The 144179-nt window shown below is 44.4% G+C and overlaps 1 protein-coding gene across 8 annotated transcripts; it reads right to left on the bottom strand.

Moving 5' to 3' along the window:
• Nucleotides 1-46904: 46904 nt before the first annotated feature.
• On the bottom strand, nucleotides 46905-137754 carry ZNF462 (zinc finger protein 462). Of its 8 annotated transcripts, none has more exons than XM_064405699.1 (13): nucleotides 137533-137754; nucleotides 97811-98061; nucleotides 91644-97171; nucleotides 90610-90774; nucleotides 88736-89010; nucleotides 85522-85640; nucleotides 81190-81381; nucleotides 66200-66464; nucleotides 63561-63697; nucleotides 57903-58126; nucleotides 55368-55500; nucleotides 50869-50983; nucleotides 46905-49952 (listed from the first exon to the last, which is right to left on the bottom strand). In XM_064405699.1, the coding sequence occupies exons 2-13, from the start codon at nucleotides 98028-98030 to the stop codon at nucleotides 49745-49747; spliced, it is 7581 nt and encodes a 2526-aa protein (XP_064261769.1). In that variant the 5' UTR covers nucleotides 98031-98061; nucleotides 137533-137754; the 3' UTR covers nucleotides 46905-49744. The 8 variants fall into 8 exon arrangements, with proteins under 8 accessions (XP_064261769.1, XP_064261766.1, XP_064261773.1 ...); XM_064405696.1 differs by lacking the exon at nucleotides 137533-137754 and adding an exon at nucleotides 136898-137420; XM_064405703.1 differs by lacking the exon at nucleotides 137533-137754 and adding an exon at nucleotides 136898-137420 and having other exon boundaries at nucleotides 91644-96745.
• Nucleotides 137755-144179: the final 6425 nt, after the last annotated feature.

Below are 144179 nucleotides of genomic sequence, written 5' to 3'. Positions count from 1 at the left end.
CTGATCTCAGCAGCATCCCACTCTGATTGAACAGAGAAGGACAAGCAAAGCCTGCAGGCTGCACAAAGGTGAGGAGTAGCATGGGACACACAACAGCCTTGCAGGTAAACTCTGGATGACTCTGGATAAATGGGGTGAACCATTGAGGGGACACTGCTTTCAGAGAGCACTGCACTATCAGTACAGTGAAGAACAGCCGAGAAAGGATTGCCCCGGAATTTCCACCTGGAATTCCTGACAGTGTCCTCTGTATGCGCAGGTTTCCTTTGTGGTTTCCTCTTCCCCAGCACAGGAAGGACACCAACCTGTTGGAGCCAGTCCAGTGGAGACCACCAGGATGAGCAGAGGGATGGAGCAGCTCCACTGTGAGGAAAGACTGAGAGAATTGTTCTTGTTCAGCCTTGGGAAGAGGAGGCTTCAGGGTGACCTAATTGTCCCTTCCAGTGCCTGAAGGAGCCAACAAGAAAGATGGAGAAATTATTTACTGGTCTGGGAATGACAGGACAAAGGGGAATGGCTTCAAACTGAAAGAGACTAGGTTGTTTTGATGGCAATTCTAACCCCAAACTTGCCAGCTTCTCTGACTGCTATGTAGTTTTTCTCTACAATAAAATATTTTTGATAAAACAGCACAAGGGAAAAGGTGTGTTCTGATATCTGATCCCATCCTGCCCCATTTTGATGGTGCTGGCTCTCATACTCTGCAGCAGCTGGAAATGCAGTGAAATTTGGTGTTCACCATACAGCAAGTGCAGGTCTAGCTGCACAGCACAGCTATTTCAGTGACTGACTGACCAAACTCTGGTTTCACTTCTGCAGCTGCAGATCTGGCAGTTGCATCTGCCTGACAAATTGTGGCTGCAGATTTAGCTGGATAGGTTGTGGGGTATTTCTTTCTAACCACACGTCAGTGGTAATGAAATCATGTTTCACAATACTTGTCAAAGAAACACATTCAGCAGAACTTTTCACAGGCATCAGAAACTGTCTGTTTAGAGCAAAAGGGTTCTTGAGCAGTAGACAGTGGTGAAGATTAGCTGTTTTTTTACAAGTACAAGTACAAAACAACTGTAAGGGAAGTCAGCTGGGTCTCCAGGGCATCAGTACACTGCTTAACTGGCAGTATCCAGGCAATCCAACCATTTCTTCTCTGGTTCTCTGCACTTTTATTGCCTGACACTTCTCTCTTATTCAGAATCTGTTTGTCTGGATCTGACTGGCTCCCCCCTTCATCCTTTCTGGGCAGGTGCTGTGGTGCTGCTCACTTTCCTTCTCCTGCTACCAAAGGTTTTCTTCTTCTGTGGAAAGGGGCAGCAGGAAGGGGCATGAGCTTTTGTCTCAGCCAGCACAGTTCACTGCCCAGCAGCTTTGCTGACAGAGAAAAATAAAACCCTGAGCAAGTAGAGAGCAGCAGAGGTGCAGAGACATGGTCTGATCTCCTCCTCCCATAGTGTGGGTGGTAGCCTCCTGCACAGGAATCAGATTTGGCCCATCCAGTCATGAAGAAATTCTCAGAGACACAAAAGGCCTAAAAAAGTTAATCAACACAACAATGCCTGCTCCATCTACCAGAACTCCCAAGATAGGGAATCAAGATAAATTTCCATTTACTTCCATGGTGTAGTAGCCTAAAGCTACCACTTCCCAAAGGGTCACAAGTTGTCATGATCTGTGTTGATGGCCTGTTTGGATTCTTTTACCTGGAGTAAATGCAAGGTAGGACAAAGTACCCTATGCCAGAAAAAAAAAAAAAAAAAAGTGAGAAATTTCACTTACTACAGAATGCCATGGAAAGAGCACATTTAAGGACAGCTGGAGCAGAGTACACCTGTGATATCCAGTGTATGGCAATCACTTTGTGCTGCTTTTGGCTGGAACACAGCTAATTTCCTTCACACAGGAGTGTGGCCGTGCTCTGGATCCGTGCTGGAAGCAGTGCTGATATCACAGGGATGTGTTGGGAGCTCAGAGTTTGCCCATCCAGGCCTCGCTGCTCCTCACAAGGAGCTGGGAGGGGACAGAGCCAGGACAGCTGAACCCCAGGGATGCTCCAGACCTGTGGGATTGGGCTCAGCACACAGAGCTGGGGCAGGAGGAGGATCCCTGGATCCTGGATCCTCTCTGGAGTGGTGGCCTTTGCCTTCCCAAGCCACGTATGGTGGAGCCTGGCTTTCCTGGGCATGGCTGAGCACTGCCTGCCCATGGGGAGCAGGGAATGAGTTCCTTGTCCTGCTTTGCTTCTGTGCCCAGCTTTTGATTTTCCTGTTGAACTGTCTTTGTCCCGGCCCAGGAGTTTTTTTTTAATTTTTCCTCTTCCACTTTTGCCCCCAATGCACTGTTGGGGGAGTGAGCAAGGGATTTGTGGTAATTACTCACTGTCAGTCCTTTTTGGTACCCAAAATGGGGCTTGAGATAATGACAGATTTGGCTGGAATGTGGCTTTTAGAACTGCCACTGGCTTTGTTTTGGTATGCAGTACAGTTGGCTCACCATAAAGAGAGATGTGTCCTGTTTTAGACAGCTACAGTTGAAGGTCTGGAAAAAGATGGAATTACAGAGAATTGCTCATTATCCAGGTTGGCCTCATGTTATCACGTGTGTGATTCCTGCATGCTTTCCTTCCTGGAAGACAAGCAGAAATCTGGCATGGTCTTTCTCTAGAAAGAGGATGATAAGGAATGAAAAAAAAAATTCTGCCACACACAATCCTCTTTCTCTGCTTTAGTAAGAGCTCCACTCTTTCCCCACCTCACACATGAGAATTACCTGTGCTTCACACCCTGGTAATTGTGATGTCTTGAATTCAGAACTGAAGCCTCCAGGCCTCAGATTTCTGGAGTCTTGACCCCTTAGTCATGAAAGTATGGGTGTTCATGAATCAGCTTGGGATCACTTAACTGTCCCCCTTACTAGTCCCACTTGTTTTCTTTTTCCACAAAATGCTATTCAGTTCTTAAGCTGAAGTAAGAATTGATTGTCTTCTGTGTCTGATAGAGTCACACTCAGTGTGGAAATGCCTGGATGTGTCCTACTCAACTGCTGTTGATTTTGTGGGAGTTTTATTCTCAGCTAACTCTGCTGCAGAGGAGGAGCAGAGCACTGGGCACTGCTGCTTGATGGGAGGTGGCAGCTTCCAGCTGAGGAGTGATACCTTCCATCTGTTCTTGCAGCCATTGCAGCTTGGCTGCTCAAAGCCTTCTGATGAAATCCACACCCTGGAAAGCACGTTAGAAAAAATACACTACATTTGTTTTGTCCCACCTCCCACTGAAATCAGGCTTCCATTTGCCTTTGCTGCTAACAATTGGTTGGACTTTCCCACTGGAGAGGTGAAGCAGAGGCCCACTCTAAGCCATTTGCATCTTTGTAGGCACTGGTGGCTGGAAAAAATGTCCTGGGATACATTTACACCCCTATGTCCAAGATGTACTGGGCGCATTTTTGGTAGGAGACTCATTCATAAGATGTCCTGGGCTCCAAGAGAATTAATTCTCACCCCTCACCCTGAACCTCCTCGTGAGGTCTAGCTGTTCTCTTGTGACTGTAAAAAGGAAAGAGCTAGGAGCAATTTTGGGCAAAGGACCCTTTGTGGAGGGTTTCCATGAAACTTTTTAAAGTGAGGCGATCGTGATGATGTCTTCACTGCCTCAGTGATAACTTCAGCTTTGTGTGCTTGTAGATCTGCTTTTTTTGGGGATTGCAGCCTGGGTGGATGGCAGTGAACTCCTCGATAATTCTCCTTGCAGTTCAGCTGGGGCGTTTAGAATTCCAAGGATTCTTTCCTTCCCAAGAACCCAACGTGACTAACTGGGAAGGAGCCTTTCTGTATGTGTCAGAGTGGCCACAGTGGCCACACCAGTATTGGCTAAGAGACATCTCTGGCACACAGACCTTTACAAGAAAAGCAGTTTGCCCAAAGCCATACAGATAAGGCCACCTCAGCCCTGCAGGCCATGCTGGCACTGTCAGGACACCTCCCTGAATTCCAGATGTGAATCCTCCAAACTATCCCCTCTTGTCATTTTTGCTGCAGAGCAGCTCCAGAGCCTGGCCCCCTGTCTGGAGGAAATTCCTGAAAGTCTTCTGAGAGGTTAGCAAAATGTTGTCTTGCAGAACTGCCAGCATACCAGGTAGGGAAAAATCTTGGGAGCTCAAGCAGCCTTCCTGCTGGCAGCTGCTTCTGAGAGCAGCCTGCAGAACCCAGTGCTGGTGACTCTGAACACGGCCCCTGGTCTTGCCTTGGTCTCAGTCCCATGCCAGAATCACCACCTGCTCCAACTAAAACCCAGAATGAGTTGTGCAGAGCACCCCTCACATCTTCAGGGTGCTAAACAGGCTGCACAGAAATTGTCAGCATTTTAGAAGGACACCTTCCCCTGCTTCTCCTTCCCCCTTGAAATTAGATTAGTAATTCCCCTCAGGATTTCAGAATGCGGAGACTTGGATCAGTTGTAACACTCACACATCATAATATATTTTATGCCCTTATTTAGGGCCAAGCACTGATCTGTGTGCTCAGTTTTCAGACATTCTGCCTGTTCCTTGGCACAGCCTCTCTGTTTCACAAGTGCTCAGGCAGAGCAGCCTGTCAGCCAGAGCCTGGCACTCCTGTAGGCAACAGGATGAAGAGGGGACACAAATGTGCTTTTGGGATCACCAGTTGCTCAGCAGAGCCAGCTTGCAGGGGAAGGAGCAAATGAGCAAGAGCCAGAATAGGGGCAAGAGCTGCTCAATTTTTATTTTTTTTTTTTAATCCTGGGGTGAAGGTGGGGAAAAGCAAAGTCACAACTCGAACAATCTGCTCTAGGCAGGGTAATTCACAGTTGCTTCCCACTACGGGCCATTATCAAAACCTTCCTACACATGCACATAATTAACACTGGTTGGTCCTGAAGAATCATTAATTTTGGTGTCCTCCTGTCCCATCCACAAGCAAGCCAAATCCTTACTTTTGGCAGAAACTGAGTTCCTCTTGACCCTCCCACTTGATCACTGGAATTGCTGATACAGATAAGGAAAAGTGGTTCTCATACCAGTTCTCCCACTGGGACATCCACTGAAAAGCTTCCCTCCACATTTGAGGCTGTTCCCATAACAGATTCCCTTTGCTGTATTTAGGCACTTCCACATTTTGGTTCTATTCCTGCGGTGTCGGGGAGACCATAATCACATTTTTAATATAAAAGGGAAGCTTTCAAGTGATGCTGTGCCCTCGTTAGTACAGCATCACTGGTTTCCAGGTTTTCTCTTTGCCTGTGAATCTTGCAGCCCTCAAAGAGTCATCCTGGCCTCCTGAGCAGCCAGTCTGATGCCTGGAGATGCAGCAGAGGAACGAGTCCTCTCTGCTGCTTTTTCCCTGCTGCTAAAGGGCACTCTCTGCTGCTGGCCTTCAGCACGAGGAAATCTTATTTCCTCCAGCCTGATGAGCAAATAGAAGAGCCAGAGCACTGGCCTCTTCCTCTCTGCTTCCTACAACAACATTGCCTTCCTTCTGAGGCCCACAGGTCCACCCTTGCTCCTGAGAATGAGCCTTTGTCACATCTTAAACCCTGCAAATGTCATTGTTCAAATGATGTCTCCGTGTCCCTCTGCCCTGCTTCCACCCACATTTTTGCCTCTGTCCTCCCCCACAGTTGCCTCATTTCCTTTTCCTCTTCCTGCACCAGGCACCTGTTAAACTGGAGCAGAAAAGGAAAATAAGTGTTGTGTAAAATAGGCAGGGAGGTGGGTCGTAACAATTGAAAAAGCAGTTAAGTAGCACAGCAGCACTCTTATGGGGCTTTTCTCTTCCAAGCACTGTGATTTTTCAGCTGGAGTGCAGTCAGCTTATAAATTTGCTATTTAATCTGCCGTGTTCGTGGCAGTGCAAGCAATCAACAAATTAGCACCATTTAATTTCTTTTCACTGTGTCTGTTGGGCACCATCCCATTCTCAGAAGAGAGAGCTGCTTTTCCCCTTTTTTCTTCCCCTTATTTTCTTTTTTTTTTTCCTTTTAATAACCTTGAACTGCTCTAAGGACTACATCAGTGCTGCATCTGGCAGTGTGTCACACAGACCACACAGAGAGAAGGGGTCAGCCTGGGGCAAGCACCAAAATTCTTGCACAGCATCAGCTGAGGCTGCTGGGGAAATGCAGTGGCAGAGCTCAATCCCCCCCTGTCTCACTCTGAGCCTCCGGCTCCTGTGCCTGTGGAGCTCAGGTGACTCTCCCCAGCCCCTCTGGCCAGGAAAGAGCTCCTTGCCCTGGCAAGCAGGGATGGCTAGGATGGGTGTCCCTCCTTGAGCCATCAGCTGGAAGCAGCTGTGGGGGTCTGAGCCAGCAGATTGCCTCTTGCATGGGCAGATGTGGCAGCTCAAAAGTTCATGGGGGGCCTGTCCAGCACCTCCAGAGAGGGGGACATCAGTCAGCAAGCCCCATGCAGCAAAATGATGAGCACCAGCTGCTGCAGTGTTGGAACCCAGGACATCCCTCTGGATGCCCTGGATGGCTCAAAACCCTGGCAGGGGCTCAGAGACCCTGGCAGGAAGCCAAAGACACCTGGGAATTTGATCTCAACTCATGGAGCAAATTACCAACCTTATAGGAAGAATTACAAGTCACAAAAGTTTAAGTAGCATAGTAGCAATCACAGGGTGAAGGGAAAAATTTTGGAGCATGGTACAGGTGGGGTTCGGAACTCTGTGCATGGGGGTCAGGGGTTCCAAGATGGAGGGATTTGGGCGTGCCCTGTCCTTCTTCTTTCTTCCCCCTGGCACCCATGTTCAGGATGATGTTGGCATTCACAGACTGGTTTAGAGTAGAAAGTCACTGTCTAACATAGGTGATAGGCATTGGAAAATAACTGTAAACACAGTATAGGTAGTTTTTAGTATAAAAGACAGCACCAGCCCAAGAGGTGGAGAGTGTGCCTCAGACTGACCTGCAGAACAGACAGAAAATGTTTGAGATAAAGAAATAATAAACAACCTTGAGAACGTGAACCGAAGACTTCTCGTCTCCTTCTTCGGCTGCTGGGTTGGGGAAAAGAGACTTTTAACAGAGACACACCTCGGGATCTTCCCAACCAGACCAGACCAGAGGAGATCCCGAGACTGCAGGAGGTGCCCCAGTGGGTCCTGACTAGAATTATGCCAGCCAACCCTTTGGTCCTCTGTCTTTGGTGCTTCACCGAGGAAATGGTCTGAATTTTATCAGTTTCCCTGTTATAGTGGATCAAAGTAATTTCTTTCTGTTTGCACCAGAATAATTCTCATCTTCAAGTCTATATCAAAGTTCCTCCAAGGGTTTTGGCTTATCTTCTACAGATGTTGGACATTTTGTTTATTTTAGGCATGCCCAAGGGTTCCTTCTTCAGTTGCTGATTGACTCTGGCCAAACCAAGACAAAACCCACAGGCTTTATCTTTGAACTGTACAGTGGAGTGATCAGGAGTGTGGCAAAAATTTACTCCACTGTAAAGTGAAGTAAATTTTTTTATTTGTAATTAAGATCATCTTTCCCTGGTGGGTGACATTTGGCAAATCACTTCACCTGCCTTGTCTCCTCTTAGACTGTATTAACTCATACTCTCTCTTTTTTTTTTGCTCTAAGGTCAGCAAAACAGATGATGTGCTTTGGTTGCCCAAACCTGATCTCTACCTTGCCTTCAAATAGTAAGAATATAGAAATGAAAATATTCAGGCAGGACCAGGACATTTCTACAAAGTAGAAATCTGTTACTTTGTCTGTGTAGTTTGTATTTCCACCATCCTGCTCTGTCCAGCAGATCTCCCAGGGACTTTCTTACTAAACAATAAGTGAAGTAGGTACTTTCTTGGGTCTAATGTTGAAGCATTTAGAAATAAATTATTAAAGGTGCAGCACTCCAGAGAAAGAGTCTGATTGCGTTGTTTACAGTGGGTTGTATTCTTGGCTTACTGCAAAGAGCAGTAGAAAATTATTTGTTTTGGGATCCTGGCGTAGATATTTTCCAGAGGGACTCAGCTGCCATAGCAATCCTACAACGTGCACCCAGGAGCAAAGGGCTCTGGTGTCAGGGTGACCTGGTGGGTACATGGCACACTGCAGGGAGCAAAGGGGTTCAGCTAACCAAACAGCTAAACTTTCATGAGGCAGAAGTTGTGAGATAAGTCATTCTGCTGTGGAGGGGGAAAAAAAATAATCTTCTTGAAAGCACAGCTGAAAGTATACAGCATCATTAAAATGTGTCCCATTTAATTGCTGTGTGGGTGGGATGGTCTACCAACAATCTGCTGGAACGACATCTTGCACTTATCTGAAGCTGATAAGCTCTTGCCTCTGCCTTTTTTATTTTTATTTTTTTTTCAGTGTAAAACAAGGCGAGTTACTCAGCTAGAGAGTCTTTTAATTACTCAGTGCTGGGGCTTGAGCAGTGTGCTGCTGTCTGACAACCTTTCTTTTGACTCTAAAAACCAGGGACTTTTATTTCACTTTTCACCTCACAAGTGCAGAGCCTTGAGCCGACTTGTGGTTTCAGGTGTGACTGTTACAGAAGTCCTGTCTCTGGGATTTGTTTGTTTTTATCTCTGTGCTGCAATCTTCTGGCCCAGCACAGGCAGGGGACACTTGCATCCTGTCCCCTTGCACCAGGGTAATTCAGCTGTATGAGGGAAAGGTGGGTCACTTCAGCACAAGTTGTCAAAGTGGGAGCTTTGTCAAAGTGGGTTTGAGTGAGGAGTCTCAGCCCAGCATGAAACAGGGCAGCAAGAGCTTAAAGGGTAATTTTTTTTTTTTTTTTTTTTGAAAGACTAAAATATTGGGTTTATGCTGTCTTTTTTTTTCCCCCACTGGCAGAAGGTCTTTGCTGCAAGCTATCACATTTTCCGTGGTGCCTGACTTCATGGGATAGGAACATACCTTTCCCTCCACTTTTTTTTCAAAAAAAAAAAAAGGCTGGCAAACTACAAGTGCAACAAAAACACAGGAGCAATTGTATGTAGATGAAGAAAACACTACACTGCAGTAAGCTGCAGAATCAAAATAGCCTCTTTTGTACCCCAGAAAGAGTAAAGAATCAGACTTCTTCTCCTCTCTCTCTTCTGTGCTGTTTTCTTTGTGATGCATATTCTTATGCCTGTGGTTAAGAAAAACCCAACAAAACCAAGTCACTGGACAGGCATGCACCAGCAACCCTCATTTCTGAATCTCACATTCTCTCTTTAGCAGCTGTTTCTGCCGCAGATATTAAAGTTCTGCTGAGTGAACCATGAAGGGGAAGCACTCTCTCTCATGGGCACTGTGTGTTTTGCAAGTTGGTGAGGAGCTTTCTGAGGCTCTTCTTCTCCTCATAATGTGAATTTCTGGTGGTGTGGTAGGAATGCTAAAGGCTTGTCCAGGCTGAGAAACAAGGTGTTTAATGTTAGAGCAGTGAAACACATATCTTCCAAATTGCATCTTTCAGTGCACATGACAGCTGGGAGAAATTCCTGTCTTGCTATCTTCTTTATATTTAATTGCAGTTCCTGGGGTATCAAGGACTCAGTGACTCACTAGGTTCAGGAGTTATGTGAGTTCATGAGTTCAGGGGAATCATAGAATCACGTGTGTTGGGAAAGGCCTTTCAGATCAGCGAGTCCAACCATTAACCCAGCACTGCCAAGCCCAGCGCTAAACCACATCCCCAGGAGCCACATCTACACATCTTTTAAATCCCTCCAAGGATGGTGACTCCTCCACCTCCCTGGACACCCTGTTCCAATGCTTAATAGCCCTTTCTGGGAAGAAATTTTTCCTTACATCCAATTTAAATCTCCCCTGGTGCAATTTGAGGCTGTTTGCTGTCACCCTGTCCCTGTTCCCGGGAGCACAGCCCGACCCCCCGGCTGTGCCCTCCTGGCAGGAGCTGTGCAGAGCCACAAGGGCCCCCTGAGCCTCCTTTGCTCCAGGCTCAGCCCCTTCCCAGCTCCCTCAGCCTCTCCTAGTGCAGTATTGCATTTTATTTAAATGGTGTGCTCTGCCTCATCCCTCCAAAATGTATGGTATATCCCAAGCCTGTAATCCATTGGCCCGAGTCTGATTCCGCGCCCATTTTCATTCTCCCTTTTAAACCGTGCGAGCGAGACCAGAGTCTTTCTTACCCTTTTTTCCTCTCTTACCCTTTCTCCTCTCTTGGCCTTTCCCTCCCCTAGGCCCTTTCCCTCTCCCCCTCCCTCCCCTTTCCCCTTTTCCCTCACTAACCATGCTGTTCCCGGGGATGGGACCCCAAACAAACCCTCATCTAATCAGCACCCTCAGAAGCTGAGGGTGTGGAGTCTCCTTGCCTGCCTGCTGCCGCCAGCCAACTCACAGCCTAGGGGACCCTCCGGGGACACCCCCCTCATCCTGGGGCTCCATTCCCTTCCCAGCTCCCTCAGCCTCTCCCGGGGCTCCATTCCCTTCCCAGCTCCCTCAGCCTCTCCCGGGGCTCCATTCCCTTCCCAGCTCCCTCAGCCTCTCCTGGGGCTCCATTCCCTTCCCAGCTCCCTCAGCCTCTCCTGGGGCTCCAGCCCCTTCCCAGCTCCCTCAGCCTCTCCTGGGGCTCCATTCCCTTCCCAGCTCCGTTCCCTTCCCTGGCCCCGCTCCAGCCCCTCCATTCCCCGTGTGAGGGCCCAGAGGTGACCCAGCACTGGAGCTGTGGCCTCAGCAGGGCCAGCACAGGGCCGGGCACTGCCCCGCTCCCGCTGCCACCCACGGCTGGCACAGCCCAGGGGCCATCGGCTCTTGGCCGCCTGGGCACCCCTGGGCTCTGTCCGGCCCCTCTTGGCAAACCACCCCTCAGGAAGCCCTGCAAAGAAGCCAAAATGGAGACAGAAAAGATTCAGGCACGCCAGGGTAATTTTATTTTCCTCTGAGCTCCTTGGAGACCCTGAGCTGCTCTCTGGTGACAGCTGCTGGATAAGTTGGTGTTGTTAGTGCTGAGTGGAAGTCACACTGGAGATCAAGAAGCTCCCACCACGCCAGCTCTGTTTGCCACTGATGGCAGGCCTGAACACAAGCTGGCTCCCAGTGTCCTCACTGGCTAGGCTGAGAAGAATTCCCTTTTAAACCTGGTTTTAAAAGTGAAATAAAAGAGTTTCAGACCTTTGCCTTCTTGGCATGACATGCTGAAGCAGAGATGGAGCTGCTCATTTGGTGGAGCTGTATTTAGCCCACCACCAGGCAGAGCAACCAGCTAGAACTCAGCCCTGCCCTGCAGCACTTCACAGCCTTCAGCTCCCTCAAGAGTGCTGAAACTCAGGCAGACCTGGTGGAAACTGTGGAGATGGCTTTCCACCACCCGAAAGGCCCAGGAAACAGGGAGCCACAGCTGATCAGGGTCCAGCAGAGCCGGCGGGGAGGTGGCAGTGGTTTGCTGCTGTGGGAAAAGCAAGGAAAAACAAGGTTGTCAGGTGTGCAAACAGGGTTTTTATGTACAACGCACCCAGAGCAATTCCCTTCTCTGCATGGCAGCTGTGTCCCAATTTGGAAATCATTTCCAGTCTGTGGTGGGAATGGTGAGAAATCGGGAAAGTGCTGGATTTGGAGAAAGATTGTGAAGTGATTCAAGAAGACCATGAGAGAGATTTTCAAATACTTAAGAAGGAGAGGTAGAAAAATAATGGAAATCTCCACAGCTGGAGGGGTGATGAGCTCAAGCTGTGGTGTAGAAGCTTGGGAAATCCTGCAGCAATGAGACACTGGGAGAGAAGGTGGATACATCCTTATTCTTATAACCTGCTCTTAAATACATCCCCTCTGTCAGGGGATGTATTTAGGAGCAGGTTATGAGAAAACATTCACTGGGAATAACCTAGACACAGCTTGGACACAGAAAATGGACTTGATGGTCTCCTGAGGTCTGTTCTGGTAGATTTGCCTGATTTTAGTAATGGTGATGGCAGGAAGTGTGAAAATTGGGATAGGACCAGTTGCTAGGCTGAGTTTGGAGGTCAGTGTCAAATATGCCCTTCCCACACCTGCCCCTTGTGTTGGAAAGCCAGCACACTGCTGGTTTTGCACTCACAGGGCCTGCTTTCTTCTGTTTCCAGGAGATGGATGCTCATCCCTGGATTAATCCATGAATTCACAGTTCACACCACCACAGCTTTGGGCTCTGCCAGAGGGGCCAAGGATGTGCCCACCCTCCTGCTCTGAGTGCATGACAAAATCAGAGTAGGACTTAAATGCATGGAGGTCTCCTTGACCTAGATAAACCCATTTTTTTTTTACACAAACATAGTGAATTTGCCCTTTCTTCTAAGTGCAGGTTAGCACTGGGCACGGAGAGCTAAAAAACCATTTTGTGCTCACACAGTCTGGGGTGCAGTGGCCTTTATGCCCTTGAGTGATCAGCTCTCATAAAATGTCCAGAGCACTGGAAGGACTCAGCAATCTGGACATGCTGGAGCTTCTCACCAGTGTGACATTCCAGTGGCATTCACCAGTGACTCACCAGCAGCATGACAGTGGTGGCAGCTGCACTAATGCCTGTGGCTTCCCTCACACTGCAGCACAAACATTTTTGCAGTTATTATCTTGAAAATAATGTTTGAAGAGCATGAGCTCTCTGTGGAGAAGCTGCTGCCTTGTTGCAGCAAAAAGCACATTGCTGCAATATCTGCTGCAAAAAAGCACACTGAGCTTGCCTCCTCTGATGCACAGTGCCCTGTCAGATGGGGATAAATACTGGTGACTTCCACAATAACTTCCTAATGCCTGAGAAGCCTCTTCAAGGTTCATTTCCACAAGCTCTGCAAGGCAGCAGAGAGGATAATCTAGGGGTAAAATGGAAAGGCAGACCTGACAGAAGAGCAGGGGTAACACTTCAGTGCCAAAAGTGCAGAAAGTCCTCGATGCTGCTGTTCTGCTTTCTGTCTCACAGCCCTGGCTCATTCCAGCTACCACACCTCATCTAGCCACTCTTGGAGCATGCAGACTTGTGTCTCTCTGCTTTTTTCCCTGAAAAGCCGTTTCAGAACTCTGGGCCTGTGAGCCAAAGCTTAGGATTAAACACAGGATTGGATCTGAGACCTTGGAAAAGGCTTCCAAACTTAGGTGCTAGCAGTGAGAATGTGGATTTATAGCCTAAGGCAGAGACAGATTAAATTAAGTGGAAGAAAGTTTAGAGTTTTACAGTTTAAGATATAAAAATTAAAGTAATTACAGAGGTAAAGAAGGAGTTTAGAATGCACCACTGTAGGTTTGTGTGTTGTAACATGATTGGCTAAGAAAGCTTACACTGTAACATGGGTCCATAAGATGAAATATTTCAGTATTGGGTCAAAACCAAAAATATCCTCATTGGCAGTGTTTTATTGGTCAGTAACTCCTTAAAAGGTCTTGTAACTCAGGGTCTTGTGACCTTCTGAACTATGGGGTAAAGATGTGAGCTGAACTCACCCTTCCTGTCTACGTAGAAGAAAGATAAGAACAATAAACCACATCATTAAAAACAACTGAGGTCCCATCTCTAACTCATTCAAAAGCCCTTCAAAAATACCCATACCTGGGTGCTTTGCTGTTATTAATTCATTGTAGATCACAATCCCACCAAAAAATAGCACTAATCTTCTTTAACTCTGCCAGTGAAGAACCTTTATGGAGAGAGAAACAAATACAGGTAAAAAGTTGGAAGGTTGGTCTATTTCTTTGTTGTTTGTTTTCTGGAAAACAACCTAGGCAGAAGAGCATCACTTAAAAAAAATACCCAGTCTTGCTGGCTCAAATCTGATTTTGATTCTCAACATGTCAATTTTCAAAGTAAAACATCTTATTTTCTGCGTGAAGTCACAGAGTGTGCTGCTCTCATTCATACCACTGCAAAGTGTGGAGGGCTTATTTTTTGTTTCCTTTGACTATTGCAAAGTAAATCTAAGTTTTCTTCAACTCTTCAAGGAGAATAAAAAAAAAATAAACCTGCTTCCATAACATCTATCCAGGCCTGCTAGAATTACAATATCAACTGGCTCTTTTAACTTTTGTGTTTACTGCATTAACATAATGAATTGCAGTCTGACTCCCCTATGGGAACAGTGAAGTATTATTGCAGTATAAAATAATTAATTTGTTGTTAATTAACAGTAAGCTGGAGTCAGGTCCACACAGTTCAAACCCTGAGGAAGAGCCACCAGGGAGCAGGTGGAGGTGCCACTGTCACCTGCAAGAGGTGGCAGCTGCCCCCAAGCCTTCCTTCCCCCATTTCCTCAGGGACTCTCACTCCCATTTTGAGGCTGGGAGTGGACATTATCCCTCCTTCCTGCCTGAGAGGTTGGAAAATCCCTCACCTGTAATAAAAAAGCTGGAGGAATTTCCAGCAGCATCAGTGCCAGCAAAAAAAAAAGAGGGCTGGGGCAGTGTGTGTGTGCGAAAATCAATGTTGTGCCACTTGGCTCTGCATTTTGCAAGGATAAAAACCCACACTTGCTTGCTGATGGGAGTTTCTCTTGGCCTTTTTGCAAAAGCAACACCACCACACACTGGTGGCCGGGGTTGTGCTGAGACAGCAGAGCAGCTGGGCACAGTGCTGACAAACACAGTGTGCCCGAGGGGCAGCATCTTCCCTGCAGAGAAGGTGGAGGGATTTTCATTCAGGGAATCTTCTTCAGGAAGCCAGCAAGTCATTTTCAAAGCCAGACTGAATTCTGACCTCTAAACCAGTTCCCCCCTCTTCATCTCATCCTGGTGCAGAGCAAATGAGGGTTGCATTAACCCTCAGTGCTCATGAGGGTTGCATTAACCTTGAAAGAGGAGCCCACGAAAAGATTTGATCCTGCCATGGTGGGCTGACCCTGGCTGGCTCTCAGGAGCCCACCAATATTCACTGTGACTCTGCCTCCTCGAGTGAAGGGGGAAAATGAAGTGACAAAAGGGTCATGGGTTGAGTTAAGGACAGGGAGGGATTAGTCACAAATTGCCATCATGGTCAAAACAGACTCAGCTTGCGGGAATTAATTCAATTTATTGCCAATCAAACAGATTAGTATCATGAGAAATGAGAAAAACCCAAAAACACTTTCCTTGTGCTCTTCCCTTCCTTCAGCTTCACTCCAGATTTTTTCCTACCTCCTCCCTCCCAGGTGGGATGGGAATAGGGCTTTGGCCACTTCATCACACATTTCCTCTGCCACTGCTTTCTCTCACCCTGCTCCACCTTCTCCTGAGTGCTTCAGTTCTTCATGGACTGCTCCAGCGTGAATCCTTTCCACGGGGAACAAACTGCTCCACCATCCCTTAATCCAAAAACACCTGTTCAAAATGCTTCCAGTTCCTGTGATATTTATCTTAAAGCTTGTCCCAAGGATGTCCAGTCTACCATTCCTCTGTCAGATGTCAACTGGTAGGTTCTAGGTCCTCCAAATTTACCCAGCTGTAGACAATGGTTCATTTAACCAAAAAATCCCTCTCCCCCCCCCAAAAAAAAAGAAACAAAACAAAAATCTAGTCCTATTACTTGCAGAGAGAAAAGATAGAACATGAAAGTTCACACAATAATGAAAAAGAAACAACTAGTGTCTAGGTATTAAGCTAGACATGGTAGCTAATGACCTGCCCCAAAATCTTTGAATTCCCACTCTGTCCTCATCCTCTTTGTATTATTCTTGTATTTCCTACACTGCCTGCAAATGATTAGGAAAAGCAGCAAGCTGTCAAGAGAAAATGGGCTGAGGATATCAAGAGGCCATGAAGGAAAGAAAAATGTCTGAGGGCTCAGATTTCTGCTTTAGATATCATCGTTCAGGACCTTTCACTAAATCAGGACAATTACACCTTTTCCCTCGAAAAAAGCAAAACCCCCAGCTCACAGCCTGGTGGAATAGCTGAGGAGCAGACAGATGGTGTTCTCTGCTGTTACAGTTAATAATAGGCTGTCAAGCCTAAAACCAGTAAACAGCTCCAGCATTGAGGCCAGCAGGATTTCTTCTAAACCTCTGGATGCAGAGCAAAGTGTGTCAGGAGGAGTGCCCTGCTTTCTTTCACTGGGCTGCTCCCCTTTGGGGCAAACCCCCCCTCTCCTGATGGCTCACATGGAGAGAAGATGTGACCCTTTCACCACCTCATTCCTACCAAGCATTTTTGGAGCACGGAGGCAAAGAAGATTATCATTCCAGATCAGGAAAATTGCCTGGTTTTACCTCCACCAGGCAGAAAGCCCTTAAGTCACAGATTAGTGGCGTGGCCCAAGGCAGAACAGTGGGTGGGGGTTTTTTTTTGTGTCCACACAGGCCCACAAAAGGGGTGCACACCTCTCATTTTGCATTGGTCATGGCCAGCAGCACGAGGTCTGCCCTGGTTTGGATTTGTGTCTTTTTGGTCAGGTGAAGAGCAAAGCCAAAGTGTTCCAAGGAGTGGCAAAAAAAGGGAAAAAAAAAAAAGTGTTGGCATGGGTTTCTCCTTGCCACTAAGGGGCACAACCAGGAGCCCCACTCTAAAGCCTCTGCCATGTTCAGGCCTTGATGCACTGTGCAAAATCCAAAATCATGCTTAAAGACAGTGAAGATTTGAGGGGAGTGGAAGGAATTTTGTATTCTTTTTGTTCATCCTCTGTAAATTGCAGCTACATCCCCTAATCTTCACCTGTATTACTGTCCAGGTTTACACTTCTCCATCTCTCTGCTGTGTCCCAGAGCTGAGTGGAAAACATCTTTCTGTCCACCCTTGGAGAGCTGAGCCATGATAAAACCTGTAAAACCTGTATGTCACTGTAATCTAACCCAGGCTGGGTTAACAGGACTCAGAAACACTGCTCTAGATTGAAAGCTCCTCAGAGCAGCACATTTCTCTTTGATCAGGGGTGTAAAATGGCTTAGCCTGTTGGTGCTGTGACATTGTTTTGGACCTTCAGGTAGGACTGATGTAAAAATAATGGGTGGTTTTCATTCTAGGTCTGTCCTGTTCAAACAGGTAGGATACTGGGGGGGAAAGAAAAACCAAGAAACCTTGAAACCAAACCAAAAAAACCCCATAAGCAAATAAACAGACAAACAAACAAACAAAAAATGCACATCAAAAAAAAGCAACCCAAAAAAAGTAAAAAAGTACCCAAACAAACCCGCAAAAAAAAACCCCCAAAAACCACAAAACAACAACAACAAAACCCCCAAACCCCAAAAAACCACAAAAACCCCACCAAGACCAAACAACCAAAAATCCCCCCAAAAACCCAGAAAAAACATTCCCCCCACCAAAAAAAAAAAAAAAAAACCCAAACCAAAAAAAAAAAAAAAAAAAAAACCACAAACAAACAAAAAAAAAAAAAAAAAACAAAACCCCACACACACACAAAAAAAAAATCTTCACAAAACTCCCACTGTAAATCTGGAGAACTGTGCTGATGTAAGGCAAGGATAAAACTGCTCATCTTTTCTGCAGAGCAGCTCTCTGTATCTTTGCTGTATTTAAGTGTGTTTCCTTTCTGCTACGCTCCTATTTCAAGTATTAATTGCTAATTTCTGTCCCAGCAGTAACAGAATAAAAAGTGGAGCTTGGAATTCACAATGGAAAAAAAAAAACAAAAAAAAACAAAAACAAAAAACAAAGCAAACAAGGTCCTTAAACTGGACAAACTCAATGTCAGTGTTAAAAATCTCTGTGTGTGGAGGCTTCTACCATTTTGATGCAGATTTAAATAGAAAATATTTCACATATATGAGTGTGTGTTTTCTTTTGCCATTCAAGTAACAGAACTTTGCCCCTTACGTGCAGCTCAGATTTTCTTCTGCTGGAATTTGAAGTTATCACTCATGCACAGCTAGAGAACAGGACTAGGAGCAGAATCACAGAGTTATTACAGCTGGAAAAGAGCTTTGAGGTTGAGTCCAGCCTGTGGCTGATCCCCACCTTGTCACCCAGGCCACAACACTGAGTGCCACATCCAGTCATTCCTTGGACACCTCCAGGGATGGGGACTCCAACACCTCCCTGGCAGCCCCTTCCAGTGCCTGACCATCCTTTCCATGGAAAAATTCCTCCTGATGTCCACCCTGAACATCCCCTGGAGCAGTGTGAGGCAGTTTCCTTCTCCATTCGTGCGGGGAAAGGAAGCAAATGCTTAGATGTAAAGGAATGATTGCACAAATCAGCATTTCAGGGCAGGATTTTCCTCTCGGTGCACTCACATGGGCCAAGGCAGGCCTGTGAAAAACAGAGAGGAGGAACAATTTTGTGAGTGCTGCAGAAGGAAAGGGAGCAGGGTCAAATATTAGAAATGTGTGTCCACCACAGTGCCGTGAAAAATCATCTGAGGGAAGGGGAAGGAGAAGAGAAGGAGAAAAGGAGAAGGAGAAGGAGAAGGAGAAGGAGAAGGAGAAGGAGAAGGAGAAGGAGAAGGAGAAGGAGAAGGAGAAGGAGAAGGAGAAGGAGAAGGAGAAGGAGAAGGAGAAGGAGAAGGAGAAGGAGAAGGAGAGGAAGATAGGGCTGTGTACAATCACACGGAAGAGGATATAAGACAGCAGCATCTTCCCAGGAACCTTGAGTTACATCTTAGGGATCACCCACTGCCAGGGATTGTTCATCTCACCATTTTCTGTGCCAGCCAAGTGCCTGAGCAAACGAGAGGTCTCTGTGCAGAGCACCAAGCCTCCCCTGTTTTGCACAGGTGAATTATGAAAACACTCATCCTGAGGTGACCTCCCTGCCAGGGCTCAGCTTTGTTACCAATCCCCACTGGCGGAGGAAGAGGAAACTTGGAAATTCAATTGTAAAATGCCCACAGGTGGACTGTTGACTGATTCATTCAAAATGATGTTTTGTTCGATCAGTCAAATAATTGGGAGCCTACATGAGCAGGTACTCGAAGAATTAAACTTCCTGATATCCATGGGCCTGGCAGGCAGCTTGAGTAAAAGTGAGTTGTCTCTCCAAAGAGTTTTTCCAAGCTTTTGTGGTCCACAGGACAAAAAAAAACCCAAGGAATGGGTCCAGGGAAGGAAAAGGCTGAGGCATGAGGACAGTGTGGGGTTGGAAGGCGTGCCAGACAGTGGCTCTGGTGACAAATAGAAGAGCCAGCCCTGTGCTCTTGATTCCTGAGAGGTGCAAGGAAAAGTGCTTCAGGACTCTCTATTCCATATGAGATTTCCTCCCTCCACTTCTCCCGAGGTGGGACATGATCCTGTCCTGTGCTGAGAGGGATCATCCACACGGGCTGAAGGGGCAAGGATGGACAGGCAGGACAGCTGTTAAACCCACCAGAGAAAACTGGTGGAGTTCAGTGAGTTCAGTTCAGTGACCTTCTAATTTTGGTCCTTCAGAAAAACAGACCCAGAGGATGCAAGTAGGAGGTTTTCAAAAGCCACGAGCTTCAGCCCAGCTTTGGTCTGACTGCAGGAATTTTACTCCTGATTTCCAGGGGAGCAGAATAAAGCCAGGAGTGAGCAAACCCCACCTTTGAGAGCAGCACTGTTCCTCCCCTCCAGGGCTGAGCAGAGGCACGTTTCTGATGATCAGCAAAACGCCTGCATTTAATGCCAGCCCAAGGAGGGAGAGTGCTGGAAACCTCACAGACACCCTGGGATGTCACAGCTGAGCAGGAGGCTGTGCTGAGCCGGGGATGAAAGGATAAATGGGGCAAAGGCAGCGCTCACAGGGACGCTGACAAAGACAGGAGGAGGGAAGGAGGGAGCAGGAGAGCTCAGGGAACAAAAGGATGGACTCTGCTCTTACCCAGGCTGAAGCAAACGCTGCTGCAGTTTGTGATAACTGAGCGTGGAGCTCAGGGGGAGAGGGGGGAACACTCGGCTTTTGTTTTTTGTTTATCACAGGTGGGTGTGCTTACACAGCAGGTGTGCTAACCTGGGCAGCACAGACCTGGGTGCAGCACCTGAGGAAACAGAAAATAAAACCCAAGAAGTCCCAAACCAAAAGGATGGCATCAGCAGGATCAAATTGTACAACAATTTGAGGCACTGCCTGACTTCTCCTCTGCTGCTATGAGGTGCCCACAGTCATCATCCTTTAGATCATTAGCCCAAGGCTAACACTGAACAGTGATTTAAATGAATAAATTCTGGGGAAGAAAATGCATTGCTTTCCTCTTTCTTCTATATTTGTAGTGGTGAATGGACCTCTAGTGGCAACAGCAAAAATCTCCGATCAAGGAGAAATAAGTTTTGGCTAAGGGGATATAGTGTAGATAGGAACCACCTGAACAAAGTTCAGAATGAAGAACAGGTACCTTGAGTAGTCAGGCACAAGGTTTTAACTTGTGAATAGCAAGGCCATAATTATCTCTGTATTGCCGTTAACTGTGCAGTGGTCTTTGCTGGTTTTGCCAGAGCAAATAATAGTAATTATTTGTGAATTAGCCATGAAAAACAATAACAAAATTCCCCCTCAGAGCTGCAATGTATTTCTAATTATTTATAAACTAAAGAATGCATTAGCTTGTTTCGGGTTTCTTGGTTGTGGTTTTTTTTTGGTTGGTTGGTTGGTTGGTTAGTGGGGTTTTTTGTTTTGTTTTTTTGGTTGTTTTTTTTTTTTTTTGTGTGTGCATTGTTTTAGTTTGGTTTGGTTTTGTTTAAGTGGTTTTTTGGGAGGATTGTTTGGTTTTGGGGTGTTTGTTTGTGGTGTTTTTTTTTACAGTTACATTGAGATTAGCTTTTCTTCTTGAAGCGTCAATTTTTACCTTTGAAATATGAAAGAGTCTGGAACAGTGCAGAAGATCAATAAACACTCAAATCATATTCATGACAGTGGAACAGCATTGCAGAGGTGCCCAGCTAAAAGATATTGTGTGCTTTACAAACTCAGGTGAGTGCAGGGGGGAAAGGCTGAGCTCAAAATCCAGATTAAACCACTTTTCCTCCAGCTAATTCTCTTGCCTATCATTGCAGTTACCCTTGAACTTCTCATTAGAAATGGGGCTGGCCCATGAATTCATGGCAAGTAGAAGATATGCAGTTTATGTGTCCTATCCAAAAGAGAATCAGAAATTCAATATACTAAGTCCTATTAATTTTCAATAAATCATTAGGTTTCCAAGAGGTTAAGTTAGATTTGAAAATGACAGCAAGGCAACTGAGATTGCTGGTTAAACCTCCAGCAATCAGAATTCACCATTTTGCCAAAGCAGAAGAAAAAAAAATGTTAGGAAAACACTGTTACAGCAAGGTTTTTTGGGGTCAAGGAAGGGAAGGAAGAATGAGAAGCAAAAACAAAGGAATGATGGAGAAAGATAAATAAAAACATAAATACAGCTATATATACACATACCCATACTCTAAATAAAAGTGCCCATTTGTGCCAATCTGGGCATAGGCCAAGGCGTGTTGTCCATCACTAATATCAACCACAGACTTCAGTTTTGCTTAAAAACTGCACTTTGGGCTCAGGTTACAAGCTGCCTCCCACCTATGACCAATGAAATCTTGTGCACAGGGCTCTCTGACCCTCAGTGGTGTCCCCACAAATGGCTTGAACCTGTCCCCCCACCTGCTTTTAATGCCACTGGAACAGGGACTGAGGTTCCCAGGGCTTTGTGGACAACAGAACAAAAAGGTTTGAACCACTATTCCTCCAGATTCCCTTCCTCAAGGCCCCTCTCTGGGTTTCTGGCATCTTCTTCTCTTTGGCTGCAAAGTCTTTGCTTGTCAGAGGTTTTATTTCTGGTGTTGACCTCAAAAACCAGATCCCCGCCTGAAATAAAGCTCCTTTGTGCTCCCAGAGAAGGACTGAGCACATGAGATGTTGTGAGGGGTCCTGCTGCAGCTCAGCTCTGCATAAAGCACTGCTGTGCCTCCACAGCAGGATCTGAGTACTTCACTCTTCCCTTCTCCTTTCATTTTCACCGGAATGGGGCAGGGGCAATACTCCTTTTCTTTTCAGGTGAGGAGCTGCTGGACCAGAGGGGAAAAAAAAAAACCAAACCAAATCTCATGGAAAACCCACCAAAGAACCAAAAAACCACCCAAACCTCATGGAAAACACCCACAGCAAAGAGCTGAGGGGCTGTGCTTGTCCTGCTTCCCCAGTGCCACCACCCTGTCCATCCCTCACCCCTGGAGGGCACTGACGTGTGTCACCCACCTGCAGTGACACCACCCAAAAGAGAATCAGAAATTCAACAACCTCTTAATGGCTCCTCCAGCCAGTGGGTGGCTTTTGGAATCATTGTTTGCATGCCTGAATTGCAGAGTGGAGCTTTGATGGTGCTGCCTCTGTCCATGTCCTTGGACATGGAGAAGTGCTGGGTCTCTCTGGGCATGGGAAGCAGCACTGGAAGTGGGCAAGTGTCCAGCATGGGCAAGTGTCCCCCTCCCCAAGGGCTATTGGTTCACTTTATCTGGCTGCAGACACGAGGAGTCATCTTTGCAGCTCACACATCGTGTCCGTGCCAAAGAGCAGGCACCCCAGCTCAGCTCCAGCAATATTCTGCTCCTCTCTTAGACCTGACATTTTTCTTTTTTTTTTTTTTTTGGCCCTTTTTCACTGCTGACACAGCATGAAGGGGTGGGAGGGAAGCATGGCTGCCCTGGTGTTACACACCCTGCTGTCCACATCTTCCCCATCTCTCCCAGCCCATCACTGAAAACACAAAACCTACACAATGAGAACATCTTAAAATGCAACTCACTAAGAAATAAAATTTTTAGGAGGAAGACAGAGAGCTGAAGCAACAGGAAGCCTACTTCTGGTCCACTACTGCCTAAACATCACATTTCTCATTTCAATGTGGCGTCTCTTGCCAAAACTCTTCCTTCTTATGTGTGTACTTTCAAGACTTAAGGCTCATCTGGAGGTAAATGTTTTTGTTCAAACCTAAAGATTAGCTTGACTCTAAAGGAGTTATTTTTTCCCCACTGTTTTTTCGTTTTATAAGGGAAAAATCAAAAAAAAAAGGGAAAAAAAATTGATGTCAAAATTGTCACATGGCCAGAAGAACTAAGTGCAAAGATCTGTTTCTCACAATGTTCCAGGCTTATTAATCTGAAATACAAGTAAGACACTGTGAGTTCCAGCAGCTCTTGTCCTCTCCCTTGTCTTTCACCACACACCTTATTGGAAGGTGCTAAAATACACACGGGGGAGAGGCAGATTCAACAGCAGCAAAGTGGTGTGGGAGGACCAGCCCCACTGAATGCCAATGGCAGCTCGGAAACCAGAGCCTTCTTCGGTGTCCTGGGATTTTTTTTAACTCAATTTAAATCTGCAGCTACCTGGCTAAATGTGATTTGCAGGGCTTCTGTGGCCCTCCACACTTCAGGAACGTAACAAAATGAGACAATCACTCCTCCTCTTCACCAGTTTGTGCTGCTCTGGGCATGTCAGGCATCCTTGTGGGAGTGGTGGTGTCAGATACATCACCAGATGCATTCCAGTACCCAAATCAAGCTTCTGAGCCTCTGAAATTATCGGAGGTCACCATAATCAGAAAAATATCCTGTTTTGTATCTGTTTGATGATACAAGTTGGCTGAACCCTCTGGTGTGTTAATAAGCTATTAAAGACCATATTTGCAGTGTAATAATAATTAAAATATCACCAGTGGGAATCTGACCCTGTGTGTACAAATCCTTGTATGACAATTAATGTAGTAGGGAGATGTGCTCCTAAAAACAATTAAGATATAATTGGATGAGTTGATCCAGAAAACATATGGTTGATTTATAAGAAGGCAGAGGTGGAAGAAGCAGCCACTTTCAACATGGCACAAATTAGAGCACGAGAAGAGAGTACACTGTGGCACCCTAATTAACTGAACTATTTAATGTTATATTTAATTTTGTTGTTATCACGGGGAGAAAACCACCTAATTACACGAGTTCACAGCCTCATTTTCACCTTCACAACTCCTCATGTGGTCAAATGATCTCACCCCCAAGTAGATGGCAAAGCAACCCCTCATTTTTTTTATGTGCAAGGATGCCACCACTCTGCCCTTTCTCTCTGTGTGGCTTTGTTTGTAATTTTTTTTTAATTATTTTTGTGGGATCGGGTTCTCGTGGAATAATTTAGCACAAGTGAGAGCTCATCAGGTGGTGGCAGGGGTATGGTTTAGCAGCACTCAAGAGCTGCTGGAGATCACACAAAAGATGCCTGGGGGACAGCCAGCTACTAGATTACACACTTAAGCCTTCCTCCCCTCTGCCTGGCCAAAGTTGTCTCCAAAAAAAGCTGACAGGAAGAATAGCCTGGGGATTAACCTGCTCTTTGCGGGGAGAACCCATTTCATCTCCCCTGCCCTGCTGTGGGCATCCCTCCTGTCCAGGGCTGGATCCCTCCTGCTGGCTGTGAAGTGAGGTGGCCATGAATCCCAGAGCTGGGCCAATGTCTGTCTCATCTCAGGTGCATCGTGGGGTTTTCTTGTTTGTGAAATAGCAGGAGAAGCATTTCCTGCTTCCAAGCAGTTCCTGAAGAGAAGAAAGAAAGAAAGAAAGAAAGAAAGAAAGAAAGAAAGAAAGAAAGAAAGAAAGAAAGAAAGAAAGAAAGAAAGAAAGAAAGAAAGAAAGAAAGAAAGAAAGAAAGAAAGAAAGAAAGAAAGAAAGAAAGAAAGAAAGAAAGAAAGAAAGAAAGAAAGAAAGAAAGAAAGAAAGAAAGAAAGAAAGAAAGAAAGAAAGAAAGAAAGAAAGAAAGAAAGAAAGAAAGAAAGAAAGAAAGAAAGAAAGAAAGAAAGAAAGAAAGAAAGAAAGGAAAGAAAGAAAGAAAGAAAGAAAGAAAGAAAGAAAGAAAGAAAGAAAGAAAGAAAGAAAGAAAGAAAGAAAGAAAGAAAGCTCATCACGTGCACAAACTCCACCATATAAATGCAGTAAGGATAAAAAGTAAATAAGGTCTCCAAGAGGCCTGAAATAATTTGTTTGAGGAGTGAGTATATTCTGGAGGAATGGGAAGGAGGTCCAGTGGAAACACCTGTGGGTCTCCTGTAGCTGGGAGATGCAGAGGCAGTGCTAAAACATGACAAGCACTGGTCTTAAAAACCAGGTCCCAGCTGTGTTTGGACCTCTTGGAGTTAAGAACAGGATTTTTTGGGGCTTGGGGGTTATCCAAAAAATGGCAACACCATCAGGGCTGTAAGAGCCCTTCCAAGAAAACCCCAAATCCCAGCGAGCAGTGGGCTGGGCAGTGAAGGCAGCACTCCCTGAGAAGCACAGGATGAGCTCAGCACACCTGGAGAAATCATCATGTCCGTGATGGGCAGAAAAACACCTGGGTCCCAAGAAATCCCTTCCTCTTTAACATCCTCTCCCTAGGAGGAAACAAACTGGGACCACGAGGCGCTGGATCCACGCTGGTGTGGTGCCTCCCCCCTGGGCAGTCTGTGTCTGGAAACCACTGGGGACAGAGGCAAAACTTCACTCAGAATCTGCTGATTTTGGCTGCCTGGTGTCTCCTGACACCTGTCTGGGCAGCAGGAGAGCAGCCAGAGGTGTGGACAGAGCTGCATTTTCCTGTTGGGCACAGCAGCTTCTCCTCATGAATCCTTCTCTCCTGAATCCCAGGCAGATTTCCCCCTCAGGAGCAGCATGTCCTGTCTCAGTCCTCCAGAAAACTTTGGGTTGCTGCAAACAAAACTTTAGATAGTGTCTATTTGTCCTCCCTGTGTCTCTAGCCACTTCTTCCAGCTGCACTGGGTGTGACATGAGGAAATTGTGCAGATTTAGCAGTGCTGGCATCAAACAGGTTCCCAAGAAACATCACAGTGCAGTTTTTCCAGCCTGGATTGCCATAAAGGACAGAAATCTTGCCTTTCCTAGGGGAGCGATTTACAAGCCCAGAGGAGACAAATTCCAGCATACACCAAAACTGGGACTCTTGGAACACACCTGAATGCATGCAAAGTGCACTTAATTGAGCCAGTGTCCCTTTGGAAGTCAATTAACTGCTTAAGGGGCTTGACTGCTGTTGCATGAGGAAGAAAATTCTAAAATTAATATATACTTTGGAGCTGAATCAGCTACACAATTTCGTATTGGCAGGGCAAGCTGTGTTTGCAACTTGGTGCATTATATTAAAAAAGTGAGCTAAAATATAGGTACCACAGCAAAAGAGCTTCTGAAGCTGAGCAAACTCATTTCAAGTCCTGAAAAAGTTGGAGTTTTCTTATATAACAAAGCAGCAGCTGAAAGAATCAGTAATAAATAGGTGTCTTAGCCCATATCTTTGGCTGGTAGAACATGCAGACACATCCATTATCACCTTTTCTCTTTTTATATGAGCCCTTCCACCTCTGGCTGTTGCACCAAGAATGGATTCAAGAATCAGAGGAATTCACAGGAGCTGCTGGGAGCATAGAGCCCTGCATTTTGCATATGAAATACCCTTGGTAACAGATAGTCCTGGGCAGTCTGTGTAATTGCTGGTGAGTGTTATAGGAAGTTTTGGACCACTGTCAAGTAGTAAAAGCAAGTGAAGGAATAATACTTTTAGGAGTTTTGTCCCTTTTCAGTGCCGAGGAGTGAGTCAGTGTAGTCTGGCAGCCTGTGAAAGTCACATTCCTGATTATATTGCTTGGTGAAGAAGAGATTCCTGATGTCATTCCCAAGTTTGGTGAGACCCAAAGCCAGCGTGAAACCTTGGCCACGAACCAGGTCTGCCTCCAAATCCTGTCTCCTTTCCCTACACACATCTCTGGTGTCTCAAATTGCATTTTCCTAAATGTGGCTTCCTCTGTGTGCTTCCTTTTAGGGAGACATTGCTCAGTGAAGCAGAGATTACCTGGGCATAATAAAAAGTCAATTTGCAGCAATATTCAGATAAAGACTGCGTTCAACATTTTTTATTCAATATTTTTATTGATTTGAGGGACTTGAAAGTCTGTTCATTAATCTGTAGGTTGTAAGTGAGTGGGCCTGTGAGCTTTGAAAAACAGGCTGAGGAATTCAATCTGCTCTTGACAGAGTAGGAAATTAACCTGGGAAAAGGATGAAGAAAGTAAATTAACTGTCTCAAAAAAAACCAAAAAAAAATCTGGAAGGAATAATCAATCGTGCAAATACAGTATAAAAATATCTGGGGCTTTTAGGTGGTCACAAATTACACGTAAGCCAAGAGTGACACAGACAAGTTATGTCTGGTTGCAGGAATACAGCACTTATGTCTAACACATCTGAAGTCATCCCTCTGCTTCTTCACACAGAGGTTTTGCCTGTAAAGTACCTATTTGGTCGTTTTGTGGGCGTCAGATTCCAAGGAAAATGAGGGTCCACAGCAGCAAATGCACAGGAGAGCAGCAGTGAGATTGAGAGTCTGGAAATGCTGACCTGCAAAGACAGAAAAGCCTTGGTGGCTGTCCAGCTCAGAGGACAGCAAAGGGAGGTGTGGGAGATGTCCTCAGCTGCTCTGGGGGGGAATGGAATAACCTGCCTCCCATTTCCATTGCAGATGGGACACGAAATTATGCTGCCTGCTGCAGGAAAAGGTTATTAGCTCAGGAAACAAAACATCCAGGCAGCGGGAGCAGCTGAGCCCCAGGGCAGGGTGTCACACCTCCACCTCTGCAGGGATTGAAGAAGAGATTAAACAAACATCCACAACTCCAGCCAGCCTTGGGGCATGGCCGTGGAGCAGACATCTCTTCCAGGCCTGTTCTCCGGTTTCCTGTTTGCCAATTGATTTTTTAAAATAAAGCACCTCCATCAGAGGATTACTTTGCTCCTCTGTTGTGTGAATGGGTTGCTGATGCTCAGGTTCACTGCCTGCGTTTTCCTCGGGATCCTTTGTGGATTTGGCATGGCAGAGAGCCCCTGAGCAGGGTTTCCTGGCTGTCTGACCACTGTGAGCACCTCCCTTGTTCGTCCCTGAGTTACCACAGCTCAGCTGGAGCCTTGGCTGGAGCCCCATCCATCCTCCCCAGCTCTGCTTACTGATAAAGAACCTCGGGGAAAATACACTTTTGGAAAGACCACACTCCTCTCAACCCCTTGGTGTTGAAAGTCTACATGGAAGCAGAACGCTTAATTACACTTACATTAACTTCTAATTAATGAGTCTTTATTTCCCTCACTAAATACTCTCACATTATTCAATTCCTACTGCCAGTTCTTGTGAAATTAGTAACTGGGAGTGCCCAAGTTGGAAATCAGGGGTTGGCTTGCCAATTGCAGGGAAATCAGTGCGAAATCAACAGTTTGGAGCCCTGTGGTTTGTGTTCCTGCAAATGGATTGTTTCCTCTGTGCTGGGCGTTCAGATGCAAGACCACAAAAGCCAATTTAGATAAGAGGGAGCTTTGCAGCAGTTGTGATAAAAGGATCCAGAAACCAGGGCTGGGGAGACAAGAACAGTCAGGAGAAGGAGGAGGGGGCAGGGGGAATTTCCTGTTTTACACACACAAAACAAAGCAGCATAAAAGCTGTATGTCTCACCCCAAAGCTGATAAACATTTTTCCTGCTCTTTGAGCAGCAGGAGGAGGCACAGACACATTGCAGGGAAGGATGGCAAACCATCACTCCGTCCAAAGACACTGCTGTTAACAGAATGACACCTGTCCACTCCGGTAGCAGTGGTGTTTTTAAGGACTTTATTGGAATTGTTGGGTAGGAAAACTCCTGTTCCATCCATCAGTCTGGGTGGATAAGGGCCCACATCCTCAGCTGCTGTCCAAAACCATGATTGTCTGTACAGATATGCTTCCCCAAAACAAAGCTTAGCTGCCTGCCAGCAAAGTTCCTTCACTCTAATTTTGGACTGGAGATAGGAGAAACATTCCCAACAATGTTGCTGTGGCACTTGGATCAAAATCAATGTAATCAGGGGGAGTGGAACAAGGAATTAAACAGTTGTGTTGTTTTTTTTTTTCCCTGGCATTTCTTCTTTTCCTTATCTCTCTGACTCACAGCCTGAAAAAAAGTTGTAGTTAGAATATCTTTGGGTTTGGTAAGGTTTGGGATTTTTTAATAAAAAGATATGCAGGTGGAGGAAAAACTCCAAACCACCAGCCTGGAAAGCACAGCAAACCTTCTGCTTTGGTATTTTCTTCAGGAATTAAAAAAAAAAAAAAAAAAAAAAAAAGAAAAGAAAAAAAAAAAAAAAAAGGTTTTCAGGAAGCCACCTTAGTTCAGAAAAGCAGGCAGCAGCTCCTGCTTCCCCTTCAACCACAGCATTTCTCATGGTCAAAGCAGCTACCAAGGACGACCCCAAAAGTGTTATATTTTTTTTCCCCCCTAAGGATTTCAAGTCTTTGAGGTTCTCCTTGCGCCACTTTTGATACAATCACTGTTACCTCACTTCTCTGGCAGCAGCACCTAGCAACCTCAATCATTCTGGCAGATGTTATGCAAACACACAGGTCCATTTGCACCCTCCTGCATGTCAGCCCCTGAGCTCTCCGATTATTGCCGGGACTTATTTGCGTGGCTGGTGAGTGTTACTGAGCTACCTGCCTTTCAAACACCCTCATCTCAGCCAGATCTCTCGGAGAGCTCCTCCAAGTGTGAGCAAGCCAAGACTTGGTGGAATCTCTCTTCTTCAAACTCTCGTATTTCCTGAGAGAGTGTTGGGTTGGGATTTTTTTGGGGATTTTTCCCCCTTGCCTTTTTTCAAAAGTGGAGGCACCAGGGCAGATAGATGAGGAGAGCTCAGCTCCCTCTGAGCACTTGCCCATCAGTGTGTCGTTTATATTCCCCTCACTTTTAGAAACCCTTCTCAGGGCTTTGCTTGCTTTTCAGCTGCTGCCAAACATTGTCCAGATGGTCTTAATGTCACATCACTGTAGGTCTTTTATTTTCTAGTCTGTGCCCTGTTTTGTCCTTCCTTCCAAGCCAATGTCTCTAAGACTATTTTGGGCCCCTTACTTCATTTCCCCTCCCTTCTGTCCATCAAGCTGGGTGAGTCACACTCATCTGTCCAGGAAACCTCATCTATTACCCCAATTGTTCTGGGCTGAAAGGAGGAGAGGAGCAGCCATCTCCAGATGACATTGTTTATGCCACCCCAAAGCAGCTCACCAAGGGTTTAGGTACTTAATACCAAGCAGTTGCTCCACACACACACACAAAAGGCTGCCCTAGCAGCACTGACTGAACCTCCAGGAATGTGCTTTGGAGGGGGAGCATCCTGCCAGGAGCCTGCAGTTATCACATGCCAGTGTGTTTTTCGGCAGTACCAGGAGGTCCAGTTCTCACCTACACACGCATGCAGGAGGAACCCACGTGTGCCAGCAGAGATGTCCAAGCACAAACACTGGGCTGAGATTCAGCTCCTCGTACAGGGTGGGTAAAGAGAGATGCACACAACCCTTGGGTCTTAAATTCAGGGAAATTTCCTCAGTTTTCCTCACCAAGATGATCATTAGAAACCTTCGTTTCCCTCCTGGGTTTTTCTCTTGCACTGTAAGTAATAGTCTGCCCCGGATTTAACTCCATCACAATGAACATTTGTCCATCCCTTCAGTCCCATTCTCAGGGAAGAAAGCTCTCCTGACTTCTGCCACTTCCTTCCAAATTCTGAGGACATTTTCCCAAGGCTATTGGTTTCATCATTGTCCTTAGTTCTGATGCTCTCCTGCCTGCTCAGTTTTGAAATCGAATCCTGGCCAAACATTGCATTCCTCCAGAACAGGCAGCTCTTTCTCTGTAATGTAACCATCAATATCAGCAAACAAGAAGGAAAATAAATTATCTAAGCCTCAAGGAACAGCCACTCCTGCCCTTCAGAGGCACAGTAGAGGAGACATTTGAGTTTTGGAAACAAGGCTGTGCAGGGTGACAGTGCAAAGCTGTACTGCCCATTGCAACCTTTAGATTAACACTGCTCATTTTTAAAAGAATGGGAAGTATTTCTGATTTTAAAAAGAAGGGGGGGAAAAGCCTAACCTCACCTGTGTCATAATGACCTAAAACAATCAAGGGAGCTGAAAACTTAATAAATAAAGGACTTGACTGACAGCATCTTGGGAGTGCCTAGGTTGTGTTCAACCCATCAGACTTTGTGAGACATGAAGCCAAATTCTCACATTGCTTACCTACCAGTGCAGGTAAAATCCCTCCTAGTGCCAGAGAAATAACTCTGGAACCACACACTGGCAGCTTCCAGGAGGTGAGCCTGGTGTTTTCTCTCCCATCCAGTTCCAGGGTTATGAAAGCACTGCAGAACTTCCCGTGGGGGGCCTTTGTGTGCTTACCAACCTGTGCAGCAAAAAGTGCTGCAACCAGCAAGTTAACAAGTCAGCAAGGTGCTGGGGGTCATAAGGTCTGCATAGAAATTAATTTTGGGAAGGAAGGAAGTTTTCTTTTTCCATAAAAAAAAAAAAAAGAAAAAAAAAAAAAAAAAGGAAGAAATCTAGTTCACAGACACTTCAGGTCGACCTCATTTTTTTTTTTTTCCTAATAGCACACAATTCCAAAAAATCAAAAGCACCTGCAATCATTCAACACCTCTGTGAAATCAGGGCAAATCTTGGGCTTTTCTTATTTTCCAGAGTAATATAATACAGCAAGTTCAGACCAAAAGATCCTTCCCAGCCTGCCTAGTAATCTCCTGAGAGCCATCCCATACATCCTAACACAATGCTGTCAGTTGGATGATGGGATTAAATAGCATCCAGGTTAAAGCCAATGCAATCCAGAGAACAATGATTTCAAACTCAGCAGTCCTGGAAGTGGAATGTATGGTGTTCCTCACTTTTTTTTTTTTTTTTTGTGCCTTCAGGAATATTCTTCCATGCTGAGAAAATGAGAGTGAAACTCTCAAAAGCCACCCTGCCTGCCCACCAACAGGAAGATCTGGGTGGGATGTAACAGCAATGGTGTCAGGAGCCATTTAGGACCATATTTTAAGCACAGATGTATTTTACAAAGTTTTAATTAAAGGAAACAGAATTTATTTTTTTTAATAAATCTCTCCAACCTTCATTTCTTGCCAGATTATAATGATGGGGGCTTGAGACTGCAGAAACCAAAATACTCAGGCACAAACAACTGGCTTTGGACTTTTCACTCCCTTCTAACTCTGTAACACAACTTTCATTTTCAGAAGACAGAGTCAAAAATCCTGAAAATTTTGGTGAAATCCTTACACTCTGTAAATGGTACTGTGTTCTGTTGGGCACCTGCCTCAGGGTCCTGGATCCAGCCAGGATCCAGGGCTTTGTGGCAGGGTTGCAGACAGCCTGTCCTGCAGTAAGGATCAATATCAGTGCAGCAGAGGAGAAGCATTTATAGACAGGAGAATGTACAGAAATAACAGAGACATTGGCCAGCACAGGTCAGCCAGTGATCTTGGGACAGCAGCAGCAACCTGCAAGGGTTTTATGTGCGTGGGTTGGAAGGAAAAGCTGATTTTTGAGGCGTTACACACACACTGAATAGGGAAAGCTGAAGCATGGCTTAAACAGACAAATCTGGTGAGAAACCCAAATCAGAAATTCCTGTGAGCAGTTTCCCTCCACCTCCACAAGCCCATCATTACGGTTGCTACTGTAATTATTGTGGTTGTTGTTATTATTTCACCAGTTCTGGTGTTTACAGTTAATCTCCATCTGCCAGGCAGCTGCTGCGGAGCTGGGATGCACAACTGCTTTGGTGACCCCAGTAATTACAGAAGCACTTCCATGGCTTCTCCCTTCCCCACACACCCTGGAGATGACATCCCCGAGACAGCAGGCGACGGGTTTGCTCTGTGGCTGTGGATCATCACTGAATTGTTTCCCCAGCTCCTGTCACCGCCCTGCAGAGATCGATGTGAGCGGAATGAGAAGCAGAGCTCTCCTCTCAGACCCTTCCACTCCTGCTGCTCACAAAGGAGGATGAGCACACCCCACGTGCTCCCGGCACTTGAGGCAGGGCTCGGGGAGCCTGGCAGGCGAGGAGGAAGGGGCAGGTGATGGCACAGGGGTGGGGAGGTCACCAGCAAACTGAGCCTGCACTTCTCCAGGCGCTTCTGAGAGCGGGGCTGAGCTCACTCAGGGGCAGCTCTTTGTCAAGAAACACAGGTTTTTTTTTCCCTGAAGGAGGACACCTTGCATTGTGCTGCCTTGTGCTGAATCCCTTGGGCCAAGCAGCACTCAACCCCAGGAGGCAGAGCTGGGGCACAGGTCCCCCATCCCTCAGAACTCTCAGCCCTGCCGGGTGAGGCCACTCAGCTGAGCAGCAGCTCCAGTGGTCAGCCACACTTCTGAAATCATGCACACACTGAGCTCCTAGAGGTTCTTTCTTCAGGTTTTTTTTTTTTTTTGCTCTCCAGGCAGTAGCAGCAATAACTCCCAGAGCTCCACAAATTTATGAGGCGCAGCTCACGTCACTGCAGCCACAGCTAGAAATGTTGAGGAGCTGGATCCAGCCAGCTATTTATAGAGGGACACAGGAGCACCTTCCAAATCGCTGGAAATGCTCCAGGCTGGCTCGTTTTGTCACTGGAAGAGAAGTGACAAATCCCAAAAGATGGGATTTCAAACAACCTGAGCATGTTAATCTGCACTTCTGAGTACCCAACAGGGCTGCAAAGAACGGTGGCCAGAGCCTCTGGTCAGATTTTTTGGGGGGTACAAAGGGAGGTACACCCATCACTCAGGGGAGGGGTAGTGATCCGTGCCAGTGGAAGAGCTGTTGCCTTGGGGGAAACTTCACAAACACTTCAGTCACACGTTCCAGTTCATCAGGAAATTGCTCTTGCAGACACTGCAAGATGCATGTGTATGCATGTGTGAAGCTAGCAAGACTTTTCTCCTTATTTTTTTTTTTTCCTGCAACTGGGTGGGAACAGCTTCATCCAAACTCTTTATGGACTGTGTGGCAGCTACCCAAATCCAGATCTTCACACACCTTCCAGCTCCATGCTCTGGTGTTCCCATCTTTCCACGTTCATGGTTCTCACTAAGCCTGTCCTTGCAGGGCCACCACCTTTCCCACTTCTTCATGCCCAGTGCATCCCAATAACTCTGTGTCCTGCACCACAACTCTGCCAGGCAGCATTTGTCCTGGCAACAGAACCAAAATTCAGTGCCACAGCTGCCCCCACAAGGGACCAGCACCTTTGCTGTCACTGCCATAGGCTGGGAAATACTCAGGAGGTGACCTTCCATTGTGTTATTTTTTTTCTCATTATGAAAAATATTTTTAATAGTCTTGTTGTATTCATTAAATCCTTCTGGGGGTAATTTGACAGAGTTCATAATCTTCTTTTTCTGCAGCAGCGTGAAGTGCTGGAGGAAACAAGGGTTGACCAGTGTGGGTGAGAAAGGAGAAGCTAACAAAAGTTCTGTGGTTTTCTTTTTTTTTTGCAGTCCCCTTGACAGAGAGGAACAAGCCACAGATGTGCAGTTGAGCAAAATAGGTGTTTTTGTAAGAGAGGGAGCATCACAGCTCTGGGCATCATGTGAGACTCAACCTTTTCTAAACTAAGGTTCAGGAAAACCTGTAACAAGGCTTTGTGCAACAAGAAAAAATATTGAACCAGTGCAAGTCCACTGACAGTTGAAAACTCTTTTTTTTTTTTTTTTTTTTTTTTTTGCTGTGGTTATATCTCTGGAAAGGCACGGAGAGGGGAAAATACTCCAGTTTTCAGGCAGCAGCTGGTGGTAGGATAAAATCAGGAAACAGCACAGCTACTGTTGGATGCTTGCAAGTCCAAAGGCACGATCCAGTTCTCTGGCACGGGGGAATTTTTCACCAGGAGCGTGCAAAGTGCATGCCCTTCTTTAGGATCCACAGTTAGTGAGGCTCCTGGGCTTCAGAAGGTGAGAAACCAAGCCTGGTGAGGTCATGGAAAAACACCAGGGAAACGCTGCCTGACATGCTCTGCCTTTCCTCAGCCTGTGCTGTTTCTGTAATCCTGACCTCATCCTTTTCTCCGGTGTCCAGCCTGGATCCAGGCACGGTAACTGAAGCTTCCCATCCCAGCTGGCTGCCTCTTTACCAAGCTCCAGAGGAGCTGTCAGTGAAGGCATCGACTCCCTGGCACTTCTGCTGCCTGGCTGAGATGCCACCAGTCTGTAAAGCCCCCTTCCCTCTGCATCCCTGCTCCACAGGGATGGGATAACTCAGCTTTAATCCCTCTTTGGCCACTGTGCCACTGTCTGACAGCCCAGCCTGCAGCTCTAGGTTTCAGAGAAGTTGGAAAGCATGGTTTCACCATTCCAAGGTGTCCTCTGAGCTGGCAGGGGTCGGTTCGAGGGGCTTGGTGGAGCAGGAATGCTGCAGGTTCCAACCAAAACTAAACCCTTCCCTCTCAAATCCAGCTCTTAGCAGCACTTTGTGCCTAAACAAAGGCCATCCCTGTCAGGACCTTGAGCAAGTGGCACCCACTGGCTTTGATTTTCCAGGAGATTCCAGCCACAGCAAAGCTCCTGCCTGGCAGGTTTTGCATCCATGGAATCAGCACCTCCCAGCAGAAAACCTCAGCCTCGCCTGTGGAAAGTTTCCAGCCACCATTGCTTTGGAAACAGTGCTTAGGGCAAATCACACTGCCACATCAACACTGAATCATACCTCAGATGCAGATAGAGGCCTACAGGGTTTCCAGAACAAGCTTTTTTTTTTTTTTCCCACCACACCCTTAATTTAAAAAAAAATCCTTTTTTCACTTCCAGTTCTTCCCAGGGCAATGAGCATTGTTAGAAGTGTTTACATTGCTGCTCTCTGCCAAATCAGCATTATCACTCTCACTTCCACAGGAGCTTCTAGGTGATGCTAGCTACTCACAGGCAGCAATTTCAGAAGCACTAAAAGCAAACAGGATGCATGGCTACATTGAACTATCACTCTGCTGCAAGAAGCAAGAATCCTAAATGCTAACTCAGCTTTGTGGAAAAGCCAGAATATCAGATGCCTCCAACCAACTTGCTTTGAACACATATTTTGTTGCTTTTTGCTCTTTCAGGTATCTTTCCCCAGCCACTGTTGTATCAGAGGGTAGGTAGTGAGAACTGAAAATGATCTAAAATACCAGTCCATGTTGTGAAACAGGTTCACAGGGAACATCTCACGCCCCCTTTGCCCACCCCGAGCCTCCTGTGGAATTCACTTTCCCCACATTCCTGCTCCCTGTGGGAGCAGGACGGCGCTGCCGCAGCTGACTGAAGCAGGAGTCATTCTGTGGAGGAGAAAACTGAGGAGGATTCATCCCAACCTTGCCCCCAAGCCTGACCTTTAAGATTGTTTTTCCCTCTCCCAGCTGCGTGTGCCAAGTCTCGATATATCATCATCAGTGGGAAACACGTAACTGCGCTGGAGGAGGGAGATAACTGGGAGACATGTGAGCAACTGAGACAATGCAGGGCTGCCAGATCTCTGGCAGCTGCTGGGGTCTGACATGATGCACATCCAGGTAAATTATCATTTTGATCAGTGCTTTGCTGCGGGCACGGGAAGCAGCACAAAACACAGGAGGGATTTTTCACTGCTACCACGCTGTGAGGGAAGTATTGAAAGCTCCATTTCGCCCAGTGGCTGTTTCCTGGAAGGGGGAGAAGACTGGTGGTGTCCCTCCCAAACACCCTGGAGCAGGTTAAATGAAGGCATTCCCTCAAAAATGCTACATCTACAACTCCAGAACGTATTTTAAATTACCTTTTCCAAACTTTTCCGAAAGCTCTCAACAAAAATAACAGCAGCCTAAACACTGTAAACAAAGTGTCTTCTCCATGCTGAACAGCCTAATAAAGACGAAAAGTGAGGAAAAAAGAGACCAAAATCAGAAAAGCAGTGGGATGTCAAGGCTGTCCCTGTCTGTGGGGACAACTCACGCCCGGCTTGGGTGTCTTGTGGCTTTGGCAAAACCTCTGGCTCAAGCTCTGTCAGGCAGATCTCAGCCCGTGGTGCTCTGCTGGGTCTCCATCACACTGTAGGATAAAGATTTTCCCTGTTTTTATTCTGTGCTGAGTGGGTCCCTGCAGCTCCCTGCAGCCTCTGGTGAAATGCACAGCGCTGCCCCAGGCACTGAGCTGCCCCAGGGTTGTGAAAACCAGGCTCCCAACACCCTGCAGCCTGCCTGGGGAGCTTTGGCCAAGCTTTGTCAGTGAGATAGGATGAAATATACCATCTTGCGGTGGAAATATTAATTAGTTACTGTTCCTGAAGTGGATTAGATGTTATGGTGTCTCTGTCTCTTCTTATCTGCAATATGGGCTTTCTGGCCCTTCTCTCTACCCCAACCAATATTTTATATAAACCTGGAGTGCAGAGTCTGTGCTGACATGTTACAGGATGAGCCAAGTGACTATCATTCAAATATTTATTTCATGAGAAGTAAGAACATTTTGCACTTTTCTCCAGAACTCTTTCAAAATCAGCTCATTTCTTCTTGTTGGAAGAGAGCCCATTGTTCATTTGACACTAAAGATAGAGCTTTGCTGTTTTCTTTTAAGTCAGCATTTGGAGGGTGGACAGCAGAGAGGGAGTTAAGCTTTATTATGCTGCCTTGTCAAAAGGATACAACATTATGCAAAAGGAATGAAGTGGAACAAAAAAAAAAAAAAAAAAAAAAAAAACAAAAAAAAAAAAACAACCAAACCATTCCTTCCTTTTCCACACGCTCTCTCTCACTGGCATACAGTCTCCAAATTATTTCATTCCTCCTTTGCCTTGTCTGGTAGATTGGATTTCGGATGACTGTGTCAATTAAACAGCAAGAGCACCTTGCTGCCTCATGAAGCAGTTCCCTCCTGCCCACAAAATGCCTAAAATTAGTGGGGCAGAAGGGTGGTGCTGTTTGTCTGGTTTTAAATCTGCCTTAAACAAGCGTTTTGAACAGCCTGCAGCCCGGAATGAACAACATTCCCCCGGAGTGAAGGCACCAGAGTGTCACACACCCACAGAGGGGCAGGAGGGGCACAGAGGCACGAAGAGGTGACACCGAGGTGACACCGAGTGCAGGGGCAGGGACCAGGGCTCAGAGCACCCCTGGCTTCATTCCGGAGGCTGACAGAGGGGGACTGCGTGATCCACAGAGAGAGAAAAGAGCACAGATGGCTGTTTTCCTCTGTGGCTTTGCAGGATAAACCGGGAAACGCTGAGCGATGCCCCTCCTGATTTGTTTTCCTAACAACGCGTCCCTGCATCCCAGCTGCTCCCGGGATGCTGCGCAGGGGAGTGCTGGAGCTCGGATCTCATCAGGAGGGGCTGAGGGAGCTGGGAAGGGGCTGAGCCTGGAGCAAAGGAGGCTCAGGGGGCCCTTGTGGCTCTGCACAGCTCCTGCCAGGAGGGGACAGCCGGGGGGTCGGGCTGTGCTCCCAGGAACAGGGACAGGAGCAGAGGGAACGGCCTCAGGCTGGGACAGGGCAGGTTTGGTTTGGATATCAGGAAGAATTTCTTCATTGGAAGGGCTGTTAAGCATTGGAACAGGGTGTCCAGGGAAGTGATGGAGTCACCACCCTTGGAGGGACTTAAAGGACATGTAGATGTGGCACCTCAGGCTTGGCAGAGCTTGGATTTGACGATATCAAAAATATTGGTTTGTTTTTTTTTTTTTTTTTTTCCTTCAGCCAAAAAAGCTTTGTGATAGCCAATAAAGCGTTTCTCCGTGCGTTCGTCATCCTTGAAAGTGGAATCCTTCACGGCTGGGTGCTCAGCAAGGGACTCCAGGCAGACTCCCAGTGAAATCCAGAGCTGGGTGTGATTAACTCCCCTGCACCTCTGAGGAACAGCACCGGGGAATTGCTAGCATTGTAAATTGTCTCAAACATGCACTTAGTGAAGCCCTTAAAGAGCAATTACTATACGTTAACTGAACACCCATCAACTGTAAAAACAGCAGTTATGTGGGTTTAATAGGTATATAAAGGAGGAAATCTCACCACCCTCCAATTAGTTCTAAATCACATAAAAAAGTGTAACTTGTACACTTATTGCTTATTAATGCATAAAACATGCACAGCATGTTAAAACATTTAATTAGCACGTACATAACAGGGTAAAAGTTAAGTACCGAATTATCACTAAAATGTTGCTGAGCTCTTCATTAGCCATGTGGAACCACCCCTCAGCACGCAGGGCTGGTATTGTCCCGGGAATTAGGTGGTTTCAGCTACTGCTCAGTGGTTTTAGATCAGGGACAATGATGCACTGCCCAGAGTCATCTCAGGATATTCCTGAGAGAGCCAGAGGGCAGGGGGAAGGGATGCTCCCGAGCAAGCCCTCACCTCCATCAGGCTGTGATTTAAAATCTCATTTAAAATGAGGTGTGAGCAGCAATCCACACTGCCCTGGCCCCCACCAGGACAGAGAAAAAGGTCCTGCAGGAAGGTCCTGGAGGTGCAAGAGGAGATCAGCGGTGGATGACATCAGCAGGAGGGTTTGTGGGAGTCCAGGGGAGAGGGAAGCCAAAACTGGAGGGCTGGAGACCCCCAGCACCACCGGGAGGGAAGTGAGGGACTGGGTATTACCACGGGAGTCTGAAAAAGTAGGAAAAGCAAGGTGAGGGCTGGCAGAGCAGGGGGTAAGGCTGCAGCTTTGACCTGCAGTCAGGATGGATTCTTGCTGGGGATCCCAGAGGGAGGAAAACAATATCTGATATGGGAACGCCACCCAACCCCTGAGCCTGTTGACAGAAGGAAACCGCAGCGCAGAATTACCCTTTGTTTAGTCTGGGTCAGCTGCCAGCCTGCACACACACGCACCACATGAAAGGCAAAACCTGAACGTGTTCCCAGAACATCCTCCTGAAAAAGCCATCTGCTGCTGCCCAAGCTAATGTTACCACCCTCCCCATCACAACCAGCTCTGGAAGAATAAACTCCATTTCCCAAGCCGGACAACATCCTCAGCTCCAAGCTCCAAGCCAAGAGCAGCCCAGAGACTTGCAGGGTTTCTCTGCTTGCACAAGGAGAAGTGCAAGGGGAGGATGGACACACAAACACCCTGATTCCACGGGGCAGGTCTGGAAGTGGCTGGTCAAACTGGAAGTCCAACAGGAGAGGGTTTTCTCCTGGCTGCAGACGCTCACATGGATGGTTGGTTCTCCCCAAAATGGGTAGAGAAGCCTTTCTTTTCTCAGAAGTTTTTTTTAACAGCCCCAAAGAGGTGTGGAAAATTGTTCCCCCTTAGAAAAAGTGTATCCTCTCACTAAATTTGCTTAAATTATTTGACAGTATTTTATTTGAAAATATTTGACAATATTCTAGCCATTACTCATCTAGACAGTAAATCCTCGTATATGGTGCCCTGCCAGATTCAAAGATTAAAAAGAAATAAAAATTAAAATGAACATTAAAAAAAGAAAAATAGTAATAAGAAAAATCTGTGCCTTTCGTGCAGAAAGGTATAACTTGGAGAAAATATTTAACTGAACTCCTTTCCACTTCTGAACATCTTCAGGCTCAGGCCAAAAACAAGGACCCAAGTCACCAGAATTAATTTTTGGGTTGTGATAAAATTCCTCAAAACAACATTCCCTCTTCTACCAGTTCCCCATCTGGCAAAAAAGCATGTTAAACACCTTTACTGCCCCAAAAGCAAGACACAACTGGTTTGTCCTTTATACAGTAGATTTTATTTAAGATTTTTTGTGAAAGGTTTCTGCTCTCTTCCTACTACAGGAAACACTACAGAAATATTCGAGTGACATGATCTCTTTATGCTATTGTCATGCAAAAATAGAGTATTGTCTTATTCCATTTTTCTCATTCCATCCTCTAATTACTCTCTTTGAAAGAGCATTAGTGGCAGGGGATGAAATACTAACAGACTTCTGCTCAATCTCCATCTACTGCAGGTGTAAAGAAATATTAGATTTAAAATAACTGAAATGCTTCATGAACAACAAAAGCCTCTCTAGCACAAGTGATCCTCCATGGAAGGGTGACAGGAGATATTTATACATATTCTAAGCCCTTGTCTCTTACTGGACTGTAAAGTTTGGGGATTTTGAATGCAAGTTTGTACAACTCCTCCTGCTTTGAGAGACTCAAAGTTAAATATTATAGGTTTGGTGAGTGTTATTCTTGACACAGTAAAGTCAATCAAGAGGGGACTATCACTACCTTTAAAAGAAAAACATCCCAGCCTGAAATTGGAGACAGCCTGGACTCACCAAAGCTGTGCTGGAGCCCTGCTGTTGAAGAGGAAAACAAGATTCCCACTGCTCAGAGTCAGCTGAAGCCAATCTGGAAAACTTGGTGCAGAGCAAAGCAGAGCAGCAATGAAACAGCTGTGCAGACAGGTTGTTCAGGAACCATCAGTTTGGATTTTGTCATTTTCTAGATTTGGAATTTTGTAATTTTTTGGATCTGAGCCACAAAGTTTTGGTCAGGATTCAGGTGACCTGCCATGGGACTGGGGCAGTGCTCACATCCTGATGTCTCCAAAGCTCTTGCTCAGTTTGGGCCTGGAAGGGTTCAACTCACACCCAGCTCAAGCTCCAAAAACCATCCTCTGCTTTGAGGTTTTTGTGGAAAACCGCTGTGTCAGCACGGGCAGGACCTACAGATAACCCCAAAGGGAGAAAGAAACCAGGGGGCAAGTTTATATCATCACTCTCTGCTTTTGTTTTCCCTTTTCCATCATTAACTTTCACATTAGACATCTAAAAAAAAAAAAAAAGGGGGGGGGAAGGAAAAAAAAAGTATACTGTCAAAGTTTGAGATACTTTAGCTTGATAAAAACCACATTTGTGTGCATAAGAACCAGCCATGAGATGGAGTTCCTGGTATTTGCAGAAAATATGAATGAACACAGAATTAGTAAACTCTGACAAAGCAGAAACTCACCTGAGTGCTGGGGAAGAACAGCCCAGCTGCATTACACCCCTGATATTTCATTTACAGCATTTGCTGGTGTTCATTTCCAGGATGGGAGCTGTCTGAAATTTAATCGGGACATTTTAACCGAGAAATCTTGGAAACTTGTCTTGCTCAAGGTTCCAATTTTGCATGGAAAATGAAGTGATCACCTCTTCCCTGAGCACTTTAACCACCTGTAGCACAGCATTTTTCCACTGCTGGCTGGTGAAGGTACATGATCATGCCTCTACTTGAATTCACAGTCTGTAATCACAAAGTTTGCTCTCAAGGATCACACTGAGAGGAAAGTCTATTTTTTTTTTTCCACAGGCACAAACCAGGTAAATTCTCTCCTTCTAAGGCTCTGCCTGAATGCAGAGTTCCCCCAGGAACAGCCCACTGACTCAGAACCCCTTTTGATATAAATTAATGGGAGGGGAAAAAAACCATCTCCTTGTCAGCTTTCCAATTAAATTACATGGAAAGAAATCTAGGTTACAGCATGAAACCCTGCAGAATGAGGCCCTAATTGCTAAGCATGAACTTTTAAATGGATTAAATAACAACATACATTTAATCTGATGGTAAGAATATAATTATACTCCTGTTTCTGCTGTTCATTGAGTCACTTACATGGGATATGATATCAACACCTGACCACCTGTCCTTCCTGCTTTTGGTTAACAGCACAGAAGCACAACCAGCTCCTCAAGGAGGGATCAGCCATATTCAAAGCTGTTGACCCCCAAAAATCTTTTTTCTGCCACTGAGCTGAAGAAACACAAATCCTGTTGGCAGCACCTCAACCAACAGCCATGAGTTTTGGTTTTATGCCTCCTTAAACCGACCAACTCCTACCACATCCACAGCATTTGCCACTTGGCTTCCAGAGCAATCCCATGAGGGAAGGAGGAAGAGGAGCTTAAAGGAGCAGCTGAAGAACAGGGGGAAAAAAATATAATTTTCTAACCTGTTTTCCAAGAGGGCATTCCTGCAGTATTAGCAAGAAATGCTCTGCAGCTGCAGCAAAACACCTCAAAGGCCTCATGCCTTTCTGCAGGCAGCATGTTTTGAGTGCTGGATATTTATTTACCTGTGAGAAACCAAACCCTTTCCCAAAATTTTTACCCAGCTCACGTGGTTTCTAAGGAGTCTTAGACTCTTGAGGAATCTAAGCAGAGGAAAATATGGGTTTTTTCCTGTAAAAAAACCACATCAAAGGCCTAGTGCTTTACAGAGCTAGGCTAATTATCTGCTGGTTCTTACAGACAAAAACTACCTGCAATGGTTTAAAATTCCTTTAACTGCAGCATCTCTGCTAGAAGCCTGCAGTGACTTCCATCTAAATGATTCCACGAGGACTTGAAGCAATATTTGGCACAGTAGCTAAATACGGTTTCCTTCAGTGGCAGAGAAAACTTTAAATTTCAGTCCAACGTTTTCAGCACGAGCTAAATTAATTTGAGGCATTGCTGGTGAATACCCGCCTCCCTTTAAATGCTGCTGAGAGCACAACAGAACAGCTGCAGGGAGACACATTTCACTCAGATTTGGAAGTCATGCATGCACTGTTGGCTAGACTGAGCTAAGCTCTTCATTAACAGAAGTGTAAACTCCACAGAGAATTCAAGAATAGAGCCGAGGCATATTTGCTGCTACACCAAGTATTCAAAGAGAGAAATTGTTTGAGAAGGAAAGCGTGTCTCTTCCCATTCCAGCACCTGACTCCATGATTTCCCTAAGCATCCTAGCTGAAATTAATCAGTCGCAATTCTTGACTGATTATTTTGTGAAAAATGCATTTTATGAACAATGCCAGAGTAACACAGCTCACACAACGAACTTTTAGGAAACAATTTTTTTGGGATATTAAAATAGCAAAAAATTTTAACACAAAATTATTTCACCTCTCAGTTCTCATCAGAAAAACTAAGTGTTCAGTCAAATCCAAAACTGAATTAGTAGCAAAAGTACTGTAAATTATATTATCAGGACAAAAAGAATGTGAAAGAGGTAGGACTTCTTCTACTTCCGTGGATAAAGCTTTTGTCAGAATGGATTAAAGTGAGACTTTCATTAGGGACAGATTATTTCCTTCCTGCTCACCATGGGATTTTCTTTTTTTCTCCTTCAGGAGTCAAGACATTGAGCCAGAGAGGGAGCACACCTGATCTGATCAATTTCCACATTCTGCTAGAACAGAACAGATCTGAAATGCAGCAAAAGGAGTCAGTGGTGCTACCTGAGTCTTAGCTTCACACTCTCTCTGTTGCTAGACAGTACAGTGCATTGCATGAGAATTTATTTTATTTTGCTTATTTTTTGAGCCTTTTTTTCCTCACTATTTGTGAGCTGACAGAACTTTGCTCCAGCTGTAAAAAGGGAGAACATCGGCTCAGCCACAAGAGCAAAACAAACCCCAAAATCTCCCCACACTGGCACAATTTTGGGTGTTTTGCTTGATTTGCAGCATATTTTGTGAGTGGTGGAGAGGAAGGATTGTAGGACCCAAGCTGGAATGAATTAAATCTGAAACAGAGATTGATATCTTCTCCTCTATGATGATAATTTTCTACATGTTAAGGGCTCTTGTGTGCTGTCCCTTGGCAGTGATGCCTACAAACCTAAAGAGAAAATCTGATAAAATCCATTTTCATTCTGCTAAGAAATTGGTCTCAGTTACATGTTGTGCCACTGAGCATACATTTAGATGCCTGGTTTTTTTTGCTCCTATCTTTAGATTTGCCTTTTGGTCAGAAATGATAAGACACAGGACAGGCAGAAATGCTGTTCAGAGAAGAGCTGAGAATCAGTGAACACACCCTCAAAGCAGCTCACACTTGACCAAAACCATGGGCTTGCAAAAAGAGACAAGCTGGAGAAGCCAAGGGTTTAGAGGAGTCAAGGGTTTAGAGAGCACCAAATAAATAGGAACTGGGAAACAGGCTCAGGAGGGAGATCTGGAGATCAAGAGTTTCATCCTCTTGCCAAAAGAAGGATTATTGATGGCACTAGACCAGGCCAGTGGTGTCTGATCTCTTTGGAGCCAGACAGCTGACTCTCACAGAGGAAAAGTCCTGTGTTCTCAGGAAAATGCTGGAGGAAGACTTCAGGGTGAGGAAGAGAGCAGAAACTTGGGCCAGCTTCCACTGAACTGAACACCAGCAGTTGTGCTGAGAAGTTTTCTTTGACAACTTTCTCTGACTTTTGCTGTGTAGGCTCACATGAAGATAGGAGTACCAAAATTTCACACCCACTTCCCAAAGAGTGGATTTTCCTCTGGAAGCCCCACAGATCCAGACTTGTAAGTGACTCTGCCAAGCTTCAGTGCTGTCCCTGAGTCACAGGACAGCCTCAAAGGCTCAACTCTTCATCCAGGGATGCTTGGAAAGGAGGGAGATATCAGCCTGATATTCCCATAGCAACTCCTGCAAAGCCTTTGCTCCGGGGTGGATACAAAGGCAAGAGCTGTGCATGGGGTGCATTCAGCCACTGAACCTCCAGGCTGGAGGGAAATGCCAGCAGTCAAGATAGCAATAATGAGGCAAACATTTACCCAGGCTTCATAAGCAAAGGAAGGACAATGAGCCTGGGAACAGAGTGTGTGCAAAATCCCACTTGTCCCACGGCACAAATGTCCCCTGGGAAGCCCAGGGCTCTCAGCTCAAGGAAAGGGACTTGCCCATTGAGGCAGAGGGGTAATAATGTGAGTAAAGGATCATTTTTAGCAGCCATTCCCTTTGCTTCTTCTTCCCTCCCTCTCCTCTGATTTCAGCTCAGCACAGGGTCATCAACACAGGTGATCCAGGACATGAAAGGAAATTAGGGACAGACAGGGTGAGACTGTCACTGTAGTGACAGGACAAGGGGGAGAGGGTTAAAATCAAAGAGAATGGGTTTAGAAGAGATTTTAGGAAAGTTCTTGGCTGTGAGGGTGGTCAGGCACAGGTTTCCCAGAGGAGCTGTGGCTGCCCCATCCCTCAAGGCCAGGTTGGACAGGGCTTGGAGCAGCCTGGGATAGTGGGAAGTGTCCCTGCCCATGGCAGGGTGTTGGAACAAGATGATCTTCAGGGTTCCTTCCAGCCAAAACCATTCTGTGGCTTTATGATCCAGCCACATCCAACCTGATGCCTAAAGATGGGGATATCAAATGCTTTATTTCTAACTCAACACAATCCTGGCATTAAGCTGGGTGGGAAAATGCAGCTGCAGGAATCCAGAACTCACCCCAAGGTCTTCCATTATTACACCAGTGATGTAATTCTTATTAGTGATATATCACTGAGCAGCCCTTTCCTCTTTTAATTTAGTGGAGGCACAGGTAGGCTCTGGGCTAGAACACATAATGTGCAAATTACTTGCAGGTCTTTCTGAATAAATTTTTCCAGAGATCCCTGAAAAAAATGTAGTATATGACAGCCCAAAATGCATCATTCCTACCCTTTCCCTGTAAACACAGGTTAAAGAAAAAAGCATCTTAACAGGGAGATATAGTATTCTCTGCTTTTTGACTCCTAGGGAAAAAGGCATGAGCATTTAAAGCTATCAGGTGATCAAAGGTTTCATGCTGATTCACAGCATACACATTCCTTTGAGATCCAACTCCAGAACAACCAAAAAGCTGCTTAAACTGGGGAGAGGATCTGATTAAAGCACAACCAGACAGTTAAGAACCAAAAACCAAACCCAAAACAGACAACAACCATCTGACATCTTACCAACGTGCATTTGAAAACCTGTATTCAGCAAAGGAAGATTCTGTGACAACACCACCAGCATGACTTTTGGAGAATGAGAATGGAGAATGAGAATGGAGAATGGTTTTTGGAGAATGAGAAAATACACCCAGCTCCAGATTTTTTGGGTGAATATTCAGCTCCAGACAAGAACAGCCTCAGTGCTGGATCCAGCAGCTCACCAGACACTGGGGAATGCAGTATTGCAACAGCTCATGACAGGGCTGAGTTGGTAATCCAAACACCAGCCTTTCTCCATCCATTTTGATCTTCCCATACAGCCTGCAAAATTTCCTAATTTCTATGTTTGGGTTCAGGAGGAGTCAGCAGAGCTTGGCAGCGTGCCCCTGACCTCTAATGGATGCTGGGCTGGGGCACACTCGAGGCATTTTTGGGGGATGCTGTAGACCCTAGACCTGTGTGAGCTAGGGCAAGTCACTCCCCATGACCTGGAAATCCAAAATTCCCTGTGGAGCACTGGGGAAAAGGCTGCAGGAGGGGAAAAAGGAGGAGTTTGCTCCCTCCCAGAGCTGCCAAGTGCAGAACCAGCAACTTGCAGGGACCCATCTCCAGAGCAATATAAATATAAAAACCACACAACACGAGCAAGCACTCTTAAAAAGTTTTTATTAATTTTCATTGTTTTTTTTTTTTTAAAAAAAACAAACCCGTCAGTGCAACAGTTCAGTATCCCCTTCCTATCCCCCATCAGTAAGCAGTAATTTTAAAATCAGGAAATACCGAGTGCTGAAGCCAATGGGTTAGCATTTTGCTATTATTTCCTTCTGTCAAACTCTGAAAAAGTCCTCTGTATAAATTAAACAATGAAAAAAATGTTATTTTCAATTCTATGTCATTACAGTCAACAGAATCATAATAATGCACCTAAAATGTGTGTCCACAATATATCAGGTATACATTTTTGGGAAAAGAAAAAAAGGAAAAAAATATGACATTCTAAGCTTGTTAAAAGGATAATGGTCCCATATTTTTTTATTACAGGTTAGCAAAACAAAATCCAATGGATTACAATATTTACATGTTATTTGAAAAATTAAGTAGTGATAAAAGCATGTCACAATCATTGTTTCTTTTTTTTTTTTTTTTTTTTTTTTTTTTTCTTTTTCCTTTTTGGTAACCATTACAAACACCCAATCCAGGTATGGAACTGTTTAAATATATTTGAAATGAGGCCAATTAAAAAACAAATACAGACACAAAATGTGTATTTTTAGTTGTCCCTCCAATGTGTCTTTTCTATGATGTTCCCTCCCTATGAAAAAAAAAAAAAGAAACCAAAACAAACAAACAAACAAAAAAAAAAACCAACAGAAAAATAGAAAGAATCCCCCTAACACACAATTGATGAATCCCCAAAAGCAAAACACCATGCTTCTCAAGTAGCACTTATTCCACAAATGCAACATTTTTGCCATCGCTTTTAAGTGAAGCTCTCCAGGACACAATTTCCTGGAGAGCTTCCTATTTTCCCCCCTCCCCCTCCCCCTGATCCCCCCCAAAAAACAAAAAAAACAAACGAAGACACATGCATTTCTAAAACTAGGTTTCAGTCAAGTACTTTCTACTTTTTGGAAAGAAACTTTTTTTTTTCAGTTTTTTTTTTCTTTTCTCGTTTTTCTCTTTTTTTTTTTTAAATTTTTAATTTTAATTTTTTTTTTCTCTTTTTTTTTTGTTCACAATCGGAACATACCATGGGCACCAGATCCTGTATTGGCCGCTCAGGCAAAATCCCCAAATTTGAGTTTATATAGGCTTTCTACCCAAGGAGTAGTTTCAGGATCAGCCACTTAAGGTATGCAGGTTTCCTATCCATTCTACACTGCTCCCCTCGTGCTAAAAAGCTAAGGAGGAGGGGAAAAAAACTCAGTAACTCCATCCACTGAATCAAGAGTTAAAAGTAGTTCTCCAGGCTCAATGTCGTGTGTAACCAACTCACCTCCGCTTGCAAAAAGATGTGTTAACAGACACCCCTCCCTCCCACCACACCAAAACTAAAAAACAAAACAGAAATACAAACCAAAAATGGAAAAAAAAAAAAACCAACAAAAAAACCCCCACGCACAAACCACAGACGGAATTAAAATTAACAAAAAAAAAAAAAAAAAAGGGGAAAAAAAAAAGGCAGCCAATCTCAACGAAAAGTTACAGTTGTGAGACTGATAGATGTTAATATGACAAGCAACAGAACGGTTATGAGGACCCATGTGTTTGGCCCATGAGCTGCATAGCTGTGCTGTAAGTTTGGTTCTTTAGGTTTTTTTTTTTTTTTAAAGTTAAAACTTCTTTGTTATCTCCATATGTTTAAAATTAACGAGGACAACGACGACGACAACAGCAACAACAAAAAAAAGGTTCTATTCACAAGATCTAGTCTCCTTTCCCTGTCCCCCACTCAAAAAGAAATACTCATTTTTACATGAGAAACTTAATTGTGCTGTATTTGTAACACCTCAGGCTGATAGAAAACAAAACGTGTGGCAAACAAAACCGCACAATCAGTCACATGAAATCTACCAAATACTAAAATTATAACTGAATACTAACAAACAGCTTACCTGGAATAAAGGATGACAATTCACAAACAGTTATCTAGGAATTAAAGTATCTCTCTCTTTTTTTTGTTTTTTTTTTTTACTAAAATAATTAAAAAAATCACAGTATTTTAAGAAATAAAACCCACACTGGGATTTTAAGCACAATTTGTTTTTTCCTTTCTTTAAAACTTATTTTTTTTCTTCCTCCATTCACCACCTTGCCCAGCAGTCTCTCTACATTTAACCACAACAACAACAGGTAGTACTGACAAATGCAGAGATCTCCCTTGGTTAATTCTGAGGTACTAGGAAACAGGTGACTGTTTTAAGCAAAGCAGTTTCTGTTTTGTTTCGTTTTTTTATGTTTTCCTTTTTTTTTTTCTCCCTGTGGTTTTTTTTTTCCTTTTTTTTTTCCTCTTTTTTTTTAATTTTTAATTTTTTTTCTTTTCTAAAGCAGTTGCTTTCAGTCTGGAAAAGCGTTTTACGTATTAAAACTAGAAAAACGCACACAAACTTGTGCGTCCAAAAGTTGTCCCCCTACCACTTCTTCCACTCTCACGACGCTTCCACTCATAAAACAATCGAAGTCTCCACTGCAAAGCACGATGTGAAATGTAGGAAAAACACGGGGAGTTGCTTCATTAGTCCAAGGATGAGCGTAACTTCCCATCGTCAGATCCAGGAGGAAAACAAAAAGATGCAGTGACGTAATGGAGCCACTTATCCCATCACTTAAATAACTTTTAATATACACACACTCACACAGGTACCAGTGCTTTGAAAATAGATCATTCAGTCCTAAAAGCAGCTTTATTTCTTCCTTCTGCCCGCCCCGCCCCACCCCAGTCATCACTGTTCAAGTACTGTCGATCAGAACCACACCAAACTCTTATTCTTATTCGTTTTTGGCCTCCGGGGTGTCTAGGAGAGGTTGGTCGGCGGCCACCACCATGCTGACAGCTGTTTCCCCACCGTGGGAGTAGTCCACCACCATGGTCTCGATGCCTTCCTTCTCCTCTGGCAGCGTGCTGGCCGCGTCCTCCACGTCCTCCTTGGGCTGGCTGTCCTCGCCGCCGCTCCTGTGCTTGCTCTCGTTCAGCGCCCTGCAGGGAAGGGGAAGGGCAGAAGAAGTCAGGAACAGCAAAGCCAGCCCTTGCCTGTCACATGAGGGACAGCAGCAGGTCACTCCCCAAAGAGGCAGCCACGCCACTGGCTCCAAAGGAGAGGCGGAGGGATGAAGGACATTCCAGCCCTGAAATTGAATCTTCCGTGCCGGGAGAGATTTGGGATCAGAAGAACTCAAAACTGTGACACTTGAAGCTTATTCCCGTCCCTCAGGTTCCTTGCAAACAAGACTTAGGAGGCACCAAAGGCAGGCACAGGAAATGAGTGCTTTTCCCAAAGAGTCAATAAAATCCAATAAAACTTTCCATAGGTTGCAGCATTTCAAGTACTTAAGCTCAGACTTACACTCTGTTAAGTGTAAGAGAAGTTATTGTTTCTCATCCCAACGCAGTTAACCCACAATATTGTATTCAGATGCTTCCCACATCTCAGCAGCCTTGAATGAAATCTACTCTTTGAACAAACTCTGGCTAGGAAAGAGGCCTCTGCTACCAACGAGACCTACATCAAAAGAAGGAAACAGATTGTTCCAGAGATTCCTATATGTGATGTGTATCGTCCCACAGTGTGTAAACTGCCATGGAAAGGAAAAAAATTTTTAAAAAAATCAACAGCACACTTAAGGGAAGTTAATCCTGGCCAAGAGGCATTCACCTAGGGACAGTGTTAAATTTTAGAATCACAGTTAAACCCTACAGTTTACAGCCACCTTGGGCAGCAAAGTCAAAAAGAACGCAGAGACATTCGATGACCATCCAAAGACAGATTTGTTCTTCACAGAACTGTGTTTGCAACTACTGCAGCTTTTTGAGAGGGCAGGGACGGGGTGGGGGGAACACAGAGAGATCTACTGACACCTCTGGCTGCTTGGCAAGGGAACACAAACCAACTCACATGCCATGCCTCAGCACGTGCCGCTCCCACTCGGAGCCCTCGGTGAAGGATCGGCCGCAGAACTCGCAGGGAAAGCGTTTCTCTGGAGCACTGCTGTCAGGAAACATCATGGGATCTGGAAAAAAGACAGCGCAGCCCATGAGCTCAGGAACGCCAGGGCAAGAAGGGAGTTGTCACCACAGTGGTCCTCTCTGCTGCACCTCTCACGCCAGGGAAGCAAAAGGACTTTCTGGTCAAATAAGTGGGGAAATGCAGCTGCTGAAAAGAAAAGTGACACTGCAAGTACAAATCCCACCCTAGGTCTTAAAGCACCTCTGCAAAGTAAGGGTAACAAGTTACTAGACCTTGCTCCTCTATTTCAATAAATGAAGAGACTGTGGAATTTAAACTCTAAACCAAAACTGCAAAGCTTAGGAAAGCAAAATCCAAAGTCCCCACTCAAGTCCATCTATAATTTTGGAACTGGTAGTACAAATTGTAGGAAACACATGGATTTGGTACATTTAACATGTGATTCTTGTAACAGCTCATGAAACCTCATGGATTAAGTCCTGCATCTTAACTGCATAGGTGTTTCATGCTCATCCTAATCTTCTATACAAAGAGCTTGGGGCCTCATTTGCAGAAGTGTCAAGCACCTTGTAATATGAGTGAAGTCACGGGCAGCTCAGGGAATGACATTCCAGAAAGCCAAGCTCCATGTGAACACAGCCTGCTCTGACAAAAGATGAAACATTTTCTCACAAATTAAGAAGATCACCGCACCAGCCATTGAAAATAATTGCATGAACTATCTCACTTGATTCTTCTGCTGGAAATGAGACAGCACCATCTGCTCAGAGCATTAATTCCTTAGCAGGGATTATCTTAAGCAAGAAATCAACGGAATGTCTTTCTGACTCCTCAAGAACCACATAATAAAAGAAAAGGGATTTTGCTTAATTTTGGTTCTGATCTCTGCTCACTTGATTTCTTCACTCTCAGACTTACTCTGTTCAGGATCAGTCTGTGAAGCCAAAATTGCTCACACATTCCCCATTACCCACACCTACGTCCTGCAAATGCATTTCTGTGACACACTTGTCACTAGTTAACCTTTACTTCAGTTTTATATGGAATAGTTCTTGACACAACTTTTTGGCCTCTTCCCATGAAAGGCAAAAAAAATCCACTTTGTATTTCTTATTGTTGGGAGTTTATTTATTATGCGGTTAAATATCATAAAGCTGCTGCGTTGGGGAACACCAGAATGCAAGCAGCAAATGCCATTAGGTCAGTTTACATCTGGATTTTTAACACCTTAATCATGGCACAAATGTATAAACACACAGACTAGTCATGACACAGAGATAAATATTTTTGGTGGATAGTACTTTTGGGGGCAAATGCTGCTGATGTTCTGTATAACAGTATAACTATGGATGGGGCTTGGAGCAACCTGGGGTAGTGGAAGGTGACCCTGAGCATGGCAGGGGTGGGACTGGATGCTCTGTAAAGGACTCCTCCAACCCAAACCAGTCCATAATTTATACCTGCAAATCCTGTTAAGTTTAGCAAGTGTTACTCTAGTAAATCCACCACCCCTTCAGACAACACTATTTTATTCATACTACTGCCCAGTAATTTTTGCCTCTGGGGATGTGAATTTGGGCTACTTCCCTGGAGGATTATCAGAAGCTACTCTTCTCTGGGTCCTGCAGAGGAGAAGCAACACATTGCACACAGCCCTGACCTCTCTGTGGTTTTGTTCTGTCACACATACAAACACTCATGGACATTTAATTTTTGCCCATTATGGAAAAACACCCCTTGATCTGCTGAGACCAAGACTTAAAGATCAGTAACAGCCTCTTTGAGACACAGTCCTACCTGGGCAAGCTGATCTTGGCATGGTCAGTGCCAAAACACTTCATTTTCCCCCATACATCTCCTTTTACTCTATATCCTTTACCACCCCTTCCTCTCCCATCCAAGAGTGCAGCTCAGCTCTGCCTGTCCACATGGACAATGGCCTTTGTTTGGTCCAGCAGCCCACGTGAAGAAGCCACAACTTTTTATCTGCAGCCTCAGTGCTGCACAGAGCAGCTCGAGTCAAAGTGGTGAATCCAGGGAAGAAATCCTGATTCTCCCAAAGTCACAGAGCTCAGACAGATACTTGGAGCCCACAGAGGCACTCCCAGCAAATCCCACTTCCTGCTAACACCACAAAGGCTAGAAATGCCAGATGCACCCCAGCAGCACCCAGGACTGCCAGTTTCATGTGGTTTGAAAGCTGTGACAGCATCAGCCACTGTGACAGGCTCTGTCTGAAACCACAGGTCTGGATCTCTGCTACCAGGGCAAACCATTTCTGTGTCAGAAGGATCTTCTGAAAATGCCTAGGGAGATGCCAGCATGCAGCTTAGCATCCTTCAGCTCCTGTCTCACTGGGATATTTTTTCAAAATCTTGCACCTTAAGTGTGATAATTCACACAACTTACCTAGAAAAATGCAATCAATACAACTGGATCTTTTCTAATATCCTTGTTGTAGTAAGTGTTTTCTGCATTTTCTACCTATTTTACTATAATCTATTACAAATTGTTAAGAGACTGAAAAGGATAAAAAAAGCTTGAAAAAAACAATGGTGAAACCCATCAACCCTACAGGCCAGAGAAGAAAGAAATAATGCAAAGCAAACCTGAAAATACGCCTGATTTCTTTAGGCTGGTCACCCAAACAAGCATGCAGAAATCATTTCAGCCAGTCACAGATTAAAGAAAACAGAGACAGAGGTGAAAAAAAAAAAAAAAGTACAGCATCATCAAAATGCTGCCTTGCTTAACTCTGAAACATGAGGATAGCACGTCTATTAACCCTTGAACATGTAACACTCCAGGCATGGATGGTGATGTTTTTATACTTCCAGGGTGTAACCTAAAGCCAGTTTAAACAATGAACTTCACCTTGGGCTGCCCCCCTGCCCGTGGCACATGCACAGGGATTTGTGAGGCTTGGCAGAGAGCACTTTCTTCTTGGTCTGGGCACCAGAGCCTCCAAGGTCACCCCAGCACCTGTGCCTGTGTGTAATGCTAAGGTAATCCTCACAAGGACAGCTTGACTCCTCACCCCCTGCTAGCTGTGGACATTAATCAGCCTGCTGCATCTGCAGCTGAGGTGAGCTGGGGCTTCAGTCAAATCATGACACAATTCCTGTTCCAGCCACAGAGGAAGCCAAGAGGGTCGGGGCTGTCCCTGAGGAATGCTGAACCCTGAGATGCACACGTGGAACTGACACCCCTCCTCTGGTTTTCCTGCTGCTCTGCCTCTAAGACCTTGTGCAGGGTATTTTTTGTTAAAACATGAATGGTTTCCTACCCAATTGGCTTGCATTCTCATTTAATTTAAAAGCCATCACTGACTGCTCCTGAAGTGCTGCTGATAAGCACAAACTGAATTCATGCTGCAGGGAGACAAAATAAAATCCAAGATGCTGGGGTCTTGCTGTTAAAAGGCAAGAAGTATGATCTGAATCCCCTTAGTTCTGTCAACTACCTGTGAATCTAGAAATGGGAATTTTTCAATGCCTGAAAACATGTACAGAGATACCTTTTTTATTTGTGAAAAGTGAGTTTGAAATGTAAAAAACCAGGAGGAAAATGTTCACCAAACATGGTGGTGTGCCTTTAGCTGAAGTACACAGAACTTGGCTAAGTGGAGCTGTCAGCATCAAGAATTGGGTGACCTGTCCTTCAGACCAGGAGGGGACTAAAGATATTAAAGAGTTGTTGCATTATATGATGCATTGTTGCACCAGAACAAAACACAGTTACACCAGATATTGAAATAACTTTCCTTTTGTGGGAGAAGGTTGTTGGAAGGGAAACCCTTCATTTAATTATCAGAGAACTTACTTTTTCTCTACTAATCTAAATACAACCAAACCAAAATTATACGGCCTTGCTTTGTTGAAGTCAGTGGGATTAATCTTTGATACAAACCTAGGCACATATTTAAATATAAAATGGTACAGACAGGTGGGCATGGATGTACCCTGGCTCTGGAGCTGCCAACTGCAAACTGTCTGACAAGGAATGCTGGGCAGAGAGATAAATAACAGCCCATAAAGCAGCCTTCATCCCCCACTGGGCAGTGCCAAGTGAGAGCTGGAAACTGGTTACTGAAACAGAAAACCTGACAGGCCACTAAAATACACTTAGATAGTTTTGCAAGCCCTTATAGATGGTACCTGAACAGGCAGATTAGTCACAGATGCTATCTGTGCCTTCTCATGGTGTGTATTCTCTCTGAACAGACAAAAAACTTGTAAGGAGGATTAGAAACACAAGATTCCCACAGGAGCTGTGTCCTCAGGAAAGCCACACTCTGTTACTATTTCTGCAGAGTATGTGCTGTCCCCTCAACAGCTGACCTAGCATGGCTGGAATGGTGAGGCAGGTTGCAGTGCCCAAAAAAATCCAACAAAACCCCCCACAACACATCAAAGAGCTGCACTGACCTCTCTCTTGAGCCTTGGGGCTTAACTCTTCTTCTTTTTCTTCTTCATCACTGCTAGAGCTCTCTGTTTTCCCTTTCATTTGCTCCAACTGGTCCAAGTTAACCCGTCCAACCAGCTCAAAATTACGACTCACCTTTGAAAGAAACACTTCTGTTAGCACTCAGCACAATCACCAACCAGCCAGGAGAATGGCCACAAATGTAGAAAAAAACCAAGTACACCCCAAAGCCAGCTCAGCTCACAGATGGCATGCAGTCCCCATAATTAAATTAACACTCATTTATTTCCAGGGGCAGTGATTCTTCCATTGCTGTTTATTCTGCATTTCTCATTTCTGGGTTTTTTTTTTTTTTTTTTTTGTTTTGTTTTTTTTTTTTTTGTTAATGAGATTGGGTAAACCCCCTCACTTCTTCATCCAAGAAACGGAAAACATCGAGTTGTATCCTCATTTTTAAGGCATTATTCAACTGCTGTGATCAAACACTGCTACCACACATCCACGCTGAAGGGAAACTCTCTGTGACGAGTTCATTCAGCTTCATTCATGAAAGGATGGCTCTTTTCCTCACTAAGCACATGGCTGCTGTGTGGCACATACACTCTCACTCATTAATAACAGATTAATTTTCATTACGCCCGGGCTGCAAAGTGCTTTGCAAACTGATACAGCAGCCTATAATGGGAACACTTCACCCAGCAGTCAAATTCAGCTAACCCTGGGGTGAAATGCACCAGCCACTTAACAGCAGCAGTATGAAAGGAGCAGCTCAGGGCACGGGAGTCAGGAACTGCTCCACATCCAAGAGGAACAGCAGAGGAGCAGCAGCCCAGATTTACAGCGGAGGCGGAGAGCGTGGAGCGTGACCAGGACACTAAGGCTAATACTTGCTGCATGACAAGCGCCCTCTGAGCTCATTGATCACTGCTGGGAAGGGTTTTGGGCTCATCTTTCATGCAGAGAGACAGACAGCCCTCCAGCAGCAGAGGCAGGCAGAGGGGATGGAGAGGGAGCAGGGCAACGCGCCCTGCGAGAGGCTGAATGAAAAACCAACACCCACTGACTGCTCTTTACCCCGCTGTGGGAAGGGAAATGTGAATGATACCTAGGGGGATGTAAAGCAGGCTGCAGGATACATCCAAACAGCAAAGTGTCCCGAATATAGAGGTGTGAAGGGTCCTAGCACTGGGTTACAGACAGTTGTGATCAGGTTCTCTAACTCAGCACATCACCCATAGAGGTTTAAACAAACAAGACCACATGCAAGGCACTTGATTCTACTCAGCTCACGTGAAGGGACACTTTTTAAGGTGCAATATACAACCTGAGTAGTGTCTGACCCCAGAACTTAAGACACAAATTGGAGAGGTGCAATTCACCCACCAAAAAAGGGGAAATGATACCTGAAACTACCAGCACCACCACTGCAGGTCCAGATCAGAAGGGAGAGATAAGTTAAGGGAATAATCATCCCAGACTGATGCACCAAAAAAACACCAAGCAATAGTTCCTCCTGCATACAGCAGGCACCAGGAGGTGTGGAACTCCTTCTGTACCATTTGAATTGCAGGAGACTCTCCAGAAGTAATAAAGATGGCAGAGTATCCTAGCATGCCAACACAAATTAACAAAGTTTGGTTTTCTAAGATAGCCAGGTATTTTTGAGCATGGAAACTGTTGTTGTTTTGTTTTTTTTTTTTTTTTCCTGGGACTTCTGCTGCTAATACCGTCCATATACATTTGGCTTTAAGGAAAAATCATTCAGTCAATGAATCTTTTAGTGAGGACCTTGGGCAGCTAAGCTCCAAGAGGGGAAAGCATATAGCTGCCTCCCCTGGAAACCTGCCAAGGAAGCACTCTAGGAAATATTCCAAAACACATCCCAGTTCTAGAACTTAAATATTTCTCAGCTACAAAAATTCAAAGCTAGCAGTCTGTGGAAAGCCTTTAATGACTTCTCAAAGATTGGACCTGATATGCTCTCAGGTAATCCACAAAAACTCCAAAGCAGTCTTAACTGAGGGCCTGGTTAGACTTGCTGTTTATCTTTCCCTTGTTAAAGGTAAAAGGGGATGTATAGACCTCTTTGTTATTAAAATATGCGAGGCATGTCATGCTGCTGAAGTTACCAGAGCAATCCTGTGTTTGGAATCTCCTGCCTTTTACAGGGGCTGAATCACACTGCCTTGGTATTGTTCCACCACTCTTTCCCCACCCCCCTTTAGATAAAACCAGCATGCACAAGAGCCTTTTCCAGACAATCACACTCTGCATGCAGCAGTTTGCCAATTCTGATCAATCTGAACAGCTTCAGAAACGATTATTTTACAGTTTCTGAAGAAACTAACAAACAAACAAAAAGATGAATAAAGAGAAAAGTGAGAAAGGGAAGCGCAACACGGGGTTAGTTTTCAGATTTGGGGAGGGAGAGGAAAAAATAACCTCAGTGTAAAGCTGGCTGGTCAGGCATGCAAATTAAACCAATTCAGCATTTGCAAAGACCAGACTGCCACAAACTGAAGCTCATTGGGTCCTACCTTGTGCTCATCTCGAAGGTGAGCATCCAGCTCCTCTGTGTGTTTGGTCTCATAGTAGCAGAGCTGGCATTTGTAAGGTTTCAGTTCATTGTGCTTCTCTATGTGCTGCTGCAAGCTCTCGTCACTGGAGCAGGTGAAGGTACACTTGTCACAGCGGAAAACGACTCCCTGCAGGTACTTGGACAGCTTGGAACGGCAGACTTCAATGGGAACGACCCTCTCCTCTGTGGGGACAGCACAACACCCGCTTAACAACACCAGGAAAGCAATCCTGCCTGCCAGGGCAGGGTTAATCCCCGAAAGCCACAAAGGCAGGTGCCTTCTGTGACTGGTGAAGAGGATGGGAACAAAGGTTTTGGGCCAAGTGAGACTCCATCTATCAGCCAGAGGAGCAGAGCCCAGGAGCACAAACCCAGCCGTAAATCAGCCAAGACCAAAAAGTTTGTTTTTGTTCAGTACTTGACAGCAGCCGGGAGCTGCTTCTCTAAAAGCAATAAAGAGGGGAGCTGCAGGGTGTGCTTCCCAAGGCATCACACACTGCTGGCTCCACACAAACCGAGGTGGTGTCCTCACCACCACACCCAAACCTGCCCTCTGGGGACTGAGGAGGTGAGCAAGGCAGCACTTCTTTCTCCCTGGGAAAAGGCTGAGCAAGTTCAGCCAGCAGCAGAAACCTCCTGAGGTGCCCAGGGCTTTCAGAAAAGCCCAAACCCTGCAGGCATGGTGCACTGAAAACGCTCTCGCTGAGTTTTTAAACTCTGTGCTCCCTCTAACAAAGCAGTGATGTTTAACAGAGCAGCAATTAATTTCGGTCATTTGACACAGCCAGAATCTGATGTGCCTCAACACTCATCCACTGCGGTTCCCTCCACGCTGTGCACACCAGAGAAACCCCAAATCTGACCCTTCAGCTGAGGGTCACCAGCAGATCCTCACTGAGGCTTTTGTTACCCAAACTGGCATTTTTGAGCTAGAACACTTGAAACTTAGCGCTGCTGCTCCTGCTTATGCACTGCATACTAAAAGGAGGGTTTTTCGATCCTCCTCATCCAGGCTCATCCCCAAGGACAGGAGGAAAAAAAAAAATAAAAAAGAGGTCTGAATCTCTCATGGTAGACATGAAGGCTGAAGGAATGTGAGACGTGGCAGTGCACACATGGATCTGAGCCAACGGGCCCTTTCTTCTAGAGAGGAGGGTAAAATTACATCCAAAGACAACTACAGAAACACACACTCCCTTTACAGCAAGACTTTTTTTTTTTTTTTTCTACAGCTCAACAAAATATTCCATCCTGCCTAGCTTCTCCCTGAGCACAAAACTTATCTATCTCGTAACTTCCTCTTTTTGAAGTTTTCCCCGAGGCTATGCCTTAACCAAAAACAAAACAAAACCAAACCAAACGCCCAAAGACTTATGATTCTTTTCTACACCAACAGCAGCTCCTCTAACTATAAAGAAACCAAATAGTGGCCATTCAGGGTGGAAACAGGGGAGGGGAGAATAGGGTTTAAGACACAGCAGAATTCAAAGCTGTGCTGCTGAGATCACTAGAGAAACTTTTTACAAGGTTGTTGCAGCTGTGTGCTTTTGGACTCTGAGAAATAAATGACACAGTCGGTTTCAGAAGTGAAAAAGCCAAGGGAAGTTTTCAAAACCAGAAATACTAATTAAAATATTTTAACATTCACTTTTCCTCGAACACCTGGCACAGATTAAAAACACTAAAACACGTTATGGTATAAAATTTTAAATCTACCAGACTGAAGTAAAGAAGCATTTTCTTATTCACATGAACAAAACCTATTACCTCACAAGCACACACACAGAGTCCCCAAATCAAAGGCAACACAGTAAGAGAAGAGCAAAATAGACACAAATATCAACTCTAGATTGAAAGATTTCAATTTCAGGAAATTATTTATAATTTTTACAAGATGTATTCATGTCAGTGAGCTTCCTCCAAGCTATGATTTTGGAACTTGCAGGACTACCACGACCTGGAATTTCTTAAGGTGATGCTCTCACCTGCAGCTTGCCCCTGCAAAGCCCTGTTTATTTAATTACTCATTTAGAATGCACTTATCATGCCTGGACAGCCAAAAGAATTGCAGCAAACCACAAAGCCCCACACAAAAACTGAAAAGGCAGCTTCTTTACCCCTGTGAGACTTCTTCAAAGTTCCATCTGTGTCTAATCACAGACTACTGCAGACACCTCACAAAAAGATGTCCCAACTCGTGGAACAATTTTGCAAGAGTGGTAATTAAAAAATTAACAACAAAATAAACACCTAACAAAAGCATCACCTTGGTTTAAGAAATCCAATCCTTCCACTAGGCTGAAATATTCAGGCTAACTGTATCAGGGAATTAGCTGAAAGGACATTAATGACTAACTATTCCCAGTACTGTAACTCAAAGCAGACATACAGTTTTTTGGCTCAAAGCATAGGAGAGCTCAGTCCTTAGCTGTAAGGAGAAACCTTTGTTCAGCAACACACCAAAGCATATATAACTCAATTCCTTCCCTCAAGGGTAAACAAAAAAAAAAAAAAAAAAACAAAACAAAACACCAAAAAAAAAAACACCAAACCCCACAAACAAACAAACAAACAAACAAAAAACCCAAAAAAACCCCTCCAAACAACCCCCCCCCCCCCCCAAAAAAAAAAACAACCTACCACCTAGACACAGACCAATTACTTGGTCATCCTGGGTTTTGAAAATATACATTTTTTGCCTGGAAATCCAAACTACACTCACAGAACAAGTAGCATTTGGATTCCAGCAGTCAAAGGTTCTGCATGCATCTGTGAAGTTGTATGTACAATGGAAAATGCCAGAAAAAGGCATGTACAAGGAACAAGTGCAAGGAACAAGGATCTTCACCAAGGGAGCCTTTGGGGCGGTGGGTAAATTTGAAAATTTATCTTAAAGGTTACTATTCAAAACATATGGGTGTTAGTCTCTTATGTGGAAGAAGAATATCATCAGGTTCTTTAAAGGAAGGATAAGGAAGAAAAATGCCCAAGGACTTAAAGGTATAGCCAACAGTGAACTTGGCAAGTTGGATTCAGCCCTGGAAAAACATCAATATACTTCAAAATGCATGAGGGGAATGTTACTGGAAAGGAAAACATCAGGAGAAAAGATGGCCAGGCACTGGAATGGGCTGCCCAGGGGGGTTTGGAGTGCCCATCCCTGGAGGTGTCCAAGGAGTACCTGGAGGTGGCACTCAGAGCTCTGGGCTGGGGACAAGGTGGGGACTGGCCACAGGTTGGACTCGATGGTCTCAGAGCTCTTTCCCAACCTAACTGATTCTGTGACACACAAATTGCATAAATTGAAGTCTAACATGCTCCTAGATCAGGAATCCTGTCTGCTCCTGCCTGTCATAAAGACCAGGAAGAACCAGAGAGCCAAACTTCTGCTGCAGCAGCCTCTGGCTGTGTCAGCCCCTGGGACAGGACACCTCTAAGTTGTCTGTGCTCCATCTGCACCCACAGGAGGGAGGGTGAGCTGCCCTGGCACAGGTCTGGGGCAGGTGGTACATCAGAGAGGCTCTGAGAACCTCTCCTTCTTCACAGAGGGCAAATTCCTTGCCTTACATTATTTTTTTTTCCCACTAGGCTTCTAGCTGATACTGCTTTCTCCCTGTGGAATTCAGCCTCTGTAGCCACTCATTAGGAGGCAAATGTATTCTCCATTTCAAGCACATGCTGCTTCACCAAGGATTAGGGGTGCAGCAACTTGGAAGTAATGTAGGAGTCATGCATCTGTAAACATGCCTTTTGCACAAAAGGAACATTAACTATGAATGGATCGAATCCTTCACTCCTGATTTTACATACTGCACCACTCCATCTACCTCAAAACTAATTTTCTTGGGCTGCAGCTCAGGGTTATGCCCTTGCTTTGCCAATGCAATGGCCATAAAACAGGAAGGCTATCTCTGACTACACTGACAATCACTCAGCCTCTTTTTCAGTGCACATTAAATCTTGTCAAAACCATCTGCTTCAGCTGCCACACAATTAAACACAACGGCAGAGGGCTGTTTTTTAGCTGGATATATGCACAAGAAATCACTCTAAGTATGAACCCTGGATACGTGATGTCAAAGGAAACCCTTTTGTGGCCTCTGAGACTCTTTATCAGCTATAATCCCATTTGCATTAAAACTTCCTTTACTCTGCTCTTCCTCCCCCCAGCACTGTGGCGTGCAGACCATTATGTCCTTTTGCAATAAGGCTTGTTCCAGCAGCAAAAACTCTTTGAGGCTGGTTTGTGCAACTGAAGCAAGTCCTACAGAAGAAAAGATCCACAGGTTCACTCACCCAGAAGGTGACAACCTCCTTTCAACTGGTCAGAAACAGCTCTGCACAAGGAGCTGCTTGACCTCATGAAGTGCTCTTCCACTTCTGCCACTGGACATTCCCAGCTCCAAACCTATGCACGATGGAAAATACCCTAAACCCATCCAGTTCCCTCTGTTTTAGAGGCCTGGCATTGTCTGCTGGAGCCCTGGCATGGCCACAAAATGGAGAAAATCGGGCAAAATCTGACACAGCAACACCTTCAAAGGCAGGAAGCAAAAGCCAAAGCATCGGCCAAACCCTTGCAACCAAATATGTCAGCTTTGTAGTGTGCTTTCTGAATCACTGACAGGTCATTTCCCCAGATGTTCCCTCAGAGCAGCCCTGCTAGCAGAAAGAAATGTGAATTCTGCCAAGCTCACTAAGCTGGTACAAGAAGGACTTCAAGCTACCAGCACTGAGAAGTGGTATACTACATGGAATTACGACAGCACTTGTCACACCAGAATCTCCTCCAGGAAAAAGATGGCATGCAAAACCTGTGTTTGCTCACCACCAGTACCCCACTGTGAATCTCTGCCCAACCTGCAGGCAGGCAGAGTGCCATCCCAACACATGGGTTTGGATTTCGGCAGCCAACAGACCATCCACAAGCATCAAGTGTGATAGCTGTGGGCAGGAATCCCAGCCCAGAGAGCCCAAACTGCTGTCTCTTCTGAGCTACCAAGCCCACAGTTAATAGAATATAGAAATCCCTACTCCCACTTTTAGCAGGCTTTAAAAAAAACCCATAAATTTAAAAACGGAGAGGTGTAGACAGAAAAGGAGTCTTACAGTAAAGCGAAAAATGAGATAATTATTTTGTTCCTAAGAACACGGAGGAGAAAACACTCAAGGAATTTATCAAGGGATATTTTGAGGCCTCTATGGTTAGCTGATAAACCTTTTGGGTGACTTTATGATAGCAAGGCCTTTAAGATAGCAAGGACATGGACAGGGCACAACTCTGGCCTAGATCAAAGTCGCAAATTAGGGCAACTCTTTCTAAACAGGTGTTTGATGGCTTTTCACCTCCCTTGAGGAAAACCTTAAAAACTATCCCAAATCTGCCCCAAATCAGCAACGGCAAACTTCGAATTTTACAGGAAATAAATCAGATGCATCTTATAGAAATGAAGCAAAAAGACAATCAAGGGCTAGTGACCCTTTTGACATATCTGTCCTCGCATAAAGAGAGAGGAAAAATTGAATGAAACCAGTCTGAAATATTGAATGAAACCAGACCAGGGCCCTGTCCAGCAGTCCCCTGACTGGACACAGACACGGACATGGATGTTTTTACCTCTGTGCAGAACTATGTGGTCGATCATGTTGCGTTTGTATTTGGTGTGGTAGAGACAGAGAGGGCAGCGAAGGTCTTTGGGTCCTTCCTCGGGGACTGCCGAATGCCCGGCCTCCACGTGCATAGTAAAAGCAGATCTGTGAGAGAGGGGGGAGACAACGGCAGCAGTCAGGAGGGCAGCAGCGAGGTGCCACAGCTCTCTGTAAGGGACGTGTGGTGTAAAAAGGTGCAGATGCCACTCAGCCCTGTCCGCGCGGCCCCGCGGAGGGGCTGCTCACATGAGCGACACATGAGCAGAGGAATCTGCAGGCTCCTGCCCTCAAAGCAACAAACACCCGTTGTGACAAGATATTCTGCTGCACGGGCTGCTCCATATAGTCACACTGCTATAGTCAAGATAGCAAAAGAATTCCCATCCTTCATGCTCATTATCTGTCTTCAGGCTGAAATGTTCAGCGTTCTTTCTCAGGCGAAGGTTGAATTTTTTGCAAGTTGAACAAAATCCACCAACTGTTCTGGACATGAAGAGGGGAGGACAAACTTATTTCAGGCAGAAAACACCCTTAACCATCTTGATCTAACCAGCTAAACTGTTTAGATTGTGGGTACCGAAGGGATTCGTGTTCATCGTGAGTTTGTCACTGAGATAACTTTCAAAGCATCAGCTGTAGTGATCTGAAAACCCAAGACTTAGAATACTATATTTATTAGTGTGAAAGAATGAATGAATACTTCACAGTATTCACTTCCGAACCAAAAATTTCATGCTGGCATTACACTGGCTCCATCCTTAAAAGTTGCAAGAGATATACATAACAGAAGAAATTAACTCTACATCCATTTAACCACAAGCCCAACTACTGAAATCAATAGCTGTCTCTAAACTTGGGGCACTTGGTTATTTTTTCCTAAGGCAGTGATAAACCTTGTAAAAGCTAAGGGGCTTGACACATTGAACTAGAGGAAAAAGTGGCTTTGGACCCAATCCAGCACTCACTGAATTCTGCAGGTATATTTCTATCAACTTTGGTCATTGCTCCCATGCTTTTAAGTTTCTAGGGTGCCTTGAAGAGGGGATTGCCATGTTTTTGGTGGGTTTTTTTGCCTCATCCTCCCCTTTTTTGAGACAGAATATTCATTGCTATGAACATGTTTAAATGCTTCCTGATTTAGTCATAATATCAAGGTGAAAGAAAATGGAAAGAAAATTGAAAAAACTTGGAAAATACAGAGAGATTGGACCTGTAAATTTCTGGTAGTATTTAAGACAGAGAGCAATCAGCATATTAAACATAAGCAGGAAATTTCAACATGGGGAGAGCAAAGATGAAGCAACAAAGGGTAGACCTATGTAATTAGAGGCTGCTTCCATGTGGATTCTCTCAGGTTTGTGCTCAACATTTTCTTCACCAGAACTCCTTCCCTTGATCCAGTCCTACTGTTTACTGTCACTCTTAACAAGTTTATGACCTCAAATGTCAGCTCAGGGTGTTATTCTCAAGGACCCAGCACATCAGGAAGAAATGATGAACTGCACAGGTGTCTTTTTTCTCTTTTCTTACAGAAGTGCAGCTAAAACCACACACACAAACAAACACACAAGGCGCTGAGCCTTTAAATTTAAATTATTGGATTTTCTGAAATGTCTCTGTATGCTATCAGATATACTAGAGAATAGCATCTTTCTATCATTTAAGCTAGAAAGACTGGGGGGAATATAAAATTACATGAGGAAGGTTTCTTCAGTAAGGTGAAATAAATTCCCCTGTCACCGCTGGACACTTGATTGTCCCACGTTTCATGCTGGTTGCATGTGGAAATTACATTATTTCTGCAGAGAAAATTTTCACACTTAAGGACAAAGGGATTATGAAGTGATAGTTTTTGATTCTCAGAGAATCTCAGAGAAGTAAGGAGGGGTGCAGCAGAACTGCCACTTTGGACTTCCAGAGGGCAGACTGGCATGGTTAGGGGATTGGTTGGGAAAGTGCCCTGGGAGGGCTTCCTGGAGCACAAAAGAATACAGGAACACTGGATGTTCTCCAAGGAGAAAACCCTAAAGGTGCAAGAGGAGACTGACTCCATGTGCCAACAGAGAGATGTGTCTGGAACTCGGGAGAAATGGAGAGTTTATGACTTTTGCAAGAAGGATCGTGCCAAGCGGACAATGGGGATGTTGTGAACCTGTCAGCCTCAAGTTCCACCAGGGAAGATTTGGATTGGATGTAAGGAAAAATTTCTTCCCAGAAAGGGTTGTCAGGCATGGGAACAGGCTTCCCAGGGAACTGGCTGAGTCACCACCCCTGGAGGGATTTAGAAGATATGCAGATGTGTCACTAAGCTTTAACGCTGGGTTAATGGTTAACTCCATGATCTTAAGGGTCTTTTCCATCCTCAACAATTCCATGACTCTGAAACCTCCTGCAACTGTGCTGCTGTCTGCAGCAGATGGTACTGGCTGTTGCAGGAGAGAAGAAAATGGATTACATGGATGCTGCTGTGATCTGGGCATGGCATTTCCTACACTCCTCTCCCTGGTCAGCAGTGGCCATGTTCCTGTTAGCCATCAAAGACCTTTTCAAGCGCTGAAAAAAAAAAACCCTTTCGAGTTCAGTTCATCTGTTTAGCACAGTACTTACTTAAAGCCTGTGTAAAAGGAGCAATCTTTGCACTTAAAGAGCTTCTTCCCTCCGTGCTTGTCGCGGTAGTGGCGCCGGATGCTCTGTATGTAACCTGAAGAGAATTCGCAAAATTCACAGTTAAGGATGGCTTCCGCTTTTTCCACTCCTGCAGCACTCCCAGAAAGTGGGATTGGGCTGATGTTGTTGTTGTTCCTGGCCAAAGCTGCAGACTGGTAGTGGTTCAACTGCTGCTGAACATCAGGAGGCTCCGAGTACGAAGAGTCTGCAGGGAAACAGAGTGGAGTTGTTATTCCAGGTGGATCAACAAATCTAAAAAAAGGTTTGATGATGCCTACTCCAGAACCTACTGGCTTTTGGAGGGGGTTGACCAAGCTGTTGGGTTATGCAACTAATCCTGCTTTCTGAAGGGATTAAGAGGTGCGGCACTTCTTAATCTAATGTAATGTGTATTCTACAATTTATAAGGTGAGAAATATAAATGACGCTTTTTTAGATCTGATTCCGGGAGAAAATGAGTGACACGTTTAAATTAAAGTAGTCTAAAAAAGAAGCCTGATTTTAAGACAATTTTTGAAGGTAAAGCCCTTTAATCATACTGCCAATGTTTTATGTGTTTGGCACATAAATCAGACCAGATCCTCTCAAATGTCTTATGCCAGTTCACACAAGGTGAAGATCTGGCACAGGGTACATGTAAATAACCTATCTATATGGAAAAAAAAAAAAGAAGAAGAAGAAAAAAAAATGGATACTCTTCCCTACTCATGCTGATGATGTTAGAAATTAAATCATCATTGGAAAAAAAAAGATGTTTAATCATAAATTCCAGTAAAGCAAACTTTCAAACTGCTGCCTTGCCATACTGAGAAAAGAGATCTCTGAAGACACATCCCTTCTACAAGCCAGCAGAATTCTGCCAGACCATTTTTAATGGCATGTGGAGGAGCAGAGTCCAGAGATGTCTCAGTACTGAAACTGAAAGCTGTAATATGTTGGTTGGATACCCCAAAAAAGGAGTGGGGGGAGGGAGGGTGGTGTTGAACCTTTCCCAACACACTGCTTGAATGTGGAGGTTAGGAATTCATCTGCTTTGTTCTACATAACCCACAGCTGCCCATGAATGGCACAAATCAAAGCAGATGAATAAAGCACAGATGAATTTCAGTGCAATTTTCCTGAATAGAAGACAAAAGGCTCTTTTCCTAAGCTTTCTAGAAGGGGGAAGAAAAGCTAGGAGAGGGGGGGAGGTGGGAGGGAAGTCAGGACACAAACTGTACCAGCCACCTCCTGCTTTGATGTGTGCTTCATTTTCCAAAGCTGAATTCCCCAAGGCTAGATATGTAAGAATTCCCTAACAGACACACATTTGTGGGAACCTAACACCATCCATTCCAACCAATTAGTATGAGGAAACAAAAGGCAAACAGGCCCATACAACACTGAGTGTGGGGACTTCTCCACCTGTCTTCAAAAGAGCAAAATGCTTGCTTTCTTTTCCCACTACCACAGGCGGGGGTTACACATGCCCAAGAAATGAGTAACAAATAATGATAATTAAAAAAAACCCAAACCAAACCCCAAAACAAAACAGGCACAGCAGGTAAACGTCTCCAGGCTCCCCTGGCTTCACCACAGCAGAGAGAAAGGCAGAGGCATGAAAGATTCTGGTGAAATGAACGAAATTTGGGGTTGTTTTTTTCTCATCCAAGCCCCATCAGCTGAGCGAGGCTGGATTGCGACGCAGCATTTATCATCCCTTGCTTCCACCACTTCCACAGCACGTTTGTTCACCAGGAGGGCTCACAGTGAGCTCCACCTGTTTAAATGTCAAGGCTTTCCTTCCCTTGCGTTTGAAGCAGGCTCCCCACATCCTTTACTTTGGCACAGGGCAGCCCTGAGGAACTGCAAACCCTCTGCAGAAAAGTCTCTCTTCTCTCAAAGGCAGCAACTGTGTGCTCACCCTCCTTTGGAACAGAACCTTGAGGGCTCAGAGGGGATTTGCTGACTCACTTCTCTGGGCTACCAGGTTCAGTGATTCTAAAAGCTCAAAACACAGTTAGACAGATCTCCTGGCAAGGGTAAGGCAGCCTAAAAAGTAAGTTCATAGCATTTGAAACAGGGTTTTTTTGGTTTGTTTCTTTTTTCTCTTTTTTTTTTTTTTGTTTCCTTTTTTTTTTTAAATGTGTACCAGTCAAATTGCTCTTGTATTGAAGCCTACTTTGTGGTTCACTTGTTCCCCTCCTCAGGAAGAAAGGATCAAAAATTTCCACCACATCACCAATGTTCCTGGCCAAAGTCCCAGAGATATCCATGGCTAAGAAAGCCACAGGTCTAAAAACCATTCTCGTCAGGAGAAGGAAGCCCTGCTGTTGTCTGCAAGATCTACTGTACTTCAGATGTTTTTACTCCTCCTATCATCTGGTGTCTATTATTCCAGCTTTTGGACTTTCCATCAGTTATTTACACAGTGGAATCTGGTATGTGAAAACTGCAGAAGCAGATAGTTCCATGTCAATTCCCACACACAAAACCAGGAAAAAAAGCACATCAAGTAGCTTTCCCTGCCATCATCAATAGCCAGAAGAAAATTCTACCTTTCACACAGGCCCCCCTGTGTGAAATATATTGCTTCATTACACTTAAAAGAGTTATGACGTTTAAAAGAATTTTAAAAAGCCACCTGAAGAGTTTTTCCAGCGGGCTGTGCCCTCGAACAATGGCAGCATGCAGGGCCTGGTGTACTCCTTGCCTTTTCCCTGGCCAAATTCTTTCATTACACTTGCCGCAGCGCGAGATTTAGCACTTCCTGAAGGAAAACACTCCGGATTAACACATGTGCTTCTGTTGGTGTCTGGGAACCAGCCTGCCAGACAGCTCTCCTGGCATGAAGGTGCAGCCCAGCTCCACCAGGAACACCCTGGACAGAGCCCAAGGTTGACTGAAAGCACGGGAAGTTTTTCCACTGGGTTCCACTGGCCCCACCTCCAAAGATGCATTCTGGCACACAGCACACAGCAAATGAGAAACAGTGGATGGGGGTGAGCTTTTGGGTATTTTTTTTAGAATTTATTTTTTCAAAAGCAGTGTCTTAGAGAGGGGCCAGGGGATGCATATCCACAGTCACAGAGCACTGCTTTAAAAACTGCATTTTTCCTCGCTCTGCTCCTGCTGGAAGAGTGGGTTGATGTTCCAGACACTTTTTGGAGGTGCAACAACAGGATGCCAGGCTGGAGGATGAAGGAAGAAAGGAGCAGAGCTTTTCCTCCAGAACTGACCCAAAAACTGAGTAATGGACGTACACAATGCAAGTTCCACCTCTTCTTTTTCCTGCACCCCCAAGCACAAAGGGCTGGGTGCACTCTGATAAAGTGTTAACAGCCTTGGCCTAGAGCAGGAAGAGGGTTTAGCCATCCATGTCTGAAAAAAGTGAAAAAAAAAAGGGCCCTAAAAGCCTACGAAATCAGAAAGCAGAAAACATTTAAAATAAGCAAAAGGAAGATGTAAGAAAATTTATATTAAGTATATGTAAAACACAGCAGCAGCGAATAAACACCAGTGGAAAGGAAATTAAGAAAAATGAAACACCAGGAAGTACCATTTACATTTTAAGGAAAAAGGCACTTTTTTTTTTTTTTTTTTCAGTCAACAGCCTTGAGGCTGCACAAGAAAATAAAGCACATTCATATATGCAATGAAAGGGAAGAAAATGGAACATTTAGCCCTGACTCATGTGAAACAATCAAACAAACAAAAAAAGCCCACACCCAAAACACTGAGACTCCTTTTTAAAGACCAATTTTATTCAGAACGAATGGAAGGACTTCACTGTGCAACTCCAAAAACAAGATAACAGCATAGGATGATCTGAGATAAAATTAAAGACACCTACAGTAGTGTCAAGAGGCAAAAATTAACAGTGATTGCTGCAGTTAAAAATGGAAAGAACAGCGGCAACGCTGCGAATCTCAATTTTGAGATTTTACATATCATATTTTACATGTAGGTATCTACCTACAAATTACCTGCACAGGACAAATAACAAGGCCAAAAAATAATGCGACCACTGCCAGAACCCATGGATCTAAAAGGCATTGTCTTCCCTTAGGATAGAAGAGAGTTTTTATACCCAAAATTCCGGAAGTTGAAAGGAAAGCAGGAGAAATGATTGCCCATGTGGTGATTTATCAACACAGCTGTATCTAAATTACTGCTGCATTCTGGTGAGAGCACACAAGCAAGTCTCAATGTGTCCCTCCAGGGGCATTTCCAGAAAGCTTAGAGCACTAAAATCCCTGGTCAGGAATGCTGTCACTCCAAAAACTTCATCCAGAGTGCAGTCCCAAAGACTGGCACAAATGAGTCTGCCAACAAATCTGAAAGTTACTACCTCAGCCAAAAGAGCAAGGCAACACAGTCATGAAAATTCAGCTTGATTCCTTGCATACCCCAGGGTCACACAGTGGGGAAAAAATGTACAAAGAAAATACACAATGAAAACCCACCACAGAAGGAAAATCCAAAGTTTCATTGGATCCTGTGTAGCATACAACATGCTTGAGATACCTAAACTGAAACAAAACTTTGGGATCCTTCCAGGTGAAAAAAATGCAGTTTCGGATCCTGAACTGAAAACATAAATTTACACAAAAATTCAGTGATGTTTCAGTTGTTTCTAGGTATTTTCAGAGGTATCAATGAACACCATATGGAAGAGCAAAACACTTCCACAAGACTCCTGAACCCAACAACAAGAGGCCAGAAATTCACCCGGACACGTCTAAGCAAGAGACACCGAGCAACAGCTGAGAAACAAGAGGGAAAAGGAGTTATTAGAGGGAGGAAATTAGAGCACTGCTCTACCCTTTTAGGGTGGACAGAACCAGACACATGTAATATAAACACTTTCATGCCTGCACAGTGATGGATAGGGGTGGAGGGAGGAACACTGCTCAGGAAAAGCAGCTGTTGGAGTGCACTGGAAAGTGACGTTATTGACTTTACAGAATTTTAATAATTCAACAGCTCAAGGAGCAGGAGGAGTCACTGGCAGATAAAAGTGAAGACACCATGATCTCCTGGTATATTCACACAGAAACACCAACCAGTCAAAAGAGACCAGGATTTGTAAGAACAGTGAAACTGGGGACAGAGATGTTTGGCTCACGAGAAAAGGAAAAAACCCAAAGGGAATGTATAAATAAAAGAAAGCACTTAGTAACGTTTTGTGAGGGGGAAAATAAGGAAATTAAATATTAATACAGGCCTAGGACATTCTGGATCTGTGAGGAAATGTTCTAGAGAGACTAAGAGGAAAATATTTTGAGTGCTATTTAATTTTATCCAAATTCATTCATAAAAAGAAAATTTCTGCGAAAAGCAAAAAATCCAAGGATTTCAGAAAAGCAGCAGCCTCCTCTGGATAAAAATTTGTGAAACCAAGTAAAGATGCAATGCTGCACCAGAGAACACCAACAAACAACATAAGGCAAATTGCTATTTTAAAATGCTTAAGATAAGCGTAAGGGCGGAATTTAGGAGATTTAGGAACACAATCCCTTCCAAAATTCAACGGGACTCAAAACCACCAGCTGACTGAGTGGCAGGATTGCACATAGCCATGAATGGCAACAGCTTGAAAAGTGGGAAGGTGGCAAAGCAGGGTGCCACACAAAGATTGTGAAGACTGCACACATTTGTTCACTTTATGCCACACAGCACTGACCTGGAAGGAAGAGTATGTGGGAGGGTGAAATGTTCTGGCAATAAATTAAGCTGAAGGGAGGGGAAGACGGAACAGACTAAGACTCAGAGAGATGCAACTGAACATTCATGAAGAAGCTCAGGGAAGCAGACAGTGCAAGTCTTGCTCACTGCATGTTTTAAAAACAGAGTGTGAGCCTAGCCCTCTACCTAAATTCTGATTTCTGCTTAAAAACCTTTACATTGCCAGAATGCTATGAGTGAGAGACAACAGAAACAAGTTTTGTGCCCTCACTTGCACACTCCCAAAGGAAAAAGCAGAGAGTAAAGACAAAGTAAAGGAAATAAAGCCCTGGAATAAAATAGCCATTCAATGAATTTATACACCACTACTACCCCAAAAATAAAACTCCACAAGAAACAACATCAAGTCCAAACCAAAACAACAGAAGCAACCACCAACCAAAAAAAAAAAAAAAAAAGACCCACGCAAAACAAAACCAAACCTTTTTGGTGGAATTTATTTCAGCATTATCTCTAAAGACCACTTCTTGGATCATGAGAGACCAGTTTTTGTGAAAAGGATGTTACATGTATTTCTAAGCCTCAGAAGAGATCAACGAGAAAGGCACATGTACTGTGCAATCTTGTTTATTCAGAAGAGGTGAGAGAAGCTACATCCATATTTCTCTGTAACTCTGAATTTCCTCTGAATTTGTGTGCATACCACAGCTCTGACTTGGGACTGAGACAGCACTGAGGCTATGCAGCTTCTTGTGATAATTCCCAAGTAACTTCCAAGGGACATAAATTTCACCTATTTAGAAGAAAATAATAAGTAATTTTTATCATCTGAACCACTTCCACAGAGAAACTCTCACCCTGCTGCCTGTACAAGAATTTTGGAGTTTCATAGTTGAGATCCAGAGTGCCTACAACAGTCTGTAAAAGGTGGTGTATTTGAAAGTAGCAGGAGCTAATTAAGATCTATGGAGGGGTAATATAATTAATGAAATAAGTTAGAGCACAGATTTCTGTAAGAAGAAAAAGATCAGTCCAGGAGATCCTCCACGCCCCTCTGTTTCAGAGTATTCAACACCACCAGAAATTCCCATTTGCATGAGCTTTCAAGGCAGGCACCACCCTGCTCTGCTGATGCTGTGATTTGGAAGGACCAGTTCAGTGCTCTGGAAATGCTTCTCCATAACTTCCAGTCATCCCTTGTTTTCATCTCTTCTCCCCACAATATTTCTTTCCTGGCCCTCAACTCAATCTAACTTTCCTGTTCTTTAGGTGGCTTGCCCACTTACTGGTCACATTTAGGCTGCACAAAACCCTCTCACTGCAAACAGATTTAAATTCCACTGCCTAAATACAGGATTGCACTCAAAACCAGGATTCCTGCTACATGTCAAACACTGGGACCTCCATGATCTTACCTATTTCCATAAAACACATAAAATAAAAAGTCTGTCTAGCTATTCCTTATTCTGTTGAACTCAAAACTCAAACTTCATAAATGGAAGTGCATTTAAAAAAGAGGGGAGCACAAACAGAACTGGAAATAGCTTTAGCAAGACACTGATTAAACCAATCTGCTAAAAGGGCTGACTGGTAACAGGCTCTTTTTGGAATTTACAAAGTTCTACTTCAACTGATTCTTCACTCAAGACAATAATCTACCAATCAACTTTTCATCAGTAGCCATTTGATCCTCCTTCTATTGTGTTCCAATATTTCATTCTCATTTTTAAGGGCAATTCATCAGGTAATTTTCACATTTCCTTCCCTATATGATCCTCTACATATTTGTATTCATACAAACTGTGTTTGTATGAATACAAAAAAAAAAAAAGCTTGAATGGGGGGGGGGAATCAATTTATCAAGTGATACTTATTGGCATTCTGCTTTAAAACTGGCCCTAAAATTACAGTGGCAGTATGTGGGTACCAAGGTTTCATTCCAACCACAGAGCTCAGGAACCTGAACTTGGGTAATTTGTTCTGGAGACCCCCAGCACACACCTTGACATTATTTTTATTGCCAACAGAAAGTCCTCATCTCTATCACCAGCTCTGAGCTCAGAACACTCCGGGCAGTGTTTTCAAGCACTTGTAGTAACAATGTTCCTTAAAGAAGAAATAAAACCAGCTACTTAAATGTCAGATCTTGGGCTGTCAACTGTGATGATAACACACATCCATTTCAACAGAGCTAAAATGAGCAAAGAAGTTTTACCTCCCTGCCAAGCACCAAATCCCTCCAGCATGTTTTAAATCAATGGGATCAAGTGGAGTCTCAGGTGACAGGGAGGATATCAGGGAGGCTGACAGAGAAGGCTGTGATATGTGGGTATGATGCTGTGCAGAAATGCCCTCTTGCACACCCCCCCCTGGTCAAGTCACACCCTGTACCCCCTTTCATGCCAACAGCATCCTTTTCTCTCTGTGTTGAGTGATCACAAATTCCCCAGACACACAAGATATCTGCATCTACCACTTTGTCCTTTATCCTGAATATGAAAACCAGAGCCAAAAGAAAGCAAAAACCTCAGGAAAAAAATCCAAACCAAAACAAAACAAACCCAACTCACAATGGGAGTTAGGATATGCTTCTTTCTTTCACTATGGGTGCTATCTTCTTTCTGCATCAGATGTTTCTTCCTTCATTAATTTCTTGACCTGCCCAGACATTTTGCCTTCTCCCAGGCCTAGGCAAGCCTTCCAGGGCCATCAGAGCAGGGTGGCCAGCTCCACACAAGGCTGACACCAACCTTCTCCAGCTGCAGGAGCTCCAGCCTGCGCCCTGCTCAATCTCAGCTTTGCCTTCGCCCATGCAGCTCAAGCACAAAAAAAAAAAAAAAAAAAAAAAACCAGCAGCAGAAGAAAAAAAAAAAAAAAAAAGCTGACACTCCCCTCAGCAGAGCCAATGACATCTCCCTCTGTTCCACCAGCCACAAAACAGTTCTCAACATGCTGCAGGAGAAGGCCAGAAGCCAAACAACTATAGCCCAGTGGAAGAGAGCTTCAGAGAACAAGGTCATCCCCCCAGCGCCTCAGGAACTTGGAACAGTGAGGGGTTTGTTCAGTAAAAGTGGAGGTGAACAAGCCCTGTGCTTGTTCCACCAGCCCCTGCCAACCTGATGGAGGAGGAAAGTCCTATCTGATCCAGCATCTGATATTTAGCTTAACACTGACCACAAGAAGCAAGAACACACCAACGATTACCACAGGGTTTTAAAAGTTTTAAAAGAGGCAGCGTGGCCACTGTGGGAAAAAGAGAAAGCAAAGTCTGAGGGGAAAGCAGGAACTTGGTTGCTTTAGGTTAGAGAAAAAAGGAACACAGCTGGGGGAAATAAAAAAAAAAAGGCAGCCTGCAGGTAACACAGGTTAATCTGATACTTGTGAGCATGAGGCATCACCCCTGTGGGGCACAAAAGCAGGGGAACAAGCAGAACAAGCAGACAGCTCTTTGCAGCCCAACTGTAACTACAAAAGCAAAACCATCTTCTGTACTGCAGTATGCAGATCACCATCTTGCATCCTTAACAGGGACGCAATCCTTCCATCTCACCTGGCAATTAAAGCAATTAGCTGTTGAAGATCTGCCTGAATTTGCCCTGTAGTCACTACTGGCTCCCTGCCCTTCCAGCCACACTGCAGTGAAACTTCAAAAGAGTCTTTGTCCAAGCCCTCCTCCCAAAAAAACCCCAAACCCAGAACTAAACACATTCTGCTCTAATACCAAGTTTTCTGGCTGTGAGGACTGACCATTGTGATTTTCCCCAGACAGCAGAAGCCACAAAACACAAAGGCACACAAGCAAGAATAACAGAGAAACAGCACCAAAGGGGAAGGGACCATCTTAGGAACTTTCTGCCCTGATTGCAAGGTTAGGAAAATGCCCCTTATCAACAGCAACAGTGCACGTGAATAAAAATAAGCAAGTCAGCCACAATCCATGATATGGATTTAAAAGACTCAATAACAACAACAACAAAAAAACTGGAGAACACAAAAATCAGGGTAGTATGTCTGGCCACACGGAAAGCCTGTCTCTCCTCTGAAAGGTGGAAGGCAGAATCATGACTCACTGGCACCAGATTTGTGGATTTTCCTCAAATGGTGCCTTGCTGCCCATAGCTCTCCCCTCATTCTGGTATTAGTTGAAATTGCTTTAGCAAAACCTGCCAAAGGCCCTCTGCACCCTTCAGGAGTTCATCTGTGAGGCAGCACAGAAGAAGACATACAGTCTGATTATGCACTATCTGCTTTGGAAAAGTGCACAGAAATGGGAAGGGACTTACAGTCCTGGAACAACAGTCCAAGAAACAAGACTTAGTCAAGCAGTTTTGTGCCCAGCCTAGCTCTGGCAAAGCAAGCAGATGTATTTGTATTTCAGTCTCTAGATGAGGCAAAGTTATTTTCCACTGGCAAAGGCTAAAGTTCAGGAAAAAAAACCTGGAACAGGGCACTGCATGTTTCACTTAGCAGTTTTCAATGCATTTGCTGTTGCAATTAATTAAATTTAATTAAGATGTTGACATACCATGTACTGGGAGACTCAAGAAATCTTCTAGTTCTGACCTTACTTACATGTGTTTTGTGACTTGTGCTGGCATTAATGACAAATCCTGTTTGGTTTGCACAGCAGTGAAAAGCATAATTATTGAGCTTCAAGGGTACACAAATAGTGCGCTGCTTTCTATAGATCAAGAACTGGTGGCCAGTAAAAAGAAATGGTCTTACAACCACAGCAGCATGACTGAGGAGACCTTAGAAACCACATCCAGGTCTGTTTAGCCTGGCACTTTGCTGCTTTATTTTGACAATTCAATATTCTTAAGAAACACTAAAAATTTAAAAAGCTGTAATTTTGAATTACTGGACACAGTCATGACACAAGGAAATTTACGAGGCTCCAAATCTGCCAGCCATGTGAATAAAGAGCAGTGCTTTGCTCTACAACATGGCTAGGCCAAAGGGGTTATTAAAAAAAAAAAAAAAAAAAAAAGGGCTACTCCAAAAATCAGTAATAGCAGCCAGGGCAATTTAGGACAGGTATTTCACATGCTCTCAAGAAGGCACAACATGAAGCTGCTCATCACTCTGTTAAGTCTGTCTGCTTTACAGACTCTGTGGCAAGGGGCTGAGCTTGTGTGTCTCTCTGCAGTTTGTGAGAGAAGAGCAGATCACCAGCCCCTGACCACAAGAACACATTTACAGCAGAGTCTGTGGCCGCGTGCTCTGCCCTCAGCTGATGATCCCCCTGCACACAGCTCCTGCTGCTGTGCCGTGTTTTCTCACGCTCAGACACACAATTTTTGTGTGCCTGCTTTGTGTCTTTGCAGCTCTTTCTTATGGAAAGGGATGGGAGCATTCCAGCGTGGTGCCTTGGAAATGCAGATTGTTTTTTTGCTTTTTTTTTTCGTTTCCATTGCCTTGCCCTCAACAGGAGCAGAGCTGGGAACACTTACCTGTGACACACACAGCCCCACAGGATGACACCACCATCAAAAAAAACCCAAAAAACCCCCATTCTGACCAGGGATTAACACAAATACAAGCTCTTATTCTCACTAAAGCTGAAAGAACATGGAAGCAGATCTTGTGAGGAGATTCATCCAGTCCCCAGTTTGTTGTAGTTCCATTTAAAATTAACTTTTGCTGCTCATGATCTCAGAACTGTTCAGGAACATTTTAGTGTAAATTTAAAATAAGTGAATTCAAACAAACAAACCAAACTCTCATGCAAATATATATAGCAAACCCCCCACCATTTCCTTCTTGCAAGACAAAAAACACCTATCAGGAGAGTAAAAGAACATTTTACAATGGCAACCTCATTGTGTCAACAAGAGATGGACACTACAAACCATTCAGTGCCCCTATACTATGAAAACTTGAAAAATAGCACTCATGAACAGTATTTTCTAGGGTTTTTTTTAATGACTGTTTTAAGAAGAACACCCACAAAACAAATTACCATCACTCCACACCCCCCCAGATAAAACCACAGAGTGCTTTACTTCTGGTTAGAAGAGGATGCAGTGAAAACAGGTTCTTGACATATTAAAATATTGCCCAGCAGGCAAAGAGGAGTAGGATAAAAAAGGCAGGATCTTCGAATGATGCATCTGTAAGAAAAACTTTCTCTGCTGACTCATCAAGAGGGACACCATCACCTTCTTACACCACTGCCCTGAGAGAAGCACACACGCTCTGAATGATTGTTATTAATTGCAATTAAGAGGTCGTTATGCTTTCTAATGACAGCTGTCACCAGAATTACAGTTGGCAAGGATGGGTCTACCCAAAACGTTCAGCACCTACTCCACTTCAGCTCCAGCTCCATGAAAAGCCCACCAGGCACCCCAAAACACCTCTGGGATGTGCAGCTGAGTACTTCAGATTAGGTCTGCTGCTGCCAACACAGAACTGAAAGAGATGAGCCACAGAAATCTGAGTGCATTCACCTCTTTTAATGCATGGATGGATCCAAAAGAACAAAAGGAACGTTCTAAGAAAGGCCCGTCAGGGAACAATTTTTGCAGGGAAAAGAAGCATCACAGAAGCTCCACTGGGTTTGCTGCTGCAGAGCAGCTCTATTCATGCACTTTGCTGTTACAATTCAGTACCCTTCTCCCTCTCCCACACTTTTACAGAGCTCAGCAGCCGACAAGATGAGTCCTGCCAGCTCCCCAAATCTCCCCAAAACCACCCTGCCGTATTTCCTCCTCCAACCACAGCATTAACTCACAGGCAGGAGCAGCTCCTTTCTGCAACCACTTCAATGACACAAGCCTGCTGCACGCCCATCAACCCACAAAACAAGCTCCCTGACAATGGGATGCAGCCTTTTGCCTGCCCAGGTTCAGGGCTGCCTCCCTGGTGCATTAGCTTTGATCGCGGTTCACACCGCGGGTTTTTCACAGACACCAACAGACAAAATCCACCTACTCCACGCCACGTGAGCCCTTCCTAATGCTCCAGCTGGGCACAACAGCGCCTGCATTTCCTGTTATTGGGACCAGTTATTCCACCTGGTCTTGCACACCACCCGGGCCACGCAGGCAATGATTTATTGCCTTCTAAAAACCCAATAAAACATGCGATGGCACAAGAGCAGCCACCATTAACCTGATCTGCAGCCGACTGTACAATGTGGAAGAACTACTTAAAGCAGGCTATTCCTTCCTCAAGCAATGCTGAAAATGCTAACACTATTATTGTAACACCTGTACTTGTCTGATGAGCTCCCCAGTGGGTGGCTTCTATTATTGTCAAAGTGACTTAACCATTAACCCCATTTAAAGATGATCTAGCTAATTGGGACAAATTTGGCCTTGGTCTCAGGTTGTAATACAGGTCTAGGTAAGAAAGTCAGCCCAATGAAATGATGTTGTTAACAGAGTCATCGTTTTAACTATTTCTAGGAAGAGCTCTTAAAGGCTGCAAAATTATCCTCTACAGCAGGTATCCTGAATTTTAACTCCACTAATCAGGAGTTTGAGCTCCTGGGATAAGCAAAATTTTTAAAAAAGTAACTGAGCCATCCTTCCCAAAACTGAGTATTGTCCACACACCAATAACAAAAGACTGCTAACACACAGAAAAGCCTAGGACAGACACTGAAAATTATTCTCCACTTCTTAAGTCAGTAGTGGAGCATTTTATTTTAAAAGCAGAAAAAAAATAAAGCAGTAGAACACATTTCAAGATGTACTCGGCTTGCTGGATTAGCTTAAGCCAGCATTAGCAAAAAAACTCAGTAGTTGCACTGTTCCAGACAACCCAGTGACAAATAGGTTGTCTGGGAGCAGCTGGTCAAAATCTCTTGTTAAGATTCTCATTCTGACCCAAAAAGTGACTTGCTAAATCACAAATTATTTTGTTGTTTTTTTTTTTTTTTTATTTGTTTCTTCAAGAAGGTATTTTTATGTTGTTGATTTACTTCTTTCAATTCCTTTCAGCCATTTTCTGAACTTCTTTTCTTTCACTCTTTTAATTTCACTTTTGGTTTTTTTAAGTTATTTTTTTGTCTGATGAGAAAGAAAAGAAAATAGGAGACCAGAAATACTACAAAACAATTGCAGATAATATCTACCTCCCATTCTCTCTTCACCAGTATCCCAAGCAAAACAGCCAACAAAAAAATTCCTGCTGTTTAGCAGCTAGAACCACTCAAGCCTCTGTGGGAAAAAAAAAAGTATTTTCCCCTCTTCTAACACACCTTCCATATATTCCAGTTCTTCGAACATCTGCAAATATTCTCCTTCCATGTCAATGAAATCCATCCAGGAATTAAGGCTGGGTTTTCTTTTTTCCAAAGAGCTCTTAACTGGTAGGAAGTGACACCAAAACATGCCTCATAAGCTACTACTTAAAAAACCTTAAAGCTTTTTGTGATACCCCACACCACCTCTTCCATTTTCTCTGTTTAAACAGTGTCCCTCCCTCTGCTGCTTTCCAAAAAATCTTCTACAGACCCCTCCAGCACCAGGGGATTAACAGCTTTCAAAAGAAGCACTGGAAAGGAAGCACTGCTCAGGTTCTCCTTCCTGCAGCTGAATGTCTGAAGGTACTTTTGGTGTCCTCTGTACAACAGACAACAACAGGAATTACTCCTCCTACTGTTACTGGCTCACATTTTAAGCTTAATCATGTGGTTTCATCAGAGTGCTCTACTCACGAGATTAGATATTAGGAAAAAAACTGTTCCCTGTGAGGATGGTGAGGCCCTGGCAGAGGTTTCCCAGGAAAGCTGAGGCTGCCCCATCCCTGGAAGAGTCCAAGGAGAGGTTGGATGGAGCAGCTGGGATAGTGGAAAGTGTCCCTGCCCATGGCAGGAGTGTGAAAGGAGATGATCATCAAGGTGCCCCTTCCAACCCAAACCTAAGGGTTCTATGAATTCTGTGATTCTATGAACATAAAAGAAAATCAGGAGCATGGATGGAATTTGAAGACCCCTTTCCCACTGGCTACGAGTGGAAATCATGAGTCTGAAATATTTTCTACAATGTAAATCTCTGCCAGCAAAGCCAGCAGTGACATGTTCCAAAGTCAGAGGGAACAAATAATTGTAGCATGAACTGGTGAGGGCCTAAAGCAGATCACTTCCTACAACACCACGTTTAACTCTTGGGTTTTGATGCAACTTCTGGTTTCCTCTTAGTGACCATACGAAGATGCTTTTGGTGCAAAGCTGCCTGCTGCAATTTGGTTGGCAACAAAAATATTAAGCGGCACCTTAGACAATTAAATTCTTGCTCTGAGGCACCTCTTACCATTAGAGTCCTCCACTTCTTCAGCAGGAGTGTGGTTCTTGGAGGTGTGGTGGGCGTGTGAGGCTGCAAGGTTGACAATGCGGGGTCTTGGTAGTGTCAGTGCTTTCCCATGCACTTTCAAGGAGTGCTCTTTCAGCTGGCTGATTGTCATGGTGGAAAATGAGCAGGAGGAACATTTGTAGGCATGTTCACCTGGGTGAGCGAAATACAGGCAAGTCATCAGCTCACAAAAGAAACAAAATGGGGCCCTCACACTTCTCTTACTGAACTTGGCAGTAAAATTCCCATGGACTCTTCAGCGAAAAGACTGATCCCAAAGGAAACAAGCTATGCATGCCTCCCTGTTGGAGCAGTCTGGAGTCTGTGGGTGTAGATAGACACCTGCTTTGGACCAAAGTATCACTTTCTGGCAACTGCAGATCCTTGTACAGCGGCTGATGTCAAGAAAAACAGAGACCAGACTTTCAGCATGCCTGTGTTGCATGGTATGGGAAGAAAACAGACTCTGGGATGAAAATGGAGCAACTTAACCACGGCACTTCCAAATTTGTTTGGGAGCACAGCAACTAGAGATGGTGAAGTTTGTTTCTGCATGCAGCACATCCAGCGTCATTATTAATGAAGCAAGAAGGACACTACAAAACTCCAACAAAGGGCCCTCCACAAACAAAAAAAGAAAGAAAGGGGAAAAAAAATTAAAAATAAAAAGCGTGTGGTGTAATTACATTTGGGGAAGGTTACAGATTTCCTTATGAAAAACCTGCCATTAGGCAGCATCAGTCTTCAAAGAAGTGGCAACAAAGTCAAGGCTGGTGAACACGGCAATGCCAAGTACAAAAGGGTGTATCTACCAGGCTGTGTGGAAGTGTGTTATGAGAAACCACTAAAAGAAGTGAAAGAACAGAAGCAATGCACAGTAGTGGATTTAATTTTGAATACATTCCAAGCCATAGAGACAGCAAACAGGGGGAAACAAATCCTGATACAAGATTTGTTTTGCACGGAGGCATGGAGGCAATTGGAACACAAAGTGAAACCGTCCCAACACAAACAATGTGATATTATACACAGGTGCCAAGTTATTGTTTTGGAAGTGCCACTTCCATGTAGAAGAGTAACACTGGCCACATATGAGTTGTACATAAAGTGCCAAAACTAATACAGGAGCAAAATATTCATGAACAGCAACAGAAGAACGAGAGTTTTGGTAATGGATGAAGCAGAAAATGTTTTCCACCTCTTGACAAACCCAGCAAAGAAGGTTCTCAAGCAGCACTGTTTCCCACACCAGAAAAAAGTGAACAAAAAGGGAACATAAAAACACACGTGTTTGCAGCCATTCAGAGTAAGCACACCTGAAATGATTAGCAACCATACTCCGCAAAACTCCCACCCCTGTCTTCCAGAAAAACCACGCTAATCATCAGGACAAAATACAAACTCTTAGAATGCCCTTTTTTGGTGCATCTGAAAGAGGACAGATCACTCGGAGAGTCTGTAGTAGTGAAACAACAAACTGCCCTGTGTGTTTTTTCAAGTGACATTCCTCACCTGTGCATTGTACGAGTTACATATTTCCTTTTTGCAAACAGAAATACAACATTTCTTGAGTGGCACGCACGACGAGTTGCTCAATGGAACACAACAATTTAAGGACAAAAGATATTCCAAGGTTACAAGATACCAGTGGGATAGAGATATAGACCTTCATGGCTTTGTCAGTGTAAGAGATTCCTGGATGACAACGTGCACCAACCATTAACTTAAAAGCACCACAAGACATTAAAGCAAATAAAGGATGACTACATACCAAGCAGCCTAGACGCACTAATAAATATGCCCACTATTCATTTCCAAAAACATGAAAGGATGTGCCTGATTGCAGAGGAAAAGCTGTTTTGGTTTTTCCTCTGCAATCAGGCTGGCCCAACACAAGTCTTCTGCACTTTTTTTGACTGCTAGTTTTGTGTCTCACCAAGTGATCATATCAATACACCTACAAATAAATAAATGTAAGCATTTATGTAGTGGGTCTCAATACTTGATATGCACTCAAAGCACTATGTTCCAGAATACACAGAAACTGAACAGGACCAATGCTTTTATGTCACAATCACCCATTTCTGCATTTCCAGAGTAATTGCTGATTAAGAAATTGGTAACAAGGATTCCTCAAAAACACAAGCAAAAAAAAAATTTAAAAATTAAAGGACAGGTGAAAAAGTTCAGATGAAAACAACGGAGAGCCCATTTAGAGTAACTGTAAACTGTTCTGCTCCATGCCAAAGGAGATGGCACACACTGGATGAAAAACAAATGCCAGAAACACTGGTACCAGCTGTCACACAAGAAAGGATTTTGTAGTTCACTGAATTTTGATCCAAACCCAGAAAATGAGGCAGAGAGGCAGACTGAGTGAAACACTTCAGGATTCAGGATTTTATGGACTTTTAAAGATATCCAGGAGAGTTCAGAAAAAATTCAGGAGGACCGAAGTTTTAAATTCTGAATAAATGGGTAATGAGACGATTGACAATTGAAAAAAAAAGGGAACATAAGAGAGATTCAGTGAACCACCATGCCATTAAAAAACTGGGGAGTCTGAGGAAGTCAGACGTGTTTGTTCAGTAATACATATTTCTGAATGACTGACTCAAAACACACCAAAGCAAAGTTCTGACTGAAAAACATACAAGCATCTTTTCTGTGACGTGACCATCCATTTGGTGGAAATGGGACTGAGGCAGAAACATCTATAAGCCTTTGGAAACCCTATTACCCAAGCCACTGTGCAAGCATTATCTAGGCAACCATGAAATTGTGTTCGTGTAGAATGCAAAACATGGCCCTTCAAGGGGTGTCTGTCCACTAAACAAAGCTCAGAAGCATGAATTCCTAATAAATAAATCAACGAATTACATGAAGAGAAGTGTGAAGTAAATATTAGTTGCATGGTAACTTTGGGTCTAAAAATCTGGCAGGTTCAAGCAAGGAGCCCAGCTGTGTAATAGCATGAAGAAAACATTACTTAATGGCTGGTGAAAATAAAGAACCATGGCTCCTCCATACAGGATGTGGGATTCTGTGAACTGGAACTGCTGTAGTTGGATTTCCTAGGAGGAAGAGAATGCCATGGTCCTCCTATACAAAAGGAAGGTGGCAAAAGTTGAGCTAGTCTATTTTATCCATCCAAGTACAGAAACTGGCACAAGCTCTGTGAAATCCAAAAAAAACCCCAAAAAACCAGGAAACAAAGTAACCAAGACCCTCCTATGTTTCTGCAGATGAAAAATTCCTTTGGATCAATGGCAACAATATTTTTTTTTTGTTCAGCAGACAGCTACAAATTTCTTATGCCTTTTCTCCCCATTTTTCCACCTTCCTCCTCCACCCCAGTGTATATGACTTTGAGTAAGCAAATAAAAAAAAAAAACGAACATACTTGTGGGTCCTTTTTATCAGAAACTCCTGTTCAAGGAGTTTTAACTCACAACTTTTAAACAGCTGGGTTGGTTTTCAGGTTTACAGACTGGTCACTATCCTATTATTTGCACCAGAGTGCATGTTTGGATTGCAAACCAAAAGATAACCTTTCGATGCAGGATGTGTGTGACGGTGCCAAGACTCTATGGCCAAGGAATAAAGATGAGGAAATCCTCATCTTTTTAATAATCACAGGTGTAACAATTTCAGGTGACCTACTCTGTGTGACACATCACCTTCCCAATTCCCGTTCCTCAGAAGCATGTCTTGCTTGCTTGCTGGTATGGATTCCATACTGAAATACAGAGATTTGCAAGACAAATCTCCACGTTTGGTAACACGAATTTTGACATTCTCAGTCTGTTGCACACACACCTGACTCCCAGTTTTTGCAGGGTTTGGTTTTAAAAGGAAAAGGAAAGCCAGCATAAGACTCTACCAAAAACCAAGGTGCTGTTCACAGTCTTTTCCCCAGAGTCACCTAAAGCACAAACAAAAATGCAAAGAGCAGAGCAATGCTCACTGCCAATTTCGTTATGGCATCTATGGTATAAGTGATGAAATCCACTTGGAGAAAAGCAGAGATAAGGAAAAAAATACCATTCATGTGAGACAAAGGAGAAGAAAAAAGTTCTTGAAGTACACATCACTTTAAATCCTTGCCTTTCCCATTACCCAAGCCCCCACTTAGCCCAACAGATTCCATCGGCTGCCCAGCCGCAAACGCGGCCTTTGGGAGAACCTTACCCAGTTCTGGTGACAAAACACGTGGCTCAACCCAGCATCTGCCATCAGCCACAAGAACACACTGGGCCATTTCAGCTGCAAGACTGAGAGGGAAGGACTTACCAGCGTGAGCCTTGAGGATATGGGTTTTCAGGCGGCTGTTGTAGGAGGACTTGAAGGGGCAGAGCTTGCAGCGGAACGGCTTGTGGTGCCCGTGGTGGGTCTGCATGTGGCGGTCCAGGCTTGAGGAGAGACAAAAAAATAAGACAGAAAAGGGTCAATTGTTTCAGCTGTGCCTTCAGAGGCAAAGCAAAGCACTTTACAGCAACAGCAGAGCAAGTAAGGGTCCTTTCTCACACTCTCTCTGCAACAAATTCAACAGGTCTGCCTGCACGAATCTAGTGTTAAGGAAAGGAGCAGAGCTGACACCAAATCTGTATAAACAGAGAGCAGGTCACCTAAATAAACTTATAGGGCAAGATTAGTGTAAATTAAGTTCTGCATGAACCAGACTGAGAGGACCAGCTGAAGAAACATGAAACAGGCAAGAAATTATTTTTCTTATTGAATTATCATTACACAATTTTTCTCCCGCCAAACATTTTTGTGAAAATATATATGTCCCCTCTTGTCCTGGTGATCAAGAGTAAAAAAAAAAAAAAAAAAAAAACTTTTGTTGACCAGCTTTTCTGAGGAAGCCTTCTTTTGGTTACAGCAGCAAAAGCAGATTAGAGATCCTGCTCTGGGGAGGGTGCCAGCAGGCTACAGTTGATGAGTTCCAGGATTAAAAGGCAGCAGAGTTTCAGAAGCAGCAGTGTAGGAGATTCTACATGAAGCTCAGCAGGAGAAGAAGGGGTGGCAAAGACCAGCCCTCTACTTTCTTCAGGGAAAATGGAAGTACCAAGAGCCTGAATACTGTGAAGTGATCAAAAACTGCTCTCGACACAATTTGTCCTACCAGCTCAGTAAAGTTTGGAGGAGAAAAAAGGACGCTTCCCACATTTTCTAACAGAAGATCAAATTCATTCTAACTGAGTGAATCCTGCAGAGCTCTGCAGTTCCTGTGCTGTGGCTGACAGACATGAATTCACTGTCTCTGGGTGGCAGGCAGGTAGTCTGAGCCCAAGCTGTAAATATTTCCAGCACAGCCTCTACCTTGGACACATTTATGCTTTGTGATCCGGTCTTAGCTTGAGTCATCCCATGCAGTGATGGAACAACAACGGGGCAGAGACACTGCAGGAGTTGCAATTTGCCAAAACTGCCCTCCACCCCCACCTCAGCCCTAGATGTATTTCAGGCGTAGTTCTTTTTATTTGTCCTAAATTGTCCTGCTCTTTTACAGAGCATCAACATGTAGCTCAAATAGCAGTTGTTCCAGCCCTGTCACACTACACAAGATTCCACGTGATCTTCAGTCCCACACTGACAGGAGCCTGAGACAGAAAATCCCTGTTTACGAGAGCTAACACTGAAGCCTGTGTATTCAAACATCTGATAACAGCAAAAAAAAAAAATAGAAAATGAACTTGTATCTCCTCTCAGGGTCACTTCATACAAATCCAACTTAGCAGAAGTCCAGGATGGAGCTTGGGACAAGACAAAATGCAGAGCTTTTCCAGAGAAATGGGAGAAAACATCTCCTAAATGAGTAAGGCTTTGAAGACTCACAGTGAATACTTCATAGAACAAAACTTGTTTTAAATAGCCTCCAGGGAATGAGATTACTTAACAATTAAAGCAGACTGCCAAAGAGGTATGTAATACATATTAAGCTATTATAAATATATATACCTTAAGGTATTCAACATGGCAGTAATTAAAACTGTGTTCACAACCACACAGTTTGCCAGCTGCACTCTTCCAAAAGGAGGTTTTAAAGTTTTGGTCAGATTTGGGAGAATAGTGGGCTGTTTAAACATTTGGCTTGGTCTCCTTCGCCGACTTAATCTCCCAGGGGAATAATTGCATCAGAAGCAAAAATAAAAGAAGCAAACAACTTCCACAAGAGAGACCACACCTATTATCAAGTTAGGTGGTGAGCTCTTCCCTGCCATCCACCACTTTTTGATGCAACCATCCTGCAGCTTCTGGGACATGACTTACCCTCAGCAGGAAAAAAGAGTGACTAGACACCAAACCCAACAAAAGTCTGATTGTTGAAGCACGTTTACCAGGCAAACAACAAGGCTGCAGGGGCTCCCCTCAGTTGCCAGCCTTGCCAGAGCAGGGTGGGATACACCCAGCAGTGCATCCTTCCCCCAAATCCCTCTCCTACCCTTGGCTGCTCAATCCTCTGGACCTTTCCAGCTGTGGCATGAATTTGCAATGCTGTGACACCAGCAGAAACTTTGCTTTTTAACACAAGGAACTGAAAAATGTCTTCTCTTCCACCTGCATTTGATGGCAAAACAGTGACATCACCACCAAATTTAAGGGTGCTGCATCAAATGAGCACCTGGATCTGTCTCCTTTTGTTAAAACAGTGAACAAGCAGCTCTACCCCCAGAAATTAAGAGGAAGCACAGACCTGTGAATCAGGTCCAGGGCACCATTGGAAAATGTATCACATACCCCATTTTTTGGGGGGGACATATATATTTTTTATTATTAAAATAATTTTTAAAACTAACAAACTTAAAGCTAAGTCAAATCTCAGGGAAACAGATGATAAGAAATGTGACTATTAATGATTATCATATATCAGACAAGGAAGGCAGGATGAGGGAGTCACTCATTCAGCACACTGTTATGAATTTGAAATATTTGACTGAAATTGCATGCCATAATTAAGAAAAAGAAAGTCTGATTTAAGGTAAATTTATGGCGCTGTTTAAACATTAGAAATGGAAACTCAGTCCACAAAAAACTGTAGTAAGTACAAATAAAGTAGCTATATGCAACAAAAGTTTCTTAAATATGTAAGATTAACTTTTCTTGGCTTGTTAATTCTCATGCATTTGACAAAAGTGGGCATAAGTGGTGGGCTGCACTGTTTGCATTCTGAAATAATCCTTATTCTGTGGCTTGCATGCTTCTCCCCAACATGCAAAAAGAGGGGAAACACAAATTCAAGAACACACAGAGGTGCAATCTTTTACAAACAGCCCACCATAAAGGCCAAAGGCTTTGCAGAGTGGAAAATATGCATAAACACCACATGCTGAGAAAAGTGTGGCTCAGCACCAAGCCAGGCGAGCTCTCCCTCAGTGCCAGCCCACAAACCAGCACCGCTAGCTGGCGATTCTTTAGGAAACCCAAAAAAAAGGGGGAAAAAATTTAAAAAAGGGAAAAAAAATAAGCCCAAAAAAAAAAAAAAAAAGAAGCCACGACTTACTTGTGCCTGAAAGCAGAGACAAAGGAGCAATACTGGCAGCTGTACTTGTCTTCCCGGGCAAACATGGCCAGAGCCAAGTGACTCCTCTCGTGGGATCGCAGACCCTGCATAGACATCAAAACCCGGTCACACTGGCTGCAGTGGTAGCCCCCAGGCCTGGCTTCATCTTCCAGGGATGCTCCATATTCAGCTTCTTTAAATTCCACAATGCCAGGGTCTTTGGCTCCCTCAAAACCCTCCATCAAAGTTGTATTTGAAGGATCTTCAGCTTCCTGCTAAAAAAGACATATCCCCCCAAAGCCATCAATTCTCTCTCCCTTCTGCCCCTCAGTCTTTCCCCTGTGTTCACCAGAATGTCCAGGCTTCCCACTGCATTATTTCTCTAAACATGTCCCTAAACAAGCTCCACATCAATGGCTTTCTGAAAAAAAATGACCTATTCTTGGGAGAGAAAAACGTAATCACATCTATTATATACATGCATGCATATGTTAAAATGAAAAAAAAGTCTCACTCCTTGAGCAAGTTTGTGTCAGATCATGCAAAAACCCAAGAAACCTATCTTTCCAAGACATGGTCTTGGTGTGAATCTTCTAAACTTGATCAGAGAATAATTAGTAAGTTACAGATAAGTTAATTTTAGTTTATTTTGCTTTAGCTACCCTGCAGACTACTCCAGCTGTCTACTCTTCAGTAGACTTTGTCCATCAGCATCAAACTCTCAAGAAACAAGCTGGTAGACTAAGACCCTAGAACCCTCCAAATATATAGAGCAAACAGAAAAAGTCCTTTTTTTAACTCTCTTTCATAACCTTCCTTTCCCATTTCTAACCAGAGCATGCATTTGTGCAGCTACTTAAGTAACCTGTAAGAGGCATTTCCAGCACATTCTTTAGGCTGTGCCTTTCATCAGCTTTTGTTCCCTGATGCAAGATTTTATTTACTCAAAAGAAAGCACTGACCCTACACAAGCATCACTTGAGAAGTGAGGAGGAGAGGGAAAGGACTCTCAGGAGGGAAGCATCTGAATCTGTCAGGAGTGCCAGGTGAGGAGGTAAGGAAAGGTCAGTGGTAGTGCAATGAAAGCTCTCTTAGGTGGGGAGAGTTAGGCTGTGGAGGACAGGGTTTCATCACAAAAAGCAGATTATGTCACCAAAAAAGGCCTGTCACTCATGCAGCAGGAGCCTCTGACAAGAGCTAGCTCCCATAGCCTTGCTTCACTTTCACTTCCCCTGCCAAAAAATATCCTGGAAACCAGACTTTGGAACACCACGTGTCCTTGGAGATGTCATAGGAGGCACCCCTTTCCACAGGGAGAAAGGAACAACGTGTTTGCACCTATTCACCTGGAGGGGATCACTGGCTCAGCTGGCCACTGAATGTTTTGTTTGGAGCCAGCGTGCAAATTCCATGTGGAAAGGTGCACCACAAGCAGCTTCACACATTTGTTTGTGCACACTTCCTCTTCCTAAAATAAAAATCATATACATACAGAAAAAAAAAAAAAGGAAACAAACAACTCTTTTTGAGCTTAAGTAGAAATGTAGCCCATAAAGTAGCTGAGATAAAGTTTCCCACTCATAAACCATCTTATGGTCATCAACGACACAAACTCCTTTGTGGCTGAGAAGAAGTGAGAATTAAAGAGTCTTCGTGCCCCTGGATCGAGAGTGAGAAAAAGTTAAAACATCTTGAAATGAACCAAATGCACTTCAGAAACTTAGTGTTGGATTAAAACATCACGCTGAACCGGAATGCCCAGTTCAAAACCCATTCAGCCTCACAAGAGCCCTCCACAGGTTATCAACGAGGCCTTTATTTTAAACAATGCAAGTAGTTTCAGCCACTTTCAGTCACCTTTCAGGAATTCTTACCTTCACAGTGGCCGACACAGAAGAGACATTCCCGTACTGGACATGCTTGCGGAGGTGATTACAGATGGCACGAAGTGTTGGATGGACTTCCACGCAAAACTTGCACTTGTAGCCAACCACCTTCCTCTCCTTGAGTTTTGAAACGTCTTCCAAGTGTCCAAAGGCCTGTTTGAGCACACAAGCATAAACCACTGAAGCAGGTTTTGTCACCTGAGCACAGGCCAGACTTTAGACCTGATGCTACACTTGATGTCCAGTCCTGCAGAACTGCAAGCTCAGTTTCTGCTGAGATCGTTAATTCCTACAAAGTAAGTGGACAAGACATCTGTGCAGAGGAAACATTCAGTTTATGGCTAACAGTGGTCCTCTAGAAGACCATTCTGGTTTGGCCTGAAACCTGTGCCTCCTCCTCCTCCAGGACCCCAGAACTTCCCCAACTTCTGTGCAAAGCTTTTCCTGCGCAAGTGCATTTTTTTTCAAACTGAAGCAGAAGGAAGGGGGTAAGTGGGCAAGAAAGGGAGAAACAATTTGTTCCTCTCCTTGTGAGGCACCTGCCCAAAGCTCCTGTCACCAGGCAGATCCGTGTCATGCTAATCCTGAGTGCTGAATGAGAGAAAGGACTGAGAGAGAGAAGGTTGAGAAGAAAACTGATGTGTTATTCAGAGGGACATGGAAGAAGGGGATGGGACATTTTGTAGAGAATCTGTGACAAAGTACATGGCAGCCTTGCCACAAAAGAACAAGCGACTGTCAGACACAGATGGCCCTCCAGAAGTGTGGGAGGGAGGAAAGAAGATAGAGAAAATACTGAAGGAAGCGGTAGGAAGGAACAAGGTTTCCTACAGAACCTAAGGGAGGATGGATGAGGAAATTAAAGCAGGATGTGTAATTGACTTATGGAGCTCACTGGCACTCTGAGTCATTCATTAGCCTGTGGTCACTTGGCTGTCAAAGAGAACATGCAAGTGGGCATTGGTGGGCTCCCTGGTGGGGAGCAGGGGGCAGAGAAAGAGACCAGACACACAAATCCTTACCCTCTCTTGTTTGAAATCTGCAAAAGCACCATCTGCATATTTCTGCTTGCTCAAAAGCTGCTTCCTCCTCTCCTGACGTTTGGCACGCTTCTGGAATTCCTCATTGTGACCATTCAAGTGTGCAGTCAGCTCTGCCGTGCTATGCAATTTCGTATCACAGTGCTTGCACTGGTAGACAGGGCTCTGAGAGCGGGTGCCACTTCCAAGTATGGAAAAGTCCCTCTTCAGATCCTTGCTGTGGTGGTCAGTGTAATGCATGCACAGCAGCTCTGCCGTGCTGAAGGACAGCTTGAAGCATTTGATGCACCTGAAGGGAAGCCACTCGATTTCCTGAGCCTCAGCCTCCACCTCAGGCTTTTCAAAGTCGTTCCTCTCCTCGGCTGGCGCTGGTTTTTCGTGCTCATCAGCATACACGGCAGTGAAATATCCCCCCAGTTTGCTGGCGTGCTGCTTCTTAGGGAAAACACCAGGGTGACGCTTCATGTAGTGGGACACGATGCCCTTCTTGCTGAAGGACTGGAAGGAGCAGAGCGAGCACTTCTTCTTCTCCACAGCCCTCCTCAGCTCCTCGCTGAGCTGAGGAGTGTCGTCCTTGGGAGGAGATGGAATGATCACTTTATTGGGTTTGTCGCTTACTGTCCTGGAGGCTGCCAGGCAGTGAGTGTAGTAAGCATCAATGTCATGTCTTTTCTGGTAGTGTGCCGCGAGCCCTTTGCGGATGGGGTTGGTGTAGGAGCACAGAGCACACTTGAAGAGGTTGTTCTTGCCCTCCGGCTGCGCCCGGACGTTGTTGTGTTTGATGCGGTAGTGTCTTGCTATCCCCTTCCGGGTGGAGCAGAAATATTTACAGAGCTGACACCGGAAAACTGTGTGAGACACTAAGTGAGAACTAGAGAAATGAGGCGCCGGCATGGACACCTCTCCAACATCCTCAGCAGCAATTTCTGGGGAGGCCTTGATTTCCGTCACCATGTCTGGCTCCACTGAGGCAGACACCTTCGGTGGTGACTGGGCAAAAACATCGAACTCGGGTTGATTGTGGTACTTCTCATAGTGGATTTTCAGCTTCTCAAGGGTTCCGTGGGTGTAGGGGCAGAGTTTGCAGCGGTAAGCACCATAGCCCTGCTTGAAAATCCTGCTTGTCTCTTCCACGTCGTTCTGAGCTATGTCAGTCGACTGCTCCACGTCATGCACAAAGTCTTCAGCAGTGACTTTTACTGACGGGTGCCGCTTCTGGTAGTGTGTGAGGACGCCATGAATACGTGTGTTAATGTAGGGGCAGTGCCTGCACTTGTACACAGCCCCCGGGTTAATGTCTATGTCCTGAGCAAAGTCTGCTGCCTTCACTTTCATGCCAGGATGCTTTTTGCCATAGTGTGTCAGGAGTCCATGCAGGTTGTTGTACTCAGACTGGCACACTGTACACTGGTATGGAGTGGAGGAGATGGCAGGGTTTGCGGAAGCCAGCTGCACAGTTTTTTCATGGGAAAGGCTGGGATCCTCTGCACACTCTGCATCCTGATCCATCTGTGGTGCTGCTATCTGGTCTTCAGATTCCATCCTGACCCCACCTTCATCAGGCTGTGGCATGGTTTTCTCAGCAGTATCTTTCTCCTTAATGATATCTAACAACACAGATTCATCCCCATTCATGGCCCAAGGGTGAAATGCTTGGTAGTGATTGGTAATATCCCAAATAGAAGATGCTTCAAAAATGCAGTCTCTGCATTTATAGGTCTTCATCTCTGTTGGCATCACTAGGGCAGGAGGGGAAGGATCGGGACCTGCCCAGAGCTTGGTTGCCATGTAGGTATAATCAACATAATGCTCGGGATGCCTCCTTTGGTAATGCACAAGCAAGCCACTCGGCTCTGTGTGTGAATAAATGCACCATTCACAGTGATAACCAGCTTCTATCAAGCCGTCCAGAAACGCCCACCTCAGTATGGATGTCACCGTGGCCTTCAGATTGGGGTGGTCCTTCTTGATGTGCTTCCTCAGTGCATAGAAGTAAGGGGAGGTGTAGCTGCACTGCCTGCACTTGAGGGCTCTCAGCTTGGACTTGTCGCGCTCGCTGCCGGAGGCGTGGGCGGGCAGGCTGCCGGCCGACTTCTTCTGCCCGCGGTCGCAGAGGCTCCTGATGGTGGCCGTGTGCTGCCTGATCACGTCCGCGTTGGCCTTGAAGTCGCGGTGCTTCTTCTGGTAGTGGATGAGCACGCCCTTGACCGTCCGGTTCCCGTAGTCGCAGTGCTGGCAGAAGAACATCTCGTTCTCCGGCGGGCTCACCGAGCTCTCAGCCCCGCCGCGGCCCAGCTGCTGCATGGACACCGGCGGCCTCTGGATGCCGGGGGGCAGCTCCCCTGCCCTCATCATGGCTGCGGTCGGCGGGGCCTGCCTGATGTACTTGGCCGTGACCTTGATCTCCGGGTGCCTCTTCTGGTAGTGGACGAGCACGCCCACGACGGAGCGGTTGCTGTAGGAGCAGTGTTTGCAGTAGTAGAGCTCAGTGGAGAGGTCTGGGGGTGGTGGTGGGGGTGCTGGAGGCTGAGAGGCCAAGTTGGAGAGTTTCGGGGAGATGGGAGCGCCCAGCTCAAACGACATTTGGGCGAGGGCAGAGCCCCTGTCAACAGAGACTACGCGCATGGTCTTCTGGATTCTGAAATATGAGGCCTTTTCTTCGGGGTGCTTCTTCTGGTAGTGCACCAAAACTGAATGCATGTTAGGGCTTGCAAATGAACACACGTCACAGTCATAAACAACCACAGTGTTGACTGAAGGTTCCTTCTGATTTTCACATTCAGGACTGAAACTCTTGGTGGCACTTTTGTTAAAACCAGCTGGCACACCAGTCCCACGAGCCACGGGGGTGGAGGTTGCCATAGTTTTTGGAGCAGAATTCAAGATCTCTCTGAGTGTCTGAGACTCTGTGTTCAGCCCTTCTTGCTGCTCAACAACGTAGCTTGAAAATATCATTGCATTGTTAATTTTCACTGTGGGATGCATTCTTTGGTAATGCGGCATCAGGCTTCTAACATTTGGGCTCGTGTAAGAGCAGAAGCGGCAGCGGTAGATCAGATCAGAATGATCAAAGTTCAGTACATTCATAGCTTCAGGATGATGCTCCCCATAATGCTGCTGCAGGTCCTCAAAATTTGTGTAGTCAATGTAGCACTCGAGGCACCGGTACACTGCACTGTGATCATTGGGATCCAGGATGTACCTAAAGCTGAATTTGATGTAGGGATGCATTCGCTGGTAGTGGGTGCTAACACTCCTGGCAGATTTGTTGCTGAAATCACAGTGTTTACAATAGTAAAGCCTGCCAGAGTCACTGAACTCTGAATTCTCGTTGTTCTGGTCGGTACCGTACATGTTGGACTGGCTGCCCAGAACAGAGGCATTAGGGCTCTGATGGTCCTTCATGCTGACAGCAGAGTAGTAGTCCTCCTCATCCTCAGACAGAGTGAGCTCAATCTCCGCCCCGTTGGTGGAATTGTAGTCGTGCTGCATGCTCCTGAAGCTCGCCTCCTTCTGGGAATCATTAGCCTCTCTGCCCCACATTTGCTGGGGTGCGTAAGAACTGGAAACCTCTATCATTGGCTCTGTTTGCTCTTCCTCTCTGTCTAACTCCACCTCTATCTCCACCTCATTGTCCTCCTCCTCTTCCTCGTCATCCTCTACGTTAATCACAGCATCCTCCTGCTGTTTGTTTTGGCTGATCTTGCTCTGCAGGTTGCTCGCTATTTCGTCAATTCTAGTTCTCTTTTTCACGGGAGAGAGATCTAAAGGGAAGTCATTTGAGACCTTCCTTGGGGCTTTTGCAACAAAGTTATTTTTAGACGACAGCCCAAGGATGGAGGTCTGGCTCTTCTTCACCGTGCTGGCAGAGGGGTGAGCATCTGCCTCGCTCTCCTGCGGCGCGTTCGACGGCGGCCCATCATATTTTGGCAAGTTGTCACAGAAGGAATGCTTGTGCTGCTGATGAACTCTGAGGCCTTTCAAAGTGGTGGTGGAATAGTTGCACAACGTGCACTTGTATGGATGCTGTGAATGGGGCTGGGGGGATTGCTGCTGCTGCTGCTGCTGCTGCGGCTGCGGCTGCGGCTGCGGCGGCGGCGGCTGCACGGGTTCCATCATCCCAGCTGACTTCCTGCCGTTGATATTCCCGCTCTCGTAGGACACCGCGCTGTCGTTCAGGGACGACGCAATGCTCTCAGCCTGGGAGTTCATGGTGTCCCAGTCGGATGCTGTTCCTGTGTGGCACTGCTTGTGGGCGCCGAGCTTCAGAGAGCTCTTGCAGGTGAAGGGGCACTCGTCGCACTTGTACACGGCCGTCTTCCCAGACAGGTGGATGTTCTCGATGTGACGGGAAATACTTCGGCGGTGCATCGTCAGGAAGGGGCAGAAAGGACACTGGAACCTGTTCATGTATCTTCTGAAGGGAATTCCCTTTGTTTCCAATAGTTTGTTGCCATCAGATCCCATCAGCTGCTCTGCAGACATTCCTGAGGTCTGGTGATCCATGGAGTTTAAGCCATTCTCGCTGTCCATTTCATTTAGCTCTTCATCTGAGCTGGAGTCATTTAGCATACTGCTTGTTTCCAGGTCAGCAGAAGAATTCGTCATATCAGCAATTCCATAGCGGGATCTGTCAGACAAATTAACCATGCCCGAGTTGTGAGGTGACTTAGGCTTCATTTGAGGGTAAGACACAGAAGAAAACTTTGAAGATGTAGAAGAGTTGGGCCTGATAAGTGAATTGCCCATAGATCCCCTGAAGTTTGAGACATTAGCACTCGACATCTCACGTCCTGTTGTGTTCATGGACATGTAATTCGAGTTTGGAGAGGCACTCTGGGCACTCTTACTCTGCACCTCAGGTGCGCTGGTTCCATCCTGCTGCTGCCTCAGGCTCGACAGGATTTTCACCATGCTGCGGTGCTTCTTCATCATGTGGTCACACCAGCGCTCCCTCCGAGGTGTCTGGTAGCTGCACCACTCACAGCAAAAGTTGCCCCTAGACTTGGTCAGGGGCTTGACCATCGACTCCAAAATGCTCCGCTCCACCACCTCTGCCGGCAGCTCCTTGCAGGGTTCCTGCACTGGCACAGAAGCAGACGTTGATTCAGACACAGCAGCAGCAGCAGCAGCAGCAGCAGCAGGAGCTGAACTCTCTTTCAGGTTGTTTTTGTGATACATTTTCTGGTGCTTAATAATCCTCGCACGCCTGGGTGACTTGTAGGTGCAGAACTGGCAACTGAAAACTTTACCAAACCCTTCATGCATCATGATGTTGTAATTTAGGGAACTAGAAGCTGGTGGCCCCACTGAGCTCCCCCCAGCCTGCGCTCCATGAACCTTCCGTGTGTGCTCTATGAGGAGGTTTTTGGAACGGAAGTAACGCACACAGAACTTGCACTGGAAAAACTTGCTGGTTGGTTTAGGGTTTGGAGCCATATGCTGGCCATAGAAAGTCTGGCTCTGGCTATAGTAACTTCCAGTCCCCATCTGACTTGTTGCATTTTGCCCTAAAATGAGAATTAAGGTGTATATGTAAATTTGTAAATAAAATAAAAAGGCTTTTCCTTCACCCACCCTGTATGCTTAAGAATGTAACCACACCCTGAACTGACAACAACCATTAGAGCATTCCCTCACTTACTTCTGGTAATATCTACAGACCTGGCAATGGTCAGAAAAGTGACCATTATGCATAATTTCTATTTATAAATGACTGTGGTGCACAGTTTTGGGTGGATAGTTTCCAAAATTACCTTCTTGGGGGGGAAAAATAAAACTAGTTTCAGTTTGAAAACTAACAAAAGTTGTAATTTTGAGGTGGTTCATCATAGTGAAGAACAACCATGAAAAGCTGAAAATGAAAAATCTGTATGAAGAACCCAATGAAAAGAAGCTGGGAAATAAAACCATCCTCCATTCTTGCATTTGCAGGAAAAAAAAACAAAACCAAAACCAAAAACAAGCGCCATGGTCAGAGCCAGTATGGCTGATGCTAGATATCTGCTTTGCTGACACAGCCACAAAGATAATGCAGATTTTTAAGCCATAATAAAGGCAGAAACTAAAACACACTGAAATAAGACATAAAATAGGGCATAAGAGCTGAGACCTTAAGAGCTGAGATCAATCTTGGAGTTGAGATTTACCTGCTATGTCATCTGCAATTGCGAATTCATCCTTTACAGAAGAAAATTCAACCTCGGTCTGGTTGCTGGCGTTGATGGAACCAGACCTTGGCTGGGTAGGACTCTCCTCAGAGACATCAGTTGGCTGCAGGAAAGCAGTGTGAACATCCTGAATGTGGGCTTTCAGGTCTTCGTAGGATGGAGCTCGAAAATCGCAGCCATCACACTGCAGGACCTCCATGGTTCGGGATGATCTTTTACATTAGAAAAACCTGCGAGAGAAACACAGGAGAAGGAGAGAAGAAGAACGATATGAGTTTGCAGCAGCACTTTTGGAACAAATCCTGGAAACACCAAGGTAACACCAAGCTTTTGATGACTCAGTCACTTGCAGAGATTCCACAAACACAGCGGCGTGGAACTCAACCTCTCCTTACCCTATCAAGAAGCGTCTACTCAGATCCACAAGAAGTCCTATCTAGGTAGCCCACAAGCTGCTGACTCAACTCTGTGAACAGTCAACTCTCTGACAAGTGACTACTGATCCAGAGGACTTTGTCCCCTTGGCTTTTCCATTACATCGGGCTGTTTTTCAGAATTTGGTCTTGTTCAAAGACCACAGCCCATGTGCAGAGAGATGGCACATTACTCCCAGCCATACAGTGGGATTCACAATCACAAGACTTCTGCCTTCAGGAGACACACTCTAACCTTCCTGGAAGCTGCCAATTCCTGCCTCATTCACTGCCATGGATCCAAAGTTTTCACAGGGAGAAATCTGTCTTACAACATAGTGTCTGTCCCGACACGGAAAACCCAGACCTAACAGCAAGGTCAGATACACTTACACAAACCCAGCGCAGGATACTGTGCTCTGCCCTACCTCCACCAAGCTTTTAAGGGCTCCTCCAGTCTTTGTTAAAATGTTTACAGTTTTATTTCAGCCCATTCTGGGGAGGAGACCTTTGTGCCTTGGCAGTCTGGGGGATGGAGACAGCCGGAGGAAGAAAAGGACAGCAACGGGAATAACCATATTGAACCAGTACAATGGAAACATGAGTTACAAAGACTCAAGAGCCATTATGACTTCCTTGATTTATCCAAAAGCCCTGCATACCTTCAAGTACAAAGCAACATAAGACACAGTGAAAGAACAGAGGTTCAGTTGTGACAATTAATCCTGCGACAGAGGGGTTGCACTGCCATGAAGGACAGGAGACACAAAGCACAAGCCAAACAAAAGACTTGGACCCTCCTACCCTGTGCAGAGCTTAGGCACAAGAGCTACCTTCCTCTGCTAACACAGCAATTGCCTCTTTAAGATTCCATCTGCTGGAAAAGGATGACAAAGGGAATGTTTCAGAGGTCCAAGACACAACGGCAGCCCACAGCAATTTAAATCCCATGTGTCTGTTGTATGTGGAGTAAGAAGGAAGCAACCTACAAAGTGAGGAGCAAGCTCCAAAACATTAAGGCACAGAAACGAGAGAGGGTACTGCACCAGGATTTTAGATGAGAGAATGCTTCTTCTGATAGCCTGCTAAAATAAACTTCTAGCTAGTCAAATTCCGGAGCACAGAGGCTCTCCTCATATTTACCTACATTACTTTGCAGGCTGCACCGTGTCCTCTCTCTCCCCCCACTCCCTCTCACCACCAATAAAGAAAATGAACGCTGCACCAGCTTCTTTTCAGCTAACAAAGTTACAATAATCGAGATACTCAAGCTTTTATGTGCAAGCACCAGACCAAATTGTGTGGAAGAGGTTGCTATCTGCTCTGGATCAAATTACAGCAGTGAGTGAAGCCCCACCCCACGTCTCCTTTAGCACAGTCCATTAGACCTGAAAACAAATTTTTCCATGGAGCAGACGACTCCTGCATTTAGAGCACTTCACAGAAAAGCAGATCATCCAGTTTTCACTACCCATCCCCCAAGCTTAGTCCTTTCATCTCAGCCAAACAAGCCACAGCTCCACTGAATGTGTTTATCACACTTTCAAGAGATATGAGCCCCTGCGTCACTGAAGCTTTAAGACTCACTAAGCTGCCCTAGTCCTCTGAGCTTTGGGAGCAGCCATTTTAGCTCAGACAACTCCTGCACTCAGAGCCTCAGAGCTTCTTGCCTGTGCACAACATGGCCTCACTTAGCTTCAGCTCAAGCACACCAGCCTTTTTTCTTTTTTTTTCTTTTTTTATTCCCCCCTCCCTTTTTTTTTTAACTCCTCCTCCTTAGGTGATGCTTTAAAAGTCACCATCCCCTCCCAGAACCACATCTCCCTTTCTCCTGCATGGCCTGCCCTCCAAATCGTGCCTCTGCTCTCCTCCCCCTTGCGCCCTCCTCAAAGCTGCACCCTCCTTCTCCTTCAGCAGAAGGCTTGGCCTTCCCCAAACCACCTCCTCGGGGTTGGGTTCCCCTGCCCCATGGGTGACAAAATGTGGCTGTTCTCTCCACAAGCGCTGCATTCACAGCGCCAAGACGCTGGTCCAAGCTGTCCTACACGCAGCTGAGAGCCTCGCAGGAGCAGGAGGAGGAGGAGGAGGAGGAGGAGGAGGAGGAGGAGGAGGAGGAGGAGGAGGAGGCGCGGGGGAGTGAGGGGGGACAGCAGGCGGGGAAGGCTCCAGCCGGGCCTGTCCCTGGGGAGCTCTCCTGCTTGGCGCAGAAGACACACCACCCCACTGCCCTGCCAGATTCCAAAGTCTAATGACCTTTGTTAATCACCACCCAGCCTGTCTGCATCAGCAAACCCTGCCAGCAGACACACCCTTCGCACAAAGGCTGTAGCTATGCCTTTTAAGAGAGGTTCTCTGAAAGCTCCATTGTGTGGAGGAGATGAAAAACAACGCGGGCACACAAAAATCTCACTCTTCCCCCCCCTTCAGCCCTCCCCCTCCTCAGCCCCCCGAAAACTTCAGACCCTTTAGAAACATCACCACAAAGCGCTCCAAGCTCTGTCTCTTTTGGAAAACTTCAGGCCAGCTTACGAAATAGAAAACCAGAAGGGAGACCAGCGCTGAAGATATGAAAAGAAAGGACAATCCTGGCAACTCCAAGAGGGTGAAAACCACCACCATCCTCACTCATCTCCAGCACGCACTGCTGCTTGGAGAATGCATCCTCAAGGATGTCTACACAAGGTTAAACCAACCACTGTGTTGAGAGATATCATTAATAGCTGCTGGTTACAAAACTGATGGAGATTCTCTAATGGGTTCCAGCTCGAATCTCAACAGGGTCTGCACCACAAAGGCAAAACCAAGCCCAAGAAGAGGTTTTTCCTACTGCTTCCAGTGAGGAACAAACATCAGGTACAGCTGAGTGGACTTCAGTGTGATGTTTTCACCACCCATCACCTGCTGAGAGCATTTCCATGCTCTTCTTTAAAATCCTGCCATTGCATAAGGGCTCAAAACACACACTGCCAGTTTCAGCTCATATATCAAAATAAACTGTAACACAATGTGCATCTTCCTTCTTTTTTGTCCGCATGGGACATGACACCAGGAGAGACTCACCTGGTGAAAAGAGCAAAGAGCACTTTCAAGTGCAGGTGTTAAAACACTGTCAAGACACATCCCTAAGCCACGGGACAAAGCAAGGTTCACACATCTCCATCCATGGTCAGCTAAGCTAACTCATTCCATAACCCTTCACATTTTCAGTAAAAAAAATTTAGAGGGGAATGGAGGTGGAGTGAGACAGGAGTTACCAAATCTAGTAACTCAGCAGCAGAAGTGTGGGAATAAAAACCCAAAGCAACCAAACAAAACCACCATTAAATGAATCCATAAATCCCAGAAGCCCTTGAACATATTCACAAGCAATCTCTTGAGACCACATTGTGTATAAATAATATGTGACTTCTAAAATACCCTTACTAATGCAATGCTAACCTCACAAAACATTATTAAAATGCCATTGTCTGGCTAATTTGCATTTACAACGTCTTCTTAAATATGGAGGTATTCTCATTTTTCTTAGGAGCAAAAAGCTTTCAAAACACTGGGCAACAGAGATTCTCAAAACCACCGTTTTAAAGACACAAGGTGGTCTCAAATCATCTACAGCATCCTTCTCTACACTCATAAATGCCTGAGAACATCTGAGACACAGTTGCATTAGATTTTGAGGTTTTTAAAAATCCAAAACAAAAGATAATTGTGCTTGTTGAACAACAGCAATTACAGAATTTGGCAGCAGCCAAAGTAGTACAAATCATTATGTTTAAGTTTGGTTTTAAAGCTTCAAAATACAAAATTAATTGTGAAGCCCAAGGCACTGACCTCAAAATTGAGCTTCTGTGGTTTGACTACCCATCCGTTATATTTTGAGATGGAGTCAGCAGAGCTTCTACAAGTTAAGGATCTGCACATGCACAACCACAACTAAAAAGGTCAGTCAGACCACACAACACCCCACGAGCTTCCAGCTCAGCATTAGTAACACTGCATGTGAAGCAAAGGCGTCTCCAGCCCTGCCTCTGGTCGGATGATCAGAGCCCTCTCCGTCCCTACAACTGCAGGCTGCACTCATTTTAACTCAGCAAAAAAGGTGGAGCTGAAGAGAAAATTTCCTGCCCCCAAGCATGGAGCAGGGAAGTGGTTGAGTCACCCTGCCTGGAGGTGTTTTAAAGATGCGTGGATGTGTACCTTGGGGGCACGGGTTTAGTGGGTGAACACAAGCAGCGTCAGACTCCGTGGTCCTCGAGGTTTTTCCAGCCTTCCCCACCCTTCCAGAAATTAACACCACGGAAATGAAATTTGCCGGCATGTAATTACAGATAAGACAAGTTTTTTAAATTCCCATGAGTAACACCTCAGGCATTTTTCCCTGCTGGAGAAGCCTGGGTTTTATACCAGTGCCTACAGCTGTGCTGAGGACCTTCCAGCCCTGCTGCCTGGGCTCCTGGCCAGGTTCAGCCCATGTTCAGTGGAGATGCAGCTCTCATCTTTGGATTTGGGGTTTTGGGCTTTTTTTCCCCCCCCGATTTTTTCTTCTTAAAACACTTTTTATGTAATGTAAGATCACAACAGCAAAAATGAGGACTAAACAAAGAAAATCGTAGGAGTAATGCAAAAACTGATACATTTTGAGAAACTGGAAACCTGAAGGCTATTCCAACTGGAGGAAGCCAGCCTCACCTTCCATTTATGAAAGGAAACCCCATAATTAATTAAGAATTCAGAGAATAAATTCAACTATCAACTACAGTCAGGTAGACCTACTCAACTCATGGATCTTTTTCAATTACTAAATTCCAACCAAGCTATTGGAATTCTTGGTCCTCTGAGGACTGTTTTTGGATTTACTTCTCTGACCTGGTAACAACATAAACTAAACTGAAATACCATTTCTTTTTTCACTATTTTTTTTCTTTTTATTCAATACAACCAAGTTTTGATAGAACTGCATGGGTTGGGTTGCAACTCTATGTAATATACATACTTTGGGGTTCGTATTTTCTTGTGAACAAATTAATGATAAAACTGTATCACTGGTTACAGCTTTAATTATCAATATCTCCATACATCCAGTTTTGGGCTGTTTGTTCCATTCTGAAACTCAACAGTTAAAGACATAAGAGATAGGTTACCTGATGCCTGTGATTCCATTCTTGCAGTAAATATTTCCCTTGACTAATACGGAAATGTATATCAAAATGTAAAGTATTTTCAGGAAAAACTTTACTGTTGAAGATTCAGTACAAATCAATAATAAAAACAATCTAAACTGAGAGGACACAAACTCATTTTCTTCCAAAAATGTCCTTATCCAGATACCTGAAAGACTGTTTGAGCCTGAAGTGAGTTTCAGATCTGATGTCACAAATCGAGGTCTTCTATACATGCTTTGTACATTATCTTCCAAACTTTTCAGACATCTCCCTGTCATGGAAAATAGGATGGCTAGCACCCATACAGTAGATATTTATTTATGTTCCTGAATACAGACACCAATACCACACTAAATCTATCACAGCTTGCAAAATCTTCTACAATAAAAAAAAAAATGTAAACCATATTATTCTTAAAGCTCATGGAAGAGATGATACTCACTGCTGCCAGAAACATGGTTGGGTTTGGTTTTTTTCCCAGTTCAAGAAAACAAGGATTCACAGAACTTCTCACATAAATGAGATTAAATGGGTCCAAACAATGGATGTACTGGTATCAACTCAACTTATTCCCCATTATTATGACTTCTCAAAAATGGGGGTGGAAAAAAGGCAAAACAAATGAACAAAAAATCCAAAACCCCCAAAAAACGTGGTTATTGAATTTTAATACCTATTAGCCATCTCACTCTAAGACTACTGCAGAATAAAGGCACACCATGGATTTTAGAAGAAGTGTGAAAGGAGAGCCACAGATAGTGGCACCTATCTGTCTGCTTCTGATAGGGCTTTACTGATTCAAGCTACCTAAGTGCTGATGACTGCTTCTTTTCTCACAAATAATGTTTCTTCTCTTTCTTTCTGTCCTGGGGTCCACATATATACTTGTTCTGCTAAAAAAAAATACATTAAGAGGCCATCCGAATGCCTGAAGGATACTTTCAAACTTCAAACTTTTGAAATAAAAGCAGATTGCAAATAAAATGCCACAATCTTATTGAATTACAAACTTAAGACTGTCATACAAATTACAGTCCTGGCCTTTTTTGTCCCTCTTTCCTTTGGGTTAGCTGTGAGGCAGTACATGACACAGAGCATAGGCAACAGAGTCTGAGGATAAAGAACTTCCCTAATGAGAAAGGCTCTCAAACATTAAATGCTCTTGCTCCAAGCAAGGCTAGGATGGGTTCTTCTGATCTTCTGAATTACTTTCATGGCAAGTTATTAATCCCTACAGAACTCAGAAAGACACTAAATATATATATATATATATGAGAATCTGACAACTGGATGGTCTGAGTAGGACTTGCTAAGTGTGAGACTTAATCTGCTGCACAAAACTAGTTTTAAGAGAGAGGTGAGACGGGATGGGGCAAAAATTCAGAACAGAAATGTGGTTTTGCCACTTGGTTCCTGTACTGGCGGGACATGAGCCAAGTCACTCACCTCCCCAACACAGCCCAGCCCCTCAGTGCTCTTCTCCACAAACACAAGGGGCAAGTGGGCTGGCCCAGGCGAGGAAAACAGACACCAGAGCCAAGCAGCTTGGCTTTTGTACCCTGCTCATTAGTGCTCCCCATATGGCACAATGGAACTGAAGGCACTGGGGTCTGGGGTTTCTAATTTCCAGCCAAGAGTGTATTGTTAATTACCTCGAGTAATGCTGCTGCTGTGAGCTGGGAAGGAGGTGCAAGCCCCGGTGTGTGCTGAGTTGAGAGGGAGAGGAGGATGTCAGTAGGTGGTGCTGAAGAACACGGCAGCACCGTGCCCCGGCTACTCCAGAAACAACCCAATTCCTCCTCATGCATTGCAAATACCTTCCAGGAGCTTGCACACAAAGGATGCATTACCAGCCTCACCCGGGAAGGAGCAGGGGAGGAGCAGGCTCCTCAGCTTGGCACAACCCCAGCAAAGACCTCATCCTTGCCAAGAAAAGTCGGAGCTGTCTGAAAGGGGGTCCTGCCAGTGGCAAATTAGATATGGCAAACCCCACCACATACCCCTCTGGATGGTGGAGTGAAAGAACAGTCACAAAGTCTGAAGAGAGAAGAGATTATCTCCTGATAGCCATCTGCCCTTAAAACACCCTCCAGTGCCTTCAGGAGTAATCTTGCCATCCACCCTGAACTCCATGCTCCATTCCATGGTCACTGGCAGGGCTGGTGAGCTGAGAGCTTTGGAGAGGACCAAACCTCAGTTTGCAAGAAGCACAGTATTTTTACAGAGGCTAAATGCAGCTTTATAAACTGGTGACAGAGCTAAACCATGGGAACACAGAAACTGCTGGATTATTTTAGGGGCCACAGAATTTTAATCTTAAGAGATCTGAGATTAGACCAGCCAACACAGCTGGTTTAAAACACATGCAGGCACTCAGAGTGTAGTCACAGAGGTGAAAACCAAGTCACTAGCACTCAGAAACCACAAATGCAAAGGGCAAAACTCTGCTTTGGGCCTCCTACTGAAAAAAATGTGATGCCAGCTCATGCCAGAATATCGCTAGTGTGAAATATGTATGTGAAAAGTTGCTTTTCTGGAGTCATTTTACTCCTTTAAGTGCAGCAACTGAAGTGGATGTAGCCGTGGTGACAAAGATTGAACTTGGCTGGTGAGAGGAGTAATCTTCCAGCCAGAGATCACTTCCCTAATTTGGCACTCCGTTACCCTGTTTGGTCACTCAGGACTCACTAAGAGAAGTTCACAGGGCAGCTGGGAACCAAAGGAACATTGCCTGGATCACATCCAAGTGAGCCATAGCCCTATGCCTGTCTGTCACACCCATAAGAGCTCAGCTTCCTGAGGACCCTGGGGAGTCAGAAGCCTTCTCCCCAGTCCATCCACAGATCTTACATGCTCCAGAGGTACTTTAAAAGTGCAAGAGAGCGTGTGGAGAGAACGGAAAAGGACATTCAGAGGGATGGTTTTAACCCCATAAAGCCAGAATTCATGTTCTGTACCAGCCAGCAAGGCTGAGTGCAACAGCACACCACCTCATGCAAACCCAAACCCACCTCATGCCTGACTCCAATTATACAGCAAGATCCACCGCTGAAACCCTGCTGGAGGGCAAGAAAATGCTGATTAACGAAGTCTAAAGATTGTTCATCTCTCCCAGCCTACCCTTCAGAAGCACATGTTTGTTTGAGGAGCTGCACTGACACCCTGGCTATTTTAACACTGCCTTTGTCTCCAGCTATCCCTCCCCTTCCCCCAAGCTTTCTGCTATATTTGACATTTGCAGGGCAGCAAGCAGAAGCTTCTCTGTCCGCCAGTTCATTTCCTCAGGTAATACAAATCCATCACTGACCCATTTATAATACCAGACAGAATACACAGTTTTATTTGCCCACTGACTCACACGCAGCATGGCAGCCAGCATCTCTGCCCCAGGTAAAAGAACACACACTCTTCCAGCACTTGACAGATCTCAGACCAGTGATTACCATTAGGCTGACACCTTTCTCCATGACAACCCCTCACAAGAGTTCTTTTCCACCTGGGCAAGTGAAGGTCCTCTGTTTTTGTGGTGGAGGCAGCAGGATGCTGGTCCTGCCAGCTGAGAAGGGATGCTGCAGAAAAGGAGCAACAAGTTGCTGCTGACACATTGCCCAAAATACTTTGCCCCAAACAACTTCAGAGTTTGGATAATCCTTTGGATTGCATGTTGATGTGCACTATGAGTGCAATATCCTGGGTCCAAATGAGAACCTTGCTGATTTTACTCCCCATTTTCACTCACTCCTTCCAGGAATCAAATTTTTGCAGCTGGTGTAATAGTACAAAGCTCAAGTCTTAAAATAGCACTCTGGCTCATAATCATAATCATTAATGTGATACATAGATGGCAGACAGGCTCTAGAAGAAACCAAGTGGAACATCTACAGTGCACTTCAGGACTGGAGGAAAGGGAATTCCGGGTGATCCTGCAATTATGGATCACAACATTTGTGAATCGACCAGGGTTAATGAAAGTTCTCCAGCCAGAAAGTGGTTTAATCAAAGAGGAATTAGAAACTATTACATTAAAACAAGGAAAAAGCTGTTAGTCTCTGTCAATAAAAAAATATACTTCATTATACAGGTAATAATTAAGAACAATCTCCCACACAAAAAGAAAAAAAAACCCAAAACCACAACCAACCTCTTGTTAACCTTACTGCATGTCTTTCCAGTAATAAATATCTTGTGCCCCTGACTACTATGAATGCATTCAAATTAAGGAGAAATCTAGTATTATAGCTCAGTTTTCTCAAAAATTGTAAGAAATTGAACTTCCTAATGGAGTTCTTCTGTCCTAGTTTAATTCTTTTTGCTTTAAATAAGCTGTTTGAGGGTCAGCCACTGATATCCAATTTCTTTTTCTTTCTCCTAAGAAATACTCAAACAGGAAATGGATCATAAAGAATAAAAAAAACCCCTGATCTTCTTTTTAATAAGGGCTTAGATTATAAGCAACTGCACCCTTCAAAAGCTACAATCCTTGCAAATATGTGGACATTACAGAACTCTTAAGAGTTTTTTTTCTCGTCTGCAAGTCCATTACACAACACCTTATTTTTTTTCAGCTGTTGCAAATGCTCCGCATTTAATGACTTAAAATTCAGCAATCTTGGAGCACTTAAATTTATCTAGGAAGGAAAAAAAAATCTAATTTTAGAACAAAATAATCAGTCTCCATTGTCATAAGACGACTCTCATTTCTGAAGAACCATTCTCACATGGCCCTAAAGATACAGGAAGACACCTGATAAAAGAAAAAGTGAAGCAAAAACTTCACTCCAGAATATGTAAACAATTGCCAAACTACAGATATAACCCCAGTGTCTCTCGTTTTAAGGAAAGTTCTGTTCAAGACTAGGTTGTCAAGATAAAAAGTATCTCTTGAGGTAAAAAAAAACCCTCAAAACTAAATCAGCCAACAACTGAGTAACCTGGAATCTGCACCCAAATACTTCATTTTTGTAACAGAGGAGACTGAAAGAGATTTTCAGTTTTTCTGGCCTAAAAGAGGAGAATTCTTGGGAAAATTCAAGGTGAAGGGACTTTTCAAAAAGCACTTACATGTGCCCGTAGTAAAAATTTGAACCGTCTCCAATTAGGGAAAAAACAAAATGCACTTAAAACCCCACCAAGATTCTTAGACAAATTCAATAAAAAGCAGCCCAGTGGCAACTGAGGCTTTGTCAGGATTTTGGTCTTGTGCATAATAAGAAGCAATAAAGACAAGCCTCAGGAGAACCATTACATAAATGGCCAATAAATGGTCTTCTAATAAGACCTGGCCTCAGAAAAACCCTTATTTTGTTGCATTATTGAAAATTGGTGAGACAGTGGCTCTTCAGGACAGGTATTCTGCTTTTGGCTACGTGCTTTGGGACCCAAAAAGGCTGTTTGGAACTGCAGTGCCTCTGTCTAAATAACTCCATGGCTAGGCAAACCTTGACATTTACTCTGCATGCAAAAGTGGACTGGAGTGGGTAAGATATTTTCAAGCTAAGAAAGATGGAAAAAAAAAGTTTCAAAATATGCAAAAGAAACCCAGAAGATTGAAGCCCCGTGGTGGTTTAAAATCAATCTATAAAACAATCAAAACCTGATGAGATACAAACAGAATTATGGAATTTAGCTTGCCTTTTAATCTGGGAAGTTCAGAAGTAATGGAGTTTAACTTCTGGGAAGCTCAGAATTATGGAATGTAGCTTGCCTTTTAATCTGGGAAGTTCTGAAAGCAAAGGAAGGGTTTTCTGGCTCTCAGCAGTTTCAACAAAGTGAATTCACCTATGATGATGACAAAGGCACATGTGCTGCATTCCACAGCTCCAAAGCAGATGGGTACATAATTCCCATTATCTTTACTGATTATTGTAGAACCATTTAAAAAAAAAAAGGAAGCAAGTTTGACTTAAAGGGAAGGCACTTAAAACCTCCCCAACTTGCTGCTTTACCTAGATGTACATCTAAGTACTTTCAGTAGATCAAGTGTCATTGAATCCTCCAGCTCAAGCAAATTTTAAAATGAAGCAGGATTAAGTTCAAAGCAGAACCACATAAAGAATTCTAGTTTGCTCCTACTAAAGGAATAAATATGGAAACAGGCAAGCAAGGAAGAAAACACCAAACAAGCAAAGAAAACCAGAAAGCAAAACCTAAAGAGCAAAGACCTGTGTTAGACTCAAGTGTTAAAAAAAAATAAATAAATTATGGTGGTTGGAAGGGACAGGGTGCATCTTTTCATTTACAAATGGAGAGGAGACAAGGATGATCACATATATAAACAACATATTCTCCTTGCATCAAGAGTCCAGCTACATGAACAGCTCTTCAGACAAAGCATTCAGCAACACCACTTGCCAGTCAGGTGGATCTCCTCCCTGTTTCTTTCATCCCAAAAGAGGTATACATGACACCAGAATTCACACAAAGAGTGTTCTGAGACATCTGATTTGTTTTCAGCCAACGTCCTTGAACGGTGTGGAAGAAAAAAAAAAAAAGAACATAATGTGGTTTGCAGTCCACTCTAGACTTTTTTCCCTTTTAAAAGTCATTTGAATAAGAGGCATTTGCGCTTTTTTTTTGTATTATTATTCATTTCTAGCAACAAGCATTCATTCAGGCGTGGGTTCTTGTTTGCAGGAATGCACGCAGAGTCAGAGTTCCACATTAATTTATGACCTCATTGACAAAGTGTCTATGGGAGAAGTGTACAATCAGTTCTGCGCAAATTTCATTTTCCCTTCTGCTGTTTATGGAACACTGGAGCATGACAAAAGACAGGATCATATGTTTCAGGTTTCCATTCATTTATCACAGACAAGTCATTAAGGTCAGCAGAAGTGACTTGCTCTCAGAGACAGCAAAGGCTGAAGTATCTCCCTGGTTTTCACACAGCTGCACATTCAACATGAAATCTGAAGGCTCACGATTTCAAGTTGCAGATAAGAAACAAAAAGGCAGATATCTCTGAGTCTCTCAGGCAGCAATATACTGACAGTCTGTTCCATCCAATCACAACCCTATTTATTTGACTCGCTAAGTTCAGGCCACACTTGATGGTGGGCTCTGGCTGTGTGGAAAGCAAGTTGAGTGAGTCTGCACCACAAAAAAAGCCTTCCTCCTTTACCTGGTAGTGCAGAACCACAAAGAAGTGAAGCAGCCTGGCCCCAGGTCACACAGCTGGTGTGTGGCACAGCCAGCAGCACAACGTGGCTTTCCAGACTCCAGCCCTTCCCTGTGATGCCACTGTCCCTGAAATCCCAGTGCCAACTTTTCACAAGAAATTACAAAGCTCTCCAGCATGGCAGAAGTGGTAATTCCAGAAGGAAGGGTAAATCAAAACACCACACACAAGGAGACAACCGATGCTCTTTATTTATCTTTGTATTTATTTTCTAGCTGGAGTTGCCATTTCCACCTTTCTGCACAGAATCCAGGCCTTTTGCTGAAGAATTTAGGTCAACTCGGCAAAATGTCTGCAGAGATGCAGAGAAGAATGGAGTGGAGATGGAGTTTAGGGTTGGTGAGCAAGGTCTAACCCTCACATTACTTAGCATTGCAGTAGAGGATGCACACGGTAAAAAACGCGGTGTTTTGGGGAAGCTTTTTATGAGGGTGAGGAAGAATATTTGTTTTGCAGGGCTGGCAGCTAGAAAAACTGAAATTCTTGGATGGTCTGAGAGGACTTTGCCCAAACTGCTGAGTCTTTCTTCCCAAACTCTTCTAAATAATCAGAAACATAATAATAATAATTCTGTTCTATCAAATAATCTGCACAAAATGCCATCAGTACTCACTAGCAGTCACCAAAGAGAGTCTCCTTTATGGCACCTTCATAAAGATACCTGCAAGAGGAACTCTCTGGGTCTTCCTTAGTGTCTTTTTTTTAAGCAGGAGATATTCAAGACCATAGAAGAGGAAGTTTGATTTAATCAGACCTCTCTTTCACACATGCTAGCTGGAGCCACAAAGCATGTGCACACTTCCACTCCACCCTGGCTGACAAAATTTATGACAGCAGCAAACCAAGCAATTAGTTTTCACATGCTGACAGTTGCACCTATCCTTCATTGTTTGTATATCACCACAAGCAAGATTAAGGTATTTTATAGATTTTTTTTTTTAAGAAGTGCTTAGATTGCATGAGAATCACGTCCTACAAAACCTTTAGGCTACACATCACCTTCAGCCTATGTCCAACCAGTATGTGAAGCTACTATGGTTTTTCTGAAAATAAGGTTTTTCAATAAAATAAGTGTTCCCTGCTGGGAGTCTGGATGTCTGAGAAAACACATCTTTCCAAAAGGCTCTGTGCTCAGAGCCATGCACAGCCTACCAAGGACTCCTGATCCCATTTCATGTGAACCCAAACTCTGCAAAAGGAGCTTACAGACACAGAGCAGCCTCTGTAGTAATCCAAGATACTGCTGGCATTCCTGCTGAAAGGAAGCACACTGAGCATGCTTCATCCTATGTCTGCAGAGCAGAACCAGCCTGAGCTCTGCTGAAAGCCAAGTGTGTCATGGGCAGCTGTGACTGCTACTTTGCCTGGGCAGAAATGAGGAAAAACACCTCTCCTGTGGGTGTTTTGGGGTTTTTTTTTTTCCCTGCCTGTAGCTGTCAACTGAGATACACAAAAATTCTTGGGGCAGTTGGAAGACACCTGGCTAAAAACTCACTTTGCATTTACTGCGAGGTTAATCTGGGCACACCATGCAGTCAAAAGCATGGGCTCCAATCTTTCAGCACACCTCAGGCAGGTAAGGCTGTGCACAGCTGCCTCCTGCACACAGTTTCTGTCAGGGTCACCTGAGAGGAGAACAATCCCAGCTGCTCCACACCCCGACCCTGGAGGAATCCTGGATTCCCACCCTGGCCAGCCCAGCTCACAATCAGGAGTTGGTGTGAGATCAGATCAGCACTCTGAAGCAGGCAAAAAAGGGTTAAATCTTTCTCCTTCTTCATCCCTCTCCACATTCATAATTAATGAAGAATTGTATCTTCCTGGGTTCCTAGACTTGTTTGTCTGAGTAGAGCCACCTTTTCTTTCAAAAGAGCATTCCTTTCTAACATAACTTGCCTCACTTTCCAAGCCGTATTCCTGGCACTAAGCCACACCTTTCTGCTTTTCTGACACAAATTTTTCTTCCTGGTCTATCCACTGTTTGCCTCTCATCCTCCAGGTCTTCTAGAAAGATGATCTGATCACCTGCTATTTCTGCAGTCCAGCAGATAAACACGTGAGCAGCACAGCTCTGAAGCCAGAACAGTTGGTCCTTCCTTTCTTCTGAAGGTGTTTGCCATCCCAGTCACTCAGCACTAAGTATGACATAAAAGCCACTGCTTTCCTCTCTTAAGAAAGGAGCACATTCTCAAAAAAGACTGCTCAGCTCAGACCTCCTTACTCAGCAGGGCAGAGAAAATGTGGGAGAGAGAAGGGAGAGCCGGGAAGGACGCACAGCAAACATCACCAGGAATGACTGGCACTTGTCTGTCCCTCAACCTTCTGCTGCTGAGGGGGCCTCCCTGTGCACACCAGAAACTGGCATCCAAGGCTACAGAAGCCTTGCATTTCTTCCTCTTTCTTTTTGAGGAACAAGGCTCCCTTTTTGGTTCTCATTGTCTGCTGCCCTGGGCTCTGTAAGCGACACAAGCGTGGCCAGCTGAGGTCCTGCGTATGTGTGTGCGTGTGTGTTTGCTATGTCTGGATCCTCAGGAAGGCAGCCTGGTATTTTATTTTTAAACTTTGGCTCCCGTTGCACAGCCCCACATATAATGGCTCCCCTCCTGAAGGTTGGATAGTCTCCTGCTATCAGTTTTCAAAGAAAAACAAAGCCACCCAAGCCAACGCCACCAAGAGAACAGGAGCAAAGTTCTCGCCTTAAGGTTTTCACTCTCACAAAAAAAAACAAAAACAAAAAACCAGGAGATCACAAAAAATATTAAGCCATCAGTGTCATCCCAGCCTCATGCTGCTGCATTGTTGCAAGCTGTAAAATATTGTGCAAGTCCCAGCAACTGCTGTGGTTTTAGAGACTTCTCTAGGTTTTTATTTCTAGAAATTTGCTGGAGCTCTGCCAGTGTTCCCCAGCTGAGGACCAGACCTTTGTGTGGATCAGTGCTCACTACAGCCTTTTATTACAGAGCGGAGGGTTGAAAGAGGAGTGAGTTTCTCCTCACCTGAAAGCAGAACGTGCAATGGATCTCCCAGGTCTCAGAAGGTGGAGGAGGCAGAACCCAGGCAAGCTAATCAAGGACTGGTTCTGGCTATTGTTCCTCCTTCCTGGAGAGCCTGCCCTTCAGATGTGTGGCAAAGCTGACAGAACAACTGGTATCATGTACCTCTAAGCCACCTGCACTACAGGATCATTTCAGCAGTGAAGGTTCTCTGTCAAAAAAGAAAAATAAAATTGTATCCTTTTCAGCTGAGCACATGGAGCCTCTATCTGTAGGCTTGATTACCAGAAGAAAAGAAATGTTCAAGATGAAGACAAAAGGACTTGCACCCATGCCTGGGAGGAAAGATTTGACACAGAACATGGGAGAGAAATGGAGAAAAAGTGGTTTGTCAAGAGGAAGCAATCTTTTTATATCTTATCTTATCTTTGCTTGCATTTCATGATAGGACATCACTAATCAAGAGTGTTATTTACAGGTTAAAATAGTCACTCATTCCAAAAACAAGGGGAACAGCTTCAACATCTTTCTCCTTCTTCATTGATCTCCCTTCTTCTCCCACTGGCCTCTAGCTCCTTCAGTCAGACTGCTGCCATACAGAGCTCTGAATCTTGAAGGAACCCTTCCAAAACTGAAACTATAAATTAAGAACTGAAAACAACCCTGTCAATTAGGGAATCAAAATTTCTCCTTCATCCTGCTGTAGTAATTGGTATAGAATAAAAAAATAATTAAAAAAAAAAAGCATTTACAGTGAGGCTTCTACTGCTGACCTTCAAAACCAAACTAATGAACTACTTTTCCCCTGAAAATGACTTGGTTTTGCATCAGTTATCAAAAAAGAGGATCTAATGATCATGCTTACTGTTAAAGTCTTTTATAAGCACAGAAGACAAAAAGACATAATCTCTAGGTTTCCTAGATTTATCACCCTTGACAGACCAAAGCCTAAGATTCTGAGAGATGACTAAAAAAAAAATGAAACCAAATTACTACTGAAATTGCTGAGACCCACAAATCTACTGAGAAGCATTTACAATAATAATTCTACTGCTAATAATAATTTCAGATGGCTTGGCTGGGCTATCTATAGTAGAATGTTAGGTTACCCTAGGAAACTGACATGTTGACAAATCATGATTGGGTTTTTGTGCAACAGCCTCCTCTATGGTAACTACAGGACAAAAGCCTGGTTCCCATCTGTAAGACCAGGACTAAAGTTTGGGGTGACTAAAGTGCTGCTAAATTCCAGAGGAAACCAGAGATCTTCCTTCTGGGGGGATTTATTTATCCTTTAGAAATTGCTGTGTGACAATCTACAGTAGCTCTGTCACGATTTCAAAAAAAAAAATCTATTTCCTTTTTTTCCTCTGGTATAGAGACAACAGAAAAATGCATCAGACTGTGAAGAGGAAAGAAACTTCTACCAATCTTCTGCAATGACTCCACTTGGGGAACAAAATGCTTATCACTTGTCCATAGTTCTAAACCTAAAATGGAGATATGGAGGAATGCCCAGTCCAGATAATCAAGCCTTAACTGATAACTACAAACCCACAGTCAGCCTTATCATCTCACCTAATTTGGTTTATTTGCTTCCCGTTCCTTTGCCAGGTGTGGAAGAAGCTTCTTGCACATTGTGGTAGAACACAACCACCTCCCTGGACTCCCTGCAGCTCTCTTCAGCAGGATTCTCTTCAAATGGGCTTTAATCCCTAAACTGAGATAGCAGCACTGGGAGTCCTCCTGCTGAAGGTTCAGCTTCTACAGCCAACAGTTTGTCCACAACCAACTCAATCAAACTTGTCTCCTCCAGCATCTGAGGAGAAACTAGACTTGACCTCTTACAACTTCTGACAGTCCACCAGAAATTCCATTAGCTCTTGATTTTTTTCCCTGCAATTCAATTAGAAATTAGGAATTGTTTACATAATGAGCATCTTTCTAGTCTTAGCTTCCAGCCACTGCATCTTTTTACAGCTTCATAGAGACTCCAGATTCCCGTAGCACTGTACACAGGCAGGCAAATTGGCTGCTTTTAGTCCTCCAAATATCACTCCTGAAAACCTCTGAAAGGGAGGAATGGACTATCTGAAAGCTTACATGACGAAACACAATTTTTCAGGCTTCAAACCTTTACCATCACAAACTACCATAGCTAGTTCACTTAGCTGTTCAACCATTTTAAATATTTACTACTAAATATCTACCTACTATCTACCTTGCAGGATCACTTTTTCTTTTTAATTTAAAAGGAAGACAGGAGTCTTCGTTTAAGTCCACACAGATTGCAAAGCCAACACAGGTCTTGAGTAAGTCCCAGACCATTTTTGTTCCACATTTTCTGTCTTTTACAGATACAAACTGAATGACGAGCTTTTAGGTCTGACACATTAAAAAAATATAAATTCCTGGCATAGAAAACAGACATAAAAAAGGAAAAGCCTCTTTAAATCCTGTCAGATACCCTTCTTGTATGACCTGTGGGATGCTTTTGTTTGGAATGGAATGGGTCCAAAATACAAAGGAAAACCCTTGCTTATCTCTTTGGGATCAGGGCTCTCAAAGGCACAACACTGGTGTTATTTGTTTGATACATCAAAGCAAGGTCATTACTTACTTCAGTCCTGGAAAGATCCAAAAGTCTTCTGATACACCAGAAAAGCCAATGGCCAAGGAGATCTATGATTCTCCTGCACTTTCTGCATTGGTCCCTTTCTCCTAGAGCTGCAAAAATCAGGTGCCTCCATCTGGATGATCCCTGAGGCACTGATCCATTCTCAATCCCTTTTACTTAGTGAAGGAGAAAAAGACCAAAAACCAACCAAAACCAAACCACAAAATAGATCAGACATAGACCTAAAGATGGTACAAACACATGTTTTGATCATTTGTCTCCTTCAGCTCAGCTCCACTGAGAACATTCCATGACAGCCCAAAAGTCTTTTAAGTGCAATTGATAAATTCCAAAGTTTAAGTTTTGTCCACAGGAGCTTGAGACAAGACTTTGCTTGACCTAACAGGTGCCTGAGAACCCAAGCACATTGCTGTCATTCAAAGTCATAAAGCTCATCATTTTTTTGGGGGAAAAGAAAAAAAAGGCTACATTGTGGCCTAAATCAAAGAAGAAGCATGGAGGATGAGCTTTATGACTGGCACAGTACTCTGAATTTTCAGAAAGCAGCGATTGGTCAAGCTGTCTTATACCTCTAGGAGTCATATTACAAAGAAAATAATAAAAATATGCCACAAAGATAAGATCTGCCTAATATAAATTTGGGAATATAACAGCTTCAAAAGATACTTCTCTCAAGATCTCCAAACCTAGCCAAGATCCTCTGCTCTCCCTCCTGTTTCCTGAAGAGGTGAGTAAGCAGAAGAATGTAAGACATAATTTTGCAGCCTTCACAGATACACAGCTGACCTTTTAATCTCTGCTTAGTGCCAGGCTGACACTGTTCTTTCACTTTTAGACCCAAAACTTTATCACTTGAGAGAACACTCCTCCCTTTTTTTTTTTTTTTTTTTGAGAGAGAGAGATTTATGTGCAACCAAGAGATGTTTTTTTCCTCCTTGTCCTCACACTCAGGGATGGATTGAAAGCTCACTGAACTCCTTCCACCAGACATTTTTGGAATATAAACATTTTTGATCACTCTGTCCAAATAACACTGACTTAGTTTAGACACAGTCTGCAACCATGGCTGAATAAAGGAGCAACACTAGTGGTATTATTTCCTGTCCCCAATATTATTCCCCTTAGGTCAAAGAAGCTGGAAACACATGCTGGTGGTTTTTGGGTCAAATCCAGCATGGCACATCCTCTGGGATGGCTTTTCAGCCTCTGCTGAGAATTAACAGAGGGAACAGTGAGGTGGACTGAGAACTGGCTGGAGGGCAGGTCTCAGGGGATGTGATCAGTGGCACAGAGTCCTCTAATTAGTGCTGTCCTCCAGGTTTGGTACTGGGTCCAGGATTGTTTAATGGCCTGGGACAGAGCGTCCCCAAAACTGGGAGTGGCTGATGCCCCCAAGAGCTGTGCTGCCCTTCTCAAGGCTATGGGTACAGCAGAACCTTTTGAAATGTGAAAATGCAGGGTCCTGCACCTGGGCAGGAATAACCCCAAGCACCAGCACAGGCCAGGGTGATCTGCTGGCAAACAGCTCGGCAGAGAAGGACCTGGAGGTGCTGGGGGACAAAGAGCTGTCCTGGGGACAAGGAGACCAAGGGAAGTGCCCTGGGAAGGGCATTGCCAGCAGGCCAGGGAGGGATCCTGCCCCTCTGCCCAGCCCTGGAGGCACCTCTGGAGTGCCCTGTCCAGCTCTGGGCTCCTCAGGGCAGCAGGGACACCGAGCTCCCGGAGCAGAGCCAGCAAAGGCTGTGGGGTGGGGAAGGGCCTGGAGCATCTCCCGTCACCAGGAAAGGCTGGGGGAGCTGGGGCTGTCTCTTGGAAAGGGACAAAAGGAGTCTGGACCAAATGATCTCCAATGGACACTGCCCAACATGACCCTTGCTGTGATTCTGTGAATTTCCACAATTGCTTCTGGACGCTAAACACTGCAATCATGGCAGCCCAGACTTTCAAACAGGAGAGTCTGATGACTTTCTGATGTGCTTTTTTTTTAAAAGTGGGCTTCTAAAGCAGCAGCTTTGTTCCCAGTGCATGCTGATGATGGACTGTCAGCATCCTGTGGAATTAATTTATGTCTCTTTTGGATTGACAGAGTCGTCTAGGCTGTACGTGGGAAAACAAAGGGCAGAAGGGATCTCATGGACGACCAAGACTGGTTCTGTTATCACAGACACAAATCTAATCTCCATTAACTTAAAGAAAAATAGCATGTTTGCTAAAAAAAAAAAAAAAAAAATACAGCTGTTGATCCCTGAGCCAAGGAATGCTCGATTTTAAGGAAAACTGGTTCCATATGAAAGCTTTCTGATCATGGTGCACCTATAACTGCTAGCATTTTCTAGTCCCAGTGACCATGCAAAGAGGTAATATACAGAGATCTAACCAGCCAGGTTACTGATATAAATTCTACACCCCACCCTCCAAAGGATTCATTCCTCAGCTGAAATACCCCTTGAGGCTGGAAGTCATATATTATAGTTCTGAAATATGAAGTAACCCTCAGTTCTACCCAGCTTATCAAAAATCCCTGTCCTGCTCTCTCCCTTCTCACATTTCCTTGGCTTCATTATGCTTTTAAAAAGGGAGATTGCTACTAAAACCCCAGTTGGGTTAATTTGACAGCTGAAGCATGAAAAACCACAAGAATCTCCCAAGCAGAAGGTTCTGACTGACCCAGTAATTTGATCAGTCCAGCCCTTCCTATGCAAAAATCCCACCAGGAACACAACTGTGAGGTATCCCAGAACACACAGACTATTCAGGGGACACAGGAAAAAAAGAAAAGGAAAAGAAAAAAGAGAAGAAAAGTACAGAAGAAGTCTCAAGCAGGAGGTCAGAGTTCACCGGATTTAAAGACCCACTGACCTTCCTTCAGGATAGGCTTGGTCCCACATTCCAGGCCTGGAACATTTCACCAGTTTCCTAATTACAGATTTTCTAGGCAGGCTGCAGAAGCGAAAGTGCTCCTTCAACACCAGTAGTCCACTGCCACATTTTCCTATTACGAGCTTGTCAGCCTGCCAATGCAGAGAACTTCTAGAACTCCTCCTTGCTCTCTTCCCACAGAACACAAAGCAGCATATTCCTTCAGAAGCCCTATTCAAACTCCCTTTCTTCTCTATGAGCCTGCATCTTTGAGACAATGGATAAGAGGAGGCGGACCACTTCCGCCATTCATTTGCCCAGCCTGCTGAAACGTCAGATCTGTCTGATCTTGCAGCAGAAGCATTATCCTTTGTTCTGATCAGGTTGCACAAATAGCTGTGCTTGTGTGCTTGTGTCAGTCGCAGAGATTTTTTCTTTTTTTTTTTTCTCTCTCTTTTTTTTTTTTTTTTTTTTTTTTTTGTTTCATGACCAATATGATTTACGGCTCACACAACACACCGTGTTGCAGTTTTGTTTTCCACCAGGCAGCTCTCCTACAAAAAGCTCAGCTCAGCAGTAAGTGCTGAGAAAGAAGGGGAAACTGCACAATGCTGTTGCTGCATGTGTCCTACACAAGCGTGCCAAAATATTCCCATCCTCACACAAAGGAGCACAGAGTCACCAGAAGCACCTGAGCAGGCTTGAAGGAGCTAGAGAGGCACAAGATTATTGTGACTTCCCACCACTTCTCTGAAGGCTGGGCACTCCTCGTGCTCATCAGCAGCAGCTGCCTTTGCGTGTCCTGACAGCTTACTGCTTGCCACACAGGCAAACTGGGCTGGCCCCAGCCACCCCCACCTCTGTGGTGACATACCTCTGCCCAGAATTCACACCTGGACTGCCTGCAAGCCATCTGCAACCCAAGAGACAAAAGGCTGGCCACTGCCAGGTCGTGTGGTGTTGTCTGCTGAGCAGTTCAGTTTCCCACACTGCCAGAAGAAAAATGAATCGCCAGCTTCTACTGATAGAGTCCTGAGCTCTCAAGAGGTTACAGAATGTGGCTTTAATTCTCCCTTCCCCTTGTTCTACCATAATGCACGTTTGCTTATGAAAACAGTTGTTATCATACATCCTTCCTCTTCCTAGGGCAGAAAACCAAATCAACCAGAAAACACAGCCAGTCAAGTTCTTCAGAACTTCAGCACATCTGAAAGCCTCATTCAGGTTGGAGGTTGAACTTCACCCATTACCTCCAAATTTCTTATTTTTTGCCTGAGTGTAAGTATGTACATAAATATGCTGTCTCTGTTATCAGGTAAAAGCTCAAATACCAATTTCTGGCTTCTAGCCAGCATTTAAAAAGAAAAAAAAAAAAAAATTGCTAATCCATGGTTGCAATGGAAAAAACACCTACCACAGGGAAAAAATCCTCCTGCCTTTAGCCAAATCTAATCTAATCTTTTCTCACAGCTGTAATATCACTCTGAATGCTTCACTACCTAACTTTAGCTTCACATAGGGAGCACGGGGAATTACTGATACAAACCTTTTGTACAAGGCCAGCCTGAAAAAAAACCCCCAACATGGGTGGCTGTGTTTAACATCCCTGAGTTTGCCATCAGGATCAGCACAGTTCCATGAAGATATTGCCATTTTTAGCAACTACGACACCCCTCCAAAACGCAACAGCATTACATGATTTCTGTTCCACAGAGGCTCTGATGTTCCATCTATTATCCCAGTCTTGCTTTAGCACATATTTTATATTAGAATGCGTTCCAGGAGGCATATGGCAGTAGAACTAGGTCAACCATTAACCAAATAACAGGAAGCTGCTCTGCAGAGCACACCCTTCAAAGCTCGCTTAATGAGCTGGCTCTTCAGAGTGTGTCCTTCAGTAAGGTTGAAGCTAACTGTTCCACAGGATTTTCCTTAAAGACACAAGGTCGTCCAAGGCAGGTGATTTATGGACACGACAGACTCTGAAGAGCCATCCCAGAGTGTAAAAGCATCTGGGTCAGTTGCTGAGATGAAGAACAATCCACAGTCACGTGTGAGATATTGAATACCAGGAACCTGCTCCAAGAATTTCCTCATCTTGGATGTGAGCAGAGCCCATTCCACCATGAACCTGCTGCCACAACTTCACAGGAAAAGAACAGAGCCTTTGTAGAGTTTGTAGGGAAGGATACCATCACTAGATAAAGATTTAGCATCTCTCTGCCCAGATGAGTCAACTCCATGCTTTTGCAACATTTGGGGGAAAAAAAAAAGGGCTGATATTGAGACTTGCAAGTCAGTATCTGCCTAAATTCTTCATGTCTTCTGCTTCTCATTGATCTCATTGAGATACATGGATTTAACACCATCTGCCAAATCCAGGAGATGAAAAAGCCCATCATCATTGCTGGTATCTCCATTTGTTCCACCTCAATCTCACCAATTTCTTCCACTAAACATTCCACACTTCACAGCAACCACAGATGCCCAAGGTTTAAAGAGAAGTTTTTAGGACTGAGAGGCATCAAGCATCACAGAACGAAATCTGTGAGTAACATGGAAGTTAGAAAAAGTTCTGATTCATATTATACTGTCAACAAAGCAGTAGAGATGGCCTGATCAAGTTGTTTTTAAACAAATAAAAGGCAAACACTTGCCAGCACTCTAATTGAAAGGAAGTTTGCCACTGATATCCATCACATAACTGTTGCAATAACACGATAACTCAACAGTCATGTACCACAAAGCAGTGTAAACTATTCAAATTCAAAAAAAGTCACCATCCAGCTATGTGACTACAGCCAAATCTTCACACTAGGTGTATACAGATACTAATATTAGTTTTCTGATACTCTCATAAAAAGTGGATATCGTCTCTTATCTCTTTATCATCTTTCCTCTGGACAGCATCCCTGCAAAACAAAACATGCAGAGGTCCTGAAGTCATTATTTACCCAAACAAAACTAACAATAAAAAAAAAACCCTCTCTACACCACTGCCAAGGTTAGGCTTGCATTTCTCCATAATTTCTAATAGGAATGACTGCTGTAGGCAGTCCATCTTGAGATATATAGATATATAGATATACAGATATAAAGAGCTTCCCCAGTAGTTCACATCTATCCTTCTGACAAAAATAAAAGGCAAAAAGCCCTCGTCCAAGAGACATTCTTCTACTAGAGCCTCCACAACTGAGAACTTCTCTGCAACCAAAACGTTTGTGAGGTGGGAACTCAGGTCCATCTTTCTGGGGGTGGATCCTGCTGGTTCACCAGATAATAATTCCAGTTCCTAATTACAGGCACAGGAAACGATAAGGCATCCATGATGACTGAGAAAACAGTCAGTGTGTGTGATCATATGTCCCTGCAGATTGCTTTGTATCTTAAGCGACAGCTCCTTGCTGAAACAGGCTAACTCAGTGGAAGACTGCCAAGCATGCTGTGGTGAGATTATCATCTTAGTAGTTATTTATAATAAACTATCTTCAGCAAGTAGCACCTTTTCCAGTAGGAAAAAAGTCAAGGACAATGCATTTTCTTCGCAGTACGGAGATGGTCTATGAGAAAATGTGCAGACAATATCTGGTGGCATTGTTCATTTGTGTACGAAGACGCACTTCTGATGAACATTCCTCCAGCATGTTCTGAAAACTGTTCCAACACCACCAGGAAAAGCACAAAATTACCAGCCACTACAAAGGAGAACCAGCAGTGGAAATTACATGGGTAGACAGAACAGTTCCCATACTTTTTTTTTTTTTAATCTTTATGATTTGCCTACATCCTTGATACTTTTGGTGATGAAACAGGCACACCATGGCATATCTATGGAACCAAGAAGGAGTTCTGCCCTGAGAGATGATGTTCAAGTCTCATGTAACTCTTTAGTGCCATTTATTTTCAAGTGCCCCATGCAGAAGTGCCAGAGTCCCACAGCTCCAACCAAAAAACCTGAACGGGGCCAGTGGAGCACTTTTAAGGATGGAGTTACTGCGGAACAGAACAAACAGTCCTCACACACAAGCCATGTTTTATAAGCATCCCCTCCTCCCATCACCAGATTGCAACTGGGAAAACATACCTGTGGGCTGGCTACTCCCACTCCAGTTCTTAGGAACACATGAAGAAAGTCATGCTCTTGCAGGGCTGCCACAGAACGGCACCCAAGACAAGGATTCATTCAAGGGCATCTGTAGTGCATTATCTGAAGATCCTGCTGAGCAGGCAATGGAAACCACCAGAGCTCTGATCATGAAGTTCAGCTCTGCTGTGCCCATCAAGGAGCAAGCTCTGGTATCCCAGAGTTTTCCCAGGCTGCATCTACAGGAAGATATCTCCAAATGGTTTGGGTGGGAAAAAACCCTAAACCCGTTGGCCAAGTGTGTGATTGAGCTGACAGAAGCCATAATACAAGATTTTTTGAGTCCACTGAATGCTCAGAAAACACACTTAGAAATCTTTCTTCTGCAGATTTAGATAGACTAGCAACAATATTTGGCTCTTCAAAAAAAAACACAAAACAAAACAAACCAGAAGGGTGTTACATATTAGGCAAATGCGTTCTGAAAGTGTTTTCAGGTAAAAATAAAGCAGGAAGAGTTACAGTAGCTTTCTCCAGTTTCTTAGTAATTACAGAGTTTCAAGGTCTACACAGTATCACGGCATTGCCCAGCTGCAGTTCGATGTTCTCAAATGGTTACAGATTTTGGACAAACTGTGCCTGCACTAATGCCAACAGCACCTACAAGGGAGCTCCATCTCAAGCCCAGGACTTGCACACGACTGAACTCTTCCCTTTCCCCAGATCTGCTCAGCTCTTCAGCCTCCCCCCAGCCCCTCTTATAATCAGACATGCTTTTGGAGTGCACTGCAATGCTAATTGTTTTGTGTGTTTTTTAAAAAAAAAGAAGCATACACACAAAACAAAAAAAAAATCAAATCAAAACAAAAACAAGAGAAAAAAAATCCACAGGTTCAGGAAGGGAGGAAGAAATGAAACCATATTGGGCTGAAGTTTCCAGATGACAAAACAGAAGGTAATTGTTTAATACGAAGCATGAATGCAGCACAAAAGGACAAGATGCAGAGGGGGGTGAATTAAAAAAAAAAATCTATCTGGGCTTCCTGCACTGGCATGAAATGGCTGCTTTCCTTCTTACTGCCAGCTCCCATGCTTCATGTTGACATTACACATCCTGTGCTGTAGATCCACCCCCATGCTGATGCTTGCCCAACAGAATTATCTCCTGCGTCACAGCAGTGGTAGCAGAACTGCTGGCTCTGCAGATCCCAGAGCACCACTTCAACGCTTAACACACGCAGCAACTGGACACACCACCAGATATCCTGGGTTGGTTCATGGCACCCTCGGTGCTGCTCTGCTTTGCCTAACCTTCTGCTAAGCAGCTGGCCTGATCTCTCCCCTTGGGATCAAACCATGAAGTTTTATTTTATTAATCTCTACCAAAACGCAGGGACGGTCTGGAGCCCTCGTATCTGGTTTATCTCCAGCAGGGTTGCTGAAATTAAAATGACCTAAAAATAACTGGAAATGCTGCTTCACACCAACAGAGAACAAGCTCTTTTGGAGTAAATATTTAAGTGATCTGCCAGATGAACCACCACAGCAGCATGAGCCACATGGATAGGAACTTGTATTATGTACACACACACAAAGGTACACAGTTCTGCCACTGTAAAAGGACCTAGGTTGCATTTTTCCTGATCCAAAAATCTTCAACAAACCATTGCCATGTTAGTATCTATTCAAGCCAATCCCTTAATTAAGAGGAAAAAAATGAGGGGGAAAAATTGCTTCCAAAACCACCACAATTAGTGACGAGGCTCCAGAACACGTGAACATCATCCACAGACAACACAGCAAGAGGAATGTTCTCACTAGAACATCTGCAAAGTCACATGAACCAGTACTTCAGGGACATGCCAGCACTAATTGAAGTCAAAGTTGAGTATTTATAACATACATGCTCCTGCTGTCAAAATACAAAGAGTGAGAACGAAAGAAGGAGCACACGAATGAAAGTGAAAGAATTATCTAATGCATATGCTTCCGCTGAATCTTGCAAATCTGCTACAGCCATGCCCTCACATGCAACCACAAATGAGCATCTCATGTATGTAGGTGGAAGCTGTTGAAAGTTAAGGGCATCCTCAATTCAAGATGTAATTTTCAAAACGCCTCCCTGAAAAGCTCCACGAGAATTACTCCATGTAGCTAAGGATCTGATCTTCAAATGTTTACTCACACAAGGAGCTGCAGTGAAAACTCAGAAAATCAGGGCACAGCGACTGTTCACATGAATGAGCTCTTAGAGCATAAGGGCTTTAGCTCCCCACCATCTATTATCTACCAAAGGCACTACGGTAACTATGAAAATGCAGCAGTGGTGAGGTCTGACCTATTAAAAAGCCTTTGTTAACATTCCTAACAGTGGCAGCGAGCAGTTACAAAATAAATAAATAAAGCGCACATGCCTGCACACCGAACAAAATCCCAGGAATGTAAGAGGAATCCTGTAAAAGTTGCAGTTTTGCTGTCTTCCAAAGGAAATAGGAAGCAAATCCACGTAAAACCTAACTACAATAAATCATTAAAATCTGATCTTCGTGGCTGCCACCACAGTACAGTGCTTCAAAAGCACAGCTGGGTTCACTGCTCAGGTTGCTGCACACATGCATTTGTCTGATGGATCTTTTCAACCTAAAGCTCCAAACCTCTGCAGGCTGGGGTGTCAAACACACTCAAAGAGGATGGCACTGCCACGACCCAACTTCCTACATGTGACTAACTTCTGATGTGGAAGGAGATCATAAACCGCCTTCTTCACATCACCTGGGCAGCTAAAATGTTCTTGTGGTCATCCATTACTAAAAGTCTTACTGAGACATGAATAACCCTCCAATCTGGATGTCAACAGATCAGCAGGTATTGCCTTCAGCTCATAAGCAGACTGCTTAATTCACCTGTAAAGAGGATTAGATGTCTTCAGCACATCAAGGAAAAAAGCATGAGAACAGGCGCTGTGACATTTCAGCTCCATCTATCTTTAAAATTTCCCCAAAGAGCAGGATTTTTTTTTTTTAATGTCCCATTTAAGTTACTAACTCATCATCATATGACTGGCCTCCACTGCCATGACATACAAAACTTCAGTATATGGTGACAGGCCCCCTAGAAAGTCATTCCACAACCTGAAACATCATCTACCCTTCAAACACACTAAAAATAGATTCCTCACCCCCTTGAGGTCTCAGCAGCCCATCTGATATTACAGTACAGTATTAACAAACCTATGTAGACATGAATTCTTAAAATAAATATCTTCAGAGATAAGACCAGAATACCAGCAAGCAAACTATATTCCTGTACACCAACTGGTGAACCTGTGGAAGCACTGAAGAACCATGGAGGTCAACAACCACTCCATGTTCATTTTTCAGGAGCACAACTCGTGCAACTTTTGGTCAACCTGCCTGACATCTTGCCAATCAACTTCTGACTGTCTGAAGGACATTTTCTGACTACACTACAGCCTCAGCAGGTTTTTTGGGGTTTTTTACTGTGTGGTTCCTTGGGAGAACAACACACTGAAAATCTTTGTCTTCTCCCCTGCCCCATGGTGGAAGGAGAGCAGAACACTGGTGGAGGGCGTGGAACGGAAAGTTCGCTGTAGTTTTTTTATCACCTCTGCAATCTGATAATTTTAAAACAATTCAGGTTTACTCATTTATTCATGCAAAGACCCAAACACACTGACTCACTCTCTCAGCAGCCCCAGTGAGTAACAGAGCGATGTCCTTGGAGCCAGAGATTTCAGGTCTCACACATGCACGGCTTCTCTGGGAGGAGAAACCCGTGTGCTCTTGAGCAACAACAGCTCCTTCCCACCCACCAGCATGGAAACACACCAGGAGAAGCCACTGAAGGGTTAAGCACACCCATCCTGCATGGCAGAACATGGCCTTGGGTCACATTTACCTAGAGAAGGGCTACTGGAGCGCTCCTCTGTTGCACACTGGGCTGTTTCACACCATATGCCTGATCACAGACAAGAGAACTTGGCCTCTGCATGACCTGGCACAGCTGAAAGCTGATATGCTTTCTCCCCACTGCCCGCCCCCAGCGAAGATAAAAGGTCATTTAGACCAAAAGGAACCTGTCCACACTGACTTCAAGTTACATTAATTCAACTTTTGGGATGCATGCTCCTGGCCAGGAAGCCAAACCCCTTCTCGCAGGGCTGCAAGCCACAGCCATATGACAGGGCAGGAACAATTCAGCAGTCAAGGAGCTAATTAAGCAGGCTGAGAGCTGTCTGGCTGCTCTCGATTTTCCATCAGCCATTTGTTACATTTTTTACACTTGTCAAGCTATTTAGCTGAGCATGATAGAAGCAAGGCTTCAGAGGTCCCACATCCTGCAGCCCGAGCCACCCAGCTGCAGACAAAAAGGAAGGGGAGACGCTGGAACGCAAAATCAGAGCTTCCAATCAAATACAGAGAGAAATAATTCCAAATTTGTTCACATCGACATTTTATTTATTTATTTGTCTTCACAGTGCCACTTGTCTCACAACACAGAAGAAGAAGATGACTCCGTTGGCCACTGCCTTCCAAACTTTGCTGCATCACCAACTAAGTATGTACTGTGTACACATAAATGTATTTATCCATACTCACCACAAGCAACAACACACTTGAGTAGACAGGCTCAGTCAGAATGACAGCAGTGACACAAAAAAAAAAAGGTGGCAGGTAACCACATCTCATCTCTCAAGGGCTTGCCAAGAGAAGAGCAGCTCTACTCCAGTCTCACACACCAGAACCACTCACAAAAGGAGGCTTTTCTTCCCTCATCTTGGTTTGTTTTGACACACACTGCAGCAGAATCCAGCACCAGGGTCGTAATTTCCATGTTAAATCCTAATTATGCCTATTTTACTGGGTAGAGGGTTAGATGGTTCAACAAATAAAAAAATAAGCAAGATTTCAAGGGCTGGACAGCAATTCTTGGGTCTCCTTTCTTTTTGGTGAGAGAGACCCAAAAACCTTTAACAAAGAGACACATGCCCACAGATCTAGCTGAATCTGACTAGGATTGAAGAATCCAAGTCTGAGTTAAAATAAATAAATATCCATGGACCTCTTAAGTTCTCTTCAGCAGCAGTTTGCTCAACTAGAGATGAGCACTCACTGCATTGTCCTCAAGACCAGCACTCCTCAAGCTATTCCAAGTTTAGCCCAGACTACAGTTCTCACTTTGTTTAACAAATCATGAAAATTTAAAATTTAAATAGAAAAAAAGAGAGGAAATTACAAAGAAGTTGTTAAACAATCACCAGTGACATAAACCACCTTCACCAATCCCTCTAAATTTCTGACCCAGGATCTATTTCAGCTGTCCATTTAACAGCAACAGGAGAGAGGCAGAAATGAAAGGAAAAAAAAAACCAACAACCAAAAAAAGCAATCAAACAAAAAAAAAAAAAAAAAAACCCAAACAAACAGGAAAAAAAACAATAGAAAACACTAAAAATGCACAAAGAAAAAAAAAAAGGAAAAAAAAGGAAAAAAAAAGAAAATCCAAAAAACCCACCAAAAAACCAAAAACACCAAAAAAAACACCCCCAAAAAACCAAAAAACAACCCTACCAATTGTTTTCAGCATCATCAGCCAGCTGAACTCTGACTTTTGGACCACAGCAAGGCCTTTATTAATGATCCTCTCCCAGCTACACACTCAATCAAGTTCTCCAGCAACTCAGTCATTAGAAGGTAAATGAACCACCCTCCACATCACCATCACACTGGACCAAAATCTCCCTTATCTTTGCTGTTTATTTGACAAATAAGGGGAGAAAATTTAAGAAATTTAAGAGAAAAATTAAGAGAAATTTAAGAAAATTTTGTCTGCTGGAGGACAGGCTCCAAGTGTTACATTCCTCCCATTCTGCTCTTTTCTTTGGAGAGGTCTGGGGACAGTGTGTGGGAGGAATGTGCTTGCCTGGCCCCTGTGATAAGTGGCCATTGTGTTTTGAAGCATTTGCATGACAACAGTCCAGCCCAGGATGACCCATCTTCTTCCCAAAAGGAATATCCTGTGATGCCTTCTTTCCACAGCCACTGATACCATCCCAAGCCACTGTTTGAACCCAAGAGCTGCAGGCGGAAAGGAAGGGTTTGCTCATCCCAGCAATGCAAAAGAAGCCCCCATTGTCCTACCAGGCCACGGAAACACTGACCACATGTGCATCAGAAGATTCCATTTTTAGCATCTTTCAAAACAAAGTCTTCTCTTTCACATTATCACGAGCACACTGAATCCTCAGTCTTCCTATAGCATTCTCTGCAATGTCTGCTTTGTTTTGTCTTGAAAAATCGTCCCCCTGCCTCTCTACCCCATGCCACTGCTCTGTTAGCAGCAAGTTTTCCACTGCACATAATTATGGCATGCCTTAGCCTACTTTTTTCCTGTTTGCTGAACGGCTCTGCCTATTTTCTACTTGTGCTGATGCTACCATTTACTTTTCCTGACGCTCTAATCCTTGTATCCTTTGAAGGCCTGACTTCCTCCACACCACGACAGCAGCTGGGGTTCTCAGGCCCCTTTCCAGACCTTTTTAATAGCAACTGTAATGCCACTCTGATGAGCATCCCACTTCCTAATCTTCAGGTCAGCACAAAGCCCGCATCTGTAACAAGTGCTGCAAACACAACACCCAGGGCTGCTGAGCACCCATTATCTAAATGACTTCAAGTTATTAATTGCATATTCCTGGAACTGGAAGGAGAAGGAAAAACACTGTCACATAATGCAAGCACTTAGCTTCTTCACACATAATCCCAATTAGAAGGTCTTATTTTCCACCAGGAAGTAACAAGTGACACACGTCAAGAACTGAATTCTTAATTTAACTGGTTCAAAACTAATAGAAGTAACCCAGAGAATCAAGTGCTTTCCCAGAATTATTTGTCCTCAACACACACTGGCCCTGCAATGATTGCTACCCTAATAAGCTCTAAATAAGTCCTTCCTAATCACTCATGACATTGATGCTGTGCCTACAGCTCTTTATGCTGACACTATTAAACAAGTATTCTTTAAGAGACTGTGTTTGACTCCACTCAAGAACAACTCCTGAACATCCTGAGGTCTCCTATTTCCATCTTCTTTCAATTACCAGCTAAACTCAACTTAATTAATTGCTTCTCCTGATGGATCTTAACATCTTCTACCTAAGAAGCTGCTTTTAGCCCAAGCCAAAACCCCACTGTATTCCCCCTAGACAGCAGCTGTGGAGGTCCATAATTGTAATTATGGACCACAAAAACCAGCCAAAAACAATGAGACTTCTGATCAAGCTAAGATACAATGCATAGCACTGCTACTAGGTCTGGGAGTTATTTTCTGATAATGAGTGTATCTCAAAAATGACTAAAAAGCAGTCCAAACCAATGATGAGGGAAAGCTCTTTCCCAAACACTGCTTACAGTTCCTCCAAGTAGTGATTAACCCAGGATATTCTGAGTTACTGCAGTAAAATATGTTGCCTCAAGCTGACCAAAGCAACTGCACCAAGACCTTCAACTCCCAGACAGGTAAAAAGAGCCCAAAGGAAAAAAAAAACATACATTGTATTTAAGACTGTGTTCAACTGTAAGACACCAAACACAATTGCTCCCCTTTCCTTATCTCAAACTCTCTCCTCTTCCTCAAATTCCTTCAGAGATGTATTTGTGCTGCAACCTCTGGCACAGCTTAATAAAGCTCAGGAGATGAGGGGCAGACTTTTTAGATCTTTGGTATTGTTTTTAATGTTGAAAGAACAAAACAGAACAGAACCCAAAAACAAGAGAACTCACATGACTTTGTAGCTACCTATGTGCTGAACTTCCCAAATACAAGCTAAAAGAAGAATACTTCCAAAACTATGGATGCAAATAAAGACCACTTCTATTAAACCTGGTCCCCTAAGTTTGGAAATTTCTACTAAAGAATTAAAGACCTTTTTTTTTTTTTCTTTTTTTTTTCTACAACCAGCAAGACAATTATCATAAGTCGATCTATCTCCCTTCCTCCCCCTTTTTCTTCTTTCAGCACTGGCATACAAACCATGCTATTTTAACTTCTTTCCTGTTCTCCCAGTTCTTCTGGAACATTTTATTTTCAACAGTCAACTCATTTGGAGAAGTGCCATGCTGAAGTTCAACCGTGTACAATGTTAACTGTGTCTCTGCCAGCAGCTGAGGACTTGCATCACACCACCTTCTCCAGCACCCCTTGATTAAACAATTTGAGTTCCCCTCTCTGAGAAGTTAGCAGAAGGTTTAAGCAACCCTCACTCCCATCACACTCCTTTTATTTCTTCCACCCTCCCTCTCAAAAATCCTTCTCACTCTCTGAAGAGTAAGATGGAATTTCTCATTCTCCCCCCAATTAACACTCAGCAGACCTCCTGCTCACCTCCTGTGGGCCCAGAGATTTCTTGGTTGTTTAGTACCCTAGAGTGAAGCAACTGCTGGAAAAGCAAGCAGGCATTTGGACTGATGAAGTTCAACATCTCTGCTGAAGCCAGCAATTGGAAGTTCATACTTGAACACATCAAGTATGCAAGTTAAGCAAACCATACAGTTCTGGTACTGGTAGCAGATCATATTCATCCAGAACAAGTTTGTAAAATATATAATCTTCTACTTCAAAGTATAAAAATATCTGTTAAGAGTCATAATAGGAGAAATACATGATGCTAAAGGAGTATTTGCATTATTTTTCTTCTATAATAGACTGGAAGTGTAGCAAAATAGAAGGAAACAAAATACCAAAAAACAACTCAAGACATTTGGCCTTTGTAGACCTTTCCTGATCTGTGGAGAACAGGACCTCATTTCTCCACCAGCAGCTTCTTCCAATCCCTATTTCACTGGGGACTTTTGCATTTGTCCCTAGGTTTGCCTGGTGAAAGCTTCAACACGGGACAATATTAGTTAATGAGTAGTACACAGCTATTCACCAGTTTCACACTTTCAAGTCCTTTTTATGGAGTTTCTTACTTCAAAGCAGTGTTGTTCTGCCCGTTTAAGGAAATTATCCACAACACCACACAGAGAAAGTGTTACAGTACACTGAGGTAATCTCAATTTATATTATAACTCCACACATGTTGTTTGGAATAACGGGAAAACCCAATAGGAAATGCTAATTCACACTGGGTTTCTGGGAGCTCCAGATTTCAAGAGACATCTTTTGAGCTCTTCTGAAGTAATCTTCCTCAAACTGTAAGTTGTACTATTATAAGACTTAAGTCCTTCCCATTTCCTTTTTAAGGCTAAAATTAAACTTGCCCATTCCTTGGGGCCCAGAGGAACATCTGCCAGATGTCCAGACATCTATGTTGAACAATAGTCATCTACTTGTCAACTCTCTTTTTAATCATCCTTTTATCGGTCTTCGTAAAAGCCAATTCCTCTTTTAAGTCAAAGTGCACAATGCTAACGAATTTTGTTATAAAGGTCACTGGATTGGAATGATCGTATTTTTTTCCATTTCCACTTGCAGTTGCCTTGCTTTCCCTTTCCAGCACCCCATTATGTACTTATATTCTCCACACTCCAAACATAAACATTATTGTATTTTTAGTTTTCTTCTTGCAATAAAATAATATTTTTTAATTATGGAAGGAAATTGTAGACATGACATCTCAAGTTTCTCAACAACATAACCTGGTGTGAAGCTAGTGAAAATGTAAAATGAAATCAAGTAATTCTTTAAATATTTTTAAAGAAGTGGTTCATAGGCTATGTCTAGTAGGTGTGAGAAAAGTGATTAAGAAAAGCATATTTTAAATACTGGAGAATAAGCTACCAATCCTTACTCTTTCTATTAGAGATTGGACCAACAAAAGATTCTGTGTGCCCCAAACCAAAAGCAATTGAAAGCCATTGTCTGAATGAAGAAATTTATGCCCGATTAGGAGAAACATCCATGTCACCACCATGGCATGAATTAAGATCATCTTTCTGGAGCTCCTTTAAAAATCAATGGGTTTTGGGATTTTTGTTTGTTTGGGATTTTTTTTTTTTGGTGGGTAGAATTATTTTGAGTTGGTTTGGTTTGTTTTTTTTTAAATAAAAGTTCTTCAGCTAGAATTCTAACAGCAAGGTGAACTTCAGTCTGTCTGAGCAGAACCACAGCAAGAAGCACCATCAACAAGAATGTAATTCTCTGAAGAGGTTTCAGTCTCATAGTGAGGAAACCCAGGAGAAAAAAAACCAAAAACCAACCAAAAAAAACCCATTAAAACTACTGCAATGTGGTTTGGTTTTCTAGGGCATTAAGAAGCCCTCCCAAAAAGATCCTGATCTTAAGTCTCAGAGCTGTTCTTGGATTGCACATGCCACGTTCAAGGGCAGGCTATCTGCAGGGCACCCTGTAGTGCCAGCACTGCGCTGACCTCCCCAGAAGTAAGAGGAGATTTCACAGCTCTGAACCACAAGCACTCTGCATACGGTCCATATAGGGGATGGATATTTGGGATCTGACCCAAATAAGCAAAGGTCAGTGGGCAATTTTTCAATTTTTCTTCAACGGCCAACTTAGACCTGTGCAGAGGTCTGAAAAATCCATCAAAAAAAATATCACCTCGAGGGGGAGGAAAAAAAACCAAAACGCCACCACAACAGCAAAACCAAACAAACAAACAAACAAAACCCCAAAACCAAAAGCAGTCAGCCTCTCCTTTTGTCAAAATATAAGATTAAACATACCTGAAATGGTATGTTCCTTGGCCTTCTTCTGAAAGATGGAGGCAACCAGAGAATCTCAATAATTTGGGTGACACATCAGCAACCGGAACTTAAGAAATGCACAGTTGATAAAGCAGTAATATCCTCCCGAGGTATATTAGATTACACATTAAAACATTTCTTCCACAGCAAAAACAAAACGAGGGCATTGATTTTTAACCTCTAAGACGGATCTCAAGTTCATCACCCGTCACTGCAATCCTCAAATCTTTCTGGTTTTTTGCACATCTGGGAGGGCGTTCTGATTTAGATTCACCGGTCCCCCATCCTGCCTCTTAACATCTTCCCATATTTGTTCTCAAACACCTCAGAATAATCAATGTATGGACATCACTGACACCCTTCCATGGAGCTGTGCCTTCAAGCTCAGCAGCGCCGCACCCCAGCATCCCCCTCATGCATTTCAGGATGTATTTTGAACTTTTCTGAGGAACTGCATCTACTGTGCAGCCGATGTGCAGATTTCAGTGGGTGGGAAATGACCCGAGGCCTGCTTTGGGTCTACTCAAAATTGCTTCAGATTAAAAGGTGGGTTAAAAACAAAGCACACGAATTCCTGCTCAACTGCTATCTCGCTTTAAAGATCTCAGGTTTCCATAATGACATTAAAATCACAGTAAGAATGTTGCTGTAAGTTTTCAGGAAAAAACAGTATTTTGTGACACCAAAAAGACAGCTGTGAAAACTGTTTTGCTTTTTCCAAGAGAAATTATGTATGTTATGATGCTCTGAGGAACCCACTAAAAGCTTGCCAGCATCGCTTTAATGCAACCTAGTGAGTGGGGAGAAATATTCCATCTTAATTTAAAACACATCCAAAAGAAGGAATGGTCTTGAAAATGTTAAAAATCCCAAAAATTAGGCATCATCACCTAGGAAAAAAAGAGACATTTCATGATACCCTCTGGAAGAACCTGAGCAGCCTCAAGCTGCACGCACTTACCTCCAAATGCTTTCAGAAATCTAAAAATATATGCTTATATACACTATATACTTGGCCAACTGATCAACCTCCACAATCCTGTGGTCTTTAACCAAAGAAAAATATCTAGAAAGGTGACCTCCGCATGAAAGCATCAGAGGAAAAAAGCCTGAGGATGTGTTTCTCTGTGTGAAGGAGAATCTGAGCAATTTCCTCCAATCCTCATTTCCTGATAGCATGAAGACAGCGAGAAGACCCATCACAATGTTGTGCATTGAAAAATCTGAAGGGGAAAAACCTTTAGGGGGAAAAAATCATGATTAAGCCAGCTCCTGCCCAGCAAAGCCTCGAAACATGGAGAGACATCCACAATGTTAGGAGCACTTCCCATCTCAGCTTTGTCTACTCTCTCTCTCCTCCATTTTCTGGTGGAGCTAGAGAACATGACATGGCTTACCTGACTCAGATCACAGCTCTCTGCCAAACTAGTCACTTCCTCTTAGACATGCAAGCAGCTTCATGAGACAAACAGACCCCCACAGACGCACACACAAAAGCAGGAGCGGAAAGCACTCAAAACTTGGAGGTCCCTCTCCCCTTCCAAACACCAGAGAAACAAATGAAACTTTTGCCTTTTTCTCCCCCCAAAAAAAAAAAAAAAAAAAAAAAAGGAGGGAGGTGAAGGGGAAGGGGGGGAGGAATCCTCTCAGATCACAACTACATGGAGCTCCAGGAGGATCTCTGTGTGAGGAGAATAGAAACCACAGTGCTGAGGGGAGCCGGGGGGCACGGGGGGGGGTGAGGAGAAGGTTACTCCAGAAGACATAAAGAGCCTGTGGACTGTGTGTGTGTGCATGTGAGCGAGAGCGAGGAGAAGCTTTGTGTGGTGGAGCCTGGACTGGAACCAAAGCAGACAGCTTGCAAATGGAGGACAAGGGAGATAAAGAAAGGGAAAGAGGGGGAGAGATAGGGAGAAACCTGCTCCGGGTGGGTTGAGAAAGGGGCAGGGGAGAAAGGCGCCTTCTCCCTTGCCTGGTTTAAAGGTAGGGACACCGGGGAACTGAGCAAGTAGAAGTGGGCTCCTTCCCCTTCCTTTCTTCCCTTCTCGCTCTCCTTTCTCTCAAAGGAGAGCACAAGCGTGTGTAATGGCTCCTGCTCTCCAGCTGAACGCTGTCCTCCTCCAAGCCACCTCCTGCGGGCACCAGCAGCCCCCCCCCAGCCCCGACGCCGCCGGGGACCCCCGCATCCCAACTCCGGGAGAGCCGCGGAGGGGGCACCAGGGCCGGGGTGAGGGACCAGCGGCGAGGAGGGCAGCCAGAGGGGACCAGGAGAAAGACGAGGAGGGGGAAGAGTGGCTGGGAGAGAGGAAGAAAGAGAGCAAGAAGGAAAGAAAGAAAGAAAGAGAGAGAGAGAGCGAGAAGGAAAGAAAGAAAGGAAGGAAGGAAGGAAGGAAGGAAAGGAGGAAGGAAGGAAGGAAGGAAGGAAGAAAGAGGTCACCCGATTGCCTGGGTCGTGCCAGCACGGAGCTTTTCTCTCCTCCGTGTGTCTCCCGTCTCTGATCCAAGTCCACACGCACAGCACCATCCAGACCTCGCACACACACACATATCCTTCTCAAGGCACCCCCCACCCCGAAAGCTCGGCTGGTATCTCACTTATCTCCCCATATTTCCCCCCACCTCACCCCCCCCCCCCACCCCGTAATGCAACAACAAAAAATTAATTAACCGCCTTCCTCCTCCTCCCACCACCACCACCACCACCACCAGCACCTCCTCCTCTTCTCCTCCTCCATGCAAGAGACTTCTCTCTCAAACAAAACACCCCGCTCTCGCTCCCCTCTCTTCTCTCTCTCTTTTTTTTTTTCTTCCTTTCTTTCTTCCTCCTTCCTCCGTTGACCGAATGAATGGATTTCAGAGGAAGGTGGTGGAAAGAAAGACAGGCATAAAAGACCAAACAAAATAACGCACGCACAGACACACACACACACAACAGAGACACACACACACACACACACAAAAACGAGAGATGATCTCTCCAATGCCAAACCAGAGATGGGTTTTAATTGCAAGAACTTACAGGAGCGTCCCGGCACTGCTGCTCTTGCTGCTGCCTCCTCTCCTCTCCTCTTCCTCTCTGCCTAGCTCTTCTTGTTATTGTTGTGGAAGTTGTTTTGTGAGTCTCATGTGCTCCTTGCCAGGTCTCAGCAATGGAGGATCGCCATCTTTCCCTGCTTTTCCCCCCCTCTCTCTCTCTCCCTCTCCCTCTCTCTCTCTCTCCTTCACTGGTTTGCTGCAGCTGCAGATGACCTGAGATATCCGTCTCTCTCTCTCTCTCTCTCTCACCCTCTGTGTCTCTCTCTGAATAATGAGCAACCAGAGGGAGAGAGAGAAAGAAGACAATCTCCTCTCCTACCACACAAAACGCAAGAGCACCAGGGGGTGCAAGAATCCTTTCTAACAACAACAACAACGTGTAGGGGAAGAGGAGGAAAAAGAGAAAGAAAAGAGAAGAAAAGAGAGGAGGAAAAGGCAAGAAGAAAGAGGAGGGAGGTGGAAGAGGAGGGGGGAAAGCAAGCAAGCGAGAGAGATCCAGCAGGCAGACAGATGGAGGAGAAGATGGTAGTGATAGAGGAGGAGGTGTTGAAGATGAAGGAGATTAAGAGGAGGAAGGTGGTAACAAAAAGTTAAGGTTTGGGACACTGAATCACTCACAGGCCAGGGAGGAGGAGAAGAAGGGGGAAAGATCTGAAGATCTTCCCCTTCCAAGCTGTTGCCTTCACAAAGCCTCCTGTGCAGGAGCGCTCAGCAGCTCCTGCGATGCTGGGGGAGCCGCTGGGATGGAGCGCTCTGCTGGGTCATAGCTCTCTTCCAGCCATGACAAAAACCGGTTTCTGCATGCAGATCTGCCCCCGAGGTGATCCCTCAGACACATCCATCTAGAGGCTAATCTTCCCTGAGCAGGGTAAAGAACATAAATGGAGCTGGAGGTTGCAAAGTATAAAACCAGATCTACCACGTGGTTGGTTTTTAATCCCCCTTCCAGCTCGCATTTGATGTGGAGAAAGGACACTCAAATTGTCCATTTCTGGCACGTATTTTGAAGTCTACTCCTGGAAATAAAGACAGTCATCTCCAGGTTTTTTATTTCTCGCAAGCGTTTGGGAGAAAAGAGAGCTTGCACTACTATCACCAAAATCACTTCTACGTTGGTGAAACGTTTTTTTTGGCCGCGAAATAAAATAAATAATTCCACTTAAAACAACTTTTATGCCTCCCAACACCTAGTTGTCTGCCTCTTTGTGACTGATTATTTAAAGCCGTGGAAACTAACGATCAAGGCTCACAAAGAAAGGTATCTGGGTGATGAAGGCAAGCAGACAAAGACAAAGCGGCTGTAGCCTGCATTTTTATTTAGTCTCGTTTCTATTAAGCATTGTCCTGAGCTACTTCTTTTTGCTCGACACCCCCACCTCAGCGCAAACCCCCCCCCCCCCCCCTCCTCCTCCTCCTCCTCCTCCTCCTCCTCCTCCCCTCCAGTCTTTCCACAGCACCAGGTCAGATTCTTTCTGGGGTTATGTCTAGCGAGGAAAGGGGGATGGGGGTGGAGGGGCGGGAGGAATTAGGGTTTACGTGCAGACTCAGTAAATCAATACGCGGGAGTGAGGCAAAATCAATTTGAGCGCAAGGGCATGGCTGGCACTGGGACATCACTGGGGTTTCTCCAGCTCTCCAGTTTTGCATGGCTGGAAGAGAGACTAGAACCACGGAGCTCCGGTTCGGGTGGGAGGGGGAGATCCTCCCCTGCTCCGAGGAAGTTGCATGGGAGTGGGGAACCTGAGGTGATCTCCTGGAAATTCTCTCAGTTCAGCTTTTACTGACTTCTGGGAGAAGCCAGGCGTGTTAGAACTTCATTGTCTCTCTCGAAGACCAAACGCAGGAATACTAGCCATGGCAATAAAATAAAATAATGAAAACCGGTCGCCCAGGTGGTGGTCAGATATTAAACCCATGCATCCTCCGATCTCCCCATCCGCAAGAATGCTGTGAGTACAAAGCACACACGCAGGATCTCTCCCATTAAATCTTCTTTTTCTTTGAGCCGTGCAAGTTAATGACTAAACAGGAGAAAGATCTTCTCCCTCCTCCTCCTCCTCCTCTCCCCTCTTTCCGCTCCCCCCCCTTCCACCCCAAACAAGTGCTGTGAGGAATGGGAGGAAGGATAATATCTGGGCAGAAGGAGCACTGTTGGATTTAGAGAATCCTTCTCAAGGAAAAGGGGAGAAAACACCAAAACTGAGGATTCCTACTAAGACTCCTGGTTTCATGCAGACAAACGGAGCGGACACCTCCTAAGAAGCTGATAAAAGAACATTAAGGAAAAGGGAGGGACTGTCTTTACTGCTGCCAGAATGTGCATGTGTTCTGCCTGCAATTTTCTATAAATCATCCCCATCGCAGGAACAGAGCGCCTGGGCTTTGCAATCTTTGACGTACCATCAACGCCGAGACAGATAATTCACCTCTTTGTCTCTCAGTATTTTAAATTAAAAAAAAAAAAAAAACAAGCAAACAAACAAACAAAAACAAAAGGGGAGGGGGAGAGAAAAACACCCCAAAACAACCTAAAAGAATTAAAAATAAATTAAAAGAGAGCGAGAAAGGAAAGAGCAACCCACAAAACACGTTGCTTCTGACCAGAAAGAAAGAAACTGGATCTTCATGGAGATAGTCTGGAAGTGTTTTCCCGCCCTATCCCCCCAGTCCTTGGGCAGGGGGGAGGGGGACTCCATCCCTCTCCGGTGCCGGAGGAGCCCCCCGAGCCCTCGGACCGCTGGCTTGGCTCAGGAAAGGGCATTTGTGGCTACCGAGAGGAGGGGGGACGAGCCCGGGGGGTGCAGGACCCTCCGCGGGTGCTGGGAATGCGGGGGGACCCTCCCGGCTCGCCCCGGCAATGAAGGGGTTAATCTTGCTGGCAGCCCCCCTGGTCTTAATTAGCCCGGCGGGTTAAGTGTCCCATTAAGTGTCCCATTAGTTTGCTGCTCTCTGGGTGCTGGCGTTTGGGACGTGGGGCAGGGGCCGGGATGTCCCGGGATTCCTCCGGGATGGAGCCCCGCTCCCCACCCGCGGCGGGGAAGGTAGAGGGGAATTTCGGCCTCTTTCTGTCTTCCCAGCAAGGGTGGTGTCCCACCGCCGTGTTGGTTTGGAGCCGCAGTAGAAGGGATGATCTTGGTTGGAAATAAAAGAAATTGAGCCTTTGCTCATTTGTCTGGTCCATGTTCCACCATGAGGTGGTAGCCAGGGGAACAAAAATCCAGGAGTGAGGGGAAAAACCCACAAAAAAAAAAAAACCACAAAAGAATCCCAAAACCAACCAAACAACTGTTTTTGTTTTGTTTTGGTGGTTTGGTTGTTTTTTGTTTTTTTTTCAACAAAGAACCAAACACAAACATCTTTCCAGCCTCCAGGATTGACTGCATCTTTCCTCACCCAGGTAACCCGACCAGCCTGAGCTCGATCCCCAGCATTTCACCCCTAAATCTGGGGCTGGCTGTTGTGCAGTGAGCCAGGTTTGCATGGCCACAGCTGTGTCCTGCTCCTGCAGCCCATGAAGGCAGCACAGCGAGCCCCAGGGCAGCAAGACCACAGGCAGAGGGGAGAGAAGATGGTGTGGAAAGATCAAGATGATGCTATTCTGAATTTCCTTTCCTCCTAGCCCATTCCCCCCCCAGCCAAAGGTGTTTCTCCACGGGGTCTAATTTCCTTCTCAGGATGGCAAAGTGGTAAATTTAGCATGGACAGTGAACACAGACTTAGTGAGCAGGAGACATCAGGAAAGCAATGTGGAAAATAGGACACTGAAAGCACAATCTTTGCACATAGTCAGCAGTGAAACACTGTTGTCAATGTCCACTCACAGAACTGGAAGAGGCTTCTCTTTTTTCCTTCCCAGATTTTGAAGAATTTCTTCTTCCTTTTCCTACAACAAGTTTGTATGAACTTGTATTTATTCTCCTCTTCTTCACAGCTGTTTTATCCTACCAGAGCTAGGCTTCAGAATCTTTATGCAAGAGGCAAGTATTGTATCAGTCTGTAGAATATTATGTTCTCCAGCTCTTGAGAGAATTTCACTTTCCTGTCTAAAAAAGATTAGTAATGTGCTGGTCTGACTTTTACCCTGGTAACTCTCATATTTTTTTAACCTCTGAGACTTTCCTTATTGGGAGAAGACTTTGAGGAGAAGCTAGTTGTCTGGAAGTGCTGAAGTCTATGAAAGACAAGGGACATCATCTCATCAAGAAAATTTTCTTTAAGCAAGTACTCTTATAGACTATAGACGGCAGTGTATTAGAAAAGGTTTACGTGTAAATAGTGCAAATCTAGGCTCTTAAGGACTCTTCAGTAAATTCTCCTATTAAAACATAAAACTTTTAACTAAATTTGAAACGCTTTTCTTTTAACCTGGCAGAGCTCAGACTGGGATCTCCAAGAGCAAGCTCTTCACGGTGAGATCACTTTGTCTGCAAGCACACCCTAGAATGTAGTACCCATGTTGAAAACCCATAGAAAGATGTATTTTCATGCTGCTGAGAATGCTTATGAGAAGTGCCCTGGTGAGGACCATGCTGGGTATTGGAAGTCACTTCCCTCACTGATAGATGCATAAGTGGCAATTATTAGAAATAGAGGTTTTGCTCCCTTAGGGAAGCTGAATCCTTTGGCAGTCGAAATGCTTGAGTAAACTCACAGTTGGGTTTTTATACCTGCCCCCAGTGTTCCTCAGGAACTCTTGACTAGGACCAGGACTCAAGAAATCACTTTGCAAAGAGAACCAGTCCTTCTCCAAAACCTTTTAATTGAGGCGTGAGACAGGAGTAATGGATGAGTGGCGTTGGCAGGCTGTGGTAGACCGCAAGGTGGGTTTGGTGGGTGCCACAGGTCACACTTCCCCAGCCTCAGGACACGTCTGAGAGTGCAGGCAGCAGAAAAAAACTTGCGTTTAGAGACCAGTGAAACTTGCAGTAGAGTTAATGAAAAAGAATTCCTCCAGTGTTAAAATTAACTGGGTTGGAACCAAACTAAACACATCCGCTAGTCACTAAAATGTGAACCACAAATGGCCCTAGATCTTCATTAAGTAATTTGTCGGCATGCATCCACTCTTCAGTGATAAGTTTGGTTTAATAAAATAATAGAATGCAGTCTAGTCAAAAGGATGTTTTATCCACCACTAGAATACAAGCAACAAACTTGCAAAAAATCTGCAATTACCATGACAAGGATTTCTAAGGAACTAAAGGCACATCCTGACTTCACTTTGTGCTAAAAAGCGGTGACCATGAAGCTTAATCAAATTCACTTCTTTTTTTTCACTTTTGGAACCTTTAGAAGCAAAATATTCTTTGCTGTAGGTGCAAATTAAGTTTTATGAAATTCAGTCCTTCAAAAGACACAGCTGGATTTCATTTACCTTCAGCATGGCTTTAGATGGAGTCAATGAGATTGAAACTGCCGTCATTTTACATCATCTGACCTTTGGATGATGACAACAGTTTGCAGGTTGGGATATGGTATCCCAATATTGCATTATGCTCACTGCTAAGAGGACTTCAGGAGAGAAACATTTTGATTTTGTCTTCAGAGGAGAGAGGTACTGAGTGATTTGTGAAATGATTTTGAATTTATGGGTTAGGTACAAATAGTTTCTGGCTATATTTACTGGTCATTTTTCAGAGTGTGCCCCCCTCCTTGTGTATTTTACTAGATGTATGCAATTCAATACAAATCTATTTTTGCTTGTATACCCCTGAGAAAAGCATTTCCTTTTTTTTTTCCCAAGACCTAAATACAACCCTTGTATCTCTTGATATGTCTCTCTAACACCTCAGTATTTTTGAAACTTAAGCTCTCAAATACTAGCCAATAATTTTTATTCTGTGTGTCCTAACCAACCTGTATAATATACAGCCTCCAAAAGGCCTGAGCTCCCCTTCCTAGCTGGTTTTCCTGATACCTAATTTTTCTAGACACACCATAAAATTGATCAAGGCCACCTCTGGCTTTGTAGGGAAGTACCTGCTACCACAGAATAATCTGTCTGGTATATGCAGTTTGATGACATTTTTATTGATACATTACAAAGTTAGACCAAGTTTCTTCTTTTGAAGCAACTCCAGCAGGTATTTTCATTGCCTGTGGAAGGATTTCAGGCGTAGTTGATTTCCCATCTTGCATGCCTTTGAAGATATAAAAAGGAAACAATGTATTTTATCTTCTGCTTTTTGAAATGCTTCAGTTTATAGTTTATTTCCTAATGAAGTTGTTTCTTCGTCAGCTTTTGCTGAAGTCCCTGTGGTGCCCGTGGGTCAATTCCAGTTCATTTTCCCTGGGAGCAGAGGGATGCACACTGCAGAAAGTGGAACATTGCTGAAGTGCCTGCCAAAGCTCCATTCTTCTAATAATGTCGTTTGTTTTGGGCACACCTTTCCTCTCTCTGAGCTTGTCACTGCCGCTGCTGCTCTGGAGAGGTTTTGACAAAATCCCTCTGAAGATTTTGCTCAGGATTTTGAACCTGTGGCCAGCACAAAATCAAGGTCTTCCTCATCCATTTGCTGGCCGTTCATCTCTGTTAAAACATTGAATTTTCTCTAATCCCACGTATTTATGGCACTTTTAATTTTTTTTTCCCTCTTCCACATCTCCAAATGATCAGCCAAATCCTCAGCTGATGCAATTTGGCTGGCTTCATTGACTCCAATGGATAAACTGCTAATTTAAACCTTCTGCTTGGCTCATTCTTGCGTCTAATTGGGTTAATAATCTTTACCAATTCCTTTCAGTAATTTAGAGATTTCTCTATTTTCTTGTAGGTGTTATGTAGTGAAATTATGTGTTTCTCTCCATTGGTGTTTTATCTATGATACAGGGATAGCTCATAAAGCCTTAGTCTGTTTTAAGAATTCCATTTCTTTTCAGCTCCCCTTTCTGATGTCTCCAGAGTTATTGTCTCCTAATGCCACCCTGACCTCCTTTATTTTAAACCACACTTTTGCTGAGTTTCTCTCTGCATTAATTTAATTTAATATGCTATATTTCAAAGGAACCTTTCTGCAACATCTCACCTATACTCGTATTGTGACAATTATGTAGAAGGCATTTTTTCCAGTTTTTATCTTCACAGCTGTTGTGTTTTCTAGAATAATTGGAGATGCACCATTTGTGATGTGAGTTCATATTTCCAGTGATTACACTGCAGACTGATCTAGTCAGGGTTAGCCAATCTTGTTGTCATGAAATGTGACCTCATATTTAAGAGACTGGTGCTACATTGCATATTAAAAAACAAACAAACAAACAAACAA

Source organism: Passer domesticus, chromosome Z, assembly GCF_036417665.1.
Source record: "Passer domesticus isolate bPasDom1 chromosome Z, bPasDom1.hap1, whole genome shotgun sequence".
Taxonomy (NCBI): Eukaryota; Metazoa; Chordata; class Aves; order Passeriformes; family Passeridae; genus Passer; species Passer domesticus.
Note: the sequence above shows the minus strand (reverse complement) of the source record. Positions and strands in the feature narration are given on the sequence as shown.

Excerpts from the sequence above, each read along its gene's own strand:
- ZNF462 (XM_064405699.1), bottom strand. The coding sequence starts at position 98,030 with ATGGAGGTCCTGCAGTGTGATGGCTGCGATTTTCGAGCTCCATCCTAC. Across the intron at positions 97,172-97,810 it reads AATTGCAGATGACATAGCAG|GGCAAAATGCAACAAGTCAG; the intron begins GTAAATCTCAAC and ends TTCTCATTTTAG. Across the intron at positions 81,382-85,521 it reads TATCCTCAAGGCTCACGCTG|GTGAACATGCCTACAAATGT; the intron begins GTAAGTCCTTCC and ends TCGCTCACCCAG.